Consider the following 144,179-nt stretch of genomic DNA (forward strand, 5'->3'; position numbering starts at 1 on the left):
ATAACTGAACCAATGAAAATCAGTCACTGGTTATGAATTGTGGTTCAACAGAATAATTTTGAAAAATGTGAAATGAAAGCCTTTATAGATCCTGATCTCTGGTTTGATGATCATTATTGTTCATGTATTCACAGATTCTGCCACTCCAGCCACACTGAGTGGACACTCAGTAGAAGAGGAGCAAAACTCATTGAGATTCTTAGTTCTTCTCACATTGTTTCCACAGTTATGATGATATACAGTCAGAGCCTTTTAGAGTTAACAAGTGAAAGTAAACAAGTGACAGTCCTCGAGGTATCTTTGATCATGACAGTGAAATGAAGAATGTAACTGAAGATGAACACCATATTCAAGCCAATCAAAAAGCTGATTTTCATATTTCGCCTAACAAAACATCAAAAAGTGAAGTCTCCATTACAAAATAACCTTTAGACAAGACTGTTAACATGATAAGCATCATGGCCCATCACGATGTCAGTGAGAAGCATAAAGTCATTTTATGACCTGGTTACATCTTACCCAATATGGAAAATACTTAACAGAATATTTGTTTTCTGTAGTAGAAGGAGATTAATTAAATGCATTTACAACATACATAATTGGAGTTCATCATTATTGTAGGGTCAGTAAAATGATAAATCTACAGTCTGGGATGAAGACCCACAATTTGTAGAAACTGGACTGCATGGGGGTTCAGTTGGTAGCACTGTTGCCTTGCAGCAAGAAGGTGCTGGGGTCTTTGCATGTTCTACGTGTGCATGGGTGAATTATCTCTGGGTGCTCTGGCTTCCTTCTACAAACAAATACTTTAAGTTGCCCTTAGATGTAATTGCAAAGCCTCAAGTTCTGCTTCTTTTAAAACCAGTCAGGTTCTGTTATACCTCTGTGGTGAGGTACTCCCCATTTCTGTCGTAGACAATGAATCATAATCTTCCTGCATAAAAACCATCTGAAACAAACAGCTCTAAGGAAAGAGAACTAAAAGATTAATTGATTATTCAAAGCTTCTCAGAAAATGCTTGAAAGCTCAGAGCAAATTTGATGTACATTATTCATTTCACAGTAAGGTAAGTGCAAACAGGATTCTGGAGGGATTCTCACATACTTTATTAAAACATGTCAGCATAACGTTCACATTTGCTTGTTTGGTGGTCATTAGTCTGCATGCCTATACACATGGACACACCACTTCTTAAGACATTGTATGAATGTAAAGAAAATGAAAGAAAAACCATGCCACAACAGACCATGTTGACTTACCTGCATAACAGGTTTCACCGGATGTGGTGAGAGATGTTTACCAAAGACACAGAATGAGAAATATTCTGGCTTCTCAGAGGAACCAGTTTACCAACCAAAACTGAAAATAACCTTAAGGGTTAAGAGAGGTGAAAAATAACTAATTTGTTGAGTTATGCCAAAGATATGAAAATGACTTACTGTTTTTTGGATGAATATCAGATCAATTATAATCAGCAGAAAGTGGAACATTTAACTAAAATTTACTAAATAAACGAATGAATGTATTTTGTATTAGAAAACGATGGGATCTGGACAGTTGTCTGGAAAATTGTCCATGCAAAAGAAAAACCATGCATCACCTGATTGTCACCAAGTTATGAAGTTTATTTCTGAAGAAAAAAACAACAAAAAAAAAACTGGCTTGCCAAGACTTGGCAGTGATGTGTGCCAATCAGACAGAACATCAGGGTTTCTATTACCACAAAAATAAAAAACACAGGAAGTTCATTTGAAGGTCAAGGGAGAAGAACAATTAACTCAGTGAGTGAGACTTTAATTCTAGCCCTGATCATGTTAGGACTAAAATATATCACTGTTTTAATCTGCAGTAGTTGTTAAGCCAGAGCAGTACACAATGCTGTAAATTTAGCATATTGTCATAATTCTTCTTAACCTCAGATGGAACGGACCATGCCAAACATGGTACACTAATTAGTATTAGTATCTGCATAAAATGCAATGTGCATCTCTGTCTCCAATGAACCAACTGCTCATGTAACCCATAACTTCCACATAAGAATTTGTGTTAAATTGAAAAGGTTAAGTAGAACTCACAGTATGGCATATTTCTTTTGCTGTTAACACATCCATATGTAGAACTAATCCTCCAGCTGTGTGTTCTGCGTATGGGAGCTTTCACACCTACTGAGTACTTCTCCACTTGCGGTTTTCCCAAAAGGTTCCTCTGTGAGACTTGGTTTCAAAAAGTGCTAGTGTCAGAGACTCCGCTCACTGGTGATGTGTAAAAGAGCGGCCGGATCACAACAAAATGTTAATGTGAAATTACCATTGAAAAACTATTTGTCCTATCTGCAGTAATCTTTGAAATTACAATTTGTTTCATAATCTGAAACATGTAAAAAAGAAAAAAAATCTGGATAAAGAAAATACTAACTTTAATCTTTGGTGAAACCACGTCTTTATTAAAGTGACCAACGAATGAACTGACTGACATAATTATTTGTCAGTCAGTTATTTGCAAGCTAAATGTTTTCCACATTTTTTGTTGTTTTTCTTCATGACTGTGTTGATCACCATTGACAGAGAAAAGAAAAGCCTTGGATAAATCATGTCTTACATGACGTTCTTGGTGAGACTTTTTATTTGGTAACAGGGGGCCCAGTGTTGGCTTCTTTTGGAGCTCAACTTTAAACAATTTCAATTTTTGCAGCCATTCAAGTCTAGTTCTTCTGTTCATTCCAACACAGAATTGTACCTGCATTTAGGGTAAGACACGTGGTTTAAAGCAAAGTCAAAAGCTGGAAACACCCTTGGGGAGGTGCACAGGTGAAGTCCAAAAGAGAAAGTAAAAAGTACTATAAATAAATGTGGTGGTGATGTGGTCATTTGTTACCAAGGAACAGTGAGGAAACAAAGTCTTTCTCATCTCATTCACAAGTGAGCATCATATGTTTGCTGAATTTAGTAGAACAGCGTTTTAGCAAAATTTCTCTGGAAACCTGACTGCATGTAAATCTGGTAGAGTGTGAAGTTTGAGGTGTTTTGCATACAACAGTATTCTCTTGTCTCTAGATAAAGATTGCATAATTAATGCCAGTTTGTGCAAGTTATTTTTTCTGCACTTACTAAACAGTGTTTCCAAACCCTCTTTTCTGTTCAAACCAGATCAAATTTTTTTTCTACAAAATGGACAAAGTGAAAATAAATTCCAGAGATGTGGAATAGTGTGGACAATTTGAAACTTCTATTGCTCACTTGTTTTCTCCAAATGGCAGAGAACAAACTCTCCTTGACTTACTGCAAGGACTGGTCAGGAGTATTAATTGGAGACCTGAAGAGATCAGTGACCTGTTCAATGCCCTTCTACAGCGATTTGAGTTGATGAATAAAACTGACAGATCACATCTCCTCACATGGTTGCTCCAAATGTTGCACTGCATTCAGATTAACTACATCACACCCACCTAGAGATATGAATCAGGAAGCACCCTTCTGGAGTTGGTCAGAGATCCAGCAGTGACCGATGAAACACTAAAAGAACGTTTGGCAAATAATGAAGACAAAACATTGGATGAGATTATTGGAGAAATCCGAGATGGAGAGTTGAACCAAGTTAATAATGAGCTGTTGGACAAGGTCAAAGACATTGCGTCATCTGTTCAAGCTGCTCTTAGGTCTCGCAGTTCAGGATCAGAGCTGTCTGGCCTGAGAAAAGTCTTGCTGATTCTTTGCAAAGCAGCAGAAAAAACTCACTTCAGACCACGACTGACCCAGATGGTGAGCTGGTGTCTCATGGCTCTTTCCAAAACGGGGCGCCTCATTCAGGTCGGCACTGGAGAGAGGAAGTCCTGCATTGTGGCCATGTTTGCAGCCTTTCGAGCTCTGAGAGGAGAAAAAGTCGACATCATGTCCAGTTCATCTGTTCTAGCAGAGAGAGACATGAGAGAATGGAAGAAATTTTATGACCTTTTGAAGATCAGCGTGGACTGCAACATCAACAAGCAAGATGAAGACTCAAAAAAGTGCTATAAGAACCAGATTGTTTATGGTACTGTTGATGAATTTGCTGGAGACTGGCTGCGGCATCATTTTCATAGGAAGGACATATTTGGCCAGAGAACATTCCAGTGTGCAATTGTGGATGAGGTGGATTCCTTGATGCTGGACAAAGGTCATCATGTTGTCTACTTAAGCAGTGACATTCCTGCTCTGCAACATCTCAACCCTCTTCTGGCATTAATTTGGGCCACAGCTAACCAGTACAGCAAATTAGGGTCAAGTCACATTGTTGGGCGAAAATACCCCTTTAACCAAATTGTATTAGAACAGATCAAGCAGGAAGAATTGCATGAGTTGACTGTCCTTCAAATGGCCGAGGACACAGGTGTACTGGCCAAAGGCACAGTCAAGGAAATATGGAGGAAACCAAGTCTTTTAGATGAGAAAATTGCAACAACTGCAAATGTTGCAGCCGATAAGCTGATCGAGTTCTTTAGGGCAGTGGAGACCAGATTCCCATCATGTCAGTTTGCTTCGCACAGCATCAACACAGACGGATCCGTAGAAGAACTGAACAGGTCATCAAGAGGAAGTGGTCAGAGACGAGTGTCTCTGCTTTTGAATGGTGGCTTCTGTCAATACATGTATCCTGATACAGACAGTGTACTGAAAGTTGTGGAAGAAGACGTAAGGCGTTTTCTGCATTTCACACCATGTGAGCTGAACAAGTCTGAAGGAAGCTGCTATATCCCAGGTTTCCTTTCAGATCTTGTAGACTCGAAACTAAGGGTCTGGATTGAAAATGCATTCCGTGCACAAAGCATGGAAAAAGATCATGAATATATCTTAGAAAGTCATGGAGTTGTACCTGTGGACTACAGCTGTACAGGTGTTGTGCAAAACTTAATGAAATGGAGTGATGGTCTACAGCAGTTCCTGGAAATGAAACATATGTTTAAGCTGAGCGATATGACCACCATCACCAACTACATGTCCAATGTTGGTCTGCTTCAAAAGTACAAAAACCAGATTTTTGGACTGTCTGGGACTCTTGGGCAACAAGCAGAGATTGAGACCATGAGGAAAATATATGAGGGTATCAACACCTGTCAAATCCCTTCATTCAAGCGCAGGAAGCTGTTTGAGGTTCAAGGAGTTATTATGAAGGATGAAAAAAGATGGATCGAGAAAATCTGTGAAGTTGTTGTTAAACAAAGCCAGTCTACACCTTTAGTAGATAAAAGAGCTGTACTGGTCGTTTGTGAGACAATCAAACTAGCAAATACTATTGATCGGGCTTTAAAAGATAAAGTTTCAAACCCGCTGCTTTACATAAACAACAACAGGGATAACAGTGTCATCTTTGCCAAGAATCTGGGAAGTGGAGATGTCATCATAGCAACAAACCTTGCTGGTCGTGGAACAGATCTTCAGATTTCTGACTCTGTAAAGAAAGCTGGGGGTTTGTTCATTGTGCAAACTTTCCTTCCTAAAAATGCTCGTGTGGAGGCTCAAGCCTTTGGCCGTGCAGCTAGACAAGGATCACCAGGGTCAGCTCAGCTGATTGTTTGTTCCAGCCATCTGTCAAAGCCCCTACAGTTGCTGATTTTAACAAGCAAGCTTCTGTCCTTCATTGAAAACATTCTATGCTCACCTTGTGAAAAGCTGTTTCTTCTGTACTTAAGGCATTATCAAAAAAGCAACGCCTTGTTGAACAGTCAAGAGATTTCCTCGCTGATGAAGAGTATGTTAGCCGAAAACTCTAACTCAGATATGATGATGGTTAAAGAGATCAGAGATTCTTCAGTGGCAGAACAATTGTCGAGTTATGTGGAGTCTGATCTTCCAAAGATAAAGAAGAAAGAAGAACTCTTCAATCAGTACCTAGAAACATTGGATCTGCTCTACAAAAGCTACAACAACAAGCCATCTGAATCAGATGTATCTGCACTCAATGAGTTTTGGGGAATGTGGCTCCTTACAAAACTTAAAATAGAACAGTCCATCACTGAACTACAAAAAAAACTAAAAAAAGATCTAGGAAATGCCATGCAAAAACTCATTCAGAAAGAATCCCCTTTCTCAAACTTCCACTATTACACTGCTTATGGCAGTGAGCTAAAAGAAAAGAAAAAGCTTTCTGACAGTATCAGCATGTTCACTAGAGCTATAAACCAGGACCCTTGTTGGGCAGCAGTAGCATATTACAATCGTGCTTTTGCATCTTTAACCAGTCAGAACAGGAACCAGGACCCTGAGTGCCTCAGCCAGGCTCTGGAGGATTTGCAAAATGCACTTAAATCTCTTGACCTCTACTGTGAACAACTTAAGGTCACACATAAACATGCCAGACAAGAAGTCATGGAGCTATTAAGCAGCTACTTCACCAGATTTGACTTACACTTACAAGCCAGAGCAACAGTTCTCATTTCTTTGAAATCAAATATTCATCAAGCTATACAAAAGATAGAAAGAGCAAGAAGAACAGGTGGTTTTGTTAAAGTAGATGAGAGTTTAGTCTATTTCCTGCTTCCTCCAGAGCACATTCTGCCCATGATGCTCCACACACTAGCATCAGGGGGAATTTCTTCCAGTGACCCTCTAAACAGGCAGCAAATTATCAGTCACCATTCTTATGATGCTTTTATTGAGATCAAGAGTGTAGAATCAATGGGCCTGAGTCATATTTATGTCTTAGACACATTGTTCTCTTTGGCTGGCTTTTTCTCAAAGATTGTTTTTAAAGCACGTAGAGGATTTGATTGAGTTTAAATAACAGAAAGTCAGTGGGTAATGGTTAACCACTGACGTTGGTAACCAAGAATCTAAATTTGCAATAGTTTCAATTTATTTTTATTGATTTACTTTTTAGAACACGTATACAATGTAAAATAAATTTTTTTAACACATTTTTAAAAAAAAAACTAGAATAAAACCACCCATATGTTTTAGTCAACAGAACATGCTTTATAGGGGATTTAAAAAGCAATTTTGTTTCACAAAGCCTGATGGCTGCTTGATGAATCAATATACTTTACTATTTTAATTATTAATATGACACGATCATTCTTATTAAACAAGAGCATATGAACTATATCATTTTATTTAAATCATTTTTAATATGTTACAAATGTTTTTATGGATTATGGAAACATTAAACAGTCAAACACTATGCAATCAGTTTTGTCAATATATTTAACCTAAATTAATGGTCAGTGATTCTGATTGTGTGATTGAGCTAAAATGAATGTCTTTTGGGAAGTCAGTGTGTGTGCGTGTGTGTGGGGAACGGATGGGAAAGTTGATGGGTGTTGGCAGAGCTTTAATTAGTTTTTACAGAATAAAAAGTTATTGGAGAATACTGACTTGAATGTCTGAGATATGACTTGACTAATTGCTGTTCATGTTTGATAAGTTTCTTCATGTGACAAAAGTACAATTTGTTTGTTACATTTTTTAAAATTATTTAATGATATGTATTACAGAAAAACTATTGTGATTATGATGGATAAAGATTTTATTGAGAACTTGTTTTTCATTTATTTTGTATTTGGTAAATATAAACAGAGAAGTCAGTTGTAGACTAACCTCTTCTCTCTGCAAAGCAGAAGCTTAGCTGCCACCTAGAGGTCAAATATAGAACTGATATTAAATTGAACTTGACCACAAAACCTAATATACAGGTGCTGGTCATAAAATTAGAATATTGTGATAAAGTTCATTATTTTCCATAATGTCATGATAAAAATTAAATTGTCATATATTTTAGATTCATTGCACACCAACTGAAATATTTCAGGTCTTTTATTGTTTTAATTTTGATGATTTTGGCAAACAGCTCATGAAAACCCAAAATCCCTGTCTCAAAAAATTAGAATATTATGAAAAGGTTCTCTGAACGAGCAATAAAAATAATCATCTGAATCAACAAAGTAACTCTAAACACCTGAAAAAGATTCCTGAGGCCTTTAAAAACTCCCAGCCTGGTTCTTTACTCAAAACCGCAATCATGGGTCAGATTGCTGACCTGACTGCTGTCCAGAAGGCCATCACTGACATCCTCAAGCAAGAGGGTGAGAAACAGAAAGAAATTTCTGAACGAATCGGCTGTTTGCAGAGTGTTATATCAAGGCACCTCAGTGGGAAGTCAGTAGGAAGGAAAAAGTATGGCAGAAAACGCTGCACAACGAGAAGAGGTGACCGGACCCTGAGGAAGATTGTGGAGAAGGGCCGATTCCAGACCTTGGGGGAAGCAGTGGACTGAGTCTGGAGTAGAAACATCCAGAGCCACTGTGCACAGGCGTGTGGAGGAAATGGGCTACAGGTGCCGCATTCCCCAGGTCAAAGGTCAAGCCACTTTTGAACCAGAAACAGTGGCAGAAGCGCCTGACCTGGGCTACAGAGAAGCAGCACTTTGGACCACTGTTGTTCAGTGGTCCAAAGTACTTTTTTCGGATGAAAGCAAACTTTGCATGTCATTCGGAAATCAAAGTGCCAGACTCTGGAGGAAGACTGGGGAGAAGGAAATGCCAAAATGCCAGAAGTCCAGTGTCAAGTACCCACAGTCAGTGATGGTCTGGGTGCCATGTCAGCTGCTGGTGTTGGTCCACTGGGTTTTATCAAGGGCAGGATCAATGCAGCAGCTATCAGAAGATTTTGGAGCACTTCATGCTTCCATCTGCTGAAAAGTTTTATGGAGATGAAAATTTAATTTGGTCTGGAATCGGCCCTTCTCCACAATCTTCCTCAGGGTCCGGTCACCTCTTCTCGTTGTGTAGCGTTTTCTGCCACACTTTTTCCTTCCTACTGACTTCCCACTGAGGTGCCTTGATATAACACTCTGCAAACAGCCGATTCGTTCAGAAATTTCTTTCCGTTTCTCACCCTCTTGCTTGAGGATGTCAGTGATGGTCTTCTGGACAGCAGTCAGGTCAGCAATCTGACCCATGATTGCGGTTTTGAGTAACGAACCAGGCTGGGAGTTTTTAAAGGCCTCAGGAATCTTTTTCAGGTGTTTAGAGTTACTTTGTTGATTCAGATGATTATTTTTATTGCTCGTTCAGAGAACCTTTTCATAATATTCTAATTTTTTGAGACAGGGATTTTGGGTTTTCATGAGCTGTTTGCCAAAATCATCAAAATTAAAACAATAAAAGACCTGAAATATTTCAGTTGGTGTGCAATGAATCTAAAATATATGACAATTTAATTTTTATCATGACATTATGGAAAATAATGAACTTTATCACAATATTCTAATTTTATGACCAGCACCTGTATATGTAATATGCACATTTGATCAGAGGTCTGTAGCATAGCCAGCAGTCCAAGCAACTCTTCAAGTAGGAGTAAAAATTTATTTAATAATTAAGTCCCTCAAGTACTGAGAAATTGAACATCTGAATATTAAAAATATCAGACAAAATATAAAATTAGGTGCAAATTCATGTATTTTAAAGAGTTGAATGAAAAAAATTACAAACAGCAATTACAAAATAGCAAAATTTAAGTAGAAAGTTGTAATTTTTCTCTAAAAATAAAACTTTTAGTGCTCACAGTAGGAAAATCATACAGATTTTAGCAAATATATGTACGTAGGTATGCATACATTAGAACAGGATAATTTACTCAGAGTAGCAATACATAGTGTTTACTGTACCTTCTCGATTTCCAAATAACCCAACAGGTTCAGCAAATAGCAAATACCAAAACAACAAAGCTGTTGAACAAACAAGAGGTCTCACTTTTACATAAGCTTAAAATCAGTATCTGGTGCATTTTGGTTAAGACATGTTTGCTGTTCTCACACACAATCCAAAAATGTTACTCGCATAAGATTAGTGATACTTCATTATTCAAATCAGAGTAAAATGTATGGTGAACTAAACTACTCCTAAAATTGGACTCATTCTGAACATTTAAGTTTTAAGTTCAACTTAAATAGAATTTTGAACATAAATTGTTTTATTTGTTAAATCACTTATTACCAGTTTGAAAATTGAAAGCAATAACATGATTGAATATGATAAATGTTTATTTTATAAAAGAGGCACAGTTCTTGTTGCAAATCATTTTCTCTTGGATTACAAGATGAATCCGTCTAATAAAAATAAGTTAAGTTCACAAGGGACATTTTATTTTTGCTGCTTTGTAAAGCAAGGCAAACAAAGAAATTACTCATTGATGCAAAATTGCTTTAGTTCATAATGAGGGTGTAGGAGAAAATCTTTTAGGGTTTCCAGAAAATAGTTTCTGGATATTTCACCAACTCAAACTGAAGACTTTTCAAGACCAATATGAATGGAATTTAAGACCTGTACCACGGCAGAAATGTACAACTTAGTCCTGCAAAGAAGCAATAAATTTGCACTTACCCATGATAAATGCAAAAAAGCCAGCTAGCTAGATGGATAGATTAGCTAATTACCAATGGCCTCAACCGCCTCGAGTCACAGAACAAAATGATCTCAAACTTTTGAAAAAATAAATCTATATATACACATATAAGATTAAATACTCCTGTCAAGACAAAATTTAAAACCTGTGATTAACGCAACTTTTTTAAACCAACTTACTTTTAAAATATGAATTTTGACGTTTTAGAACCTTACGGGTGCGCAAACACCCTGATCATGGAAAACCTGTCTTGTGAGTGTTCCCACCCAGCGCCCAGGTTCTCAAAAATTTTCAGCCGAGTTCCAAGAGAATTTAAAGACATTTGTGCAGTTTCTACTCAACTGTTTTATTCCTTTTTTTTAGTGTACAAATGAGAAACTGCACATGTGAAAATAAAGACATTGGACAAGTTGTTCCTCTTTAAGCTTTTATTGATGTTGAAGTTTGCTTTTTAAGGATGTTCATCGTATTACACAGGGAAATGAGTCACACAAGTAAATTTCAGTTTATTTTTTTGTTTTTCACTTTTGATCTTTTAATTATTAATTATATTACTCTCCCTTATAAGCGCTAATGCTAAAAAAGTTACACAAGAACTAGCACACGGTTAACTAACTTGTGAGCACATCGGGACAATAAACTAACACTTCACACAGATAAAAAAAAGAGAGATGTAGAAGAGGAAAAAACAGATTGAAATAAAATGTAAGAGTCAGACAGAAGACAACATGGACAAGCATTTACAATCACACATCCCTGCTCAACTCTTTAGAAAGAAGTACCGCTGGACTTTTTCCTCCGTGTCTGACTGAAATCGGAACCTGCCTCAAAACCAACAACACCCTGAATCCATGTTACATTTTTTCTCTGGTCTCCGCTTCCTGCCAATGTAACCTCCATCTCAAAGCTTTCCACGGACTTCCCCGTCATGCTCACCGATCACGGCTCGGCCTCTTTTTAAAAAGCTTTGGATAAGTAGAACCGGATCACACAAACAAGAAACAGGCCGTTTCCACCTGACTCATTCAAATCTTAAATGGCTTAAAAATGTAAAAACATCCATGGCTGCATCCACATATAGGCTCTTTTTCTTTTTTAGAAATATAGTCAGGCTATTGGCAACATGTCACAGGGCAGTGGACAGCTTTGTGTTGAAATATTAACGTTTAGAGGGAGATCTGAGTCACCAGATAAACGAGGCGCTGAAATTTGCCAGTACGCTGTTACTTCCTAGCTGTAACAGGACGGTTCAAGGTTCAGGCGGTTTTTATTTGGCTTGTTGGCAGTGGGGGGGCTGTTTTACACGGGTTATTTCCCGTTAAAAAAAGAGAGAAAAAGAAAAAAATTGCACCCTCTTGTTTTCTATTTTCTTCCTTCTACTCAGCTAAGTTAAATCTGCAAACCGGACGCAAACACTTCCTGTCTACTTCCGCGCGACAAGCAATCACACAAGCAGCCGCCCAGTTTAAGTAAAAGGTGCTTCTGTTACTGATTAGTGTGTTTTTATTCTGCCTCAAGTAAGTCGGTTGCGTCTATTTGGAGGTATCCACGTACAGGTAAGGTTATGTTCCGTTCAGATTACCTGCGAAGTTGAAACTCGGTGTTGGGTTTGACGTCAGACCCGAGGTAACGGCGGTCGAGTTAGGAAGATGGAATTTCAACATGGCGACGCCCGTAAACATCGTTTGCAATAGCTACAAACATCAATTTAAGTTTTACGCTCTACAATCAAACACCACTTTTAATTTGTTCAGTTTAGAGTCGCACACGCATCTCTAAGCTGAGACGCAGTCTTACCTGTGTGTCTCCTAAAATGAACACGTTTCCATTGTTGATTCGAGGAGCGGCCATATTGAGTCTGCCTTACAAGTCGTGACGGATTTGCTTCCAGTTTCCCCGTGGGGAAATCCGACTGCGGAGGACGGTCCAGCTGATTTTTCCTACTGGGAATTCGTAAATCTCTAGTTCCCGAATAAAACTGGAACGGAGGATAACGCAAAAAAAAAAAAAAAAAGAACCACAACCCACACGGTGAACACAGTGATCCCTTCTGGCCTCGGCAGACGTCACGGGTGGTTCGACACGCGGCCAGAAAAGCTGGAAGCACTAGTTTAGAAATGTGCGACTCGAGTTGACGACAGCGCCCAAAGCTTTAGCTGAAGCAGACAACATCCCACCCAGGAACGTCCTTCAGACTGTCGCTAGAAACTCAAAACGACACAAACAAACACGCGTTATTGGCAGAATATGAAAGAAAAATATCCAGTCAGTGTACACGTTGGGTGAGATCAGGCATGCAGATTCAGGAGAATAAATAAAAAAAAATACAACTTTCAACCTCTTTACATCCAATAAAAAAATAAAAGATAAACAAAGTAAAACGTTGAGGACGGGACGAGTGGAAGACAAAACAAAAACCTGGCAACACCAAGGAGGAAATACATGTTTATCTCAAAAAAAATAAAATAAAATCTGGAAACCATTAAAAAGTTTATTTATTTCAGTTATTCAATTCAAAAGCTGAAACTACACATACATACTTGTTACATACATAGTAATATATTTCAATGTTTATTTCTGTTGATTAAGGCCTACAGCTAATGAAAACCCCAAAATTATGTTCCTCAGAAAACTTGAACATAAGATCAATAAAAATACAGAATGGTTGTATTTTACCCATATGATGAAAGACCTAATCATGTGGACAGTTGCTGACATGATAGTTGCCCAGTATTTCACCGAGATATTCATAAAGATGTAATTCTTAAAAATAATAATAATAACGTGCAGTGTCTATGCAAATTGATGGAACGTTGTGTGGAAAGAAAAAATGAGTGCAGCAGTGAGAGGATTTTGAAAGAAAAGCTCATTTTGTAAAACACTGCAACAGTACATACAGAACACTGAGCTAAAGTTAATCTATTAAAAAAATCTATTTTACTGGTCTTATGTAAAGCTTTTAATTTCTAAGAAATATAATTTTGTTTTCATCAACTGTAAGCCACAATCATCAACACAAACAGAATTAAAGGCTTGAAATACATCACTGAAATTTAATGCCTCAGTATATGTAATACACCAGTTTCAGGTTTTGAACTAAACTGAAATAAATCAATTTTTTAAGTCATATTAAACTTTTTTTCTTTGAGACGCACATGTAGTTGCTAGAATGGCTCTTGCTGACTGCTTCAACCATTAGTTGAGACAAGTTACAAATCAGAAAAAAAAAAAACACACATTAGAAACTAGCAGTAAAAGTAGTGGACACACACATTGTAGTAAGTATCTCTGCTATAGTATGTTTTTTTTATTCTATATTATATTAAAATCATGTAATAAAGAGAAAAGTGTTACAGTTTTGTTTCCTATTTCATCATCGTTAGCTTCAGCATCATCATCAATTCTGCTTCCTGAAGGTTAAAGTGATGAGTGCAGCTTCTACATGCCACACTCTGGATCTAGGTTAAAGGGGTCTACAGGCTGACAGAGGGAGAGAGGACTGCTTCCTGTTCTGCACCTCCTTCCTGGTTCTTTTTAATCTCTTCTAGCTGAAAGACTGCATCTGTGCTGGACCAACATGGAGGACAGGCCCTCTCTCTCTCTCTCTGTCTGCTCTTGCGGGGGGGAATGGTGGGAGTCCTGTATTGACCGATGGAGAAAGCCATTCGTTCGTCTCGTTTTCTTTGCGTTCACGCTTCACCTTTTTCCCTTCGTTCCTTTGTCGCTCTCTGCTCTTGCCGTCGTGAGGTGGTGGAAGGGGGCGAAGTCTTCTTCAGCAGGAGACCTCCATGGTTTGGGAGGGGCTGGGCGGCATCTGGCCCCCCTGCGAGCCCTGGGACAGGGTGCGCGAGCGAGAGCGGGACCCGTCCATGGAGTAGGAGGAGGAGAGCGAGGTGGTGCGGGAGCGGGACAGGCGGGTCATGCAAGAGGAAGCCACTGGGGAGAAAGATTGTGTTTGTTGATGTTCAGAAGGTGGTAAATGTGATCAAAACAACACACTGCAGAACATTCCCATAACTGTGGCATTCATTTTTAGTCCAGACTACGGGTGTCCTGGAAATTTCATGTAATTTTTGTGATGCACCGATATGAAAATTTGGGCTGATACTGATATTGTATTGCTGTTGTGGACAATAAACGATATTTAATGATATTATATGTCTATTTTCTTACCAAGAAACATACAAACAGGAAATACCCATAATCAAGATTTATGTGTAGCTGAGAAATGTTAGATGAATTTTCAGAAAAGTGAACTTACTATAACCCATTCCTTGGATGAAATATTTGAAAGCCTCAGTGAGCTTAGCAGGCTGCATACACAGAAAGACGACAACACAGTTAAACAAAAACAGAAACATTTCAGAAGGATTTTTATATTTCCTGTCTATTTAAACAAATGCAACTTTTATTTTAACAACTAGGTCATTTTCTCATGTATTTTAAATGCTGACTCAGCAGAATGTGACGTTTCTAAAACGCTCAGCTGCTCCTGTTACCTGAGTGAGCTGAGGGAGGCCGCCTGCGTCGGCCATCTGTGGCAGGGACAACAAGGGTTACAACAGAATCAGAGAAGAGACGCTAAAGCAAAGACAAACTGGTGTTTCACCTTCAGGAAGGAAGTTGATGTGGGGTCCAGCTTGCTGTTGCACTCCACCTGGTGGACACAGCAAGAATAACATGAAAAAAAAATCTCCTTTCTTTACACGCATATCAAAGTTACAAGACCTTAAACTTACAGCGGCATCTTCGTACGGAGCTTGATCCCCAACTACTAACATCACTGGACACCTGATAAAGAAACACATTTCAAACTCATATGGGCTGCGCTTAACTGTTTGAGATTTTTATTTTTTAAGAAAGAAGAGGTGTAGTTACTTGAAGGTATAGTTGCGGTCCAGGTTCAGATCTCTGCGGCTGTGGCGGAGAGAAAGAAGGGTTAGTGGCTGTTGGGTTCTGGTGCATCTGCTGCCCCCTGCAGGACAGTTTTACCTGTTGTACGTCTTCCAGAAGAGCTCGATGTTGGCCAGATTAGGCGCTTTGGAGATCCGCTCTCTGTGAGATTGCACCAAGTCTGTGTTTGCTGAAAGTTCCTCCTACAAAAAGGATAGCTTTTTTTTTATAAAACATGAAAAAGATGATGTAAATTGAAGTGTTTTCTTCCAGACGTTTAGGTTTTGCCATACCTGACTGAAAAGGTGACATAAGATCTGCTCTGTGAGAGAGGAAGTCACAGAACTGAGCTACAGAGGAGACAAAGAGAACAGATCGATTTAGCTAATCCTCACATCAGAAACATAATCTATAACACTGTCTGGTCTAATTTTATATCCTTTAACTGATAAACAGCCCTGATCAGTTCAAACTTTGTTACAATCTCAGGTTTCTATCAGCAGGAAGACAAGAAGTCAGACGGTGAGCGGACGAACCTTGTGAGCGGCCCAGTCCATCCATCCTTTAGCGTTGGTGTCGATGTTAACCAGAACCAGGCCCTCCACTGAATCTGGATTAGCGAGCTGCAGACAGAAATCAAGTTTAAAGCAAATAAAACTTTGACGTTAGAATCAAGCAGACTGCCTGAGCTTAATGTAGCTTCATGTTTGGGGCCTTTTCCTTGTTGGTGTATTCGACTTTACTGTACCTGAGATGGAAAATAGTGATAATAATTAATGCTTGTGATATTTACTCTATTCTCTCAAACCTAATTTTCCCACATCTATTTTTGCTGGATGAGTATTTGAAAGGCTGCTGTGTTGTTTATTCTGTCTGTAAACGAGTTTGCACCCTTTGAACTTTTTCACACTTTCTCACGTTTCAAAATTCAACTTGTTTGGCCTACATGCAAAATGCTTTATGTGGCAAAAAATTAAATCCATTTAAGTTGTAACAAGGAAAATGTGTAAAAGTGGGTTGAAAAGGAATGAACACATCTGCAAGGGAATATAAATGCAGGAATAATTACCGTCATTTTCATTTGGTTTTCTGCTTAGAGGCTGTGGCGCAACTAATATTTATTAAAGATGAACCGATATCAAACTTTGGTCCGATATATTGATGTTGATGATTATATATCGTGCAAGTCTAATATTTACCTTACCTCAGGATGAATAATACGTCTGCATCAACATTGGCATCGGGTGACGTTTGCTGTTTTAATATGTTGGTATCGGCCTGATAAGTAAAACTGAGCTGATATGAACAACCTATGATGTCGCTTTTACACAATGTTGAAACAGCAGGAAGTGTATATTTATATTTTTAATATATATATTGATTTTTCAGCATAGAAGAAGATTAATATCAAACATCGATATTGGCCCAAATTATCATATCGGTGCATCTCTCTCTAAAAATATCAGCTAGCATCTACAGTATTTTCCCTAAATTTGGTGCAAAAACACAATTGAAAAAAAAAAAAATCTAAACCAGTTTAAAACTGTAACACTGCTCCCAGCCTTTTGGATAGCTGCCACTCAAAAAATATCTATTTTAAACAGAATTCCTTCATTTCCACTCTTTCAACGGGACTGTACCATATTCTTCATCTGCCTGACTGCGAGAACAGTGTCAGATTCTGACAGCTACTTTAGATTATGCAAAGGACACAGATGGTAAAAATGACAGCTCTAACAATAGAAGCTACTCACTGTGAACTTGGAGAGGATGTATGCTCCCGCTCCCACCCCCACCCCAATGACGGTACGGAAGCTGACAGACGGAGAGAATTAACAAAAAAAAATAGAGCTTAATTTAAAGACGTTTTGTGTGGGAGCACATCATATATATACGAGTCAAATCAAATGTAGTATTTACTTGAAAAACTGCAGCACAGCAGGGATCATCTCGGAGATGGTCTCCATGGAGGGATACTGGTAGCTACAACAGCAAAAAGAAATGGAACGAGGCGATCAGGGTTTTTGTTTTAGCCTCTGACAAAAGCGCATTTAGCAACCAGATATGGGAGCGGGGAGATGTGAGAGATGGGAACATTGGGTATTTTTAGAGGGGGATTACTTTGAAGCCTGCACAGAAGATTATTCACACTTTGAGAAAACCAAGGGTTATGTTAGGAAACGGAGATCAGCGTACCCTGGAGGGTAGGCGGAGGCCCCCTCCTCTTGGCCCGGAGCGTCGATGTGAATCAGGGTGAAGTTCTTGACAATCTCCTGCATCTCCTCGAATTTAAACAGAGGAGAGAAGCAGCTCTTACCTGCCGGAGAAAGAGAGCGAAGGCAGGATGAGGAGGAGAAAATGAAGATGAGAGAGAGACAGAGAGAGAGAGAGAGAGCACTCACTGTCCAGACCCACGTCATGGCAGGTCAGGATGGCGGGCCGGCGGGTGGTCCGCGTCCCGTGGAGGGTCACGCGTAGAACGCCGTGCGGGGTCTCAACGCTGTGCTCCTGAGCAGAGACAGGTGGGGGCATTAAGTCTTGGATGTTAACATTCCTAATCATCACATCTGAGGCGTCTATCCCAATTCAGATCTTTTTTAGCCATATCACAGCCACAAACTTCACCATTTTTCTTTGGAGTTCAATGTGACAGGCCAGCACAGAGAGCTGCGTTTCCACTGATCATATATTTGAGCAATTTGACATTTTGAAAATAAATTTGCTTAACAGAAACACGTAAATTTTGAGAAAAACTTTTGCTGTTAGAATGAGATGTGTTTTTTTTTTTTTTTTTTTTTTTTACCATATAGTTGTTTGTTTCTCAAACCAATTTTTGCATCACACAAGTCACATGATCGACAGCCGGATGATGCCACGAAGAAGACAGGAAGTAGTTGTGGGATCATGGCGTGACATCTTTTGAAACGACTTAGTGCATGAACAAACTTATTCACATGTGATTTTAATTGTGTTTCTTATTTAATAGAAAAACCATGGTTAAGACATTAGTGGAATGTCGACAACGTTTTGTACACATCTGTTTTGCTTTTTGCCATCTATGACACAACATATCGACACTTTAAATTAAATTTTGAAAAGGCAGCTACAAAGGCTTACTTCTGTACACACAGTTACTGGACAAAGAGGGAAAAAAAGAAACTTCTTTGCTGAGTAATTAATCTTTGCCTGCTTCAGTGAGTCACATTTCCCAAAATAAAGCAAAACCATTATTTGCATTTTAATCCAAACAGCCTAACGCTACTCACTCCATTCAGTTTCTGCTTTACAGTGCTGAAGCAGAACTAACCCCGGCCACTGAAGGTATTCTCATTTAATTGAATTCAGTCTCAAGCATTACTGTGTGAATGTAACAGTGCATGCACAGCAATTATCCACCCTGCTGGGCTCATTTTAGTGTTGAATAAACACAAAGCTCCGGGTCAAGCCAATAATGTTTCTGAACCTCATGTCTAAGAAAGAAAATATTATTGGATTCCTCCTGAAAAGAACACATCAGTGTGGAGAATTAATATGTAGCTAACCTCTATTTATTTATAGAAATCATTTATTTCTATTTTCTTTATAAGACAGTTCGATTTCATTTCGCACAGTCATGTAATTTACTTTGCTTGATTTGCTTGTTCAGACAGATGTCAGTGTAGATGAGAGCAGCTGCAACATTACTCATTCAAATTTATGACGGTCAAAGCAAAGCGTTAAGGTACAACAGCAGTTTTGTCTTCACATGATTAACCGGAACTGGGCTGAAATATCTAAGAAGCAGAAGTTTTCAATTATTGAGTCGTAGCAAAAACGACGAGAGAGTAAACATGCTAGCTTTAGCCTAGCATTTAAGACTGTGACTTTATATGCATGGAGCCAGAAAGATCAAATCAAACTAATTTATTTTGTTTAAGAAAAAATAAATTGTCCTTAAACAAGGACAGTCAAATATGGTCCATACTGACAGATTCAGATCCAGTTATATGGAGTCTAATTAACAATAAAATGATAATTTAAACATAAAACACCAACTGACGCTGTTGTTTATTTTAAGGAAGCTCAGCAGATAGTTTAGAGGATAACCAATGTCTTATTGGCAAACATGTTATTTTTACTGTTAATTTGCAGGTTTTATTCTCTGGTGTGTTTTTCTCACAGCCTCAATTATTCTAATCAAGAAACTGTCTGAAGGTCACACTTCAATTATTACTTTTTTTTCAATATTTTGTAAGTGTTGCTTTGTTATGAAAGGTTGTTTCTCAATATATCTGCTTTTAAACATGAGTTAGAGTTATTTTCAACCCGACTGAAATGATTCATGCATTTGTGGCGGTCTTACCTGCCCTTGATCTAGGAGTATTCTTGCAGCCAGTTCAGCAACATCCTATATGGAAGAAAAGACTAATTAGTAAGATGCTTTGGATGTTTTCTTATTTTACAGAATATACATGTGGTACATGAAGACAGAGGGCTAAGAAAACAATCAGATAAGACAGATGAGAGATTTTGTTTGTACAAAAACACATTATGAGTAGATGAAAATCTTACGCTAGCACTCTTATTTGAATTACTTTGCGTCTAAGACTGAAGCAAATGTTGCTACATCTGTTTATTTTTTTGTCGTAACCAACATAAATAGAAACCTCTAGATGTTTCATTATTGGAAAAACGGGTTGGAAGCGGATGTGCTGATGTGAGTTTTATTATTTCATGCTGAATGTATCTTACCTAAGTACAGTGAGTTTGCTGTAGCAACACCACTCTTTGTTGTGGATACTGTTACTGATTGAAGACGATTCAATTTTAGCCATCAATGATGTTTTTAAAAATGAAGCAGTTTGAAAGAAAACTGTATTTCCTATGACATACTGAGATGTGTCCGCGTTTCTTTCAGGCTGCGAGAAAGAGAGCGAGAGCAAGTCTTTCAGCAGGTAGCAGGAAGGCAGAATGAAGTAGAACAAAGTTGCTATGTTTGGTCCGTCTTGGATCATGTTGGGTTTTGACATCTTGTCTTTGAAGCTACAGATCCAACTTCTACAGTGTAGTATAATAATCTTGGTAATGCTGATTGCATTAACTGCTAATATGTAATGCATTCAAAATCTCAATCTGATCGTTTTGTCCTCATTTTAAAAGAGTGAATCCATGTTGTACAGATGTGGCTCTCTCACACACACAGTGTGACGTCGCCTCCTCTTCTAATATAAATGATTAATGGCCGCTCATAGTAGGGAGGCAAGAAAAATAATTTCCATGCTGCTTTTCATTACAAAAACTTCAAATCGAAAATAGTAATAAATTTAACAACCTTACAGTAGTCAAAATATCTTCATAATCAAGTCCTTTTAAGATTGCTCACGATGTTGTGGATGTCTATTTATGTAACATTTTCTCTTCTTTATATGTTACTTTAAGCAGATACAGTCCTAATGAATATTTTAAGACACAGGAAAAATGCTACAAATATTCACAGTTTCTGCTGCTGGATCATAGCCAGGTTGTACGCTGAGCTAAAAGAAGAAGCAGAAGCAACGGAGGTGGCAAATGATTGAAAATTGCATCTAAACTCAAACAAGTTCATCACCTTAAAAATGATTCTGTAATAAGTAGAACCACTATTCTCATTTGGTTTCCTCTGTATCATCATACAGTTTGAGTTTAAATGCAGTATTCAAATATTTGCCTGCTCTATTTTTTGAGTGTATCTATTTTCTCTCACAAAATTAGGAAAAAAAGCAAAAACTTTTTACTAGTTATTGCATTTATGCTATACCCGTGTTGGCCACCAGGTGTCATCATCAAGTCACCTGATGTTGCCATGCAGATGTTGCCCTGCAGAGCAGAGCAGAGCAGGATCTGCTCTCGCTCCCTCATCGTTTGACGTCAACCCAGCAGATCGGAGCCAGCGCTGCAGCTCTGCTCACACACTCACACACAAACACCCGCTCATGCGCGGGCGCTAAGACCTTTCACATATGTGCTTGGAAGACAAGTCGTTTAATGAAGGATTTGCTCAGACTCAAGAGTGCAAACACCGACTCCGGGACACACACAAGTTCTGGCTGGAGTCAAAATGCTTCTGGTTTGAGCCTGGCTCGGTTTGGACTTAGTGTGATCGCTGTCGATATAAGTTTTCCTGTGCAGTTTATATGATATTTAATATCAGATGCAGAATGTCTAACCTTGGCAGCATCAGCCTGACCCGTGAGTAAAGGCTTGTCCTCTGTGATGGCAATTTCCTGCATTTCAGATGTCATGGTGGCTCCCCCTGAAGGTGGAAAAGAATAACAAAAACACTGAAAACATTTCATATCTCTGTCTCCTTTTTGAAATCACACACTCTGTGGCTTAGGTTTTGAGGTATCTAGATGCACACAAACACAGATTGTGGCCTGCACATACACAGGAAGTGATTAAATACTGCATGTAGCTGTTGTCCTCGTGGGACTTAAAATGGGCTGTGGGGCCTTTTCAAAGTTAATTAGTAATTAGTGCCGGCAGAGATGTGCAGAAAGGGATTGTGGGGGAGAAAACGCAGAGCAAAAAGAACCACTGGGAGGGCTTGAAGAGAAGATGGACACATCAAAATAACAGTACATGCATAACAGATGGCTAAAGTACATGTGTGACAGGGATTTACTCTAATATGCAGCAACCTGTGCTGAAGGAGTGACAACCCTGTGTGAAATGACAGCAACCTGAGGGGACTGTTGATGGTGAGAAACCAGAGCCTCTGGCAGGGAGGAGAAAAACACCTTTACAGCCACAGCGTGATACTGGGTGCTACTGTGAGAGCAGCCAGGAGCTTAATGCTGCACCTGAAGGCATTGTTAAGAGCTAGGGTTTTGGGGATTTTGTACACACTTCAACAGTTGAACCATTTTGACATAATGGGAAGATCAACACTTAATCACAAGGAACTGCTCTCTGATCACTGACAAATGGTGCAAAAGTTTAGCTTATAAATATAGAGTCAGTATCTTTAGTTACCCGACCATTACTGATAAGAAAAGGTGATGATAAAAAAGCTCAGGGATAGTAAAAGTTATCACTACTTAAGCATGAACAATATAGTAACTGTTAGCAGTAGCTTCAAATTGAGTACTCCACCATTTTCCTGCCTAAATGTGAGAAAAACAAATAATGGCATTATAGTTATTATAGTTACTAAAACCTCCTTTATCCCAATGTATTTTTGCACTAAGTACAAATTAACAATGTTCTCCAAAACTGAATTTCTGTAGCCTGAAAACCACAATGCCAAAATAGTTCAAAGTTAATTAAGAATTAGTGACAATGCAGCTGCCTGGCTATCAGTGATAAGTTGAAGACATGATGTAATAGGCAACATTCATTAAGAATGTTTTCCAAGAACAAAAGCAACAGTTAGTATAAAATTTAGTGCTCCACCATTTTCCCAACTAAATGAGAAAGAAAACTACAAATAAATACACAAATCCTGCAAATGTTAAGCTAACAAACACAGTTATTCCATTTGCTTATAGTTACTAAACCATATTCCAATGTATTCTTACACTAAACACAGTCAACAATATTCTCCAAAACTAAAGCCAGACCAAGCATTAGCTTCTAATATGGCACTTCTCCGAAGCCTGAAACTTGTTATAAGACATAGGAACATTTTGATGCTGAAATAGTCCAAAGTTCATTAAATATTCATTAAAAATTATGACATCATAGTTGCCTGATTAGTGATAAGCTGAAGACAAAATGTTAAAATGAACACTGATTAAACATGTTTTTCAGCAGTAAAGCAACAGTTAGCATTAGCTTCCAGTTTAGCACTTCTCCCTCCCAAGAGTCTGCTCCATTTTCCCACCTAAAAAGGTAATGAAGTTTATCTAAATATTAATCTTTCACATTACAGTTGTCTGACTATTACTAACATGATGACATAATAAACCATAGGTAATGTTAAAAACAGAACAAATAAAATATGTTCTTTGCTAAAAAAAAAAAAGAGTCAGAACTAGCTTTAGCTTCTAGCTAGGTACTTCTTCATACCCCATGTGCCCAATGTTTTAACACAAAAACCTAAAATAAGACAAGATGGAAACAAAACTTACACCCAACAAACACCTCTGGTTTGTTGGGTATAATAATCATTAGGAGCACAGTGAGAATCAAAGCTAATCAGAAAGCATGGTATTATTACGTTGCTCCATTATCTATTTATTTTTGCACTGATTGATTTTTTTCCCTGTCGTCATATTTTTGATCAGTCAATAATGGCTTTTGCCTTCCATGAAAAGAAAACAATACAAGGTTATTTAATCCTACACACATTTTAATAGCCGTTGCTATTTTAGCTATTGCTTAGCTATCGTTATTGCTTAAAGTAAATATTAAAATTGATTCAGAACGCAGCATTAGCCTTTATGAAGAAGCACTGCTGCTTATAGTGCACTAACTGTGCATGTCCTGCTTTCAGAAAGTGATGACTGCATTCTGTCTGCAGGTCTGGCACTACATCAGACGGATGAAGAAGGCCAGTTAGTTTGTGTGATGCGTGTATATGTATGAGCGTGCACGCATCACGAAATGAACAGCTTTCCCCCCTTGGGGAAAATCTGGGTCTCGAGCGGAAATGATTAGTCACCAAAGAAGGCCAGCACACACCACCAAACACTCACTGCATCCATTGTTCACCATGTAGCTCTCCTGTTCCCTCCTTACATTTCTTAACCTCGTCTTTCTCCGCGTTTGCTTGGTCACTTGTTTTCTTAGTGTCAGTACTGTCACCAGGGGAAGTCTTTGTAATGCCTTTCCCTTTCATGCTGTTACTCTAAAACTAAGACTGACACATAATATGAGCTATAAATAAGAAAGAAAACCATGCAAACAGATTTGAAACAACAGTCATCAGATCAATTTTGTTACCACTCTCTTCAACATGTAGATAGCCAAGCATGGCAGATCTATTCAATGTCACATGTCGTATATGATATTCTCTCAACTGTGTTCACTTGCATGTGACACAACATATGCATGACCCACATAAACATTGAATTCAGACTTCATGCAGCCTCTCTGCTGCATGAATGCCATCTTTGGAAGTCACAACAATCTTAACACTTAAATACAATTCAATTCCTGAAGGTGTTTTTGTTTTTCTACAAAGAGAACTAACAAATCTTCTCATTTTCCATGGCGACCGGCTGTCTGGTCATCCCAGTCGAAGACTGATCTAATGTACTGTCATGCTTAATCTACTCATCGCAATGACTTTATCTGATTAAAATAGAATTTGTCATTAGATACCAATTACAAAATAAACCGATCTCTGGCTGCACAGTCTATAATTAATCCTTTGTCCCACAGGAAGACTGCTATTTACACAAACAGCAGCAGAGGAGCAGATTTACTAAACAGCACAACAGCTTGAAGAATAGGAAAGTCTATCAAAATAGGAGATAAAACACAAAAAAAATTAACAGAGTGTGAAGGGAGGATTAAAACAGGCATGAGAGAGTTTAACTTTGTTCTGCTCAACAGCTTATAAAGAGCTCTGCAGATTTGTCCTGGTGCCACAGCAGCTGTGATTCACCCAAATGGTAACTTCTTCCTTCAACAGCACGCCTACCATATGTGTTACAAGCAGATAATGAGATTCGCTCAGCATTTAAGCCATTTAAAAACTGTAGTGACATTTGATCAATTTGATAATGAGATACAAATCAACAGATTTGCATAGAAAGAGTTATTACTGTGGCTATCATTCCATTTTTTGTGAGGCGGCCATGTTGGATTGAGGCCCTGTTGGCAAGAAATCAGTTTTCCAAGTTGGGAAATTCAGAATTCCAAGCAAATCACAGCATACAACGAGGTTTGGTGTGTTTTGCTGGAAAGATGAGAATTTCTGGGACAAATAAGTTCAGTTCTCACAACTCCAATCGATACTAGCAAGTTTGATGAGCTACTTGTGCGCCCAGCTCCGTTTCTTCTCTCCACCAGTTACTGCACCTCTCTGCGTTCTTGTAACTACTTGCACAGACTCTCAACCTTATCAGCTCGGTGTCACATACAAGACAGTTAGAAATATAGACTGTTCCCCACTCAGCAGTTTTCTGTGCAACACTCAGTATGCGGACGGATGTGTCTGCTTTGAATATGCCTTGACTACGTGCAGAAAAGGGTGAAATGAAGTACATCCAAAGATATGGGAGGCTTTAAGCTAAAGGGTAAGTTAAACTAAGACAATAATCCAAAACCCACCCGCAAATCTGTCCTTGAATGGTTTAATGGATATCCTTTGTTGATTATTAAGGTAATGGTGACCAGGAGGCTGTTCGGTGAGGAGGCTGTTACTGCAGGAATAACATTCAAAGGTGGCCAACTCTGTATTGAATGATTAAATGAAGTCAGAAAGAATAGAAATGTATAAAGTTTTTTTTTAAAAAAGACAGCTCACAGTTCATTTGGCTAAAATTTGTCTCTGCAGTTCAAAGCTTTACAAAACTGGAGATCAGAAATCGATGTGCAGTGCTAGTTTTCCTTTACAAACAGTTCAAGGTGTGTTATCGCCTTTGAGGAAAGGCAGCAGAGAACAGAGTGACACCTTATACAGAACTGATACAGGACTCGTGTAACTCTGCCTCTGTACTTACTCAACTCTTCCACTCGCTTTCCCTATACAGTTTTCTGATGTTGCAACACATAATCAGGCTTACTCCCTCTATCATCCATCATTCTTTATCTCGGCTGCCTCTCTGAGTCCGTGTGTTTCCGAGCGTGTAATAACTGCTAAACTGCACCGTCTGTCACCATGGAGAAAGGAACGGAAAGAAGCTGGGATTTCTTTAGGTGGCCCGAGGGGAGGGACGCCGACATAGGAGTAGGAGAACGTGTAACTGGCTGAGACCAGGAGGCCGGTCTCACTTCCTGTTGGACTGCACTTCCACAGCTTCAGCTGTCAGGCAACAGTTGTCGGGTCCATCAGCTGTCGGGCTGCGGACGATAATTCCTTCAAATTAGTGTTGCACGCATTCATAATCCATAATCCAGAGATGTTAGTTTGTTCCATCCTGTTAGCGGGCCGCCTCAATCCAACTTGTCACAAGCTGTTTTTGTCAATCCCCACTGTCAGGCTGCACCCTGCTCTCCACCGCTGTGTCACGCCGACTCCATGTGCCTGTCCTCGAGGGCAATGTCACCACACAGCAAAACTCTGGACTGGGCTTCCAGCTGCTGCAGTGAATTTCACTAGAAACAATCCAGTCATTACGACACCATTTTTTTTTAAAAAACTACTGCAGTAGAAGACAATTGTTTGCATTGTGTTTCTACAATACAAGGAGTTTTATTTCAGGGTTTCCCCCAGAGTGTATTACAATCATGGCAGGCCACCAGGCTTTACTCCCCCCCCCCACCCCCCCACTACCTGGCTAAGTCGTTTGTTTATTTTAAAAGGGGTTTTCTATGCACCAGTAACAACAGTGACAGTAAAGATGGATTAAGCGAGGTTTATAGTTGCACCTGCCTTTTGGCCTCACATGCCATTGTTTCAAAATTAGGGAATGAAAAAATTGCTTAAATAAAAGTCACGCAGCACATCTGACCACATCCACTACATAGCTGTTTCCTGTTGCATTTGAATCCAACATCTCAGCATAGTGAATTCATTCTTTCAAGGCCTGCATCCAGGTCAGATGAATCCAACTGTATCACTTATCTACCAGTTTGCAGTGACCCTTTACATGGGTCACATGTGGGAAATGAAGATATATGGAAAACCTCATAAAATATGATCTAAGTGGACTTTTATTTGGAGAAGGTGAGCCAAGGGCAGTGTCTGTGTAATGTCTATAAGTGTGTGAGGAAGAGGCAGCAATCTGCCGCCGGACAAAGAAAAGTTGGAGCTTAAAGACGTTTTGCGTTTCTGCCAAGAGAAGTCAGCTGTATTAAACAGAACATCTTACTCCACACATCTTCTTGGCTTTTGTAAAGTTTTAGGAACTTCAACTAAATAAAACCCTTTGTTTCATTGACAGTCCAATATGTGACAGAGCCAGCCGCTTTGACAAGTCTGTCATTCCTACAGCTCCTTTTTTATTTCAATCACTTTCTTAGAGCTTCTCACACCTCTGAAATTGTTCCCGACTCTCTCCGCTCCTGACTTTTTATTTGTCACTCTCAGTTCCCATCTGTTTTCGCTGTCCTTCTTTCTGTTTGTCTTATTCCACACCCAACAACACGTGAAAACAGAAAAAGGCCAAACATTTAGACAGGCAGAATCGACTCCTTTACCAGGTCCTTCCCTGCCTCCAGCTCTAAGTTAAAAGCCTCCTTTAGACCTCAAATACAGTTAGCGAACCCAGCCAGATGTAGAGTTGTCTGAAGTCAGAATTACGCATTAAGGTCATCAATATAGAGAAAGTCTGAAGGCTGAAATGTCGAAATGTTGAACCTGTGGCATTTGGGAGACAAGAGAGGCTGTTTCAACACATGGAGCCGTAGCTTTGAAGGTTTAAGACTGAAGATGATGAGTAGCAAAACGTTTGAGGGCCAGAAGAAGAAGGCAGCTTAAGAGTTCATGTCCTTTAGGCTTTTGGACCTTCTTCACAGTTCTTGACATTTTACAAAGATGGTTGTTTTGAGAGTATTCACCGTGTCAGGCAAATCTTACAGTTCAGCTAAAGCGGCCTTAAATACTTTAATGGTTTGTAAAGTTGACAACAGTCATGACTGAGTTATGGTATAGTTTTAGTACTTTTGGTATTGTCCGTATATTCCCTATTCCATACTTTTGTGTTTAGGGTATTTACTTTCTAAGAAAAATAGTTAGACCATGTGTTAATGAATCAACCACATAGTCCAAAATAGGTTAATATTTATGCAGTCACTTATTTTATGCTTTGCATTTTTATTTAATTGTCATTATTTTGTAGAAGTCAATTTTACATTTGACATTGGTGTTTTTTTTTGGGAAAATGTCTGTGTCAAAAAAGATGACAAGTCACTGAAGGAGGTGAAGTTTCAGTACCTCCTACAGCAGCAGATTTTATTTTAAGAGTGAAATTTTGGGGTAAAAGTTTTCAAATAAGAAATTATACCAAAGTTATACGCAGGTAACCAAAGTATGCCAAAGTTGAAAACAATTTCGATTAAAAACATAATAATAAAAATTACGTTAAACCAGATGTATTTTGCTGATGGTCAGCTGGGATCACCAGCTTTTTTTTTTTTTTTTTTTAAATATCTGCAATCAAGACTAAAAGTGACAGCTGTAGATTGGAAACTGAAAACATACAGTATATCATTATTGTTTATATAATAAACTTCAACACATACAGTATATCATTATTGTTTATATAAAACTTCAACACATACAGTATATCATTATTGTTTACATAATAAACTTCAACAGGCATCAAGCCACTAGAGTTGGGTTTTTAAAACCGGACTTATTCCAGTTGTGGTGACTATTAGCTAGCTAACATGACTTTGTCAATCCCCTAATGTTACTTTATAAAAACTCAAATGACAGAAAATAAGCAATAACAATGCTTACTTGGATGATTATTTATTTTAATGAGGTTTTCTCTTTTCTAATTTATCTTTGCATTGAAGCACGTGCTCCACCGAGTTCTTTGTTTGGCGGACAGTGTGTTTTCTTTATTTCTTTACTATTTCACCAACTTCTCTGAGTGGTTGGCTGGTGGGACTTATTAGGGTTTATTTTTGGCACACTTCTTTTCATGGGCTGTTTGTTCCCTTTCTACGTCTGTGTTTCAATATAAATTGGAATTACAAAAATAAATTTACTTAATAGAAACAACAAAAAAAATATAGCTTTATTTTGTTCTGAGAACTGCAACTCACAGCCAAACAAGATTTTATAGGGCAATATTAGCAAATTATTTTAGGAGTTTGATGTATTAAAAAGGGAAGTAAGTGTGGCATTTAGACATAATGCTTGCAATGTAATACAAATGTCATGGATTAAATGTTTTTGGCACTTCGTAGCCAATCCACAGTAATACCTGAGAGGATTTCCTATCGAAAGTGAAATGCGCACTACGGATTTACCCCGGTGCTGACACAAATACACACACACAATCACAGTGGAGAGCCCCAGGTGGTGAGTACACAACCACTTTGAGGACTTTATCTGCCCTCTCTCCTGAAGCGAATCCTGTTAGTCTGCTGGGCCTCAGTGCTGTCACATCTGGGCACCACTGTGTCAGTTTTAGATGTGTGCCGGGCACCGCGAGACGTGTAGTCATGCACACAGATTATCTGCTGAGGTCATGCTTTCTTTTTTTTTTACTATTCAGCACAGTGAAATATGGATGGAAGGCAAACAGAAGGAAGAAGAAAAAAAAAAACAGAGTCCGGCTTTTCAACTGTGCGCTCGCTAATGCTCTGCTGGGTATGTGGAGAGGTAAATGCCACAATGACGATAAAGATTCATGCGGCTGAAAACGACTGTAACATTTGATCTAAATGCCAAACCTGTGCAAAGGATTACAGCCGACAAACACTGATTTAAGAGGGACTTTTAGTTTTGTGTCCCTGGGTGGCTTTGTTGTTTTTGTCAACATAATGCTTCACTAGATAAATCCCACTGGCACTGTAGCACTATGGCATTTTCTGCTCACTTCAACATGAAACACAATCTCTTGCAAGCAGTTGGCTGGGCAGAGAAAAGCACGAGACGTGAAAAATGAGCGACAAATGTGTCAAGACATGACAGCAGCCTCCATGGAGACCCAGAGTTGTCCTCCGAGTTTTCTCTCCTAAATATTCTCTGAGATCCATCACTCAGTGGCTCCACACCGCTTCTCTTTTCTTTACCGGGTTGTCTTTCATTCCCTCCGTCATGACCTCACCTCTGAGCAGAATCTCTGTCTGTCTGCCTCTCTCTCTTGTGACAGAGGTCCAAAAGCAGATCATGAGTCACTTGATCTTCAACGGGGTCGATGGGAAGTTGTCGGCGAATCATCGGGTTTCATCACTGGCTCCTCTAGTCGTTTATCAAAATTACCCAAATCTAATCAATTATGGGCGGCCATGGCACAATGCTTAGTTTTCATTCAGTACCCCAAGGGAAGGACACATTTTCTGAGCCATTTTCTCCTCCATCATGAAATTAATATTGGGCATACTAACATTGCGACAACAGTATATTTGTTATGTATTGTGCAGCCCCAATTTATGTGTAGCCCAAAACATTTATCTTGTTTGACCAGAGCACCTTCCTACATGTTTGCTGGGTTCCCTTGATGTCTTTAGGGAAACACATATCAAATATCTTTGATCTGTCCTGCCATTTTTCCATAAATTCAAGATTGTGCAACTAATAGTTGCCAACAGACTCTGCTAACTGAGCTGCAGAGCTCTTCAGATCACCATATTGCTCTTGGTTGATGCTTGACTTGTATGGCAATTGTTTTTTATTTTTTTGCTTTAAGGCCTAACTTTCTCCAAAGCCTTCTCCCTGGCCTGTTTGCTGTCTTCCTTTGTCTTCATGATGCTGTTTGTCCAGTGATACTCTAACAAGCATCTGAGGTAAAATTTGATCAAAATACAAACTGGATCAAAAGCTTGGCTTTTTTAAAGGTAATTCAGGAATACTTTGTTGTCTTGAAGCAGTGCTGTAAACATAAGAACAGCAAATTCGAACAATAACAATATAAACTGTCATAAGATCAAGACTTTTTGCTTGAAGTTGTGAACTGCAGATATTCAGCCTCATTTGCCAGCTTTTCTTTCAGATGACCTACAATCATAACACTGACATACTTTCCAAACACACATTGTACATCCATGTTTAGTTTTAAAGCTTGTGACTGACCCTAATGGGTTTTTTGTCTCTTAAGAATCTAAAGAAACAATCCCACAGGGTGACAAGAACCTGTCAGCGCTTCGGGTTCATTTAACAGCCAGCAGCCACAGTATTAACTTCCGAGAAGTCTCCTCCGCTGAACAGGAGCGCGGATGATGATGAGCATGTGCTCCTTGCTTTAACTCCGTTCATCCATGAAACTCAGAATCTCTCTCGACTGACAGGCTTTTAGTTGTCTCGTTCCGTAATGTCGCCGAGAACATTCATCAAAGCAAAGCATGAACCAAAGCAGTGAATCCCCCCCGAGTAATTCTGCGGTGGTGCAAATGACGAGACGGCTCATCTTGCTCAGACTGGAGTGTGTTTTTTTCCACTGATGCTAAAAAATAAAACAAGAAAAAAAAAAAAAAAAAAAAAAAAACGGGATTTGGACAGCTGAATCGATCTTCTCAATCTGGGTCATGAGCCCAATAGACGAGCACATGATCATGAACACACAGACACAGAGAGACACACTTCCACTAATTGACCTTCCAACCACGGTAAATTAATATTGTGAGGCCATTGGCTGGGAGATGAAAGAGATAAGCAGCCTGGTTCTCTGATTTTCTGCCGCAGTCCAACATACAGCAGCTTCCCTTCAGACACTCATTCTATAAAACTCCTAAATCCTGTAAAGGCAAAACTCAGAGGTAGAATCTTGTTTCTAAAATCTACATTTCATATATTTTACTCCGATGAGGAGCTAAAGAAGATGAAGCTTAAGAAGAGCTGTATTAAAGCAGATTTGTAAAAATCTTCCTTGCTGTAGCTCCGTTCCAAAAAATCATAACACCGACTTTCCGTCCGAGTTCTTGACAGGGTTCCATACTCGTCTTTCCTATTTAGCAACACTTTATTGGTCTGATAGAGGGCAAACTTGCATTATTATGCCATTATCAATACGTTACTTGATAATGGTCCCAAGACAGCGTTATCGTTTATCGCTGTAATTTCTGGGACAATTTATCGCTGGACAAAATGTATTATCGTGACAGGTCTAATACATCTGCTATGGCATTCATTTGCCCTCTGAGGTTTTTTTCTGCCCTTCTGTGGAGCTTTAACAAACTCACTGCTGCTCTTCTGAGTAAACAACCTTGTCTATATTGCAGGGCTACATCATTATATAAAATGTTGCAAAGCACTACAAGTGCCAACAAAAGTCATTGCAATTATTTTAATTCAAAGAAACATTAAAGCCCTACAGAATTATTTTATACTCAGTAAATCTCAAGAAGACACGAAGAGAAAAACATCATGAAATCTGACATCAGGCTACCCACAAGGACTGAATGTTTTACACATTTAAAGTATAACAAAGCCAAATGCGTGTCCAGAAACATTCAATTACAATGATGGGCCAGATGAATGTAGAGATCAAAACATTCTATTCTGCTTTTTCTCCCGACTTCATTCATCTGCGTCCAAAACCATAACTTCTGATTTGGGGGGGGGGGGGTTTTCGCTTGGAAGCAAACTGCAAACATCTGCTTCCCTGCACCACAGCACCAGCGCAGGTCAATGTTGTTCCAGTCGGTACAGTTTCATTTAGGTTTAAAAAAAGAAATCAAGGAGCAACATTATCATGTGGCATCCCGGTATTTTTGACAAACGTAGTGTCGCCGAAAAAAAGGATGAAATCTGACAACACGACGAGGAATCTCCACCTACTTTTGTCCCTTTTTACGCCAAAACCTCTCCTCTCAAGTTCTCTTCTTCTATGATATTTAGTGAATCTGACAGCACGCCCAAAATTCCTGAAGGCATCTGTGGATCATCCACCACACGAGTCACGTGATGAGCGTTACATGAGTCACCCCAAAGATGGGCGCTTGCGACTGCGTCACGCGCCATCACAAGTCGGTTCCAATATCCGTCGTTGACAGATCCTCGGTCTGCGTGGTGGCTGATGTTGGCGTGAGAGGAAAACGGGGTCCCGCTTCATGAAAACATAATTAGGACGGTTACTTCATTACTGCAAATCCGGTGTCCATCAATGAACAGAGCTGGAAATCAAATGATGCCGGATATGAAAGCGAAACCAGTGGATGAAATCTTTTAGTGGGAAAATTAAATACAGTGGATTTCAAAAGTGTACACAGTCCTTTTGGAATAGCAAGTTTTTTAATGTTGAATAATAATTTATAATCTTTCTGTTGAATATCATAGCATAAATAGCACAACTATGTGAGAAATGGTGTTTCATTTCTTTACATAAAAATATGTGTCATTCCCTCTATCAGTGAGTGATTTACATAACTCCTCTTCTGGTGTAATGAGAAGTAATGAGGAGCAGGAGCCAACCTGCTCTGATTAAAGTTATCTATAAAAGAAACGAGAATGTTATTCAAGCTATTCTAGTCTATATTATTTCTTTTTTTTTCCATAGTTATGGTGACAGCTGGATGGCAGTGATCTAACACAGGAAGCACCAAATGACATTAATGTACTCTAGATATTGTTCTGAGCTACACTCATCCTGATTAGAGCTGAAACATTCAGTTATGATTTATCCAGTTTTTCTGCTTCCCACTGCAATACAACTGGACACAGAGCAGAGTGCATCCTAACCTAACCCGGCTCTCTCCCATCAACCTGAAGATTTATTAAGAAACACTCCTAGTTGTGTAACACGCACATGCCGTACCGTCAGCTCTGACAGTCTGGACGCGCACTTGGGCACACAACGTAAAAAAATCTCCCGGTTAGAGAGAGAGGAGCGCCAGAAGACACTCGGATCCAACCTGAGAAATATGAATGGAGTTGGATCTGAATGTTTGCCTATAAATAGGATGTTGTGAAGGGCCGTTTGGACTAGTAGGAACAGACGGAGCTTTGTGCTGCCCGGCCTATCTGTATCTAGCCTTAGGCCATCAGCCAGTGGACTGATGTGTCCCCCAACAAACCCACACACACAAACACACACTCACATATAAAGACCTCTGCAGTCTTATACACCTACACCCAGCTTTAAATCCATACGCACTGACCCAGTTGCTGAGCCTCTTACTCACACTTACTCCTACACTGGATATAAATAACAAAAATCCATATTCTTACTCAAGCTGGTACGTCCTAGACACAACCATTGGCTGGGGCCGAGAAAGAAAACCTGAGGAGAATATTGTGTGCTAGTCACATGGCCAGAATTTATTCAGACTAGACTGATCTGGAACTCCCACGCAGCGAGTGTTCTTCCAAACCATTTCAGTCATCAGCTAATGTGCTCCTCTTCGCCGCACGGACTGTAAAAATACAACCGGGCTCATATTCCAGAAGCCCCACGTACAAGTGAAATATGAGGAGCCTTATCGAGGTAACTGGCTGTAAGGATGTTTGGTAGCACAGGCGGAGTGTTGAAGCACTTTTAGGTCCCCCGGTGTATTTAATTTTTCACCAGAGGATGAATTCATGTGGTTCCACAAAGTATTTTAGGTTAAAGGTATATTAAATTACATCCTTTTCAGTGCTGTGAGACTAGAATCACTGCAAAAACTTTTTAAGTTCAACTTTCTTTTAGGGCTGCAACTAATGACTATTTGAGTAATCAATTCTTTGGATGATTTATCGATGAGAAGAAATTCCCACATTCAGCAGATTTTTTTATTTCAGTCATTTTTGTAAATTATTAAGAAATGCATTAAAGGATGTAAGTAATTCAATTCATTTTATACATGAGAACGTTCCATTGCGCAAAATCCAATAACATAGCATTCCTTCAGTGTACGCTTGATCATTTGTAGATTAATTGCTTAACTTTAGCCTTAGCCAATGAATAATTGTATATCAAAAGGTATAAATATTTTGTACAGTTTTGTCTTAATTACTACTCTGAGTGTGTTGTTCTTTCAGTAAATTATCTTTCTTTGGAATCTCCAGTTAATGATTAATCAATACTACATTAGCTGATGATTATTTCAATTAATCACGATTAATTGTTTCAGCCCTACTTTCTTTAATTCCTTTTGTTTGTTAATTGTGCTACTTGAAATCAAAGTGTGTGAGCACGACTGGAAATGTTTTTTCATTTTTGACGCTTCCTCGTGTGGCACTGGCCAGGTTTCACCAACATGTACTGAGTGCTTGTATCAACAGAGCAAAGTCTGTGTTCAACTCTGAGCCAAGAGCCAGAAGTGTAAAACTAAACAGTCTTAATTCATAGGAGCTGCAATCTCACAGGCTGTACAGGATATAACTGGGACAAGTAAATAAGAGACAGGAACAGTTTGGCTTCATGTTTACAACACATCCACAAATGTTGGTATCATTAAATCCAATCTGAAAAACAGTAATAATTTATTCGGATAGATCTAAGGATGATCACATTTTTTTAGCACTTGACTCCAACTCTGGTCACACAAAGTTGAGCATTTTTAAGACAGCTTTTCATTTTCAGATGAAATTACCTTTCCCCCCCAACCTGTTTCAGCTGAAACACAAGTTGAAGTCGATTGGGAATCACGTCAAAGAAAGTATGTGGATATATTACTGCATTACACTCAAACGTAGATACAGAGTTTGGTCAAATGTCCACATTGGTCAAAGTTTTCATAAATGATCGTTTTTAGTCATATTAAATGGAATTTTCATAATTACTATATTGCGTACAGTGTGGCACTGTGAGAATGACAACATTGCAGTTTCCTGTACAGCTCTCATTTGGAAAACAAAGGTGTTGACTTGCTTACATGTATAAAACTAATTTAACATCAGAAAATGCAGACAGCATAGATCCATCTCTTGCAGATTATAACTCTGCTGCATTGAAAACGCTATTAGACCATGCTATAACAGTTCAGCTACACGAACTTTAATCTTTATATTGTCTGAAAATGTTTTTGTCTCAATAAAGGTTATTTGCTATTGTTGACAATGAACATGAATTAAATGCCCCAGTTCATTTTGCTAGCAATATATAACCCTGATGGAGGTATAGAGCTTAACAACAGCTTGCATTACTCTTAGACAGGATTCCAGCTTTTAGCTGGAAATCAATACAGGAACAGAAGAAAAAATACATGTCATGTCCGCCTTTTAAACTGACAAGGCATTTCCGTTACTGAAAACAAGGTCAGAGACAAAGTGCTGACCGACAAGACAAACAGTGGAAAACAATGCATAAACGATGGTTCAGATATGATCAGAATCATTAAAGATACCTGTGACAATTTTATTATTGTTGATTGAAACAATTTATCCTCACTTTGTTCAGATTTCCAGCAAAAAGGGAAGAAAACTTTTGAATCTTCAGCGGTATTGTAGAAAATGAAAGCAAAATTCAAGAGTCTATCAAGGAAATTTGCTCTTAAGCTCCAAGGCAGCGTCACCACTGGAACACCATCATGCACTACACCACAGACCACTTGGCTTCCCACTTTCAGTCAGAGTCCGGCATCCCAACAACACGGAACGTTATCACAGCAGCAACAGCTGGCATTCCACACAGTCCAGCGGAAATGGAACTGGTGTCGTCACCGCCTCCACAGAAAGGCCAGTACTATTTCAAGGCGGACAAGACGACAGCAACATCTACTTTGCTCTTATTCTGGGAACTTAGTCCATCTCTGAAGCAACACGGATCCAATTAAAGCTGTTTACTGGACCGCCTCAATGTAGCGCCACACATTTATTTACCCTTTAACAGAGCTCACAGTGTCTGAAGTTTCATAAACAGAATCTCAGCTGACTGACCAAAATGTTTGGTCAGTTTTTCAGTGACACTCAGTTTAACACTTGTGGTTAGCTAAACACATTGTTGCTAACAGTTTAAATTTAGAGTTGCACTATTAAGTCGCCTGGGGATTGACTTAATGAGGTGTACCTTACTTAAGTGTTGCCAAGTTGCTCTAACAACAACTATTTTCAAAGTGGAAGCTGTTACTTAAGGAAGAAGACTCAAAAGTTCATGATTTTCAGTACACCACATCGGTTATCCAGTCAGGTTCCAGTGTAAGCAGAGGGTAAGACCTCAGCTGATCACAGGAAGGGTGGATGCAGAAATGTTAGCTGCGGGTTTCCCAGCCAGTACACAGATGTTTACAGCTGAAAATGCTAACTCTGCCAACCCTGCTAATCCCTGAATCTCCTAAAAGTGTACACCCCTGTTAAAAGTCCAGGTTTATGAGACGTGGTAGTTTATTGCCTGCCATGGTTTGGTTTGTAGTTGGACCAAAATGCAGGCAGGGCCAGAGGCAAAAAGGCTCCAAAGGGAATAAGGCATGGAACCAATAGAACTGAAAGAGAGAAAGTAACAGAAGAATCCAACAACAAAGCAAACCAGTGAGCTTATATACTGAGGCAGGGGTGGGAAATGACAAAGAACCAGATGGGCTAATCAGACGTAATCAGTTGCAGCTGTGGCTGGGAGAAAGTGAGGGAGGGAGACTAATTAACCCAAAGGTGTGAATGCACATGTTCAATGCAAGCAAACTGGAGACCGCTTCAAAACAGGGAGCAGACTATAGCGCAGGGCATTGTGGGCAAATACAACCAAAACAAACGCTTGCTTCTAGAACTAGCGGGAAGAATGGTTTGTTTTCTTTTACCAAAGACAAACTAGAAATTATACAACTGCTAAAATCCAACGCCACTCCATTTTTGTTTACATGTTGTGAGGAAGGAAGTTGCAGTGAGTGTTTTCTGAGGTTTTCATGTCATTTCCTTCTTAAATACACAAAGGACAGACCACAAAAATAAATAAGCACCTAAACACAAAGGACTGAACTGGTGCTGCAGAATCCTAATGTCAAAAGGACAACTGAATATGTTAAAAACTAACAATAATACACCAAGAAATGATCAAAAGACAAATGAAAACACAAACTGCCCAGGATTGTGACATTTCCAGACTTTTCTCACCTGTACAGTTCAACTGGAAACTCAACACAAAATCTCTGAATCAGTAACTCTGAATTAAAATGAAACTGTGAAGGCTTTTTTTTTTTTACATATAAATTTCCCAGTATAACTCACTTTAGTATTCAGTGTCAGAACTGTCAGCCTTATGCTTCTGTAGAGCCATTACTCATCTAACAGATCGAGCTTCCCTGGAGACAACACTGATGGATCAGCAAACACTGTGTGAGTAAATGTTAATATTGGTCGAGTCAACAGACAAGGTGTCAGTCTGTATTTGCCCTGGTTTACAGCACTACCTGAGGAAGTACATTTGTTCTTTGCCAAACAAAACAAATATTAATTTGGAATATTTGCCGACTGCTCTGAGTGGAACAGTTTCCATCTGAGTGTAAAATGGACATTGGGAAAGTCCAATGATGTCACAACAATCAATAATGAGGTCAGGTTTGTTCAATAGCCGCCACTGAGTTCAATAGTGTGGCGGCGATAGAACATGTCTGATTGGGGTTAACAAATACAGTCACCGTCTTTTAATGTTTCCGCTTTTGTCTGATTGTCTGATTACTTAACTGCCTTCTCAGTGGGTTCATAAATGCATGCACCCGGCAGTGATGTCAGCAAGTTTTATCTCCTTGGATGACTGATGGGATTGGACCGCACACACTCAGAGACGCTGCATCAGAGCAAAGGGCAAGTGTTTCAGCTCAGGAGTTTATTTTTGGCTCCGACAGATGTGTATGACTCGGCTCAAGAAGAAAAGTAGGAAATCAACAGCGAAATAGGGTTACGGTCCAGCTCACTGAAAGTGAAACACTGGTCACAAACATCCTTGATCTGGTGGCGGGTGATTGGTCAGCGTTTCACTTCACAGGATCGTCCTGTATTTTATTTAAACATATGGAGAATTGGTACTGTTTTTGAAAGCGCACGTTTTGTCATTGTAACTGAAATAGCCACCTTATCATTCATGTACTCAACTAGAAATGTCAAAACATTTTTTGAATAAGATTGCCTTTATAGTTCTTCAGACTGCTTTTCTCAGAAACCATCAGAGCTGAAAAGCCAAAGTCAAATCAAGTTTGTCAGATTCCATTCCTGCCCACAGCATCACCATTCATAACGACTCTTTGATAATATGGGATGACACGAGATACAACAAGGATTATTACTTTATTTGGAATAAAGTATTTTTGAATCAAGTTATTTGAAATGATACAAAGAATAATCACATATAAGCCAGTTTTAGTTGGGAGTGTTTTGGCATCAGGGAAATTTTAGTTGATTTGGGACCATTTGTGATGAAAAACTGCTTTGAAATAACGTTTGTTGTAAATTTATGTCAAAAGAGTTAAACTAAACTTGGTTTGTGTATTAAAAAAAAACCATTAAAATACATGAACTATTAAATCATGAGATTGAGTTTTTTTATATTGATATCAGATTATTAAAATGCTATTTTTGAAAACAAAAAAGAAGAATTATTTATTTTTTCCCTAAAAAAATAAAGAGCTTGATTTGTTTTCAAGAGGAAAATAGGTTTTTCTCCTCTTCTGAACTGAACATACCATTACATCTCTGACCTTTATAGATGTAATTCACATATTTTAATCAGCGTTAAACATGGTTTCAGACTGAGATAGCTTTCACTTATATATTTATGTATGTCTATAGTAGAGCAGCAGAACGTAAATGGAACTTGTCTCACCTGACTAGCTTCAGAAATATGATCAATTTATATGTTGAAAGCCTGGATTAAATCTTGCAACTACTAATTATTAATGACATGAGTGATTCTTACGGTACGTGTTTCTCTAAGACGTTTATCAAAAGCCATTCATTGTTCATATTTTATGTATTTGTTTGAATACATATTTTGAAAGCCTTGGTGAATTTTAAGAGTTGATAACCAGCATCATGGTACCACCAAGGTTGATTGTTACTGTTGGGTCTATCGATGAAACGCTGCATGTTGAAACTAATTAGCAGTCCTCCAGTCTGGAGAGTCATTGTGACATCTATCAATGTCATCATTTTTCAAAATGAAATACCCCTTAATGGAGAGGAAGTACCTCTTCTACAACCCAGCATCTGTTCAATAATCATATGAACACAAAGGATGCATTGCAGAACCATTTGTTACCGTGACCTAAATAAATAAACCATGCTTTGTAGCAGATTAGAAGAGCAGAAATCCTTTGAAGTGTACAGTCATGTCTTCCCACTAATGCAATCAGCTCACAAGCACAAGAGAAGTTGAATCACAATATGATGTTAACTGAAGCACATAGAGATAAGGAACATGATAGGATAGCTTGTAGGGTTAAAAATGAAAAACATAAAAAAAAAAAAGAATTGCCACTTATTAAGAATTCAAGTCATGTTGAAAATGTTGCAGTGATGACTTGGATAGGAGCCAAACCCACGAATCAAAGTCCCAGTAAATCACTATGACATACTGATTAAAACTGGGCTATGCATCAAAAGTTAGAGCTAGCAAACCTGCTTGTGATCCCATCACTTTGTTTTGGTGGTGTTGTAGCCGATTTGGTGAGATACCTTTGAGGTGGTATGATACGTCCAAAGAACTCTCCATAGAGCAAAAACAAACAACTTCCCATTGATTTCCAATGCTTGCAAATCCTTTGTGCCAACAGTTGCAATAAACTCTGTAATTAGCTTTGAATTGTCTGAGTTAGGTGGCGCTTCATCATCACCAGCCCAATGTTCTTCTGGTTTACTGTGGCAATGGAGATCAACTGTTTTACTTCTGCCTCTGGGTGGGAACCATGTAACAGTTTCTCAAATATTTTCATAGCATCGCACTTGTCCATGTGGTTTTTAATTTGATGCAAATGTGGATGAATGATGTGTATGTAATGTATGCGTTAACCATAATTTAAATATAATCCAGTGCATATGTTTGTGATCATCCATGTCAATGAATCGAAAATCGGTTTTATCTTCCATCCCTAAATACAACTGCTTGCGTTTTTATGCACATTTGTAATTGAGTGGAGTTTACTTGGGTTCTGTAAGATGACAGCAAGGAATCTGAGTTATATAGGAGGGTACTGGACAAATTACTGGATAATTTGGCAACAAAAACTTGTGGTAGTGGTTTGTGATGAGTTTATTTTCAAGGGACTTGCAAAACCACTGCACCATTCACCACAGCTGCCAAGAATGAACCACAAACATTGGCAGTAGGTCTAATTGAACCAGTTAGTCTCCAACATGAAGCGTGATCCAAGGGGAGGTACTGATACAAAAAAAATGGTAAAACTGAAAAAAGTTACAGCAAGTAAACAAGAAAAACATTTCTAATTATTAATTATTCCGTCTGGTCACAAAATAAAGCTTTCCACTTGGCTTAGGCACTAATGCTAACTGTAAATACATTGGATTTGTGTATTATTTTGTGTTACAGCATGACTACACTCGCATGTCATTTATCCAGTTCAGGCTGTATAAGTAGAATATGGTATTTACAAATGGTGAACATGTACATGAAGTAATTAAATACAAATCTACAACCAGGAGTACAACTTCAGCCTCAGCATCCACCATGGCTCGTCTCCCCAGTCATATTCTGGCTCATATATTTAATTTTAAACCCCTGGTATCTTTAACAGTCCCTCTGTCTGATTTTGCAATGCTAATCTCAGTTGAAGTTTTAGTCCTTACGGCAAGGGTCCCCAAACTACGGCCCGCGGGCCGGATCTGGCCTGCCTCCTCATTTGGTCCGGCCCCCTGAACAATACCAGAGAGCATTCAGTGTTTTTTTTTCATATATATGTGGATTTTTCTTCAACCACCAGGGGGGCTCTTGAGCAGATATCAAACTTAGTTTCCCTCAATGGAATATATACTAGTCAGTACCAGTCACCGTTTCGCTCACGGTTTTTTTCCATTTGCATTCTGGGTAAAAATCTATCTACAAACGCGAATATGTTGTCGGCAGTAATCCAGCCCCCGCCCCGTCAACAAAAGTTTTCTAAGGTTTCTTTCTCGAAAAACTAAGACCGGCCCCCGACCAGAAAAGGGAACAGTTATGTGGCCCTCGCAGGAAAAAGTTTGGGGACCCCTGGCTTACGGAAACAGTGTCAGACTTAATAAAAGTGCATCAGTATCCACGTAAGAGACTGTTGAACGTTGCTGAACCTGCAAAATCATTGTTAGCTAACAAAAATCTTCTTTGCGTGACCGACATTGATTACAACTACTTTCCCCCATCTCATTTAAATCTTTATGGCCTCTCTTACATCAAGTGACCCAAATGATCAATATATGGAGGCAATGAAGTTCGAGTGATTTGCAAGAATTTTAAAGAGGTTGTATATTTGTGAAATCCTGTATTGGAAATTTACTTTTTTCATCTTTGTGTGTTTATTATGTAACTGTACAGTTTTTGAAATGCACACCTCTGACCAACTAAAGACATATGAATCCAGTGGCTCCTGTTGAGAAATGTTGGAATGCAGTAGAGTCTACTGAGGCGCATTGGTGCCAAATATGGTAAATGAACTGAAAGTATATGATGCTGTTCTCGTCATATAAACACGAGCATTTTATATAAAAGCATTTTATACCATGTATCTCCTTTATTCATTTAGCCACACTCACAAACATCCACACATTCAAACACCAACCAGTAGGAAACTTGGTACGAAGTGCCTTGCCTAGGGGCACATCAGCATAAGGAGGGAGCTCGAGTCAAACTTACAACTATTTGCTTGCTTCTAGTTCCAAGCAAATAGTTGTAATTTTACCACAAATTAGTGTGAATTTTGCTTGATTCCTATATTGTCTTTAGAGTTTTTAGAAAAGCACTACAAAAATAAAATGTATTATTATTCTTAAGCCACAATCGTCCATCAGTTATAGTTATTGTTACATACTCTCTATATATTCAAATTGCACACCCACCACCTCAGCTTGTGGGTTGATCAAATTTACTAGCCACTTTGTAAATTCAGCTGCATCTGGCCAGAGCAGGTGCTAGTTTTCATGCCTGATTGAAACACATCAAACTAAAAGCCTTTTGAAAATGACATTTGTGAGTGCATTTGCAGGCATAGGTCAGACCTTATCAAAAGCAATGCTGATTTCAATTGGGATTCTCTAACTTCCCAGTCTGAATGGCAAAATGTAGAGATGAGGCTACAGCTCAAGAGGTGTAAAATGAGATTTGTAGAAAGTAGTATGAGACAAGAAGTGAAACAGGATTCACCTATTTGAAAATTTGCTAACTAACCCTTTAAATCGTCTCAATTTTATTTGATTTTAGAAAGTAACTTCCTGCTGTAGTCATTCATTCCGATGTTTGTTATAGTCATGGAGATTTAAATGCTGAATATACACCACGCCCCAGCAAGAAAAAAAATAAAAAATCCGGGGCATTTTCTCCTGAACGTGGCTGTGTTTGCGTCGCCGCCCATCCATCAGTTTTGTCATAGCGCGTGCAGGTACAGGTGCGTTTCCTGTGTCCGCGTACGCCCGCATTTTTTTTTTGTTTTAATCTGAGATCATTTTAATTAAAAACAAATAAGAAAAACAATTTCTACTTTCGAAGAGGCTATATGAGTGTGCGCGTGCACGCTACCAGCAGGGGCTCTCCACTTTGCTGAAGCAGCGCGAGCGTCCAAATGCGGTATGACTCACAGGAGCTGCGCGCGAGCTTCTGTGTAAGTGAATGTGTGCGCCTCTAGATAGCACGACAAACCGAATCAAAACAGCCCCCCTCCTCCTTCACGCGCCCCAGAATAGGCTACATCTAAAAGATATCCGCAGGTTTCCTCGTGAAACGCACCTTTATTGTGACATTTTATGTCAGCCTTCTCGTGCTTATATCCGAGCCAACACGGGGGCCACTAAAGCCACACTCAGGGGACACACCTCCATTTGACATTGACACATATTTGGCAATGTGGCAGCTCCCTCCCAGCACTTCGCATTGGGAGGAAAAAAAGAAGAGAAAAAAAAAATACAACCTCGCTGTCGCGTAAATAAAAAGCACTGAACCATAAAACAGCCTCGAGCTGCAGCCCTGTGGAGTGGACTGTTTAACTGCACAAAGACAAGCAGGGATGCGGCTGAAAGGCAGCAAAGAAATGGAGGAAGGAGAGCAGAGGAGGAGGTGAGGGGGGCGCTCCATATATCACATAAATTCATGCGGTATGAAAATGTCAATACCGGCCTATATCCTGCCATGCCGCGGTAATTTACTGTAGCAAGAGGCTGGAGGAGAGAGAGCAACAAAGAGCCCACTGGCTGTGCCACATGTGCGCATCAATAACACACTCTGCCACAAGCTCTCGCGTTAATTAAAAACAATTTCTTGTGCAAGCAGATATTAGTTTTCTTTTACAACGGTATGAGTTGAATACATTCTAGCTAAGCATTCAACGTTTAAATTATTTATTAAAGCAGAATTTAATATTAGAGCAACAACAAAACAAAGACTTTCTGAATAATTTCTCAACAATTTAGTGCACGCGGAACAGAAAAATAAGCAGAGACGTACCTTTTAATTTGAAGCTCGCTGTCAATAAAATGAACTGACTCCAGAAAATATATGGCAAGTCTCGTTCCCCACTTGCTCAGTTTCTTCTTGCTCTTTTTCCAACCTGTCCCCCCACTTTTCCCGCGAAGCTCCTGTTATGATACTTTCTCCTTCGCCGCTTTTTTTTATTTTCCGCCGTGCCCTTTTCTTTCCCAGCCTTCCACTGTTGCTTTATTTCTTTCCAGCAGGGGGAAAATTCAGCACCCAGAAAAAAACATATATGTAGCGGTCAATCAAAAGGCAAGATGGAGCCTCGGAGTTTGGAAAGGGGGGAGAAAGAAACTTATGAACAGAACAGCTGACGACTAAAACCCCTTGAAGTCTATTCTTCTTCTTTAGAAACATTAGAAATTCTGTTTTATTGGTGTTATGGTTTACGTCCGGGGACTAGAGTTACTGTTTAGCTAATATCGGCAGAAAAAGCCCAGTTTCACTCGCTGACTCCCCCCTCCTCTTCATCATTGCGGTGGTACAGCCCGTCCTTGTGGAGCTCGCGGAGCAGAGCCCCCCAGCGCGTGAGCGTTCCCGCCTGGGACCGAGCAGGCAGGTAAACAAACGCACCTGGAGCTGAAGAGTCGGGGTGGAGAAGGAGGGAAATGGCTGCACTTGGAGGAGTCCAACAACGGCAGCTCCGACTTCGAGCCCACTTTCTCTGTAATGTGTCGCCACTGGCTGCTTTTCTGCCTCCCTATAGTGTCAATATCACCACAGATGTCCGCATCAAAATATTAAGAGTAAGAGATAAGTACATACTAATCTGGAAAATGTCATGAAGCAGTACAGAATTGTACTGGAATTTATCAATCATATTATAACTTTGATTCTGTGAATATACATTTTATAAGCTTTGTTAATTTAAAACAGTAAAACAATGATTTTGTAACATTTGGGCATGTGGATATTTAAAATGAACTTGAATAATTGGGTTCCAAGTAACATTACTTAAAAATTGAGACTGATCAACCTATCAATTTTTGTTGTTGTAATTTTTAAATGAAAAACATAATTACAACACTCCCACATTTATTACAACTTAAAATGACTAAAATCCCACACAAGATTAGAACATAGTAATATTTTGAGCAAGGTTTGCCCATTTCACTCCTAAAGCATTTAGTTTGATTTGCCCTCGTCTGTGAGAGTGAGCAGCACCGTGGGGAAAGAGCAATCTGAAGCCTAGAGAGAGAGAAAAAAAAGACTAGCAGCTTGAAATTCTGGTAAGGCGTTTAAAGAGGTCTAAAACAATTTAAAATCAACCACTTTGCTTTCCTTTTTAATTGAACATTTTTAAATGTTCAATTAGCATATGAACATTTAAAAATACAGCCGCTCAGGTTTCGCTGTCCAAGCAAAACACGCAACCAAACGTGACATAAAAATCAAGGTCAAGTTTCACACCCATGAACATATTTCCAGAACTTTTTAAAAGTCGGGATGTAAGAACAAGGTGTTTTTAAATCAGCAGAGTTAAAATACCTGTTCCTGACTGACTGTGTTTTCGGGTGACTACATGTTGCGCAGCCAATTTCCAGCAATCAGATCATTTTTGGTATGCACAGCTTGCAAAGCTGGAGCTAATTAGTCCGGGGTTTGTAACAAGTGTTTTCCAACTGAAATTTACATCGAAATAGAGGCTGACACAGTTACAGTACTCTGGATATTTTTGTCTCAGTTTAAAAAACAAAAGAACAATTATGGTCTCTTAGATTCCAGATCTGCTGTATAGCTTATGATAAAATACATATTTTTTTTAATCAACTTTGATATGGTGTGGAATATTATGCTGGGCATCTTTACAAGAATGTGCCAGAACGTCGCTCTGTTTGCCCAGTAAAACTGGGTCAAGATGATCGGATTTCACCGATACCATGCCTTGTTTTAACAGAATATTTAACTTAATATTCTTTTAACAAATAGCATTATAATTTTTCAATATTTTGCCACTAAAATGTTTTTTACGTGCTCAGATTCATAGAAGTAGCTAAAAATTATTGATTAATAAGTTTTATGTATTTGTAGAGTAATAGTAAAGCAGTGTAGATTTAGCGTACCATTATCCGTTTATTGAAATAATTTTATGGGTGTCAACTGTAAGAAGATTCTACCAAATTAAATAAGGAAAGCTCCACGTTCCCTTCAGGCTTTATGTTTACGATATTAACTTATAATGTGAGCATACGGGGCCCCTGGGAATGGAGCCAACCTGGTTGGTCTGACATGATCTCTACTGGCCCAGAGCCCCTGATTATCTCTGTCAGCAAGCTGGTTTCCATCGGTGGCCTGTTTTCTTCTTCAGTTTTTAAGAACTGATGGCTAATAACACTGGTGACAATAAGCTTATCTCCCTAAAGGTTCAGTAAAAATGAAACATTTGTAAAACAAAAAAATGAATTATTTAAACAGGGAGGGAATATTACAAAAAAGTTCAGTCATCATTGTCCTGTGTAGACCCAGTCCATGGTTTGACTTTCAAGAAAGTTAATCTTAAAACTACAAATGGAAAGGCAAACAAAACAACACAAGAATCCATGTACAAAGCGGAGTGGCAATCAGAAGTAGCTGACCCTGAATGTGTATTCTGATCCTACACCTTCAGCTCCTCATGAAACCTTTAGTTATGTAACTGTGAAGCAGTGAACACCCGTGAGTCTGTTTTCCATATAAAACTCCACAGTGAAGTTCTTTCATGCAGGAGAAAGACGGGAAACATAAACACGACACGTGTAATCCCCGGCCGAGCCTGCGCTGGCTGCATTTCGCTGCGGACCAGATCCAGGAGCAGAGCTGCTGAAAAACAGAGCATCACTCATTGGTTCTGAGGGTTATGTAAGTAGGGTCACAGTTTCCTCCTCCCCCCTCCCCCAACCTCCAAAGTGACACGATTAGAATCATATTTGTCTTGCCATTATCTGACCACGTTGTTTCCTACAAGTGTTCGCCAGCTACGGCTGGAGTGCAGGAAAACATGATGTAATCGTCCTGTGAGGATTTATGGAAAACAATGCTGATTATGTGAATAGAAGATTTTCTTATGGAATTCTGTGTTTTATCAATCTATAAAAATTCTTTTTTTTTAACTATTTCAGGCCAGCTTGGAGTAGAAAACTCGACGTGTCGCTTCTGCCAAGCCGATTTTTTGGTCGTTTTAAATCTCCCCACAGCCACCTTATATAATGATCCTCCAGCCTGTGCTTACTGTCAAGCTGTGGTGCGCCACAGATTCCACCAGGAACACACTGACGCTCAGCAACACGTTTAAACGTGCTGCTGCGAATTCAGCCCGAAAGGCATTTCCTGTCACATGCTCAAACTTCACATCTCTATTTCAGAGGCAAAGAGGGGAAGGGGTTTTAGTGGTGAACGTGAAGAAAAAGCAGCTCTGTTTGTTTGCCTGGGCTTCGTTGGTGAGACAGCAAGGCGGTGATCTGCACGGCTGCTGTAATTTGTGCAATCACATATCGGTGGTCACTGCTTATCTTGGCCTCACAGCTGGGTCGGCCCGGGTGGATTAAGGGGCTTCCGGGTGACGCAAGACTCTCCACTGTGAAGCAATTAACATCTGCTTGACGGTGACAAGAGGTGAAACAGTATCCAAAACAAGCTTACTGGTGTCTATTTATGTGTAAGTGTTGATATAATTAAGTTCTTTCAGAGAAAGCATTGAGTATCTCTGCTTGAAGAAGCTGATTCGGCACAAATTTGTGTTAGTGAATGCAAATTATTTCAACGCACCGTCAAGCATGTGGTATTTTTTCATTTACTAAGCAAAACATGTTTGTTTTTGACCCTGCTCTGCTTTCCTTACATAAACACACATAAAAGGAGTTGATGATGCTCCAGTCTCGGTTTAGCTGACAGCTTTAGCTTTGTTTGTTTCAAACGGTTTGCTTTGTGAATTATTAAACTCTTAAAACAGTGTGTGGACTTAAAGAACCACCCACAGACTGGCACAGCATTCATGCAGCCAAGGGTAGTCCAAGGTAAGATGAATAGCTACAACAGAGGAGTGTTGTTTGACTGCATTCATCGATACAATGGCGTCTGCAGACGTTCCTTATTTTGATTGATTTTTTGGAGGAATGCAATGAGATAAAGAGATAAAAAACATTTAAGATATTAAAATACGTAGGTGATGTCCGATTGTCCGGTGTGTTTTGATGGACATGGAGGTTCTTATGTTTTTGTTGGTTCGAGTGAATCTGTGAAAACTGAATTACAAGACGTTCATAAAAAATGGCCCTTTAGTTCCAGTACGAGGCAGGTGTTATCTTACTCTACAAAAATGTTGACATGTATTGGAAAAGCTGAATTATTCGGGCAATAATTTTTTCAAATAGAAAAAAACGTGGCTTTTTTGGAAAATTGCTAAGCTAATTTCTCTTAGCAATGCAAGCTAACTCAAAATTGACATAACACGTTCACAAAACAGTGCACTGTACTAAATGTGCAACGGATTCATTTGAAAATCCAGTGACTTGTGTCTAAACTATTTATTAGCAGTTGCTATAAGCAGTTCTTCCAAGTCAGGCATGTTTGAGTTTGAGATTTTAACTTAAAACCTACAAATTCTAGATTTCAAATGAAACAGTACCTGCAAAGGTACCTGGATTGGGTCAGTCAAAGCCCTTCTTATTGTTGTTGTAATATAGGTTAGTCCGTCCTCCTAGTCTTAACTTTTGTGTCTCTTGACTTCCATTTCCAGCCCCATGTCTGAAAACCTTGAAGGGCTATTTCACTTTCCGACAGGCTACGATAAGTAAAATGTAATATTTCAGGCTTCACTTCCATCTTTTCTTGACTGATGTGTGATCTGATCACCCTGAAATTTTAATGAGTCCTGCTCCAGGCTTACTATGGAAGAAACCATTCTGACGCAGCAAGATTGTAAGCACCTTCGCTCATAAACCACAATGAATTATGGCTTCTTAATTTACCATAATACATAAAGAGTTTTATGGATAATGAAATGAATGAGTGATGGAGAACAAACAGTGAAAATAGTCTTGTTTGGTTCCTGCTGTTTGTTTTGGGCTGCTGAGCGACATGGAAAAGCCAACAGCTACACGTTGCATCTTGGTACTAAATTAGCTCTGCAAGCAGGGAAGCATTCACACACCACACTCAACAAGAACATTTATAAAGGTTCATGTAGCAACGGGGCCAGTTTTAAACTTAGCAAAGCAGCTTGTCTCTTTCGTAGACGGTTGATTTTGCAGGACGCTGCCTCTGCCCACCTTTCTATTATAATCAAGCTCGCCCACTGTGCCAATCAAATGCAGTCTGCGTGTTATAACTGAGCATGGTGCTGTTAAATGAGATTTTAGCATACGTGAATCAAGGGCAACTTTAGCTAAGTCCAAGTTTTTGAGAAAGATTTTACTCTATTGTTGGGTCAAAAAAAAAATTCTCCAAAAAATGCAAACAATTCCAGTTTTGGATTAACAGAAATGTGAATAAATTGACAAACTGTTAAATCATGGTAAAAATATGTTTTACAGTTGATGGAAATGTCCTTACAATTAACAGAAAACATCCTGGTGATTTTCTATCAGGATTCTTTCTGTTTTGTTTTTTTATTTCCTGACATTTTTCTTACAGTGTAACATAGAACACTGTGGTTTCCACTCCCACGAACCAGTTCACACACACTGTTCAAACCGAGAGCACATCAAAGGCAACACACATACTTAAAAGACCCTGCAGACCTGCGAAACATTACTGTGTACGTGGCAAGGAGTAATTACGCTGCTGATTCTATTTGTGTAACAAACAACACTGGTAAGACTGTCTGTCTTTGCGTTATTTCTTCCAGCATCTGAATGTAAATTCAACTTTCTAAAATATTACTTTTCACCGTTTTTGCTCACAAGATTCCTGACTGGGTGCTGATCCTGTGTGTTTGACTCGTTTGGCTCGAGGGAGACGATCTCCTTCATCATCCGAATTTCAACAATGTGGCAAGTTCTTTTCAGATTCCAGACGAGTTTCATTACCGATAACTCTTTGATGTCTGTGAGAAAAAAATATAAATGAATAATCTGCAACACAGCGGCCTTTGATCGCTCAGATGCATAGTGTTCAAATTTAACTGTCTGCAAGTGCCGTATGCTTTGTTACTGAGACATGAGTCATCCCCAGTTTTGCTCTCTTTCCATGCCTCATTTTTGCCACTTGATGAAAAAACAAAACACATTTGATCTGTTTCTTCTTCCTGTAGTAATTTATTAAAAAGAAAAATAGAGGTCCAGACCGCAAATGAAGAAAGAATGACTACGGAAGGTTCTGACAAGGAGTGCCCTCGTTGGACAGACATTAGCTGCCGCTGAGGAGGTGATTATGGAAACGCTGGTAAACCAAGTTAAATGAATGCACTGCAGCTGTGGAAGGATCATGAGTAGGAAAAGGAGAAATGAGGGGAAAATAGTGAAAAAACAACAAATGTTAATGTGGCATATTGAAACACATATGGTGTTCCGTACACCATATGTGACAAATAAGACTAACTCTCGTGGATGGCGACAGTTCATACTCCTCCAATGTTGCGAAATAAAACAAGTTATAGTAAGGAAAGTGACGCAAAAGTCTACCACATGGTCCAACCAAAATTATTTCCAGTTATTGAATATGCTCAGGGATATTCATTGGGGCAATAAGTGACGTAACCAGTTTTTAGGTTTAGGGCACAATTACTTATTCATACAGGCAGGTCGGTTTCGACAATGTATTCCCTTAAAAATTGAGCAGCATTGTTAGAAATCTTTTTTTTTTTGTATTGAGCTAGGTTGTTTTTTTGACAATAAATCACAAACAAAATCTGCAAGGAGGCAAATACTTTCCCACAGCCCTGTGGTGGGTGTGTTCTCCCTTTAATCGAGTCATTTTAGAAGGTCGCTCTTTGATTTAGCTTCAGTGACTCCCTTTGACCTTTAACCTACATGCAACATAGTTGCATGTAGGTTAATTTGAATGCAATTAACAGCATTCAAATTTAATTACCAACTGATGCCACACCTTCATGTGCAAAGCACTGTGAGTCTGTTAGTAAGACTGTGTTCTCAGTCATTGCCAGAGAACGTTTGCATTTGGCAAATTACACTTTTGATGTGGTTTTTTTTTTTTTCACATTTACTCAAAACTTGGACATACTTAGAACTCTCAGGGTATTGAAGCCAACATCACAAAATAATAAAAAAAGACGACCAAGTAAAAATGTAAGAATTTTGCTGAATCACATCAAATTCTAAAACTTGTGACTTGCATTTATGCAGAGCCACACCTGCCTCTGGATTATATCAGAAAAAGAAGAGCTGACTCTTGTAAATTATCAGCTCGTTCCTTCGTGAACTGTCGGGACGAATTCCTTTGATGGACATGTCGTTCTGTTCTGCGCTCTGTCTTGTGAAATGGTTATTTTCAGATTGGACGGTTGTATGCAGAGGCTCTTTTCTTTTCTCACCGCCGTGTCTTATTGCCCTAGAATGTTAATCACACCATCTGGTCTCTTTTTCTGCTGGTAGACAGACATAATACACTTCAGTGTAATTCAAACTTAAGTGAACAAAACACAGCAACAACAAAACCGACAGGAAAAGGATATATAGCAAAAAGAAAAAAGTTGAAAGTAGTGGATGATTGCCAGACCCACGAGTATTACTGTAATTTGTGATGAATAGCTTGAGAGAACAAGTAGCACAGACACTGTGTACTGGCAGCGTAATGTAACACAACTGACTACTTCAAGACTGATTTGAAACGTTGCCTCTGTTGCGTTGTTTGTTTTTGGCTTCATGTGCTATGATTAGGCATTGGCCATTTTCTAAGACCAAAGTGAAAAACCGCTAAAAATTTTCCATCACAGCCTGATTATGGTGTAAACTTTTTAAATTAGATGCCAGAGAAAGGCAGATGAAGGAAGGTCGTTTTGTTTTGGGGGGGAGACACAAAAGCAGCATTGGCCCCCCACCAACCTGATGTTGCACTTTGGTGGCGGACTCACTGAAGGAATGCTACAACAATTTGACCTTCTTACAGGGTGAACAAATAGCTATTTTTAAACATTTCTGGTAATGAAAAACGAGGTGTGAAAATCAACAAACCCCATCATTATTATTACAGTAATGTAAGCTGTTGTTATTGTTCATTTATTTAAAAGGAAAACATGTACATCATACGCTAGAGCAGGGGTGTCCAAAGTCGGTCCTCGAGGGCCGGCATCCTGCATGTTTTATTTCTCTCCCTAGTGGTTGTAACAACCTCCTCAGCAAGTCAATGTTCTCCTCATTTGATGCAGGTGCGCTAAACCAGAGAGAGACCTAAAACATGCAGGATGTCGGCCCTCGAGGACCCACTTTGGACTCCCCTGCGCTAGAGTTAGCCATACAAGCTAGCTAAGCTATACAAACTAAGCAAGTGGTTCAGAACGAGTATTGAACTGCTTTTATCCAATCAAACATTGTCAAGGCTGGGACTTGATTAATTAATTATATAAATTTTATTTTTCTTTTTTTACATCCAAAGGTTCCAGCAGATGGAACGGTATCTGCGCGTCTACATCTGGGACTCCAAATCACGTGAGAGACGATGTGAACTTGACACAATCGACTGCGGTGTTTGTTGCACTTCGTGAATGCTAATTTCTGGCTAATTTGATCTGCTAACACATAAGGTGTGAGCATGCACAGCTTTTTACACAGAAAGGAAACAGATCAGCTGATCTTTGCATGTAGAATGATAATTAGATTGACAGTATCAGGGTTTCATTTCCCTCTTTGTTAACGCGAGATACTTCTGCATGTCATTAAAAATAGATCTTAAAGGCATCAAACTCACGTGTTTTTTGTATTTTTATTCCCTATACGTCCCTGTCAAATGAAGTCTTTACACAGGCGAGTCGGTTTCTGCGTGCAGCTCTGTTTAAATCTCTCCATCCCTGCGACGCAGCCTCTCTCTTCCACACAAACTGAGGCTTGAATGCTTCACTATCGCGTCCTGATGAAGGCCAAGTGGATTTGTTTGATGCTGGGAGTCAAAAGAACATCAGAAATAGCTCCCCGTGCGCGGCGCAGACGTCCTCTTTGGTGCCGTCTGAGATGGTGAAGAGGCTTAGCAAGCTGAAATGTATGAGATGAAGCAGAGGAGCGAGAAGGGAAGAAGAATGAAGACCAGGAAAAAAAAGAATTGCAGATTTTTCTCAGAGTCAAACTCATAAAGGCTTGCTGAACGTTGTTCCGATTGGACAAGGGGTTACACGGTTTCCACTAGTCCTATAGAGTTCAAATGTAGTTAGAAACATTATGTCACAAAACAGAAAAAAATGGAAAAGTTTTCATTCACAGATGGTGTTGAGGTCTAGAAATTGGGCCACTGTTGAGAAATCGATTCTTCCCTTTTTCACCCAAGTCTGGTCAAAAATCTGCTTACATTTGCATTTTGCTTGTTCTGTAAACTGTACTTTAGTACCTTCTGATTAATCATTACTGAGACAAATTTCCGGCGTTGGGGACACTAAATGGTGTCTTGATCTTGGTCGGTAATAATACCTGTTTTTAAAGCATCTGATCGACAGCAAAAACACCAAAAGTATTGAGCTAATTTTACCTGGGAGGGTTTGAATTCAGCATATACAACTTTGTTTGGGGCAAAGAGATTCTAGAGTCGTGATTTAGTGAACTGCTATATGCTCTCTGAACAGCCCATCACATGTATAGAAATACTAATAATCTCCAGAAAGCAAGCAGACACACTGTTTTAGATGAATAAATATATGACAATCTGAAGAAAATAGCATTGAATCTTTTCCCCCCCATGCTCTCTATAAGCATCTGCAGCTGAGATACTGGCGTCATTTTTAACTTTCGCTGTGGATCAGCCCCTCTTCTGTTCTCCCAGAAGCCCCGGCTGTATCCATGTTTACAGCCACAGGATGGTATAGATGTGTGTGTGCATCTCTATGTGTGATTCTAGGCAGCTGTTGGAAACCAACGCAGAGGTTGGGGGTGCAGCTGGGGGAAACAAAAGTGGGCGTGTCCCTGCAGATGATTGGCCCAGTGGGATGGCTCCGGAGTAAGTGACATCACAACCTCATGCCTGACCTAGTTAAAGCGCCAATGACGTCAGAGCTGTCTCTTTTATTCTGTCTCCCTTGTTTGCTGTCACCCACTTTAAATCTCTTATACAACTCTTTCCCCCCGCCCAACACACACACACCTCTCTTCCTATCTTCCACATGAATATGCACTTTTTTTTTCTCCCCCCACCCCTTTTTATAATCACACTGAGACACAGGAGCAGAGTTAATCAGGGGAATGAGGCAGAGAGAATAGAGGAGAAACATCTACCACTTGCCAATAACCCATTTTCGAGAGATTAAAGCTATCCTGATGAATATTAATGCGCTGGAACTTGGAAAGCAGCGCCGGGCCTAAAGATGTTACAAAACGAGGAGGCAAGCTTCCACCGTATGGACAGAGATGTTCTGCCACTCACTGTGGCTCGGTGCTGCTGTGTTTATTTTTAGTGGATATGTATCAAATTAACATTAGACTGCAACACTGTTCTGTTGCACAAGTAGGTGAAAAATACCACATGCTGCACGAGGCTGCTGCCAACTGTATGTGGACACAATCCACGGCGGTGGGACTAAATTATCTGGAGCTCTCGAGCCTTTTCGCATTTTCTCACACTACGTCCACAAGATTTGAGATATTCTATTGGGATTTTGTGATACGAGTCAGCACAGAGTTGTGAAGTGAAAAGAACAAGATATGTGGTTTTCAGTCTTTTTTTTTTTTAGTAAAGCCCATGAATCAACACCATGAAGAATCACCTTAATCTGTAGGGACAGGTGTAAGTTTCTTTACCAGTTTTGCACCTCCAGAGTATAAAATCTTTTCCCGTACTTCTAAGCAGATGGAGAGTTTCTGTAAACTTTACTTTGCAAATCTTGACAGACTCATGATTGAGTTTGGGCCGTTCTCGCACACAAAAGCTCCTTCTCCATTGTCAAGCATCACTCTAGTCGGTTAACATTTGGTTCAGTTCTAGCCAAGGTGGTCGTGTGTTCCTCACTGTCAGCGTTAATATGTAGTCAAAACTGCGATGATGTAATTTGTGTACCATTGAGCAACCGGTTTCTCTGGTCTAACTAAAAACCAAGGTCTCAGTTCAGTTGAAGTGAACTCTGGTGCGATTCGAACGCCAAGCGGACAGGAGACTGCTCCAAAACAAACATTTATGTCTAGCCCTTGCGAGAATTTGTTTATTTTATTTGGTTGGCTTGAAGTTGTTCATAGTCTTTTGTCAACAACAAAAGAGAAATCCTACAACTGCTAAAATCTCAATTTTTGGTTACGTTTTGTAAAGAAGGAAGTTGTGCTCACTGTCCTTGTTTCCTTCAGTAGTTCCTGCTGCAGCGCCACCACAGGTGAGGGGGTGAAACATGTTTTTCAAAGCGCTTAGTTCATTTGATACAGTGCAATGTGAAAGCAAACTGCACCTAGTGAAAATGTGACAAATGTGTCCATTCTATCAAACTGAGGCTACCAGACTATCAGCTGTGAAAACAGCCTAACGTTCCATCTGAGCTGTTCCTGTGAGAAGCTATATCACTTAGAGCAGAGAATCTCAAAATGACAACATGATGCTCATTCAGTGTTAAAGCAACTTGTATGTATGATTGGGTTACAGTGTATCATCAGATTTCTCTGTACTGAGCAGATTAACTCTGAGAAGAAACACGTCCAGGGTCACACCTAATCCACAGATACAGTCAGATCATTCTCCAATCACCCCGCAGTGAGAAAAAAGATGGAGAGATGAGGGAAAGTGAGAGCGATAAGACGCAAAGGGGATGTGGAGGGGATGTTAAAATAAGAAGCATAATGTTGCTGAAACTGAGAACAGGGCTGTAGGAAGTGATAGCTGTAAATCAAAAAAGCTCTCGCATGTTTGAAAGGTTACAAAGAGAGAGAGAGATGAAGAGGAGGAAGACAAGCTAACTTCCTCCTTCCCTGCACATCCCCCACCGAGGAACATGAGCCCAAAAGCAGTTGTTGCTCCTCTTTCTCCCCTTCCTCCTTTTCTTCTTCCTCTCTGTCCGCTTTGTGTTTGGTGGACGCCCCATTTCTCTCATTTATATTCACCCCAGCTACAGGGGGAGTCCTGGGGCAACCACTGCACAATTCTAACGTTCAAAACACAAGAGGCTCATGAAGCTCACACTGACACAGCGGGGCTTCACTTTATAGAGTTAAAGTAAGTTCAGTTAATTTAAAAATGTGCAGAGTGCAAAGTTATGTGACGAAACTCCAACTAAGCTGTTCAAAAAGACAAGTAATACGCAAAAGTTGACTGAATCTACTTTTGCGTATTACTCTGGTTGTTCTGACAACTTCCAAAGACTCACCTCTCCTCCCTCAATCATGGATTCACCTCAATGACCGATACTTTGTGGACCTTCCTATTGTCAAGCCTCAACCTCAGAAGCAGGACTGAAGGATTCATTCCCATTCCGATTCTTCCCAGTGAATCACCAGCCAGAGTTAAAGGAACACCTCAGACCTCGAGACTTTCCAGATTGCTAAATGAACTTGTTGGACCTTTGTTTCCCGTTAGTGGGTTAGAGGTTTCCCACAACCCATGACAAAAGGAGCCTCAAAAACAATCTTCCTCATGTAAGGTTGTGACAGAAGCAACATAAGAACAAGTGAGAATAGGGTGCTGCGGTGGTGCAGGGGTAAAACCCAACCTACGAATGGCGGCCTCAGTCCTCAACACGGCCGTCACAGGTTTGAGTCCTGACCTCATGACCTTTACAGCATGTCTTCCCCCTCTCTCGTTACCTACATTAAAAAAAACAAACAAAAAAAAACAAAGCAAGGATAAAATTCCCAAAAGTCACTGAATATTTTGTGATGCGACAGCCTTAAAGCCTCATGTGCATTATGTTTTACACTGCACACCCAGCCCCATGGTGAAACATGACGGTGGCACCATTATGCTGTAGGGATTCATTTCTTCCTCAAGGAACAATGAAGTGCCGAATACATATCTTTTCTGCAAAAAAAAAAAAGAACTGTTTGTGGTTGCAAAACATTTGAGACTGGCGTGAAGATCTGACCCTAAACATACAGACAAAGCTACAATGGGGCTTGTGTTCGAATGTCCCAGTTAAAGTCCAGATATAGATCCAATTCCAGAATCTGAGGCAAGACAAGAACATTATTGTTCGCAGACATTCTCCACCCGATCGGACTCAGCTTGTGCATTTTTAACCAAAACGAACCGGGATCCAGCACGGCGCTGTTTCTCTACAAACACACAGCCATGCGCCTGCAGTGTCGACTGTTTGGCTTGAAACTGAGCAGATACCCACCTCTGGGATTATTCTTCTCTCCTCCTGATGTGTAACTCAGATTTCACTGTTTTCCTAACCCTCTCACACACTTGGACACGCACACACGACGAGGACACACTCACCCGATTCGAACTCACACACGCTCTGCTGCTTTTCTGTCTCTGTCATTATGCTTTGTTTTTGTTCTGAGCCCCCTTATTTCTCAGATTTCTGTCACATATGTAGACTTCCACTGTGAGAGTTCCCAGCAGAGTCGATAAATCACCCTTGGGGCTTCCGGGCTCTACACACCTCCGGCTCTCCTCCTCCCTCTCTCTGTTTCTCGACCATTCTGCAGCCTTGCAACGCTCCTCGCTCGCATCGCCCCGGTTCTCCTCTCTTCCACATCCCTTCGCTTGTTCCCTTCCCCCTCTTCCCATCGCTACGGTGACCTTGCAGTAGCTCAGAGTAAAGCCATTTATCTCCTCCCTCTCCCCCTCCCGCCTTCTTTACATCGGTTTTCGCCCACCTGGGAGGCTGCGCGACGTTCTGCACGTTCACCATATTTGTGTTGCACCCTCTGTGTTTCTTATCTCAATTCAAACTCAGAGTTATAGTGTGCGACTATCCGCATCATCCTGCAGTCAGCATTTATGCAGATGCTTCTGTATTAGTCAGTCCATTTTCAACAAAACCTTCACATGGCCCCTTCACCTACAGGTACCCAAATCAATGCTCACCGGTTCAGCTTGCAGTTCAGGAAACAATTCGACCTTTTGGTGAATGGTTTTATTCGTTATCTCGCAGAGTGTCGACAGTCAGATATCCAATACCGCCCTCATGTCTTTGTGCTTTCCTCAAGACCAAGCTGGATCCATTTCCCTAACCCTCGGTAAGAAAGCTAAAGAATTTCTACAGTTCTGCAACATGAGGTTAGTTTCTTGCTAACCTCATGGGAACCCATCAGGGAAATGCAGATGTCAGTTTTATGCACTGCTGTGACATACATCACACTATGCTTGTTGTACATTCTTTCTCTGAGCACCAGCTTGCAAAAGCAGCTTTAAGGGAGTGGCTGTTTTTCCCCCCCAAGTGGTGCCTTGTTGTGTTTAGCTGCAGAGGAGATAGCAATAGAAGGCTCAGTAATTCTGCTATGTTAAAAGACCAGGAGGTCTTCTGTCCTTTGCAATTGTGACGTCAGATTTATGTGAAGATTTTGACTTTACAATTTCTTTTTTAAATGCACTTTTAAGTCTTTTTTTTTTTTTTTTTTGGTCTCCAGCTCCTGTTTCTTCTTTTGAGCAAGAGCGCAACACACAAAGTTGAATGGATGTAACTCTTCCTGCACAAAGTAAATCGTGAATTTGGAGGGTGTAAAAGTCTCTAGAAGACGGTTTTACCTACAAAACACCCAAATGAAACAAAGACACAATCGATTCTAACGATCGTTTCACAATCGTTAGAATATGAAAGAATAAATGTGCAATACTGTAAGTGAATAAAACCCAATTTAAAACAATGATTTAAGACATATTCACACAGAGAGTGGAAAAAATTGTGACTTTATGCGTTCCTCACGATGCTCCTGTACCATTAAATACAGTCAATATTGTTTTCACCCCTCAGAAACAGATAACATCGTCAGCTGATGCGAACGGATACACTTTCTATTGAAACGGCTTATCTGCAATTACTTTAACAAGCACACTTCACTCTCCCCGCAGGTGTCTGAATACAGCCCAGCAGGAAGCATCCTGAGAAGGCTATTAGGAATATTTGACTTTCTCCGGTGTTACTAACAGCATTATTAATGGCTTGGCCACTTTGATGTACGCCAGCTGAGCCAGGATGCTTACAGTGGGCTCAGCTGTCACAACCAAATGAATTATAACCATTAATACTTTGACTAAGCCCCCCCGTCGTTGTACCAGGATGAGCCGACTGCTACGAGACAAGAGATGTTGCCCAGTTTACACTCAGCAGAAAGTGTGTAAGGAAAGTTAATTTGGTCGATCGATTTTTTTATGGATGTTGGCATTGCTGCAACAATGCTTTTTGGCAGTACACTGTATACATTTTCTAAGTCTGTTTATTTCCTCTTAAACTGTGGCACATTTGTGAGAAATATGCATTGGTGGGCGGAGCTTGTTCCCGTGAGAGCTCCAGATTCTAAGCCTTCCAGTTCGGCAGAATCTCATGCACATAGTGTGCATTGTCTTGCTATAATTTCTGAAGTTGTCATGCGGTCGCTCTGATGACATGGGAGACGGCCCGCGGGATAAATGTCATCTGATCCGACCCAGTGTGATCTGACATCACTTCATGTGGGTTCCCTCTAAGGTTTCAAACCTTTCAATTGATTTTTAAGGGGCAGTATTTTTTGTTTTCTAAGCACATCAAGTAATTATGATAACTTCCGAATTTTACTTTGTAATTTGACGCCGAGAATTTGGGCCTCCGTCTCTTTAATAAAAAAAAAAAAAAAACTCCTCCTCTTTCTGAAACTCCACCTTCAGGAAGTCATCACAACATCATTCTCCTATTAACCCTTTAACAACGTTTTCACCAGCATTGCTCTGAGAAGTAGCTCTTATGAGCTCAGCAGATGTTTGCCAATTGTTACTGGCTAGTCTGAAGGAGCTGAGTGGAGGAGTCGTGGGAGAGAGTCGTGCAGCTCAGAGGAGGAGCTGTGTCATTGAAGGCGGGGCTAGGTCCACCCAGGTGTTCAGGACAGCTGAATGGTTGCCATGGAGATTAAAGAATTTCTCAAACATGCATGAAAGGATCAAGGCAACACTCCAGGTATGAGGAGTTTTTGATATGGGAATAACATTATAGAATGATGCAAAGCTCAAAAAAGTCAATTTTACATGACACTGCTTCTTTAAAAGACGCTCAATGACTCCAGACTGTTGCAAATATCCCTGCTTTGTCAGGTTAGCTGTGCAGTGAAAGAGCATCCAGCAGTGTAGCAAACAGAGGCCACAGCCCTGCGAGGGTTCACTCCAACTGTTACACCATTTCCACATTCTTCAGCTTCTCCCCCCCAAGCAAGTGGCCAGAAATCTTTTCCGCTCTTTCTGCCTTCTCTCCATCTGTTGGCTGCCCCTCCATCTGTCCCTGCTCCTCTGTGGCCTGTTCATCCCTGCTTTCATTCTCTTCCCTTCCCCTGTTAATCACAGTTCACCCTGCGAGAAGAGCGCTTCTTATCGACTTAGTTCTCGCCTTTTAGCATCCCTCTTTGAATTTTTTCCCCCTCCTTCTCCTGTTTCTTTCTCCAAGTTCCAAGTTCCTCCAAAGATTTCTGGCAGCATATTGCGTAGCTGTAAGGAGGCGTTTTTCAGGCAGGAGGGTAAAATGTGTTAAAATTCTGGACGTTTTCTGACAATTGCTCATTATAAAGACTGAATAAAAGCCGAAGCTGAATTCTGTGCTACACTGCGTTGCATAATTCACAATTCAGTATGTGTATTACGGCCAGAATGTGTATAAATATATGCAGGAGTGAAGTTGTGGTCTGCAGCCTACAAACTGGGTCCTATGCAACTTTATTCTTCTTGTTTACAACTCAGGAAGTGCTGTTTCCAAAATTATACTCCTAGTTATGTAAGATGGAAACAGACAGATCTGGGGAGATGTATGAACTATGTTTACCTCTTTAAAATCTTCACCTTTTTTGTGTTCATAAGAGCACTTTGCTGTTGTGACCAAGCTGCTGTCAAACTTTATAAAATGGCAAATAGCTTTTATTTCAGTGCATTTATTTAGCTAGTTTAGCTTGTTTTTTTAAAACCGCTATGTCCTGAAAACGCCTCTCCTAAATTTTCAGTCAGTGTGATGCATTTCCAAAACACATCGTTACCGTTTTTTATACTCTCACATTTTGCGCAAGTGATTACATAAATGTAGCACTCTAACATAGAGCTAGCATGCTAAAAAAAAAAAAGTGCTAGTATGCTAAGACAGCGCTAGCATGCCTCCACTCTGGAAATTTGGCTCACAACATATTTCAATTAAATTCCATTTAATCGCTGACAGATAAGACTTATGGAAAACTTAGTTGAACTTTATAAACTTACCATTTTCTTTTGCATGTCAAACACTGAAAACAGTGTTTCAGTTGCTCTGTGCACTCACCGCTCTCCTACACCAGATGGCTTCCTGGGAAATCCTGAGCATGATGCAGAATAAGTAACATGACACAAGCACAAAGGCAAAAAACAAAAAAAAACTCCCAGTTTACTAATAAATTTTTACTCTTACGCTTATCTGCTGTCACGAGCAGCTCGCTTTTATACATTACTGTCTCAAATGAACCAAACCCTTTTGAGCAACCTGTTCCTTCACACTCTCGCCTGTGGTGGCGCTACACCAAGAACCACTGAAAGAAATGACATGAAAACCTCTGAAGAAGACAGGAGAGCAACTTCCTTCTTCACAAACACTAAACAAAAGTGGAGCAGCATCAGATTTTAGCAGTTGTTGGATTTTTTTTTTGTATCTGACAAAAGACAACAAGCTAGTTAATCTCCTAGACTTGTGAGTTTGTTTAATCTGTATTTACCCAGAATGCCCTGTGTTGTAGTCTGTTTACTGCTTTTGTAATGGTCTCCGGTCTGGTAGTATTCATATATATGCATTCTAACTGCCCCAGAGTTCACTTTAACTTAACCAAAACCTAGAATTTTAGGCAGACCAGACTTCAATTGTGCATTCACATCTCCCCAAACAAACCCAGACAAAGAAAATGGAGTTTGATTTAAAGTGGACTAAGCAGGAATGCATCCTCAAGGTGATCCTTTAAAGATACTGTGATTGAACCCAGCGGTGATTCCTGGGACCGTATCTGGACATCCCTGCTGTTTACGCTCAAAGAAATTAAGCATTTTATCCCCAACAATAGAAGAAAAAGAAAACAAATCAGAACAGGATAAAACTTTATTTGGCTGTGAAGTCAAGAAGGAAACATACAGGTGGACATGGAAGGCAACGGAGTTGGACCGAGGTCAGTTCTGGTTAAAAGACATTTTAAACCAACAGAATTTGTCTAGGGAGGGAGGGTGGACTACGTGCATGATCACGTTTTATCTTAGGAGCAAAAATGAGGAGTGATTGTCTGAGGAACACAAACAGGTCATTATTCTCTTGTAGTTGGTGCACGCTGCCACCTGCTGGTTGGGATGCAGCGTTGCAGCAGGATTAGCAGTATTTATTTTTTTTAAGGTTTTAGAAACATGGTTGCAGCAATTTTATATCATTTTGTTCAAGTCAACAGTCAAAAAGACATTAAAATAATCAACTAACAAAACAGAACACATGCAAGAAAACAGATTTTAGATGAAAAAAAATGAGCAGTTCTTTTTGTTGTACAGTAAATCTTATTATCTCTCAGTGAGGAAGAAGTTGCACTTAATATAGCATAATGCTGGTAGGTGGGCCAGTGAGAAAGTGTTGTTTTACACCATAACCTAAAAATTTTCATCTAGCTGTAAGCTAAACATGCAGCAAAATTCCCAAACATGAAATCATTTACATTTCTCATCTGCCCAACTTCAATTTTCAAAATTTGTAGGAAAAACTACACTTGTCTACTAGCAGCAGAGGGCCATTCAGAGGAAACACATGAAACATTTAATAAAAAAGGAGATAAAGAGGAATTCACTTCTAACCTGTGGGAAAGTCAAAGCCGTGTAAAAATTCTATCACTTAGGCAGAAACGAGCAGATAACTGTGGTGTGGAGAAAGTTTGACACACGACTTGTTTTGTTCGGGTTTGTGTGTTCTCTCCGTGACCCGTTCAGGACTCATCTCCGTTGGTGCTGTCGCCGTCGTCCTCTCCTTCCTCCTGCTCGCCGTCGTCCTCGTCTCGCCCTCTGCTTTTCACCTGCGGAGAGAAGCAGAAAAAATATAATTCAACGCAACAGAGGAGAAGAAGAAGAGAACTGGGTAATTTAAAACATCCCGCAGTCTTAATAGACGGAGTCACGTGGATCCCGCGCGGTCCGGAGCTCACGTGCGTTATTACGAAGTTTTTGTTTTGCGTGGTTTCAGGCGCGGTCCTTCCGAGCGTCGCTCTAAGACCGCGGGAGGGTTTTTAAAAGAAAACGGAGCTACAAAAATGGCGCAGAAGAGCTACTGTTGCTTGGGTTCACCTCGTCCTCATCCTCCAGCAGGTCTCCGTCCTCCTCCGAGTCGTTCATCTCCTGGCTCCCTCTGGCTCTCTTCAGGATGCCCTCCTTCTTGCTGGAAGTGGATGAGTGGAGCGGAGACACCTCGCCGGGTTCTGGCTTGGAGCTTTTCATCTCTGTTTGGAAAGGAGAGAAAAATAGATCCAACCAAGTAGAAAAAATAGAAATGAATTAAAGAGACCGAAATGACCGAAATTTGGGTTTGATTTATGAATTTGAAATATTTATGAACTAACAAGTTGTTCTGTGGAGGCTTCGTAGGTTTGTTAGAGAACATCACCTACCAAATACAATCCATGTTGGACAGAGCTAACCAATTTCATGGTGTTTTCTTTTACTGATCATGTAAATTTTAAAAAGAATCTTAAAAAATTATAATGGACAATGAAATAATATTGAATTGATGGAATGGGTAGATTTATACTCAAAGTGAATACTTTAATTGTTTGTTTTTAACTTATCTTTGAAATTGTTAAAATTTTGTGTTTTAAGATTTTATTATGTTCATTTGCAATGTTTGTAAAACATTAAAATTTTTGAGGTGGTTAATTTGAATTTTGTATTTTGATTTTAGTGTCTCAAGGCATTTCATGTTACTGTGAGCAAAGCATATTTATGTCTTAGAATGGCCTAGTAAAATTTTAGACCTAGATCTAATTGAGAAACTATGGGAAGACTTGAAGATTCTGCAGCCTGAACTTCATTAAAAACTACCAGATATCATAAAGCCGCCCCTGCATTTGAATGGGATTCACAGAAAAAAACACTCCTTGGAACAGACTACAAAAACTCAGAAACATAAACTAACAGTGAACTGTGCATTTTGTATTTTTTTGTGTTTTTTTTTTGTCAAACAAATGACATTTCTGGGAAGATTGATGGAGTTAGTTCTTCAGTAACATATGAATCTGCAGGCCTACCCGACTTCTTACTGTGGTCCTTCTCCATGTGCTCCAAGCTGTCCAGCAGGTAGTCCACCTTATGTTTAATCAGTGTCAGCTCTCTCTTGATGGTCTGTAAATCGTCTGTCCTCACTGTGGGACAAACAACAGTTGATATGTGTGTGGATACACATTAAAGTCTCCCAAAATGACTGTCCTGTGCAATCGTAGGACATTTAAGGCAATTGCTGATTGGTAAAACTCCAAGTTCTGTTCGGCATCTGAGGAAATATTAGGGTCTCACTTGGGTTTTGGATACTTTTAAGAAATGTGCAGCAGGATTTCAGGTTTCCAAACAATCAACATTTAAGGTTCGCAATCAAATGTAGGTAAAGGTCCATCACAGTCAAAGGAAAATTATTTCTACAGTTGTAGTCACGAGGCATTGGCCAAAGTCTACTTTGGCATTTCATTGCCATACACCACCAACTTCAATTTTCTACTGATGGTCAGAAAATCAGATTAATTTGGAGAACCAGGCTGCTCCCTTCTCTCTTCAATCTTATGGAGTTCCACTTGTTTATTGCAGTGAAGACAGGTAGAAAATCTGACCGCTTCATGTATCCGTCAGCCCGGCTGTTGGGACCTACTTGTGCGGGAGGTCCTCTGGCTGCTCTTGGAGGAGGTTGAGGAGAAGGCGGTCTTGCTCCTTCGGCTTACCCCGCTGCTCAGACTCACCCTGGGGCGCTTCGAGGGGACCACGGCACGTGACAGAGGAGGTGGGGCGGGAGGAGGCACCCGAGACTGGTATGGGTACATTCTGAAGGTGATAGAAGATGATGTTACATGCCGTCAAATAAGCTTCAGCATTCTCATTCAACGAATTAAACAATAATTTATTTAGTTTAGGGTAAGGATGGAAAAAAAGGAAGAAATGTCTACACTATATTTGGACATGAAAATGGCTGAAGACAGCGTAATGATATAAATATGAATATTTAATCCTTGATAATAAAAATAAACATGATACCTGTCATAGTAATCTCTTTGGAAATCATAATCCAAATCAAAAGATGAACTGCAGGGAGGAAAACAGCACAGAACACAATGATACGCCTTAAAGTAAGCATTTCAAATGCAATCATATATTGCTATGTTGTTATTTAGAAACTGAGCAGCAGGGATACACACCTGTACATGTCTCCTGCTGATCGTTTCACCGTCTTCGATCGGCGAGGCTTCGGCTCACCTGCCAGGTTAATGTCTGCGGGAAGGAAAACACTGAAGTTTAGAAGAAAGAGTGTTTTTTTTTATTATTCAAATGAGAATTTGATCACAACTATGTAACAACATTACTAACTTCTATTGTAATCTTCTTGAGAAGATTACAATAGAATCTTACAATAGAAGCTGTAGTGGGGGTGGGTGATTTGCTACTGGGAAAAGATTCTACTGTTCTTGTCTTTGTCTTGATGAACTTTTTTTATCTTAGCATATGTTTTTATGCTAAACTTAAAATAAATGTTAAGCATTTATTTTAATGCTTAACATTTAGCACTAGAGGGCAGCAGAGAGACTCGGCTGTTCCACCAAACAAAAAAAGAGCAATAATTCTGTCACTGGATCTTTTTCTAAGCAAGACAATAACCTTTAACTAACAGAACCTGTTAAATATTAGACAAGTTCTAGATGTTCTGAAGATGCTTGACCATAATTTACCACCACTGGGATAAAACATAAAACACCTAAGTTCTTCGATGTGTCATACCTTTTTCTGGGCTCTTTGATTTTACGGAATACTAAAGGAAGTACAGTTTGTCACAAAATTAGGTATTAATATTACCTAAAGTTAATTTTGATACTAGCATTTTCAGCACAATATTGGTGATTTTTTTTTTGCTTTTGAAATCTACAAAGTATCATAATGTCAATGATGGACCAGACAGATGTTACAGCTTAAGCCATTTAGGCAAAATCATAAAAAGACTAATCTTCGCTTTGATTTCCTCCGCTTCAATAAATAAATTAAAAGGCAAGATACTCATGACTCAGAGTTAAGCTCTGGTAGTAGGCGTTTGATGAGTGCTGCCCTTGGCACTTTGGAAAAAATTAAGAATCCTGATTTGGGGGTTTACAGCTATGGGATAAGGATTTCATGAGACACATTTAGATGTTATTAATCTTTTCTTTTGCCGTAGAAAAATCCAGCTCACACTTCAGCAGTCTACTAGGACTGGAGTAGCTGATAATGAAGTACAATCAAGATTCCTTAAAAACTGAGAAGTAGTCTTTTAAACTTAGCACCAAATAGGACTCTGCAAGTCAAACGGAAATTTCAGCTAAATTAGCCAGCTACAACTTACAGACATATTTTCCTAATAGTGATTAGCCTGTGGCACAACACAAAAAGATGAAAAATTGCTATTTGCTTGTACATGCATCTGGCAACTGAGGAATAACGTACTGCAAGTCTTAGGTAATGAGTCACATTGACCTTGTTGAAAACTTTCACTGATGTCCTCTGTACTTTGTGTCTCAGCCGTGTCAATGTTAGAAGTAGAATAGGTGGTAATGGCCTAATAGGTCACTGGGCAAAACCCCAGGTATGTGCAGAACAGCTGATCAATCTGTCAAAGGACAGTACACACACACTCACACCTAAGGGCAATTTAGATTAACCAACTGACCTAATATAAGGGAGTACCCAGAGAAGAGCCACATATTCACCAGGAGAACATCTAAGCTCCATCCACCTGGTTAAAATTTGATTTGGTTCCTTTTGATTTAAGTATTTCAGCTGTTTTGTGCAATAAATCAAGCAGCCTTTGGGGAACCTCTCAAGACTTTTAGATAGGTGTTGTTCAAAATCAGTTTGTTGTTATGTATGTTTTCTGTCTTGTATAAGTTTAACACACCTGGATAAGATGGATAGAAAATTATCAGGACTCCATAGAGATTAATGAAAAATTGTGGAGCAGTTGATTTAGGTCTTCTACCGCAGGGATACATCTAAAACATGAAGGATACCAACCCTTGCCAACTAGAGTTGATGGTCAGTCGCCCTTACCTAACACCTGCCCGACGATCATCCGGCCATCCTCCCCAGCCACGGCAGCCCTGGCGTTCCTCTCATTGGAGTACTGCACGAAGGCGTAACCCTTGTGGAGGGAGCAGCCGACGATCTTGCCATACTTGGAGAAGATGGCCTCCACATCGGCCTTGGTGACCAGCAAGGTGTTGAGGTTGCCGATGAAGACTCGGGAGTTCAGGGAGCGGGGGTCGTTCTTGTTGGTCACGTTGCTGCTCGCCATGGAGCTGGAGGTGGAGGACGACGACCAGCTGGGAGAGGCAGATCAAAAACAGATTGTTGTTGATCAAATCTGTTATTTGGATATGAGCAGCACTGAGGGTACAAGGTCTCTCTCTTGTGGTAAGCTAAATTAATTTGAAAATCAAGTTTAGCTAACAGCTAGCTGATAAACATCAAGTTCCTGATACCAGTTTAAAACTTGACCATAAAGTTTCAGTGTGTAAAAATGTGCTCAATAATTCTAAAGTGTTTCCTGCAAAATTAAAAAATAAAAAATACGGCTCCCACACAGGAAGCATATTCTCACACTGCAAACTGTGTGTTGATGCTCTACCACAATAAAAGCAGAGATCTGTAAAATGGACAGCAGAAGAGGGTCGGGGTCTGAAAGCAACACTTACTCCATTGTGTTTTTATCGGCTTGGTGGAGGGCTGCCTGCCTGCCTTTCTGTCTGTTGGAGAGAAGAGAGTCCTGCGGACCCGTGAGAGAAGGAGTCAGTGACTGGAGGGAAATATCCACTACACTTTCTAATGTCTTTGGCTAAATCAAGGTGAAAGGGGGAAAAAAGAAAACTGTGAATTAAATAACAAATTAATTTGAATTTATAAGCCTAACCACTAATAAATACTTCACGCGGTGCAAAATTACAGATTTGTACTATGAATATTTGTTGAAATTTATTTTGAAAAGTGCTTGTAAAAAGAAGAAATAGACTAGATCTAAATGTCTACCACACAACACCAGAGGGTTGACTTTTTACGACACAAAAGTAATTATGCTGCTTTAAGTTTTCCATATTTTGTCAGATTAAAATGAATGTATTTCATTGGGATTTTTAGAGTGTAGACTAAATCTTTAGCATCATCACAAACATCGTGTTGGTGGAGAAGGGGGGAAGTATAATTGCTTACAAACAATACAATCATCAACAGTCAACATTTGGTGTGTACCCAACATCATGTAGCCTTGTGAGTCCAACTGACTGCCTTAAGAAGTCACCCGGTGTTAATATATCATAGGGATGCACAATGTATTCTGCATCAACATCGGTATAAACAGGGGTGCACCGACAAATTGGCGATCGGACGATACTTACATGTGAAACCAATCTCATCCATCGATTGTATTTACCTCTGCAAAGGTCTGAAAACCAGACACTGTTGCCTTTTGCTCTGCCATAAGAGAGGACAGACTGATAGACTTGCCCACCAGGTCATGTTTGCACATGCATGGTTAATGATAGCCACTCTACTGTTGCCAACTTCATTGCTATATTTACAACTTTTCGACAAAAAAAACAAACAAAAAAAAAAACCGGTATTGGCCAAAATCAGAATCATCAGGTTAGCCTTTTTAGAGATCAGTGGTCTTTCAGAAACTTGCAACCGGTGCACCCCTAGTATGGAACGATTTTTAACATATTTGGTCCCATGAGTAAAACTGAACTGATTTCAATAATCAATGTTTATTTCCATGTTGTTGGCATTTGTGCATATGTTTCATGAGGAGGAAAGCAGAGGATTGGCCATGTGGTATTTGTGTGGCAATGTGACAATGATACTGACGAATTGCAGAACTGTGGGGCATTTAACTAAAGTAGTCAAGCAATGTGAGTGGTGTATGCATTTTTTTTCATGGTGTCAAAAGGCTTGGAAAAAACCTATAGAATAAATATATATATATATATATATATATATATATATATATATATATATATATATATATATATATATATATATATATATATATATATATTGCAGTTGCTTTTGGGTGATTCACTTTTAAAGATGTAGAGAAATTCTTTCTTTGTTAAACAGCTGAAGATCAGACATTTGCCTTATTTCTGGACTTTGACTAGGTCAGGCTAACACATAAAAACTCTTTGATCTAAATGAGTATTTTGTTTTTGTGGCTGTTTGTTTAGGGTTTAGGGCAACTTCCTTTGAATAATGGTTGTATTTGTGTCATTCTTCTTTCAGAAAGGCCAGATGTAAGGAGTGAATAACTAATAATTGTAGCCTTTAACCAATCAAAAAAACATATAAACACGCTTTCATTCATGTCTGTATTTATTCTGAGATGAACTTGAAAACTTTAATTTCACTCCTAATTAGCCATTCCACAGATGTAGAAATTTGGACCAATATTGATGTTTGATATTATTGTTTCTTTTATGGCCAATAACTGACATATATATATATATATATATATATATATATATATATATATATATATATATATATATATTCAAGCCTGTTGAGGTTTGTGCTGAATAAATAATGCAGCCTCATACTGTCGTGCTTCTGTCTGCCTTCTGTTTGCATGAAAGAGCTGCATAGTTCTGAGACTTCTCTTTGCTGCTCCAGACTCCGCAGCGCTTCACTGTTAGCATTGAAGCCTCGGCTTTAATAAGAGTAAAGAGCTTTGAGTTTGTTGTCACAAAGTTATGTAAGACTGCAGTGGGGTTGGGGTGTGCATTATAATTATGAAACAGATGGAGGCAGCAGCAAAAGAAAAAAAAAAACAACATCCAGAGGCGTTCTGTGCTTTATGGTGCCTATAATCCTGTTGCCTTTGTAGATTTAATCATTCCTTTGACTGAATTAGCAGGTGTGTGATGAAGTTGCATTTTTTTTTTGCTGACAGAAACTTTATTTCACATTGCAAGAGACAGATATCACTTGTCAAAAGCAAGAAGTGCAGCCAGCTGGGCCTCAGTGTAACCCAGAAGTAGCAGCAGCAGCAGAGGGATTACATGTTAGCAGCAGACTGTCTGGCCAAAGCTTAATGCTGTGCTCTCGCCCTGCATGAATTGCCCTGCTGGCAACCCGAGAGAGCGACCAGAAGCTGTGGTGTTTCTAATTCTGGCAGGAGTGTTGGGGTTCAAGCAGGGATCTACAGGATTTACACACATTCACTTTCCTTTAGGAGTTTATTTTCCAAACCCATCAGTTTATGCAGTTTGTGGTCAGTCTTGGTTTGGACTGATCCAGATAGGGAGTCATTGCTCAGATAGATTGTTAAATGAATAGTTTGGTCAGTTTTTCTGTAATGCATGTCTTGAAGAAAAGGGAGTACAGTTTAAGAACAATTGAATCCAAACTGTTATAGTCAAACACCAGGGTACAGCACTGTAGTATTATTGGTAGGGAGGCACCGATGCACTTTTTTCACTCACGATACCGATACAAATATCTGAGATTTAGTAAACATCGCTCAAAGTACTAAGCATAGAAACTAGACTGAATAGATTTGCCCTTATGGATCAGGCACATTGTCTCTAATACTCAATTGTTTTTCAATATTGGGCCTGATTAAGACATTAATGTCGGATCGGTTCATCTCTAATTATTGGTGAAGACGAGAATGCTAAGCTGCTTTGTTGCTAAGCTCCAGTAACGCTGCAGGCTGAATCAGCTGATGCTGATGTAAAATAACTGCCTTTGGAAACAAATCTTTGCCATTGCAAAACTGATAAGTGCCATCTGATCAGAGAGACTGATACTCTTAATACATGGTTATGAACTGGGGGTCTGTGTGGCTTTCGAAGGATTTTCTACTACAGGCAACCCATCACTGGTGATAACTTTATAGAACATTGCCTAAAAAACATCAATATACCAATATGTGGTATAGTGGGATTATATCAACATGAGGACTATTGTTATATGGCATCATTACATTCATCTTTCATCTACATTATGGCCCACAGTTGAGCTCTAAAATGACCAAATTACACAATAAATGGAAAGTATGGCCAGTAAAAAAAGAATATTTAACTGCCTTATATTATTTTATTATCTGAAACTTGGGCATCCAATCCATATAAGAACTCAGTTTTCTGTGTCTGTATGTATATAGTGTTGGTGCTTGAACTATGAAAGCTGCTGCAGCGAGCATGGCTCATCCTCGGTGGCTTGAGCAGCCACAGAGTACAGATGAATTCCCGTCAGAGGGATGCGGTATGCTTACGGGTCAGTGCAGTTCCTCACACTGTTTGGTCTGTTTCCATTGTAAAAGTGATTTCAATGGACCTCTGCGACACACCCTCTCAGTTGTAGGTCCATAGGAAAGTGATATGGTATGGTTGGAGTGGTACTACAGCTGTTACACATCATAGTCCATTGGTTGTCACTGATGGCTACAAGCATGAGCCATACTACTGCGTCATGTTCGTTGTCACACTAGTATGACACAATGTTGAGCGTTTGGGTTTAACCTCAACTGAACAGTGACAGTTCAAATGGCAGTTTAATACACCGACCCATATGGTGGTGTACAGAACTGCACTGACCAGTGCTGTGCCACTCAGTGGAAACGAGGTAATAGAGCCCCACATAGACATCTGGTCCCACCTTTCTTCCACTTTGTACCCCCAAAAAACCCATAAGACTATTAGAAGATCAGATCTCAGCAAATGACTTTACATCATGGCTTGTTAAAGGGAGTTCAAAATATTCATAAGGTTCAGTAGGTATTAATTGAAGGTGGTAGAAAATGGCCCGTGACAGACAACTTCTTTTGGTTCCTGAAAAAGTTGGGTATGAAACGGCCAAAAGTACCAAATAAGAAAGGAGTGAAGTGACTAACACCCGGTATGCAATACATAAATGAACTATTATGTTAAATACAAAAACATATTTTAAAACCAGTGTTGTTTTTGGTTGCATAGTTCTTCATTAAAGTGGTACTATCATTTTAAGCCATATTAAAAGTCACATATTGTAAAGCACTTTGCCTTATATAAAGCCTTATTGCTGAAATATGCAATGCAAATAAACCTGGTTGATTGATTAGTAAGTACTATGAGTTGCTTTAAACCATAAAAAATGGAACATTGATCAATATATTTGATGTGTATTGATGATTTTAACAATGGCACTTGACAAAACGCAATGTCTATCACTAGTTTTCAGAACTGTTGACAGTATGACGTGTTTATGTTTTCATGATGTAAAGCACTTTGATCTGCCTCGTTCCTGAAATGTGATATACAAATAAATTGATTGATTAAAGACTGGACAGACATCAGTTAGTGCTGACATCTTCCTTATTTGACACTACACAATAAAATGTCTGAAAATTCCCTAGGTGGCCCTGTGGGTCGGTTGGCCAATTCATACCATACCTTCATCATGAACATAAGCCGTTACATTCCTTACCTCCATTTCATACCAACTACAACCTATTTCGTAGGGTCTTACAAACTATGGCTTACTATACAATAAACTATTTTTATTGTTCAAATATTTTAATTAATTATGAGATTAATGGTCATCAAATTACTGAGCTGTCATACAACTGTATTTTATAGACTATATTGGCAAACTGTACAGGCAATTAACTGCTGGTTACCGGCCATTACACCAATATTAACAGAGTCCTAAATCTACATATTAGTGAATGCCTTCCAAATATTTAATAGAGCAGCTAGTTCTGTAGATGAAATCTTCTTAAATATTTTTAATGTCAAGTATAATATGAGGAATAACTCATGTTTATGTATTTATGACCAGTTATTCCACTTATATAATCCATTGGAATAACTACAAACCAGCTAATGTATTCTTTTTTTTACCCATTGTCTCTAATTGCATTGTTTTGGACTAAATAAAGAACACTTTAAAGTTCAAATAATTAAATAATAAAAATATAGGGGGAAAAATAGGAAAAACACACAAGTGCCTCTGTTGCTGGTGAAACTTTGCATAAATATGCAAAAGCAAAAGAAAATGCAATTGCTTGGGGGGAAAGTGTTGATTTGCCTGCTAAACCACCTTGTTTATTGTCACACTCACACAGATAAGCAAACTGAATTTGCAAATAAGCAGCAAGGTATCACCGTATCAGAGCTATTTAGACCCTGAGCCCTATTGGAGCTTAGTGAGCCCTCAGGTCATAACATCTGCACACCTCAAAATAGAAATAACTTTATTGTCATATGCTCAAAAACAAACTGGGCAATCAAAATTGTACTCCACAAGCTCCCTTCAACACCTCTCCTGTAATAGTACCTTTCCCTTTTTGGGTTAAAAAGCTTTATTAAATATACCAATATTGCCAAAAAGGAACAAAATATGTGGCACCTATGCAAAGAAAACTCCAACTTGTTGACTGTGCAAAATGTTCAAATGTTGTCCTTGAAAAATGCCTGAAAAATGACATCACTCCTCTGCAGGAAAACATAAAGCCTCAGCAATCACTACAAAGAAAATTGAAAAACACTACGTCAAGAAATGTAAACCAGGTTTTTGCTGGCTGATGAAAAAGCAACATAAAAAAACATCTTTTTATTCCAGAGATTGAACAAGACGGTTAAAAAAAAAAAGCAGTCCAGATCATCCTGGAACAATCCTCCACATTTCTCTCCATGAAAACGAGCCAACAGTCAGATACACGACAAGAGAACACAACATGCCTGAAAAATGGAGGTTTAAAATAGAAAAACAGAGCAAAGACACCGAGGTGAATGTTACAGCAAACTAGTTTATGAGCTGTTTTTACTGCCGTCACAAAATGTACGCCATAACAGTCAGCCAGCCTGCCAGCCAGTCAACACAGTCTCGGGAAAACCAGCCAGGAAAAATTGCAATAAAAACAAAAATAACATTTAAAAAAAATCCCAAAGACGCTTCAAAATTTAGAAAAAAATGAAAAAGGTGCGAAAAATCTCTCGTTAAAAATACTCACCAGTACCTTAATACTAAAAATGAGAACAACTGAAAGCTTGTTTTACTCGGGAGATGGGTTATCCGCTTACTGTTCTGCTCACTGAATGTAAGCAGCACCTTGAAACCGGGTGACACAAAATGGCGTCGACTCACACACTGTGAGCAGAGCAGGCCCCGCCCCCTGTTTGTATTCCTGGCTTCTGATTGGATCTCTCGACTTCCCACTTCTGGGAAAGTCTATCACAGATTGGCTGCTGAACTGGACAGATGTGTCAGTCAACAGAGATATCTGTAAACCGCTGTCGCTCGACTCAAATGACGGCGTGAGAAAGTTTAAGCTAAAAACTTAAACAAAAGACGATTAACGTCAGGAATATTTAAGACTAAAACTCAATACGAAGGCCAAAAACTGTAATTTTTGTCAGTTTGACTTAGAAACAGTTTAGCTTTCATTCTTGTAATTATTCGTCTCAATTTTTAGATTCTTAAAAACTGACTAATTGTAGTTTCCACAAAATAACAATATTAAACTTGGCCATGGTTACAAAATTTGAATTTATAATTTTTGTATTTTTTGAAGACTGCTAGCTACTCAAGACATTTGCAGATAAGATTTGCCTGTTTCTACCATAAAATTGATTGGGGTTTAAATAAACCATTACAGGTGACTGCAGTTGCTAAATACTGTGAAATTTAAATTTATTATTTATAATACAGCTGAGCATTTTAATTTTTAAGTTTTATTTATGCTTTAAAGCTCAGATTCAACACAAATATTGCTCCTTTTGTAAATCATTTTATTTTATTTCTCTAAACACACATACTTTTAAAAAAAATCTGTTTTTTTTTTTTACAAACAACAGCAATTTATGACCACAAAATGCTAATTTAGATATTATGCAAATGCACATTTTTACTGTTACACAATGCTTGTGATATTTTTGACTGAAAACAGAAAAAGTTTATTGCATTAAGTGCCAGACCGTGAGAAAAATATGTGTCTATGTAAACATCTGGTTCTAGCTGTTGCTTTAGCTTGATAGTCAAAAATGGATTGAAATCAAAACTATTAGCATCAGTTTTTTCATAAGGATATTTTTTTTTGTCTAACTTCAATTTAGCTGTTTATAAAAACAACAATAACAATAGTTTGACTCATGCAAATTACAAAATTCATCCTCAACTCAAAGTTTCCCATGTATTCGACAAAGGCTCTGCTGCAAAATGCACCGGCTGTAAAATATGGGAATATAAGAGATCAACATTTCAGTGTAACGGCAACATCATAAATAACTTTCTCCAGTGACTAGAAGGGAACATCAGCAAGGTCATGCCTTCAGTTTTCTTGAAAACGAATCTGAAATGGAAACAAATGAGCACTCAAGTCAACAAATCATATAGTAAACTCACTTTAAATTAAGTAGAAAAACTGATCAAAGTAAGAGTAAAAAAAAACAAATAATGTGTGAAAGACCTTTTATGTCAGCCATCCGTCGGCGGCTTCGTGGTAAAGTCCCATCCCTCCCCGGAACAGACTCCGGCGTTCTCAGCACTTCCTCCAGGCGGCTTTGTTCATCACTTTCCTGCACGGAAGATCAAAAGTAGTTTATTCAGATCTTTCGGAAGAGAGGTGCTGTTCAAAGATTATACGCATTTCACATGACTCTGGGTTAATTTCCCTCTGCACCCACATGTTGCGTTTTTTTCCCCTTTCTGCCAAATTGTCCCTTTAACAGGTAAATGTGTTGAATGGTTTGGTTTGGGAGTGTTTGAAACACCAACCTGTGACGCTGGAGTTAGCTGACCTTTCCTCCTGCCCACAGGCGTGCTGGGCTCCGGGCTTTCACCTCCGATCTTCTGCCGCTCCTTCTCCCGCTCCCTCTGCAGAAGGATGGCCTGCCTCATGGCCCTGTACTCCAGCGAGAAGTTGCTGATGGTCCTGCAGAAGTCCTCTGCTCTGGTGTCTCGCACCATGGCTCGGGAGTAACCCAGGAACATGACGAACGAGTGGAACCTTGAAGAAGGAAAGACAATCGGCAGGAAAAACGATAAGTTCTAAATCACGGGTGAAGCCGTTCAAAGTTTGGTGTGTGGTGAACGTGTGCAGCGTGCCTGTTGATAACCCGACGGTGAACGGCTCTCAGGACCTTCAGCCGCTCCTCGCACTCCTTCAGGATCTTGGGTAGTTTGTGACGAAGCGAACCCTCTGGAGCGAACATCTCCAAGTCTTTCCCTTTCCGCTTATCTCCTTTTCCTCCTTTCCTCTTTTCCTCAGCCTTTTCCAGAACCTTCAACTGCTCCCAGGATGCTTTGCACATGGCCTCTAGCTGTGCAAAGTTGGACTGGACTAGAGAGTAGTCACACTGCGGAGATGAGGGACACCTTTTTAGCACCACATGTGACTTTGTCTGCCTTTTGTTTTTTTGTAGTGACTTCTCACAGTATGCACCTTGCCGGCTTTAGTGACGGCGGTGATGTCAGAGTAGAGGTCAGAGGATTGTGGGTAGAGCTGCAGCAGGAGCACGCAGACGTGGTGCAGCAGCGGCTGGCGCGTGTGCGTATCCCTCACCTGGGACAGCTTTCCAAGGTAGCTCAGCTCAAAGCCACGGGCCTTGGGGAAATGAAATCTGTTGTCAAGCATGAATGAAATTAAGCAGGAATAAAAAATTAAACTAATAATTGCGGTCCCTCACCTTACAGCCGTTGAGAAAGTTACCGATGGCTAACACGGTCGCTAGGATGCACCTGAAGGTCTGGCTGGCGGCCAGCTGTTCCATGGCCAGCTTTAGGTGGAACAGAGGCTCAGCGATTTCCTACATAATGGATGGACACACATATAGAGGGCATTGTGGGAACTAAAGAGCACACTGTGCCTTGCAGAAGTACTCACACTCTTTAGTTGTTACAGCCAAGGATTTTATATAGACTTACACAACGTAGTGTATCAGTTTTGAAAAAGTTTCACAACTGAAAAATGTGGCAAGAATTTCAGTCAGTGCTGGTTGGCTTTAGGAGTTGTGCTCTGTACAAGATTTTCCCCACAACAACGACACGTGGTGTGACAAGATGTTCCGGTCAGAGGAAACCATCTGACCAGAACATGTTGCTGGAATATGTTGTTAGTTGCCATCAGCAGCTTGCTAGCAAGCAAGTGAATTAGTAATTTGGGGGTTTAGAGTTAGAAACTTGTTGGTCGCTAATTTGCATGCAAGTTGTTTTTTTAATACAAAACCTAAAAAGAAAGCAGCCCTCTATCCAGGGCAAAGCATAAGCATTTCCAATGACAAATAAGATCTATTTGCAGTTAGTAACAATTTGTTGCTCTCAACAAGTCAATAAGTTGTCAGCAACAACCTGTTGCTTTAGCTGTTGAGCGTTAACTTATCAATTAGATTACTTGTAGCTCTTTTACTGGGTTTTAAATTGAGCATGACACTTCTTTTTTAAGTTGTGTGTGTATGTTTTTTTTTCTTTTCTTCTGCTGGTCCATATCTAAAACACATCGAATTTTGTGGTTGAAATGTGAAAATAACCAAATACGGACATGTGGTTTTTAATGGTACTGTAGATGAGCCAGCAGGCTGTGTTTTTTTTTTTTTAGGCTTTGGACATTAGAAGAAGCAGCAGAGCTACATTTGCAAACCATTCTGAGATCAGTCAAGGTGACAGTCATGACAGGTGTTGTTTCTGTCTACCTTCTCTAAGGAGTCGTAGTCCAGAGCGAAGGTCCAGAGCTGAAGTCTCGTACTCAGGTGAGGTATTTCCCCCAGGGTGAGCAGACACAGTTCAGCCTGGGCCAGGGGAGCGTGGGGGTTCTGGGCTTTGGCTTCGTTGATCAGAGAAAGCTCTTCCTCTGTTGGGATCAGAGCTTCAAGTCGCTGTTATAGAGGAAATGTGAAAACAGTTCAAACCCGTGCTGGAGAGCTTCAAGTCAGAGCTTCAAGTCGCTGTTATAGAGGAAATGTGAAAACAGTTCAAACCCGTGCTGGAGATAGCAACGTAAACGCTGTGTCAGAACAAAAGTTTAAAGGTCAGATACAGAGGGTCGGTGTACCTGAATGTCCTCTCTGTCCAGTACGCTGCTGTCCATGCTGTAGATAGCAGGAGGGAGGAGGCGAGGTGGAGGCAGGCTGCTCAGGGCGATGGTTATGATGTTACTGCGCTTCATGCCCAGCACTGAAATAGTCGACTGCTTCTGTTGAAGAGAAACAGGCAGCACACTGTTATGATGCAATATGTTTTTTTTCCCTGCCTTTTGATTGTGACACAGATTTTGTTGCCTTATAATTTATAATTAGATATATTTGGATGTTTGCATCATTTTATAAATCATATAAATTCTTCAAAGGATATTCATACCAATTTCTGCCACTATTTTAAAAAAAAACAACTTGACTCTAGTAAGTATGACATGACTATCTCATAATTAGTTTCTCATCATTATAAGTTCTCATAAGAATGAAATACTATCTAATAATTATGACCTACAACTAAAGGGTATCTCATAACGAGATACCTAAGTCATAATTGTGAGATACACATTTATTTATTGTTTTCATCAAAGTGGAATAAACGGGCTTCCATAGATTTGAACTAACGTTTCCTAAAAACAACAATAATGTTTTGACCTAAATTCAAAGAGTACAAAAAAATCTGAACATTGGAGAATAAATGTACCTGGTGATGAATCTTCAAACATTACCATTTTGCTGCATTGATTTTAAAATCATTCACTTATACGCCTGCCACAAATTGAATGCAGGCTGAAAGACTCAGGCTTTGAGCCAGTGTATGGTTTACACTGAATTTAACAGAAAAAGTAATGATTGAAAGATTACTGTCATGACTGCTTTTTGATTTTGATGGGATTTTCACTAAACTTACCTACTTTGTAGCTGCCAATGACTACAAACCATTGTTATTGATCAGCTGACTTCAGAAATCACAAGTCGTCCATTCTTTTCACAGATTGTCTGTCTCATATAAAGCTGTCACAATATGGTGACAGTTTCAACAAATATGGAGGAAACACAAAATTGTGGATTTTTGACATTAGTTGAGTGTTCACATGTTTTTGTGCACATTTGTAATGGAAACTTGGCTACTGCTACATCCAACCCTCAACACACATAGAGACTTACTAAATCAGCTGTTGGGACTGACATAAGCAGATCGCTATAGTTGACAGTAACACACTTTGCCATTTTGTCTTTTCATAAAACACTTAGAAATGGACAGAAGTCCTGGTTTCAAGGTAATTTTTTATTTTTTTTATCATTCTCACCTGCCGCCCAGAAACCACCTTAAAACTGGTGCTGGTGGCCTTAGACTCAAACAAATACTCCAGACGGTTCGTGTCCAACTGCACTGGCTCCAGCCCGGCCCATATAGTCTGCTTCCCAAAGCGTGTCATCCTGGGAAGCGGGGTCAGGTTCTGGAGTTCCCTCCAGTGAAGCTTTAAGGTGTGGCTCTTAATTCCTGCACCTTTACATGGTGAAGGTAAAGCGGGAGGTGGAGGAAGAGGCGGTGGAAGAGGTGGCGGAGGAGGTGCCACAGACAGGTGTTGACTTGGTGGTGATGTAAGGAGCTGCTCGTCCTCTTCACTGTCGTCTTCATCGAAGAGGTCAGAGAAATCCAAGGAGTTGAGGCAAAGGCATGCAGCTGGTTTAATGATCGAGTCCCAGGATTGGTCAAAATCCCAGGTCAAGTCCTTGATTTGATCCGATTCCTTCATTGGTCTCTTTAAGAAATGAATGTGTTAAAAAAGTTACTTTTTCCTCAGCTGACTCCAAAAGGCATACCTCTTCTTCATCCTGAAAATGAGCAAAAGTCCCGTTGAGGATCTACCAGACCTTGTCTTTCGTTCCCGTCATTCCTCATAGAAACAGAACTCCTTGCTTTTCCTGTACTTTCTCTTTTCACTGCACAGTCAGCCTCCACCTCACAGACACTAAATCTCCATCTGAACATCTGTGGATGCTCTGCCTCACTTGTCCACCACAGGAGCGCAAAGCTCCCACGCCCAGAATCCCAATTTCTGAGCCACCTCTGGCCGATCCTCACTCCACCATAACCTGTAATTGCCTCGGGTGTCGTGTTTGTTCCCTCAAATTCGAAGCGTCTGATCTAAACGTCCGCTGTTGTTCTTTTGCAGCTGAGCTCTGCAACCTCAGAGAATTCTTGTGAGCCTTGATGGGCTGTGTTTAAGTCCTGATCCCAACTCTGATGAGAAAATTCACGGAATGCCTTTCCCTGCTGCTCTTTCAGAAATGCCTCTGCAGCTGCCCTCTGACTTTCATCTCCCCGTGTGTGTCCAGAAGCAACGGCTGGCGAGAGTTTCAGTTGGAGAGCGAGGAGGGCGAGGGATGCACTGGTGCATCGGTTATGGTTTATTTGAGCTGCGCCCTTTTCCTTCATTTCCTTATCGAGGCCAAATCTCCTGTTTGTGTTGGTATCATAGTGTATATACAAGCCTCTTTATCTCCTCCTTTAGATCTGTTACTTCCGTCCTCTTTAGTTAACACACACACAGAAGAGCTCATCTTGCTTTCAAGCAATTTCCTCTGTCAGTTTTATGAAGACATATTGTTCTTACATAAGTTTTTTTTAAGTAGGGCGGTGAACTTTTTATGAGCAGGATTGCTCCAAATATGCAGGAAATATTCTCTTGAAAGCAGTGCAATGCTATTGTCACATCAGTACTAGTTACTTGTTTTGAAACAAAGCCAGGTAAAGGACAGTGCAAACAACTTCTAGTCAGATGAGACCATGCAAAACACTGCGGGGAAGCTAGTTACTGGTATAAAAGATCGAAGTACAGGGGTTCCAATGCATCGTCAGTGTGCATAATATTATGAGTATTACATTCTACATGTCATAAATTCACATAAATAGTTCATTTTGCCTATCAGATGGAGTCTCACTGCAGTAGATGCTAACAATGCCGATGTTGGAGGGTGTTATTGACCCCGGCCTCAACCAATCCACTACAGAATTGATGTTTGTGAGTCACGTATTTGATCTGGTTTAGGCTTTATGTTGGATTTCCCTTCCTGAAACCACCCTGTGCATTTTAAAGACTTGGGTCTGGTACAAGGAATCACTGGCTTGTGACCTCTTATAGTTGCATTTCTATCGACGAAATGATGGCTATGCAAAGTATTTTGACAAGGCGACTGAATTCAAATAGATGCCACACTTTTCTGATTCTATTTGTAGAAACAAAGGAACTTCTCGGTGTTTGTCTATCACCTTAAATATTAATAAAATACTTAAAGTTTGTGAGGCAAAATGTGAAAAGACTTAAGGACTACTGCCAGATACTAGAAAGGTCTCTAAAACAGTATTTGGTTTGTCCCCAAGGGTCTTTTGCATGGTCCACATGCAACCTTAATGAGGATCCCTCCCTCGGCCATTAGGTCTCCCCTAATTACACTTTATCTCACTCAGTAGCCCTGCTGTCTGCTGGCGGCAGCAGGACTCATGGGAGAATTCAGTCAAAATGAGCTCCATTTGCAAGACTTAATATCGTTTAGGCATGTATTTATCAACACTGCATTTTAAAGTCTACTCCCAAATATACATATTCGCTGCTTGTCTTGGGAGTGTCTAAAGTTTTACTTCTTCAGCCTCCCAAAGACGGCTTTTGCTCACAAATAAACAGCAGACTTGTTTTGGCAAGGCTCCAGTTACCAGACCCGATAAGTGCAGCTGCAGAGTTGTGGGGACGATGCGGCGCCCTTACAGAAAGGGACACGTTTTCTGTGGGAAAAAGCAATTTTCGGGATGTGAGGATGTTCTGTGTCTCGGTGTGTGTCTCTGTGCGGTAGTGGCTGTTTAAATAAATGCTTGCAACTCTTTTTTTTTCTCCCCCTCTTCCTCTATTGCGGGTCCCTACATGGCTACTGAACCGACTGTAGGTCGACTCTAAGCGCCAAGATAAAGATCAAGACAAAAATCACATGTAATTGCTGCACGTTTGAGGGTTTTTAAGATGTCAGGGTCAAAAAACTGAACTTTGATTTCGTCAGCTTGAAATGGGACGCTCTTCCAACACGTTTAAATGTAGTTTTCTAAAACTCAAGCCTGGTCTCATTTTAATTTTTTTTTATCACGACGCCATTGTTGTCGTCTTGAAAACTTTACGTGTCTCCACAGTAACCGTCCAGACGTGCTCGCACGACTCAACACTTAAACTGTGCACCGTTTTACTTCAAGTAAACGTCTCATTTTCCTCAAAGACAATAACATACCAGTGTACCACATTGCCTCGCAGCGCATATTCAATGCAACAATGAGATGTGGCAGCAGTGACCTGCAATTCCATGTCCAGTAGGTTTGCGCCTTTCTTTGGAATAGATGATTTAAGGGCTCACAGAACCACTTTTAAGATGTTTTCCAAAGCAAAGGTAGAGGGAATGCACCATTTCAAGTTTTTTGCATCAAAACACAAAGTTTTTTTTTTTCCCAGCAACTATTTAGCTTAAACCAAGACTATTTGAAAGATGCATCTTTTCACACACAAAGGTTTATATCTATCATTGTCACAGTAAGCAGGATGGAAGGTGAAATGGAAAAAACCTTTAGTCCATTAGATCCATGTGCACTCTGCATATTGCTCTCAATTCAAGCGTCACTCAGTTTTTTACCAGTTTTCTAAACACACCCATAAAGTCACATAATGCTCAATACACAATAATGTAAAACACTCTGCAAACTCATAAACCCTGTGATTAAAAATTGATTCTGCCTGGTCTCATAACACAAGTTAAACAATTTCTTTAGCAATTTCCTTTTTGCATGCACTAAACATACATTGTTCCTTTGATGAAATCACAGTTTAATCAAAGTTATCTGTCGCATGTTCCAGAGTGAGAAACACATTAAATCCACAGTGAGGGGAGTAAAACAGTAGCATCAATTTTCAACAGAGCACTTCAAGCAGGTCTTCGATAAATTTTAAAAGAATTGTTTCAAACAGTATTTTAGCCTTCTTTTCTTATAATTGGTCATAGTATCTTTGTTTGTGATCCACAATGATTTTTTTCTGATCCTTCAAAAAATATAGCAATCTATTTTGGTATTACAGAATATATTGCTAGTGAACTGTTATGTAACAACATGTGAGAATAAAATACGTGAATTTTCCTTTTTACATACCACTGTGTTTTTTCACCGACCTGATAAAATAACATCTACAAGGTAGGACTAACAAGATGACACCAATTACAAGTTGATCAAAAATTTCTATAATCTCAGGATCTGGTATATGTGTGGTACGTGTTTAAATCGCATTTTATTGCACATTTTTATGTTGAGTATTTTTTAAAAGACTGCTGTAAAAGAAGAAACAAACATGGTGCCCCAAGAAGCACCTCTTTTTTTTTTAAACCATATCTTCATAATTTGGAATAATAAAGAATATAACACAGATCTCAAGTTACCAGCAAAAGCTTCAAGAAGTCAGAGAATTATTTCACAATAAAAATATTTCAAAAATATGGATTTAATATTAATAAAACATGTTTCTTAAACGATTTATTTACTCTATATAGAAATAAAGACAAATGAATATAGAGCCATTAATCTCAGAATGACTAAACTCAACATGTCATGATATAAATAGGGGGATTTGATATTTGATGAAGATAAGTTTGAAGAGACTCTTGTGATATATTTATTACATATTATATACTATGATATAGCAATAAGCTGTAAAAAGGAAGAAACGTACACGTGTCATTGTTTTCAGGTCGTTCTAATTTCACCGAGTTCAACTTATTTTGAAAGCCACGTTTAAACGGAAGTCGCACCAATCTCTGGCTCGCGCTCCCGCGGTGCTTGGTGTACTGTGTGAGTGAGCGCGCGCCTTCTCTGACTGTAGCTGCCTGTCATCGCTCGCGCTGACATCACGCAGAGGATTTGCCACAATGTCAAACATAAGCGAACAGCGCGAGCTCATGGCTTCTCCGCGCCACAATGACACGCACTGCCGCGTGCGCCGGCTCGTTCTCTAATCAAAACACTCAGCCGACCTTTTATGGGTTTATTCTGTGTCCTGCGATGCTTTTCGGGTAAGATGGGTTACTCCGCTCTTATTTTGTTATATCTTAGAGTTGGGAAATACCGGAAATATTGAATACTTATTCAGTAATTATATATTTGAATTTTTCGATTTTAATTATTAGAACGCCCTTGTTATGTTGTCCGCGTTTTTACTTTATGTGAAAAGTTCTCAGGCTACCTATAACATTGATGCTCTGTGGTTATTACGTAATGGGAGTGCGGACAGTGCTGAGCAGATGCTAGAGAGGTGCTGTGATGTGATGTGATGACAAACCCCGCTGTTTGCGTAAAGACAGCATCACTTCTACACCACTGCAATGCTGTTTGTTTTTGCAATCCATCAATGAATCATTCTTAAAAAAAAAAAAAAAAAAAAAAAAGTAGAGCACTCAGAAAAAATAAATGAAACCTCCAAGTGAAAAGAGTGTTAGCATAAATACTTTTCAGAACAAAGTCAAGTCAATGAAAATAATAGTTTCCCCCCTCTAGGTCCACATGAGTGTTTGATCCCAGTCAGAGGTCATGCTGCGGAGGGAGTCTGACACCCACAGCCTGTTTACCTCTGGAGAGACATCCGAAAATGACTGTGAGGTAAGGCTCTAAATCTTTTTTTTATTTATCTATTGCGCAAAACCTGTTTTTGGATTACCTGGATTTTGACATTGTATTACATAGAAAAGAAGTCATAGAGCCAGCTGAAACACCTAACAAGCTTTCATACCGCCTAAACCAACTTAAAATTTAATTCATAAAATTGAGGTAACAAATTGCATGCATTTCATTTTGCTAAATTTTAAAAACTATTTACGCTTAAAGTTAATTTTACATCATGTTTAACCATGCTTAAGTGATGACATTCCATTTGGAATGCCAAACTCGGGCATTAATTTATAGTACAATATTCATATAAACCAACAATTGTGTTGGCAAAGTTCCCAGCTCAAATATGAGTTCATAAAGTGAAGCTTTGTATTTGAACTTATTCAGTCAGGACAAGGAAGGACTGTGTGAGCAGTACTTAGGAGACATAGTAAACCGTCACCCCCTGCAGTAATTTAAAACCCACAAACCTAGTCTGTCTGTATGCCACCACAGCAGTAAATGATCATTTGTAAGAAAATTGTAATTTCAAAACAACTCCAGTTCTGACCAGCGCTATTTTTCTAATATTGACAGGTGTGCTCCAACAACATCCTCCCAAAAGCTGTCTCCTAAAGTAACCCCACTTTTAATTCAGTTATGTTATGGAAGTCTCACTTTTCTTCAAATAAAAAGTACAAATTTAGAAGAGCTACCAAAAAGTAAATTCTGAGGACACCATCTGTCATGAAAGTAAAATATAAACACCTAATCAAACAGCATCTACAGTCAAACTGAGAAAAAAAAGGTAGTTATTGCAACTAAACATCCAGAAAAATAATTTTGAGACAGGTTTTTGACTTAACACAAATGTGGACAGTAGTTGTCAAGTTTGTACTAAGAGAAAACACATAAAAAGTACAAATTGTTGTTAAAGAGTCAGTTTTTACTCCGTAAACTTTATGCTCGCAAACAACGACTTTGGTTGACGCTTTTGTCTGTTGACGCTATCTCTAACATGAACTGAGGGTTCAGTTCTAACATGAACTGATTTTCAATTGTTTCATAATTTTGGGGCAATTACATCTTTCCAGTTGATATACTGTTTTCAGTCAGCAACAAAAAAAATCCATCTTCGTCACTATTTTGCTTCCATAGTAACACATTCGCATTTCCTTTATAGATGTAGCACTTAAAACTTGTCCCAATGCAAAAAAAGAAAGAAAGAAAGCAATTTTAATATTGATAGGTTTTATGGCTTCAAAATATATTGGTGCTTGGCCTTTAGTAGCTATAACATGCTGTTACATTTTTTAAAAGTTCAAACCGATTGTGGAAACAAACTTTCTCAACTATGTAGCTTAAGCGGTTTGTCATTAAAGCCTTAAACTCCACCGATGTAACTTTTAACATTTGGGCTAGCAAGAATGCTAGCATGTTAGCTCCTGCAAAGTTACAAGGCCTAACTTTTTAACATAAGTTAACCTTTCTGCAAAAAAAAAAACAGCTTAGGTGTGCCATTCATCGATATAATAGTTGATTTTCAGACATCTGCTGAAGTAGATAAGCTTAGTGGATAAAATTGAATTTACATGTAAGTATCAGCTGATATCAAATCACCCAAAAATAAGGAAATCGGGGCAGTCGGTCGATCGATCAGTGCACCCCTAAATACAACCCATATAAACATATCACCCTTCCTGTTCTCTGCTCAGTGTTAATGGACAAAAATAGTAGTTAATTAAAAACTAGGGCTGTTGTAAACGAATATTTTAGTAATCGAGTAATCTATCGATTATTCTTACGATTAATCGAGTAATCGGATAAAAAAAAAAATTCTAAAATGAAATATTGGTAAATCTGGCATAATACCGGTGTTACTATCAGATATCAATATCAGTCCAATTTTTCATATTTGAGCATCCCTAACAGTTGCTTTTTTGTAGTTTAGAAAACTAACCTGTAACAATAATAGCTCACTTTCTAAGTTAACCAGAAGAAAAGTTATAGAAAAATCTGAAATTATACTGAATTTAATAACAAAGAGGCAGGCTCACAAATATGCTTATAAAAAATGTCTACAATCCAGCTTTTAGTTTATGTATTCATCTTCAGTGAGTTTAATAGATTAATTAAACTCACCTTGCCACCTAACCTGTCACGCTTTGGGTTTGAAAATACGGGAAATGCCGCCTGGAGTGGGAGGAGAGGGCGAATGAACGAACGTAAGATGGGGTGGAGGGGAGGAAATAGACCAGCGGACTGACGAACCGTTAGACCGGGGGACGAACACGGGGGGAAGCAATACGGGATATTTACGACACCTTCACTGGTCACACTCAGAAACTCATCTACCAGCCATGTACGATGCGCTCCGCCACCCGTTTCTTCAGACCGGGATATGAAATTTATTGTGCGGTTCGTCGGTAAAGCTACATTTACACGGTAAGCATCAGCTACTCAGCCGCCCGCCCTGTTCAGTCTATCCGCTCACCTCAGCGCTCTTCCCGCCGTTCGCTTTCAACCAGCAGCCCCGGAGGAGAAATGCTGCCGTAGTCCAGGCATTCCCCCAGTCATTTTAAGGATGCTTATTGGTTCCCCAAAAACGATAAAAAGTTGGGCATTATCATCAATCAATAAAATCCCCACGGGGCAATCTTGAAGATTGGACTTTATGCCGCTGAGACTTAGCTTTTGTCAACAACTCAGAGGCGGAAGTGAGAGCTCCGCGCAACGCAAATGAAGTCCCGGCCGGAACACGGTGCGCTAAATAATAAAACATAAATTAACGAAGCTTCGAGGCAGGTAAATTTTCCTCGAGGAATTTTAGTAATCGAGGTACTCGAATCATTCGAGGAATCGTTTCAGCCCTATTAAAAACTTTAAGCAAAATTTTCTAAATCAAATGTTTATGCAGCGTTTACTACCAAAACAATTTCCTTGATATTGTTGAAATGCCTGCGTTATAGAACACTGCAGTTACAAACTGATACGCTTGATTAAAATTGTAATAATTTCTGAGGTCAATATTCAATCCCCTCAAAAAAAAACAAAAAAAAAACAACAACTTTATTATGTAATCTACAAAGAAGTGTCTTTTATGATAAGTGGATGTGATGTTAATTACTTCCTCGGCTTAATTACCCGGGTTTTTAAGCATTCATGATTTCCAGCGTCTGGTAGAGGCAGTCTAATCAGCGCCCGGTTTTCAGCTCTTGAAAATACATGTAGGTGGAAAAGGTTACATCACAGAGCCATTAGGAGATGCATAATTCACAAAAAAAAAAAAAAGTTTGGGAAACAACATCTTAGAACTTCCTTCGTGCAGCGTTTGCTTAATCTGCCGCTGGCAGGCAGTAAAAGGGGGTAAGAGGCATCAAAGAGTCACCAGTTCATCCTCTCTGTCTTTGTCTGTCTCAGATGGGGGCGAGTTGTGAAGAGGTAGATATAGTGTGCCTGTGCGAGGCCGGTCCCTGTACACTTTATTCAGAAGCACACGCGCCTACGCTGGTGAGTGCTCAGGCTTCCCACTTAAGTGTCTGTGGCGCGCGGCGAAAAACGCTGCACTTCGCCGCACCGCGTCGCTCAGAGCGTCCCTCTACATGTAAACACGCGCCTTTCGCCTCCTTCCGATCTCTTCTGTGTCTCTGTTGCTGCTTCTGTTTTTCTACTGTACGTTTTACAGTAGCAGCTCAGAGCTGACAGCTGTCATGTTGTGTGTGTGTGCGTAGATGTGTGTGTGTGTTTTATTCCTCAAAGTGTTTTCAGGATCAGTCACTCTCGGCTATCTTCTTGCTTTTCTGTTGTCAGGGCACTCTGCTGTGTGAACACTGTGGAAAAAACAGAGTCATGTTAACCAGGTACTCTGAGGGATATGGCACAGAGGTAATATATATCATATGCATGTGTGTGCGTGCGTGTGGGTGTGTGTGTGTGTCATCAGTTAGCTAAAGCACCCTATACACTGAGCTCTCTCTATTATACTGTGCAAAGTTCTAGAAGGTTCCAACATGTCAGATCTACATTGTCTTGGAAAAGTATTCAGAATCCTTGAAATTTTTCACATTTTGTCAATATCTTTTTTCTTTCTTTTTTTTTTACCAGACAGAAATCTAAAAAGTTTGGTTAAATAGTAATAGCAATTATACAATAGCAATTCTTAAGTGAACCAGTTTAGTGAGAAATAAACCTTCCAAAGTCAGTTCAGACCACCTCTGACTACTTGATCACTGTTGGTTTAACTGGCCCCAGATGTTCTAGTCAATGGTTCAAAGGAAATTCCCTTTCATACAACAATTCTATGCAGAAGTCATTCAACAATTTGAGGTGTTCATTCAACTGTTCCAGAGGAGATCAATACCGCTGGGATATAAATAGGATGACATTTATATAAGTGGTGAGCTCATTGGTCATGCTATCGAAGGAGGCATCAGCTGGCTCATGCATATTAACAACCGTGACATAATGAAAAGTCACACATGAGCACATGCGGTTAGACACATGCCACCACCGCAGGTTGTTTGTGACAACTAATGGCTGTGATTCACCATCTTTTTTTTTATTTTTTTGTATTGAACGACGACTCATATTTTGAACGTAATGTATTTTAATGTTCCTCTGCACTGCAGGAGGAGTGCGTGTTATCCGACCCTCAGGGAGAAAGCGATGCAGATGCTGACATAGAGGACACAGACTGCAGGTTGGTTTTACTGGGGGACCTCTTCACCACGTTTTGCTTGGCTTGTACTTTTTTTTTTCCTTATAATGTTTTGACCTTAAGTCTAATTGGTTCAGAATCCAGGAGCACAGCTCTCTCCAGCGAATCAGCTCACGCAGGCGCAAACGTCCTCGCGTGGCGCGGCAGGACACCACGGAGAGTGAGGACGACGGAGGGCGGAGCCACAAAAGCCATCGCTGGAACCTGCGGCTCAGTCCCGACAGAGCACACAGCAGGACCATCCTGGAGGTAGAGGGACAATCATCAAGCTGATTGGTTTCATTTAAAATAAAATACTCTGTAGGTGGAGGCATAGTTTACCATACTTTAACTCAGGATTGTCTGGAATCCTGAGTCCTCTCTCTTCTCGTCAAGTTCAAAGTTTTTTACACTTTGATTTAGAGAAAAGCATTGATGAGTCAATGCTTTTCTCTAAAAGTAACCGATAACAAATATTGCTCAAGTCGCACATCCTTGAGCAATATGTGCGACTTTTGCTGCAACATGAGTCCTTTAAGCTTGGAAATGCTCTTCAGGTGATAGAAGACCGACTTTGTAACTGTTTATATGTGGCTCTGAATGTTCAAGTGAGAGTCCATCACCACTTGATGATGGATTTTGAGCCTGATTACTAGTTTCTAGTTGTAATAACTGAAGCTGTGCATTGATTCTAGTTTCCTCCTCTAGGCCCAACAATAATAACTTCAGTTTTGTTTCTAATCAGCTGGAGAAAGTTACGGCACATCCACAGATTGATCTGTTTTAAGAATCTGTTTAGTGCTTAAATGGGTTCAGAGTCACCTGGTGATATTGTAACGTAGAGCTGTGCATCACCTGCATAGTTATGGCAGCTAATCTTGTTTCCTGTTATAACCTGAGCTAGTGGGAAGAGCATGTAGATATTAAATAGGAGGGGTCCTAAGATTGAACCTTGCGGTAGCCCACTTGTGATTTCCTTCTGCTCTTTTCCAGAACTGATAAGATAGTCTTGGAAAAAAGTTGATTTTGTGTTCGGTGAACCATTTCTGTATTGATTTGGCCTCATGTTTGGGCAATTGTCCTACTAAGAGACCGAATGATGGCTTGTTTTCAGTCTACAGGCAGAATTTGCCAGTTTTTTTCTTTTAATGTCCTGTTATTTGAGAGTTGATGAATAATTAGCTCACAGCATATCAGACCTCTCATCTGATTTAACAGAGTGCTCAGTGTGCTTTTGTATCGTTCATCTTTTGATTGTTGGCAGATTAACCTGGAGTGTTTGCTACAGCAAAATTGAATATTTGATCTGATCAAAGCAAACAGTTCTAGTTAAAGACCCAGTTAAGTTTAGCAAAACTCCGTGTTTACATTTGTGATAGTAGGGCATAAAAGAGTTTCCCCAAGTGGACAGTCAAATTTTGTGCCAGTTCAAACTAAACAAGAACTGGTTCTAGTCCAGCTTTAGCCACATCAAGATGAATTTGACCATTTTCATAGTTTACCAGCTAAACATTGTGAACTGAGCTTGTTTATTTATCATATTTTATATTACATATATTTTTTAAGTATTTATGTAGGTATTTATGATGAAGTGCCATATTGATTATGTAATCTCCAGGCATTTGTAACCTGCCTTGCATCTGTCTTATCTCTTGTCTTTGCTGTTACTCTCGCCCACTTCCCAAAAATCTCATTTACATATTTTATCTGGTGTTTTATTTATTTATTTATTTTTTGGTCACAGGGCAAAATGAGTCAGACATTTGGACAGTAAAAGAGTCAATTTAGATTCTCTCTTGTTTAACCCTGTTATTACAGTCCGGTCAGCGCAGATGGGATTTGACAGGAGATTTTTGTTTCACCTCATAAGCTGTTATTCCACAGTCAAAAAGCTATTAGACAGAATAAATGCCAGGTACTGAATGACAAATTTGTTTTGGAAAAATGTCAAAAGCACTTAAATTCAAAGCCATAAAATCTAAATACATACTATATAATAATAATTAAAATAGTAGCAAGGTTGCTGCTTGTTTCTAATTAAATCCACACACTAACATCTAAATTAAAGTCAACATATTTGCTATTATTACATAAATTCTCTGTCTGTGAAAGAAAATGTGACATGGCTTCAGTTTACTCAACTTGACTTTGCAGCAGCTTACACTCATAAAAAGTGAAACTGATGTAATATTTATATTTCTATTTACATCCCAATGTTTAAAGCAAAGCCAATACCATGGTCGCAAGTAGGACTGAAATGATTAATTGTACTATTCATGACTAATAGATTATTGAAATAATTGTCAACTAATTTAAAAATTGATTGTTAGCTGCAGTATACAGACTCAAAAAAGACCACTAGAGGTAAAACTGTACATGTTGCATTTAAGTTCAAAATATCTCTGGCTATAATTTTGTTTCACTCAGAACTCCTCAAATAGTTTAGTTTTAGCTTCACCTGGTTCAAATTCTGTAAATTCTATATATATATATATATATATATATATATATATATATATATATATATATATATATATATATATATATATTAAGCACCTTTTTGCTATCCAATTATTAATTGGTTAATCCTACATTAAATTTTCTATAGGCTATAAATAAATAAAACTCAAACAGAACCAACAAATGCCCATTAGATCTGGCTTCTACTATGAAACCTACAGTCTGAGTTGTTTTAGTTTTCTACAGCAAAATCCTTGAAATGATTATTAATTTTGCTGCTTTTATCGACCATTTTTTAAGGAATGCGCTTCCTCTTCACATTTTTCGAACTTGTTTTGATGCCTACATATCTTGGTCTCTAAAAACATAACAAAAAAACTGAAAAAATCCGTAGACTTTTCTCTGGTTTTAACTGAATGAGGAACTGCAAGTGCGTCCAGACGCAATAGAATGATCCCCGTCCTTTGCCTTGTTTTCATCCCTCAGGAGAGCGTTTCGCAGGTGAGACCGCTCATCATCACTGGGCCCAACGTGGAGAAGCAGAAGAGTCCTTCGGATGGGTCCCGAGGCTCCAAGCTGACCTCCCTGTGGCCCTCATCCCTACCTCTCCCCGTCAAGCTGCTGCTCCTGCTGCCCGTCTCGCTCTCTCTCGTCATCGTCATAATCTCATTCCTGCTGCCCTGGGCCACCACATGACACAGCATTCTGGGGTTTTTTTTTTCCAAACATCGCACAAATGTCATCAGTCTTATGATGTAGTCGATAGCATACTTATTTTTTATTACTTTTTTTTTTTTTTAAAGAAGAATTAGCACTGATATCAATGATTATTTCTGTTTAGATTGCGCTGTATTGAAGGATGCTAAACACGTTCTTGGCCAAATCTTTTCAAGGAGCTTACAGTCGCTAAGTTTCAGTTTCTCACCCCCTCATTTTTAAAAATAGACCTTTCATCTCGTGGCCCCCGTCGTAATGAGCTGCAAGAGCAACATGGAGGTTGGTGGGGGGCACCAAGGGGTTCAGGAACCTTCAAACAGGGTAACAACACACTCCATAGGAAAACATGTGAAAGACGATGCCGCTACACTATGCAATTCCTCTGTTCCTCCTGCGGCGCTGTGAGTGCTGTTAATGAGCTTCGGTCTCGTCGTGTCCTTGGCCCTGACACTACCCCCCTCCCTCAACCTCTTCCCATTCTCCCCCCTCTTAGGAGTATCTTCTGTTAGTGCAGGGACCTGTGGCTCTAAATAGCGTGCAACCCAATTTAAAAAGCAATAGCAGCTGAGATCAGACACAAGTTGGCTGTGTATAATCTACTGAACATCTGTTGGTTTTCATGAACAGATTACATGGATCTTTTCTTTTTCTTTTTTGAAGATTAATTTAAAACACCAATCCATAGTAAAAATGAGCTGACCTCAAAACAAATGAAGCTTTAGAAAAAAAATGTACAATAAGTTCATATACATCCACATATTCACATAATGCCAACATGATAAATATGAAGCTTATGTTACATATGTTATCGTATGATTGCTGTTTAGAAAAACTGAGGTTGACAATCAATCACGCTAGTTGTTACAAGCTGAAATGCAAACTTGTAAGAAGCCATTTTGACTACTCTGTACTGTATGCTATATTTGTTTTACGTTGTTCTTTTTTTACTTATGAATGATATTTAAACATTTTGACCAACTCACCAGAAAAGAGAAGTGGTTGTTATTATTCATCTTCATGTGCTGTATTCTATTAAGTACTGTGAATTTAGTTTAGTCTTCAATCCTGCTGTATTGCTCTTCCTAAAGCTTGCATTTCTTACATTGTATACATATATCCATTTTTGTGTTTCATGGGGCAATAAATTGTCAATAAAACTAGATTGTATTTTAACAAAAAAAAATAATTTAAACTCGTCTGGTTTGAGTTTTGGAGCACGGGGGGGATCTAAGAGCTTTTGTAACGTTTGAAAGATATTTTCAGTGCATTATATGGCACTGGGATTGATTGGGGACGAAATTTTAAACATTTGTTACATTTTCAGCTGGTGTGCGGTGCGAAAAAAAACCCCGTTCCTCCCCTCACCTGTGGTGGCGCTGCACTAAGAACTATTGAAGGAAACAACACAAAAACCTCTGAAGAAGACATTGAGCACAACTTCCTTCTTCACAAAAACGTAAACAAGAATGGAGAGGTGTCATATTTCAGCGGTGTGGGACTTTTGCTATAATTTTCATATGAAGATGTGTGTTTTAAGCTTGAAAGGAAGTTGTTCTTGAAATGGAAAAATTTAAATGATGTTTTGGTGTTAGGAGCACTTTGCAATAGATCAGACATCAGGGCAAAAATATTTCAACTGGTCTGACATATTTTAGAATATTTTACTCTGATCACAGATTCATTAAAACACAATTTTGGATTTGTTAAAACTTTGCCCCATTTCTTAAAACTAGACTATTGAGATTTACTATAGCAGTAAGTTGTAAGAATTTCCTCAAGAAGCTGTGAGAGACAAAGTAATTAAAATCAAATTTTAGAAGAATTTTGACAGAGACTTGCTTAAGCTAGTTTGGCTTTAATTGAAAGAGTTGTGCTTGCTGACTTTTTCCTTTTCTTTTTCCTTCTCCGATTTAAATTTGATCTGCTTTTCTTCAGCTGTGCGTGACACAAGCTACACTGCCACCTGCTGATGAAACCTGGCACAATTTTTTATCACTCAGATTAAGTTCCTGCAATTTTTTTTTTTGTTTTTGACAGATTTTCTATAAGGCTGCATTTTTTTAAAAGTTCTCAAAATGTTTGATGCCAGTGAATGTTAACCTGCCTACTGACTTTCAGAACTGTCAGCAGGTTTCACAACCACTAACCCTCTTGCATATGTCTTCTCATGGTTTAATGAATGTGTCTGAACTTCTCTTTGCGTTGCAGCTTAGGCCTAAATGATTCACTAAAGTTAATGAATACTGCACTGATCTTATTTCCTGCTGATTTCAGTGTTTTTTACTAGAGTAGACCTTTTTGATTTTGGTTTCTAGACAGAAATTGATATTTTCTTCTCCTCTAACATTTGTTTGAAAATCAGCATTTGTCCAATTCAATTTTCTTCATATTTTCCAGTGTTTTCATCCTAACGTTTTGGAACTGATATGTTTCATCAAACTCGCAAATGAGGCACACAGTGAGAATAAAATATGTTCTTGCACTTGGGCTTTTCAGAAAAGAGAGAATCTTTGCCTGGGCTCTGCTGCTGCTCTTGATCAGACGGCCTAAGGGTAAGGCTTGTGGAGGAGGGGTCCCATAACGAGGTTAGATCTTTTCTTGCTACATGCCGTTGTTATGGTAACAATCAGAACTGCTTAGAGAAAACAGACTTTTCATAAGTAGATTATACCCAGAGTTTAACGCTCAGTTTAGACGTCGATGATAAAGTGATTACCGCATCTGCTCTGCTGTCCTATAGGAATATAGCTAAAAAACAATCTTTGTGCCCTACTCACATCCAACTCATAATGATAATAAATATGGAACGTACTGTATTGTATAGATGTTTTGGTTTGTTTGTGCGTTTCTGAGAACCACCTGACTCATTTGCCCACCTGTTCAGGAGTTTCGCGTTCCGTGTGAATGGCTGGGAGAGTGACAGAGCTGCAGTGGATTCAGGTAGGAGTTTGTTTTGTGAAGCGAGATATTGCCCACCAGTTTCACTTCCATTTCGCCCACACACAGCTCTTCGACTTCGGAGAATTTCAGCAGGATTTGATTAGAGGCTCGCTCTGTGTGTGGATGCAATCAAAGGCCTGTTGCAGAGGTTTTCAAAAGCTTTAAAAGGACCCACAGGCAGGAAATAAAGTTGGACAATTTTCTTGTAAATATTGGCACAAAACTTGATATTTTTTTTTCAACAAACTGATTTTAAGGTATACAATTAATTTTTTTTTTCTGCTAACGAACTGCCAAGAAGTATAAATCGAGATTTTTACTTTTGTGTTGAATGTGTGTTTTGTAATATATTTACCACTAATGACAACAAAAAAACAACATATCAGCAAAATTCACCAACTGCACATTTCTTGTTAATGTAAAATAAGTAGTATTTCAAAAGAGCAGAAGAATTTTTTTTTTGAACAATAACATTTTTTGTTTCTAATCTGTTGCTAAGAGATGGGTGTGTTTACTGGTAACCAAGTGTCACAAAATAAACTTCGGATTTTTACTTTTGCAAAATGTACCAACGGTAAATGTCTTGTATCTAATCAGGTAAGCATTATTTCGAAAGAGCTTATGTTTTATAAACTATATAACTTGTTATTAATTTGGTTTTAAGAGATAAGCGTTCTCTACTGCTAACGAACTGCCACGAAGTATAAATCGAGATTTTAACTTTTGTGTTGAATGTGTGTTTAATATATTTACCACTAATGACAAAAATAATTAACTTTTCTGCAAAATTCACCAACTACCCAATTCTTAATAAGTATAAAATAAGTGGTATTTCAAAAGAGCAGAAGAAATCTTATATTTTTGAACAATAAGAATTTTTGTTGCTAACCTGTTAATCTGTTGCTAAGAGATGATGCGTTTTCTGGTAACCAAGTTCCACAAAGTTCCACAAAGAAAACATCTGATTTTCACTTTTGCAAAGTGTAGCAACTGTAAATTTATTGTGTCTAAGCAGATAAGCAGTATTTTGAAAGAGCTTATGTTTTATAAACAATATTACTTATTATTAATTTGGTGTTAATAGATAAGCGGGGTTTTTTTTCTGTTAACGAACTGCCAAGAAGTATAAATTGAGATTTTTACTTTTGTGTTGAATGTGTGTTTTGTAATATATTTACCACTAATGACAAAAAAAACAAAACTTTTCTGCAAAATTCACCAACTGCACAATTCTTGTTAATGTAAAATAAGTGGTATTTCAAAAGAGCAGAAGAAATCTTATATTTTTTGATCAATAAGAATTTTTGTTGCTAACCTGTTAATCTGTTGCTAAGAGATGATGCGTTTTCTGGTAACCAAGTTCCACAAAGTTCCACAAAGAAAACATCTGATTTTCACTTTTGCAAAGTGTAGCAACTGTAAATTTATTGTGTCTAAGCAGATAAGCAGTATTTTGAAAGAGCTTATGTTTTATAAACAATATTACTTATTATTAATTTGGTGTTAATAGATAAGCGGGTTTTTTTTTCTGCTAACGAACTGCCAAGAAGTATAAATCGAGATTTTTACTTTTGTGTTGAATGTGTGTTTTGTAATATATTTACCACTAATGACAAAAAAAAAACTTTTCTGCAAAATTCACCAACTGCACAATTCTTGTTAATGTAAAATAAGTAGTATTTCAAAAGAGCAGAATAAATTTTTTTTTGAACAATAACATTTTTTGTTTCTAATCTGTTGCTAAGAGATGGGTGTGTTTACTGGTAACCAAGTGTCACAAAATAAACTTCGGATTTTTACTTTTGCAAAATGTACCAACGGTAAATGTCTTGTATCTAATCAGGTAAGCATTATTTCGAAAGAGCTTATGTTTTATAAACTATATAACTTGTTATTAATTTGGTTTTAAGAGATAAGCGTTCTCTACTGCTAACGAACTGCCACGAAGTATAAATCGAGATTTTAACTTTTGTGTTGAATGTGTGTTTAATATATTTACCACTAATGACAAAAATAATTAACTTTTCTGCAAAATTCACCAACTACCCAATTCTTAATAAGTATAAAATAAGTGGTATTTCAAAAGAGCAGAAGAAATCTTATATTTTTTGATCAATAAGAATTTTTGTTGCTAACCTGTTAATCTGTTGCTAAGAGATGATCGCGTTTTCTGGTAACCAAGTTCCACAAAGTTCCACTAAGAAAACATCTGATTTTCACTTTTGCAAAATGTACCAACTGTAAATTTCTTGTGTCTAAGCAGATAAGCAGTATTTTGAAAGAGCTTATGTTTTATAAACAATATTAATTATTATTAATTTGGTGATAAGAGATAAGCGGGTTTTTTCCTGCTAACGAACTGCCACGAAGTATAAATCGAGGTTTTTACTTTTGTGTTGAATGTGTGTTTTGTAATATATTGTATTTACCACTAATGACAACAACAAAACTTCTTTGCAAAATTCACCAACTGCACAATTATTGTCAATGTAAAATAAGTAGCATTTCAAAACAGCAGAAGAAATCTTATGTTTCTTGAACAATAACAATTTTTGTTGCTAATATGTTGCTAAGAGATGGGTGTGTTTACTGGAAACCAAGTGCCACAAAGTAAACAATTAATTTTTATTTTTGCGAAAGTAAAAATCATAAAACAGTGCACAAACATTATCACAAACATTTCTAATGTAACTACTGCTCACATTTACAGTAGCCTTTCTCCTAAAATTATTTGGTTTATTTATTAACCATGTTTAGCACACTGAATGGAGGAAGTCATTGTAAGACAACATGCTAGTTATAGCCCACATGCCACTGGCTGCATTCAGGCCAACATTACCATTTTGGCTAATTTCAGCTTGTACACTAATTTTAACATACTGGATGGAGTAAGTCCATCTTACTCTAGATGCTTGTGACTCTCCACATGCTATTGAGTACATTGTAGCTTACTTTAGCATTGAGGCTAATTTTTAGCATCAGAATGCTGGGTTCCAACCGATGGGCACACTTTGGCAGGCCCTGGTTAAATTTCTTCAGAAATTTTGTAGTTATAACGAACTGTTCTTGATATTGCCTAATGTTTTGTGATACCAAGTATAGGCTACAGAACAAAAACAGAAATATTTACAGAAAGAGATGTTTAAGCAGAATCATTGCAAAGGCAGAAATGAGAAAAAAACACCATTTATCTTAAACTCCTAAGAACTGCCTTAACTCTTTTGAGTTAAAGGAATTCTGTTACAAAGCAGAAACACCCACTTTAAAAGCAGCTTTACAATGTCCCTTTCTGTGAGCACCCTATGTGTCATCTGATATTGTTTGGACAGGTTCAGATCTGATATCACTTGCTTTGTTAAATTTCCTGTTCCCAAGTTCTCTGATGGGGCCCAGATAACAAGTCAGATTTCTAAGTTTTAAAATGTTATTAGAAAGGTAAAAAGTTTGCAAATTATTTTCCTTACACTTTACAGTTATGCAGCACTTTGTGTTGATCTGTAGTAATCATCTTTGTTGTAAAATATCTTGGAATTTGTGGCTGCAGCATTGCAAATGCTAGAAATAGTTATGGGATGTGAGCACTTCTGCACATCATGGTGCTTGTTAGAGAGCCCTAAATATTGTATGTTCATGTTATTTCCCTCAGTTACTCAACATATACTGTTACAGAAACTCACAGTTTCAGTGTTGGGGTCACATTGTATTTGGGAAATGTGTGATAGTTGTGCACATAAGGAAAAAATAATGTAGTTTACTGCAAGGTGAAACACTAGTTAAAATCAAACCTACTTGAAGATACTCAGACAAAGTGTATATATATATATATATTTATAAAAAATTCCCTTCTCACCCTTCCGCAGGTGGACTCTTTCATCCTCTGAGCTCGGGTCCTCCACCAGAAGCCTGGGAGCCGCAGTATCTTGGCTGTGCCTAGAACTGCACATTTCTGGACTGAGATATCTGATGTTGTTCCTGGGATCCTGTTTTAGCCACTGTTCCAGTTTGGGGGTGACTGCCCCGAGGGCCCCTGCACTCCTCGGCCCTGTAGTCACAGGGTAAATCTTTGCCGGGAGTACCGGACGCCAGCTGATGGTGTAGACCCGCCGATTTCTGCCAGGATCGGTTTGGTAAATGCCAGGTCGCTGACAAATAAAACTTTGGTCATTAGGGATTTCTTTTCCTCTCATTGATTGGATGTTTTATTTATAACAGAATCATGGACAAGTGGTTTGGGTGACTCCAGCATTTTTAATGAACTTGAACCGCGGAACTGCGGCTATTTTAATGCTGCAAGGATGTCGGGGTCCAGTGGAGGAATAGTGACTGTTTTTAAAAGTTGTTTTACTTGTAAGCAGTAAAACAACTACTATGGGATTAGCTTTGAGATTAGCCTATTTGAACTCGGCAGCTCTCACACTGTGCTGTGTGCAGCGGTCTATCGGCCACTAAAGTACAAAAAAAACCCTTTATAAATGACTTTTCTGATTTCATGGCTGATATCATGCCAAGGTATGACCGAGTTCTCATTGTTGATGATTTTAATATTTATGTCTATTGTCCTACTTTACCTATGGCTCAATCATTTCTTAATGTTATTGATTCTTTTAATTTTGTGCAGTCTGTGACTGGTGCTACCCATGATCATGGTCACAGTCTTGATCTGGTTTTATCTTATGGTCTACCAGTTTGTAATTTAGTGATTGGTGACTCATTATTGTCAGACCATATGCCTGTTTTATTTGAGATAACGCTGTCCTGTGCTAAAGCTAAAGCACGCGCTGCAGCTCGGTTCTGTCATGTTCTTAACCCTTCTACTGCTGGTCAGTTTTCTTCTGCTTTTAATCAATTCATTGGTGTATAAAGAGCTTCATAAATAAAGTTGACATGGTATTGTATGGTTCTGTGGTCTTCATCTTCCAGGCCTTCTCCAGTTCCTCTCTTTGGCCCTTGTATTTCTCCAGTTTCTCGTGCTCCTTTTTCCTGATGTTGTAGTCACTTGGTATTGCTACATCCACCACAACGGCTTTCCTTTGTTCTTTATCCACCACCACAATGTCCGGTTGGTTCGCCATTACCATCTTGTCTGTCTGGATCTGGAAGTCCCACAGGATCTTAGCTCGGTCATTCTCCACCACCTTTGGGGGTGTTCCCCACTTTGATCTCGGGGCTTCCAGTCCATATTCTGCACAGATGTTCCTGTACACTATGCCCGCCACTTGGTTATGTCGTTCCATGTACACTTTCCCTGCCAGCATCTTGCACCCTGCGGTTATGTGCTGGACTGTCTCAGGGGCCTCCTTGCACAACCTACACCTTGGGTCTTGTCTGGTGTGGTACTTCTGACCCTATATTGCTCTGGTGTTTAGGACCTGTTTCTGGGTGGCCAGGATGAGGGCCTCTGTTCTGTCCTTGAGTCCAGCTTTTTAAAGAGGGGCCTCTATTTCCGATAAAGGTCTTTAGGATTCTCTAAAGGTTTGGTTCCCTCAATTTAGAAAACCAAAACTCAAGGAAACACCTGCCTTATTGACCTTCCTTGTGGCTTGTGTTTAGTCAGGGTGCTGGATTTGGGGTGGAACCCTCCATGCATGGTTAGTAGTTTCCAAGTTTTAACATCTGTGGTGTTTATCTCCTCCATTGGCCAGCTAGTTATTCCTGCAGGGTCTCTGATTACTGGTAAGGCATAGCTGTTTATCGCACGGATCTTGTTCTTGTCATTGAGCTGGCTTCTCAGGACTTGCCTTATTCGTTGGAGGTATTTGGCTGTGGCTCCTTTCCTTGTGACCACATCGAGGTTGCCATTTGCTTGTGGTATTCCCAGGTACTTGTAGCTGTCCTCTATGTCTGCTATTGTTCCTTCTGGGAGTGAGACCCCTTCTGTGTGGATGACCTTCCCTCTCTTTGTAACCATCCAACCACACTTCTCTAGTCCGAATGACATCCCAATGTCAGTGCTGTAGATCCTGGCAGTGTGTATTAGTGAATCGATGTCTCGCTTGCTCTTGGCGTACAGCTTGATGTCATCCATGTAGTGGAGGGTTAGGGTAACATGAATGGTGGCCCCATTCTTGAGTCGGTATCTGTAGCCAGTCTTGTTGATGGTTTGGCTGACGGGGTTCAGATGCAGAACAGCAGTGGACACTTGTGCAAGTGGTTTGCAGTTTGCAGTATATATATATAAAAAAAAAAGAAAAAAAAGAAAAAAAAAAGACTGCAACTGCAAACCACTTGCACAAGTGTCAATCAAATGGGGCAGGGATAAAAAACTCTGGAAAGAATCATAATTCTTTCCAGGAGACGCTCTGCCCCCACTGCTGTTCTGCATAGGTCTGAACCCCTTCAGTCAAATCATCAACGCGAGCCATCCCGTCCTTCCAAACAGACACCAGGATGGTGGCTCATGGGATCCTCCCGGTCAGAGCCGTCATGCACTCCCGCGACATCTGCCCCCGACCCGGAGTCGGTGAGGCACCTTCTGTGGGAGTGCAGCGCTGCTGTGGACCTGTGGGCAAAGGCCGGCTCCTTGCAATTCCCATACTTGCCAGCAAGGGAGGTCTACGACACGCAGCTAATGCTGCACGGGGTGAGCCACCATAAAATAGCAAAAAAAGACTTCACGGAGATGTGGCTCACCCAAGCCACCATATGGACCTCCAGAAACTTGCTGGTAAGCAGGCGCAGGCAGATGCCCCCCCGTGGCTGTGATCCAAATGGTGGCAACCAAAAAAAAAAAACATACAGAGCTACAGGTGCCGCGCCTGTAGCTCAAGGACACAGCCACAAAGAAGAATCGCCTGCGCCTCTTTGGACGAAGGAGCCGGCGTTCCACGGACAGAGGTCCCAGCAGCAGCGGCCTGGCTCTCCGGGTGAGGCAGGTGGGAAGGAGCAATGGGGGGGGGAAAGCCCCTCTGACCACCATCGCTGTTTGGAAGGATGGGATGGCTCCAAACTTTAAAAGAGACTGGCTACGGATACCGACTCAAGAATGCAGCCACCAAAAGTCTCCTCCACTACATGGATGACATCAAGCTGTACGCCAAGAGCGAGTGAGACATCGACTCACTGATCCGCACCACCAGGATCTACAGCACTGACATTGGGATGTCATTCGAACTAGAGAAGTGCGGCCGGATGGTCACAAAGAGAGGGAAGGTCATCCACACAGAAGGGGTCTCACTCCCAGAAGGAACAATAGCAGACATAGAGGACAGTTACACGTACCTGGGAATACCACAAGCAAATGGCAACCTGAATGAGGTCACAAGGAAAGGAGCCACAGCCAAATACCTCCAACGAATAAGGCAAGTCATGAGAAGCCAGCTCAATGGCAAGAACAAGATCCGTGCGATAAACAGCTATGCCTTACCAGTAATCAGAGACCCTGCAGGAATAACTAGCTGGCCAATGGAAGAGATAAAGATCACGGATGTTAAGACACTCGGAAACTACTAACCATCCATGGAGGGTTCCACCCCAAATCCAGCACCCTGACTAAACACGAGCCGCAAGGAAGGTCAATAAGGCAGGTGTTTCCTTGAGTTTTGGTTTTCTAAATTGAGGGAACCAAACCTTTAGAGAATCCTAAAGACCTTTATAAAGGCCCCTCTTAGAGGATTAAGAGGCAGAGCGACCACAAAGCTGACTTGTTGGATTCTGTGAAGACGTTTGCAGTCTAAAGAGGAAATCCCACCCAATTCAAGAAGAATGGTTCTAAGTGGTTCCAGCATGTAATCTCCTCCTCAGGGAATAAAATGCTGAACATAAATCTTTTGTTGATAAATTACAGGCCTTGATATGTTTAATTTTTCTTTTGTGGGTTTGAATAAATACATTTAAAAAAATATTTCTTATAAGGATCAATCAATTAATTAATTTTATTTATAAGGGATCCTTTCATACTAAAATCAGCTCTAAGAGTTGTACCAACAATTAGCCCTCAGGTTTCTCTGACAAACTTTTCCACAAACAGGAGCCATAATACTGGATGAATAATAAATTATTAAAACTATATGATCACGTAAAAGGTTAAAATAAGATGTATAAATATAAATGTATATGTACCAACAAGGAAAATGACAAAACAAACCCTAATCAATTTCTATTTGCTTTTTCTCTTTCCCTCTGTCTGAGCCTCGCGCGGTGCATCTGACCTCTGACCTCAACTCCTCAAACCTGTCCTCCCATGGACCAGATGATGTCCCTCCTACAAAACCAGTCAATGAAATGATCGAGAATATCTGGAGAATCAAGCAGACAAAGAAGACCTTCATCACCCCCAGGGGACAACTGTCAGTCTCTTGTTGGGCATTTGGACTGAAAACTGTGTGAGACTGAGCTTTAACAACCTCGGCTGGTCTGCTGTCCAGTATCAGCGTAGAGGAAGAAAAGCTAAACATGCTTCGGAGCTGTGAGAGAATACGACTCTGAACTGTTGACGCTCGTTTCATCTGTGGACAACATGGACATTTCCTGAGGGACGATCTGAACAACCCAAAGATCCAATGCCAGAACCAGATGGACTGACAGGAAGCTGGAGGAGAGAGAGACATGGGAGGATTTCACTGCAGCAACTCCGAGACCAAGTGGAGGAGAGGGGCGAGAAGGAACAACCTGAATCCACATCAACCAGTGTGAAGGACGACCTGTCTGTAACGTCCATCTAGATCATGACTTTAAATGTGACACAGCAACAGAGTGAGCAGCAAAACTTCACTCTACCAAGTACCAAGTACTTCAACTTTTGACACCAAAGAGGACAACGTCCAGAGCAACAGCTAGTTTAGATGTTTCTGAAAGGCTCTCCACTAAGAACTATTGCTGGTCCACTGGCGAGTGACCGAAGCGGAGAGTGAAGATTTACACTTTTCTGACAGGAGGTAACAAATCCTCCTGAGCAGACAGATGATCCGTGTTCCTGCATTTTAAGAATATGTAATGTCTTAAAATGTATTGGACAATTTTTCACTTCTCACCATAAAAATTGTAGAAATGTCCTTTTATATAAGACTCATGTTGTCTCTGCCTGGCAGAGCTTTCCATCCAGAACTGCTTCATGATTGATTGTCCTACTTTGTATTGTGCACAATTCATAAATAAACCTGATTGAGTGATTTTACCTGAACAGTGCTTGGTAATAGTTTTTTCCACAACAACGGACAAAAACATTAAAGGCTCTCAAGTAAAAGGCGTGTCGGTTTTAGCTAATGTTGGACCCATGAGCCCATGCTAACATTAGCATATTAGCCTGCAAAGACTTTTATGTGTCATCTTTTTAAAGAAAAATCAACCTGTAACCATGTGAGTAGTAAAGGCATACATGACACATGAAAACATACTGAAGACGAATAACTCACCTTTAAAGAAGCTCTGTTTCTTCCAATGTTTAAGTCCACAAACATCCTGGAGGCTTCCCGCACTTTCCTGCGCACCGCTAAGCTGAAGCATTCGCTCCAGTAACAAAAATAGTCAAATCCAGTTTACTCAAAGTAACACAGTCTTGCACTTTTCTCAGGCCAAACATGTACATTACTCACATTACTTGAGTTGAATAAACAATTTAGTGAGACTTGAGTAAAGCATGCAAACCTAATTTAAGTAAGAATAGGTATTGCCTTTTACAGTGTACTAGGCACAGCCAAGATACTGCGCAAAACCCTCAAGCTCCCAGGCCTCTGGTAGAGGACCCGAGTTCAGAGGATGAGAGAGAGAGAGAGAGAGAGAGAGAGAGAGAGAGGGAGAGAGACCATCCGCGGAAGATGAGAAGGGAATCTTATATATATATATATATATATATATATATATATATATATATATATATATATATATATATATATATATATATATATATATATATAAAATTCCCCTCTCACCCTCCGTGGGTGGTCTCTCTTTCATCCTCTGAGCTCGGGTCCTCTACCAGAGGCCTGGGAGCTTGAGGGTTCTGCGCAGTATCTTGGCTGTGCCTAGGACTTCACATTTCTGGACTGAGATGTCTGATATATATATATCTATATATATATATATTACCTATATGAACACACCTATATATATATATATATATATATATATATATATATATATATATATATATATATATATATATATAGGTGTGTTCATATAGGTAATATATGAAGCTACCAATTACAGCTACAAAGTAATATCGTGCGATTGCAGTGAAGCACACTGTTTTATTATGGCATTAAAAGATTTTGCGATGATGGTTCTGGAGGACCCAAAAGCAGGCATAGGGATGCAGAAGTAGAGCAACAACAACAACAAAAAAGAAAATTCAACAATACAAAAATAAATTTACAAAAACCAATCCCAAATCCCAAGAGTCCAAAAATGTAAACTGACAATAATAAAACCAATTAAATCTAAAAATAAATCAGAAGCAGTATCAAGCAGCATAGAGCAGAACGGGCGGATGAACTAGTAATGAACAATGAAAACCGGTGAGTTTATACTCTTATATTGAGGGAGGAATAGAATGACATTGAATGCAGATGAGTTAATCAGGAGATTAGGAGAGCAAACAGGCAGACTATGGGAAGGTGAATAAGACACATAGAAATTACAAACCAAGGGGAAAAGACTAACAATGATATGAGAGAAATAAATCCAAATGCATATGGAACCAACCACAAGAAGAAAAAAAAAGGAAAACCGTGGATTATTGTTTGTATGACTTGCAATAGTCCAGTATATCACCCCATCACCCCCAAAACAAAACAAAAACAAATATAAGACATTGATAATATGTTTGTAATGGATCAAGAATAATACATACTGTTGAAAGGCTCTGTGTGTTTATAAATTCATTTTTTTCCTGTGGTGCCTTTTAGTTCTCCCAAAATTACTTCCTGTCAAAGTATGCTGGATGGGCGGTTCAGCTTGGGACGAGACTTGGTCAGCTCATCCAGGGGTCAATGGGAGGCTGCTGCTCTTCCTCTGGCCTTTGTGTGGGTTACTCAGTTTGGAGACGTCTGTCGCCGCCAGGACCTTTGATCACCTCCTCTGTTAAAGTCAGGCACTGGCAGGGACAAGCATTTGGCCTTGTTAGACAAGCGTTGCTGTGTGGAAAATAAAAAATAAAAAACTTCCTGAGTTGGAGTTTTACTCTCAGTAGGGTGACCCTGTATTCTCATCTGTCCTGATGGCCTTCATGTTGGTGCTTGTGATGCATGTAGTATTTTCATGGTTCATATCTAGAGTAAAAATGTAAAGGACTGTAGACAGTGAAGAGGAAACAAATTGTCCTAATTTTTATACTGTTTTGTTTTTCTGTTTGAGAAAATGTAGACTGCTTTAGTGATTTGCAGTAAAACTAGATTCATACTAACCTGACATGAATTCAAGTTTTTCAAATGTTTAGACTCTAAGAAACAACATTATACTGATATATTTATACCAGTAAATATATAGTGACAGGAATGTTGTAGCCTAATTTGGCACAGCTGTGCCAGGTTGCCTCAGGGTCTGTTGAACATTTTCAAAAATTGTGACACATGAGCATCGCAACTTAAAGACAACATTCATACAGAATTTCCCACTATAAAATAATTTTGGCAATTACTAGTACTGGAATATTGTAGAAATAATGATAATAATAATAATAATAATAATAATAATAATAATAATAATAATAATAATAATAATAATAATAATGTTCTTTAATCTCATGGTGCACTATGCAGATATTCTGTCTGCATTGATGAAGGTTTAGTCATATCAGCATCCTAAATTCTGAATATCAATTAATAAGACTTATTTTCTGATTAATTAATAAACAATGCCTCTCTTGGGAACACTCCGAAGTTGTGCATAGTGCAGCGTTTCTCAACAGGGGCAGTACCGACCCTCCAGGGCAGACCACCGGGACGCTCCGTCTTGCTTCTGGGTTTGCCTGGCTATTTTTCCGGCCAGCGAACCATTCTGCCACCCAGTGGTCGTTTTTCAGACCACTTAGTCTCCTGTACCTCTCAGAAATGCACAATATGTCTAAATAATTCTAGGATATTATAAGGAAGTGCTGATATATTCCATTTTCCACCGAACTTAACGTATTTGCCACTTCGGCACAAGCACAGTGAGAAACGTCACAGGATAAAGTCACTAGACTCACAGCAAAACTCAGATGGCCCAGCTTTTACTAGCATGTAAACGCACCATCTACACACAAATCTGGGAGCTTCCCTGAAGCGTGAAATGAGTCTCAAAAATACTTGTGCACTCGTAACCAGATCTGTGTGTAAACGCAGTTTTGTGTGTGTGTACCAGGTGATTTGTGTGTACTTTTTCAACATTTAGAGGCCTAGGAGAAAGTTTATTTTATTTTTAAAGTTTACAAATCCAGTATTACACACGCACAATTTTTTTACACACGCACAGATATTTTGAGACTATTTTCACTCCATAAATAATGACCAGGAGGAATCCGTTCTGTATTTTCGTCCCCTTCAAAGACGGGAAACAGTACTTTCAAGTTCTGATGCCATCAAAGAAGTCTAGTTTACAGTGTCGCCCACCTGTTTAGACTCACAGTCAACGTCAAAGTGAATGAGCCAGCAGGTGCTGTGTGTGTTTTTCGTTGCCCTTTTGGCCTCCTTCGTTCAGTTGTGCCTTGAGATCTGTGACCCAAATTCCACAGTGCTTGGACATGAAGGAGAAACTTGACGCCTCTGTTGACCCTCTGGGTATTTTCATGGTGCAAGAGTAAAGATGCTTGCCAAGACTAGAGTGGACGAATCAGCCCATTGTGTTTTACTTTGAATTGAGCTACATAGGGTGAACTGAAGGTCTGGCACTTGGTAAGGACAGTCACAGGTTGGAATGTGGAATCCATTTGGGAACGCAATGATAAAATACTTGAAGAGTAGCTATAAAACATATGTCCAAAAGAACTTGTGCATGAACTGCTTTCAAAACTGTTCAGCCTGAACGTGACAACAGACAACCAGCTGAGAATTTTACCTACTTATGTTACACTGTATATATGTGGCACCTTGGTTATAAGAGGAACTGTGGGAACTTGTGCTCCTTGAATGTTTCCATGCAGCTGGAGAGAGAGGGGTGGGATTGGAGCAAACATATAACACTGCTGCTTAGGGGATGAGAAGCAAAGCAACATCCTGTGGGCTATAACTTGGACATCCATGACCTGCACCTGTGTCAGAGCTTTTCCTCAAAAACTTCAAACAGTAAGAGATCCACAGTCCCTGAGCATCCAGAGGCCTAAAAAGCATCAGCTAATTAAAGTTATTAGAAGAGAGTACAGGGAGACAGAACAAATCTAATCAGTGCCTCCAGAAAGAGTCGATGGAATGGAATGGAGAGGTGGAAGAGAGAAGGAGAAAACAGTGGAGGGGGAGGATATGCCACCAGGCTATGGCTGAAGTAAGAGTTGAGGAAAAGGAGGATGAGGCGGAGGAGGACGGTAAGGATGCCAGCAGCTGTATAAAGGTAAATGAAGAAGAAGAGAGCAGGGAAGTAGGGGAACCTGAAAAAGAGAAGGAAGATAAAAATGATCACTCGAAAAGAAAGGAAGATAAGGAGATTGCTGAAGCAAATACAAAAGATGATATAGATAAAAAAGATGAAACAGAGTGGGAGGTTATGGAGTGTGAGGAGGTTGATGAAGACGAAGAGAAACAGGTAAGGAAAGAAGATGAGAGTCACATAATTGATGACTTGAGAGAAGAGAGGTTAAAGAAGCCAGATGAGAAGGAGAGGATGATGGACGGAAAGCATGGTGATGAAAGTGAGGAGATCATGCATCTGAAGCGAGAACAAAATGACACCTGTGACCTCAGAAAGCAGATAAACGGAACTCAGCTTCAGCGTTTTCAGCAAAATGAAGAAAACGGCAAACAAAAAGATGTGAAATGTGAACATGATGGCACAGTTTTAGATTCATCGCAATCAGTTTTCAGTGAAGATTATCAGAATAATGAGAAGCAGGATCAAGATGAACTAAACTATTCTAAAAACAAATCACAGAGAACTCACAGGGATATTAATCGAGAAAAAACTCTGGAGAGCAGCAAAGATGAAAGTGAGACATTGACATGTAGCAAAATGACAGAATCTTGGAAAACTCGAGAAGAGACTGAAAATGATGTTGGAAATCTCCAAGAAGATGATGCAAATGGTGAGGTATCTGAAGATCCACTTGATGAGGATGAGAAGGAAGAGGAAGGTTTTGTAAAGATGTACTATAAAGATGATTACCCTACAACCGTTTTCCTTGCCTTAAAAGAGTTCAAGGATGCTTTTATTCTGACTGACCTTACACTGAACACAGAGGATGGCAGGAGCATATGTGTCCACTCCACAGTCCTGGCTGCTGTCAGCTCACTCATCTGGATAAAACTGAATGAGAGAAAAGCAGAAAACATCAGAGTGACTGAAGGTAAACCTGCTCATGCTAGTTCTGGAGGCCATGGGTGGTCAGTGTCTCTTGGTCCAGAAGTGGATTGTGTCGGATTAGAGGCCGTTGTGGAGTTTGCGTACACTGGACTCATATCATGTTTGAATGTGCAAAACGTTGATCAGATACAAGTTGCTGCTCGAGCAATGGGCTCCCCTCGAGTTTTGGCCCTGTGTCACCTGTACAGAGAGAAACCCACATTACTTTGCAAAGACAATAAAAGAGTAAAACTCTCTGCTGCAGAACAAATGAGCATCAATCTAGAGTCTATCAAACAGTTGTGGATGCACAGAGTTGGTTGTGATGTCTGGTTGGAAGCAATTGGTGGATCAGTTCTTGGTAAGTACTCAATCAGTCTTCATAGACCACTGTTCTACAGCATATTGACTGTGCTCAATATGCTTCTTTCAAAAGGGTTATATTGTACCCCCCTCAACCTGCCATTGCTTCTTTTAGATAATTCAGCCATGGTGAACTAGATGAATATCCAACCTATGAGATCACCAGCATCTGAGGACTATTATTTTATCTATTTGTGCTGCCTGACTAAAATATTTCTTTACCCTACAAAAGCAAGCTAAATTGCACTAAGGTCTACAGTTGCACAACGGATAAATTAACAACTATACTTTCTAAGATCAATAAACTTGAGTTGTTGGCATATACAGTTGTTTCCACAATTTTACATTCATTAACCGAGTCTGCCTTTAGAAACTAGCATAAGCCTGAACAGCCCCAACAGAGTTAACATTCATATTTAATGCTCATCACCTTCTTCTCTTCAGTTCACAGAGTTATCCTGGCTGTCAGTAGTGACTACTTCCGTGGGATGTTTACGTTGGGTATGAAAGAGTCCCTTCAGTCTCATGTGAGTCTTCCATTCCTCTTGGCCTCAGATCTAGAAGTTCTGATTGGCAGCTCCTACAACGGGGCTCTTCTCCTCAACTGGACGGGTGTCTTTGAGATCGCTGGACTTTCTCTTCAGCTCCAGTATCAACCTGCCCTGTCCTTGTGCTTTCGCTTCCTTCAGCAAGAAATAAATGCCCACACTTGCCTTGACGTGGTATCTTTTGCTGAAGCCTATGAAATGGCACACCTTCTTGAAGCTGCAGATGATTTTGTCCTTCGGCAGTTCCAAGAGGTGGCCTGCACCTCCAAGTTCAAGGACCTGCCAGCCAAACTGCTCCTGAAGTACCTGAGTAGTAACTCACTCTGCGTTTCATCTGAGCTTGTTGTGTTTAATGCTGTGCTATCATGGATTCAAGCGAAGCCCAGTCGAAGGATTAGACACGCTGTTGAGTTAATGAGAAAGGTACAGTTTTCCCTGATGACATTTAAGGAATTCAAAGAGGTCCAATCACAGAACATTTGGTGCGATCACATCTTGACAGAGGTATATAGAAACATATCTGAAGACTTCTGCTGCAACCGGACTCCGCAAAAGAACCAATGCCGTATCTATCTGCCCAAAGAGAGTCTTGTCTTGATTGGGGGCGACCAGATCTCTGAAGACCTATGCAGCCGCAGCGTCAGCAGAGATGTTTGGTTTGGAAATTCTGTAAGAAGTCTAACAGGGACAAACAAGGCCATTGAGTGGAGAAGATTGGGAGAAATGCCAGCTTCACCAAGGTTCAGTCATGAAGTTGCTGTGCTCAATGGACAACTGTACATTCTTGGAGGCAAAAAATATTACGGCAATGGTGACATCTTTAACTCTGTTTATAGGTGAGGGAAGGCAATACGACAAAGACAGGAGACAGATATGTTATGTATTACAATTTTAACATCTATATTTATCTCTGCACTCCACTTGTAGGTACGACCCACTTCAAAACAGCTGGGTGTCCCTGTGTGAGATGCAAGAGAAGAGATCCTCTTTCTCAGTGGTTGTACTAGATGGACGATTATACGCTGCTGGTGGATACTGTGAAAGTGATCATATGGATACTGTTGAATGCTACTGCCCCACTACAAACTCCTGGAGGTAATCTAGAAAGAAAAATGTTTACTGCCATGTGCATAGTTCCACAGCATTCTTTTATCTTTATGTCTTTGACCACATCAACACATATGGATTTGTTGGTAAAAACATCTTTAGCAGTTTAAATTGCATGAATGTGGCTAGGCCCTTGCTTACATCAATCTCTTCCCTTTCAGATTTGCCTGCCCCTTGGATCTACCGTTGGGTGGGCACGTAGCAAAGGTTTTCAAAGGGCAGATCTTTATCTCAGGAGGACAAAACACTGACCAGTTGTGTGTTGCATCTATGTTCCTGTATCACCCGGAGACAGGAAGCACCTTCCTGACAAGCATGAGCAACCCTCGAGCTCATCACAGCATGGAGACCCTGGGAGAACACCTGTATGTAGCAGGAGGAATCACCACAAATGATAACATGACTGTTATTGACCAGCTCGCCTGTGAAATGTACAGTCCAGCCACTAACTCCTGGACCGCGTTTACATCTCTGCAAGTGCCACACGTCGGGGCTGGGAGTGCAGTTTTGGAGGGAAAGTTTTATGTGTTGGGTGGCTACAGCCAGGAGGACTTCAGTGACACTAATATGGTCCATCGCTATGACAACACCACACAGAAATGGGAGAACATGGGACAAATGCCAGGGCCCAACAATGAAATACGAGCATGTGTGCTGCGTTTGCCACAACATTTACGTATGTAAAATTTTGTCAGCATATCAGAGATTTCAGACATAATCTTTCAGGAATTAATCATTTTTTACAATGTGTTGGACTTTTGACTTCTGGTACCTGAAACAGAATTTTTGTAAGGAGAAACTCAACGTTCAAGTATTGAAGTGTTCAAGTGATCATCCTAAAATCTAAGTAAATCATCTCAAACTACACAAATTTGTCAGTTTTATTGACCGCAGCTTCCATTTCATAAGATAAATTTGACTATTATGTGCATCCAATAATGAAAATAATGCACTACTGCGGAAACTTGTAAAGTTTTCAAACTGACTATAGACGTTGTGGTCCCTGTATATTGTAATGAATAGGTTATTAAATAAATGTATTTTTAACAGTGCATCAAAGTTTATTCTGTGCTGTCTATGACAAATGTGTCAAAACACTATGATTTATAGGTACAGACATTTGACCGTTTTGCTGAAATAAATTCTGTAAAGTCTGCTTTCATCAGTTGAGTTTTATAATGTATGTAATGTGGGTTGTAATTAGGCCTGCCACAATAAATTCTGTTGGATGATAAATTTCCCTAAAAGTTATTGGGGGAAACAATATTATTGTTGTTTTGAGACAATTTTCAAGCGATATAAGGGTAATGATGTAGTAATGCAAAAACACATTCTCAAAGACCAATAAACTTCAAATTCTAATGAACATTTAAAAGTGAAGACATTTTAATTATCCAAAATGAATAAAACAACAAATACAACAAATAACATCAATTATTGTCCTTCACAAAAGATACAGTTATAATTGGTCTCAATTATAACTGATTTATACAATTAGCTGATTTGTTTATTGCGACAGGCCTGGTTGTAATAACGTTGCAAATGCTTTATTTCTGAGCTCCACTCACATCGAAACATGAAAATGATTTTCTCCTTCTTGTAATACCAATCTATGACCACAAGAGGGGGGTGTCGTGCCACTCCCACTTTGCTCAATTGAGACGCTGTAGTAAAACGTTTTAAGACACAGTAAACCCTGCGATGAGATAAAAACAGCAATTCATACTAGGTGTACAGATTATCATATCTACTATAACACAACTACGGTTTAAACTAATTATTTTTCTTTTAACCAGACACTGCATTTTTCTTTTTTTTTAAATTTTGTTAAAATAGTTTTGATTAACATTGCTAAAAAAAAAGGGCTTCCTTCTTAAGTTGTCCCACTCTTTAGGAAATATGTGAAATTTAGTTGCATTTTGATGTCATTTTGTTGGCAGCAGTATATTTTCTCACTTCACACTTAACATTATCATCTATCTGGCTTCATCCTTCAGTAATGATATCAGCGAATGAGAGCGGTAACCACAGTGGGCTCTCTTCCTCTAGATCTACGATGTTGTTCAACTGAGTGTACAGATGTTGCAGTCATAGCAGCGAATCTTTTAGGCGTCAACAGAGGTGAATCAATATTTGTGTCCATCTTCCTCAACAATAGGCTTTTGTTTCACACCAATTCTTCAAGTTTACCTAAAACCAGGATGTAAGTCAGAAATAAGATCTTTCTGATGACATTTTAAAACAATAGTTGCAGTCTATACACCAGACAGCCAGTCTGCCGCCAAGAGCTTAAAAAAGCACCATTCAAAAATATCACAGCAGTGACCTTTAATGGTTACTGTCATGACTGGCAAACTATCGTAAAAGAAAACCTGACAAAGACATCACTGTAGGTCCAATTTCCTGTATCTTTTTTTTTTTTTTTTTTAATTTGTAGGACATGGAGATAAAGCGAAACAAACTGAGAACTTTGTATTGACTTCCAGGGATTTTAGTAACTGCATTTATGCCTAACCCAGACATTTTCCTTAAAGAACTCCCTTAGTAAACTCACAGACAATGATACTAAATATGTAAAACACATAAACTTTTGGAGTGTTTTTCCTCACTTTTATTCTCTATTCAATAATGATTATATTTACTTAACACAAATGCCACCTTATGCCTTCTGATTTTAGTGGGACACGCTACGCTAGCTTGAGCAGCTTGATGAATTTGACAACTAGCCAATCAGAAAGATAAGCATGGAAAGCAAAAAAATAAAAAATACATTTCAATTAATAAATTTTTAAACTTAAGTTTTATAATAATGATTAAATAGTTGATTAGATTTTACAATAAAAAATGATTAAAATTTTCTGGTTAAAAAATGTTACATTTTTTATTTTGTATTCTTTTGCATCTTCAGAGCAGGCCAGTTAGAATGAACAGATTCATGTCTGTTACTATATGAGTCTTTCTTTACCTAAACTCATTATCATATGCACGTGTTGCATCAGTTTTAGCAGTACTTCTCATTTATCCTCATTCAATCATAGAAGTTCTCCGTCTTACAAGCCAAAGCAGGTGGAGCCAGAGTGGCAGCTATGAAGAATGTGAGGAATATTGAAAGACGCACAAAACATTTTCTAATTAGTAAGGGAAAAAAAAAATCAAGACATTTCCTCGTGTGTTTTACAGATAAAAAGATAACGTGGGACTTTCCTTCAGGGGAACTTTTACACTTAAAAGGAGGAGCCTGTTGAAAGTTGTGTCTATTTCTTTGGCAGGAACCACACAGCAAGCAGCGGCGACGCTGTCTGGACACTAAAAATGGCCATCAAGGTGTTTTTTCTTGCCGTTTTGTTCAGACTTGCAAATTCTCAACTCCCATATATTCGGACTTGCGACCCGGTGCCAAAAGTAACGACACAGACTCCGACAGTGTGCTCCAATTATGAGAATATTAAATACATCTATGAAGGACAGGAGAGCCTCAAAAAAACTGTTTCACAGCTGAAAATGTCGGTGGAAAGCAACAGCGCCATGCTTATGAGATTGGAAAGGACTCTAAACAACAGCCTTGCAGAATTGACCAGAGCTTCCGAAAGTCAAAGTTCTGCCATTCAGAGTCTAAGGAGTGATGTCGACAAACTGGAGAACCACCAAGAAAGAGTCGGGGGAAACTTCAGTGAAATCGTGCAGAGACTGGATATAACAGAGAAGAAGCTAATAGAAAAAAAGGCCAAGCTTGAAAGTCTGGAGACGAAAACTGAAGTTGCTTTTGAGAACATGAACACGCTGCTGAACGAGTACAAGGATGAACTGTCCCACCTCAACTCAAAGGCCCACGACCTTGAGGTACAACTGGAAGGTCAGCTGAATGTCACCAAGGTGGACCTTGAAGAAAAACTAGATGCGATTGAGAAAAATACTGAAGGTAATATCAAACTTAATATTCTTTGAGATTAATGAAAATATTCATAGATCAAAGTCTTTAACTTACTTAACCTGTAATTCAAGCTATTAGCATCAAACTACACAACCAGAAAACTGAACTGGACCACAGAATCACAAGCAGGTTCAACAAAGTCATTCATGAGCTGGAAACACAAAACGCCACGATGAACCATCTGATTGGTCAAACTGCAGGTGGGTGTTGTAATTCTGATAACTGATCTGGAGTCTAAAATGCCAGTAAATGTAGTCAGAGTAATCCTGAACAGGGTTTAACTAGTTGACTTGTTTATCCATAAAAGCCAGGCTTGTCCATCTAGAGACGGAAACCGAACATTCATTCAGCGACACTAAAGCCTTACTGGAAACGTACAAAAATGAACTTTCCCTCCTGAATCTAACGACTCGGGGTCTTGAAGTCGATTTTGAAAACGTATTGAATGTCACCAAGACAGACCTTGAAAAGAAAGTACAGAGGATTGAGGAAAACACTGAAGGTAGTTCTGCAATAACACAATCAAATGACCAATAAGGCATGAACCAGATTATTAAAATATTTCTTTTTTGGTGTCACGTTGTTGTTTCCATAGTGTTTAACATGCCAGTAAAAGAACTGAATGTAATTTAATATTTTATGTTGACTTTTGCACTTATTTTTTTTTTTACATCACAGTCAAGTTTATAACTTTAGAGAAGGAAACTAAAGCTTCATTCAACAGCAGTAAAACTCTGCTGAACTGGTACAAGAATCAGATTTCCCTCCTAAACTCAACAACTCAGGACCTCAGAGTCAATCTAGAGTCCCTGCTGAACGTCACCAAGACGGACCTGGAAAACCAACTGCAGGTGATTCAGTTACAAAGTGAAGGTAAGTTTGACATTTCAACAACATTTTTCTGTTTTGTTGTTAATAACTTAAGGTGCATTAAACTGAGTCTCAAAGATTTGATCTGATACCACAGCCTCTAGTCCAGTCTGTCCAGATGTTATAGGGTCTAAGAGAATTTACATATTCTTACAGAATTGACCAGATCCACAAACAACCACAGAATTGATATTAGCATCCTGAAGAATGAAGTTGATAAACTGGAGAAGCACCAAGAAAGATTTGGGGGAAACTTCAGTGACATTGAGGAGAGACTGGATGTAGCTGAGAGGCAGCTGATGGAAAAAAAAGCCAAGCTTGAAAATCTGGAGATGGAAACTGAAGCTGCCTTCAACAACACCAACAAACTTCTGATCTCCTACAAGAAGGAACTTTGTCACCTAAAGTCAACGGCCCAGGACATCGAGGTCAAAGTTGAAGACCGGCTGAACGTCACCAAGATGGACCTTGAAGAAAAACTGGAGGCGGTTCAGAAAACCACTGAAGGTAGTTTCACACTCAATACTCTTCAACATTGATGAAAATATTCATAATTCAAACCAACTAACTTACTTAACCTGTAATTGAAGCTATTAGCACCAAACTACACAACCAGAAAACTGAACTGGACCACAGAATCACAAGCAGGTTCAACAAAGTCATTCATGAGCTGGAAACACAAAACGCCACGATGAACCATCTGATTGGTCAAACTGCAGGTGGGTGTTGATGAGTCATAGTTATGTAAATAGACGATTTGGTGTCTAAAATAACTAGAATTTAAATTTGTTGACCTGTTTTTGGACAAAAACAGCCAAAGTTGAAAATCTGGAAACGGAAACTAGAGTTTCAGTCAACAGCACCAGAAACCTACTGGACATGTACAAAAATGAACTTTCCCTCCTTCATACAACAACTCTGGGTATTGAAGTCAAACTTGAAGACCGACTGGTTGCCACCAAGAGTGACCTTGAAAAGAAACTACAAATGACTGAGGAAGCCACTCAAGGTAATTCTGCAAAAAACAAGATCAAATTACCAAAAACTGAAGATTATTTAAATGTATGCTGTCTGTCTTATGTAAGACATGAACCAGATTTGTGAAAAGGTTCCTTTTTAACTATCACAGCACATATCCTATACTGTCTGTTATGTCAATAAAGGTACTGGATGTAATTTAATAATTGTTTGTTGACCTTTGCATCATTTTTGGACTTCAAAGCCAAAATTACAATTTTGGACACAGAAACTAAAGCTTCGTTCAACAGCAGTAAAACTCTGCTGAACTCGTACAAGAATCAGATTTCCCTCCTAAACTCAACAACTCAGGACCTCAGAGTCAATCTAGAGTCCCTGCTGAACGTCACCAAGACGGACCTGGAAAACCAACTGCAGGTGATTCAGTTACAAAGTGAAGGTAAGTTTGACATTTCAACAACATTTTTCTGTTTTGTTGTAAATAACTTGAGGTGAAAATATATTAAACTGAGTCTCAAAGATTTTATCTGATACCACAGCCTCTAGTCCAGTCTGTCCAGATGTTATAGGGTCTAAGAGAATTTACATATTCTTACAGAGTTGACCAGATCCACAAACAACCACAGAATTGATATTAGCATCCTGAAGAATGAAGTTGATAAACTGGAGAAGCACCAAGAAAGATTTGGGGGAAACTTCAGTGACATTGAGGAGAGACTGGATGTAGCTGAGAGGCAGCTGATGGAAAAAAAAGCCAAGCTTGAAAATCTGGAGATGGAAACTGAAGCTGCCTTCAACAACACCAACAAACTTCTGATCTCCTACAAGAAGGAACTTTATCACCTAAAGTCAACGGCCCAGGACATCGAGGTCAAAGTTGAAGACCGGCTGAACGTCACCAAGATGGACCTTGAAGAAAAACTGGAGGCGGTTCAGAAAACCACTGAAGGTAGTTTCACACTCAATACTCTTCAACATTGATGAAGATATTCATAATTCAAACCAACTAACTTATTTAACCTGTAATTCAAGCTATTAGCACCAAACTACACAACCAGAAAACTGAACTGGACCACAGAATCACAAGCAGGTTCAACAAAGTCATTCATGAGCTGGAAACACAAAACGCCACGATGAACCATCTGATTGGTCAAACTGCAGGTGTGTGTTGTAATTCTGATAACTGATCTGGAGTCTAAAATGCCAGTAAATGTAGTCAGAGTAATCCTGAACAGGGTTTAACTAGTTGACCTGTTTATCCATAAAAGCCAGGCTTGTCCATCTAGAGACGGAAACCGAACATTCATTCAGCGACACTAAAGCCTTACTGGAAATGTACAAAAATGAACTTTCCCTCCTGAATCTAACGACTCGGGGTCTTGAAGTCGATTTTGAAAACGTATTGAATGTCACCAAGACAGACCTTGAAAAGAAACTACAGAGGATGGAGGAAAACACTGAAGGTAGTTCTGCAATAACACAATCAAATGACCAATAAGGCATGAACCAGATTATTAAAATATTTCTTTTTTGGTGTCACGTTGTTGTTTCCATAGTGTTTAACATGCCAGTAAAAGAACTGAATGTAATTTAATATTTTATGTTGACTTTTGCACTTTTTTTTTTTTTTTACATCACAGTCAAGTTTATAACTTTAGAGATGGAAACTAAAGCTTCATTCAACAGCAGTAAAACTCTGCTGAACTCGTACAAGAATCAGATTTCCCTCCTAAACTCAACAACTCAGGACCTCAGAGTCAATCTAGAGTCCCTGCTGAACGTCACCAAGACGGACCTGGAAAACCAACTGCAGGTGATTCAGTTACAAAGTGAAGGTAAGTTTGACATTTCAACAACATTTTTCTGTTTTGTTGTAAATAACTTAAGGTGCATTAAACTGAGTCTCAAAGATTTTATCTGATACCACAGCCTCTAGTCCAGTCTGTCCAGATGTTATAGGGTCTAAGAGAATTTACATATTCTTACAGAATTGACCAGATCCACAAACAACCACAGAATTGATATTAGCATCCTGAAGAATGAAGTTGATAAACTGGAGAAGCACCAAGAAAGATTTGGGGGAAACTTCAGTGACATTGAGGAGAGACTGGATGTAACTGAGAGGCAGCTGATGGAAAAAAAAGCCAAGCTTGAAAATCTGGAGATGGAAACTGAAGCTGCCTTCAACAACACCAACAAACTTCTGAGCTCCTACAAGAAGGAACTTTATCACCTAAAGTCAACGGCCCAGGACATCGAGGTCAAAGTTGAAGACCGGCTGAACGTCACAAAGATGGACCTTGAAGAAAAACTGGAGGCGGTTCAGAAAACCACTGAAGGTAGTTTCACACTCAATACTCTTCAACATTGATGAAAATATTCATAATTCAAACCAACTAACTTACTTAACCTGTAATTGAAGCTATTAGCACCAAACTACACAACCAGAAAACTGAACTGGACCACAGAATGACAAGCAGGTTCAACAAAGTCATTCATGAGCTGGAAACACAAAACGCCACGATGAACCATCTGATTGGTCAAACTGCAGGTGGGTGTTGATGAGTCATAGTTATGTAAATAGACGATTTGGTGTCTAAAATAACTAGAATTTAAATTTGTTGACCTGTTTTTGGACAAAAACAGCCAAAGTTGAAAATCTGGAAATGGAAACTAGAGTTTCAGTCAACAGCACCAGAAACCTACTGGACATGTACAAAAATGAACTTTCCCTCCTTCATACAACAACTCTGGGTATTGAAGTCAAACTTGAAGACCGACTGGTTGCCACCAAGAGTGACCTTGAAAAGAAACTACAAATGACTGAGGAAGCCACTCAAGGTAATTCTGCAAAAAACAAGATCAAATTACCAAAAACTGAAGATTGTTTAAGTGTATGCTGTCTGTCTTATGTAAGACATGAACCAGATTTGTGAAAAGGTTCCTTTTTAACTATCACAGCACATATCCTATACTGTCTGTTATGTCAATAAAGGTACTGGATGTAATTTAATAATTGTTTGTTGACCTTTGCATCATTTTTGGACTTCAAAGCCAAAATTACAATTTTGGACACAGAAACTGAAGCTTCATTCAACAACAGTAAAACTCTGCTGAACTCGTACAAGAATCAGATTTCCCTCCTAAACTCAACAACTCAGGACCTCAGAGTCAATCTAGAGTCCCTGCTGAACGTCACCAAGACGGACCTGGAAAACCAACTGCAGGTGATTCAGGCACAAAGTGAAGGTAAGTTTGACATTTCAACAACATTTTTCTGTTTTGCTGTAAATAACTTAAGGTGCATTAAACTGAGTCTCAAAGATTTGATCTGATACCACAGCCTCTAGTCCAGTCTGTCCAGATGTTATAGGGTCTAAGAGAATTTACATATTCTTACAGAGTTGACCAGATCCACAAACAACCACAGAACTGATATTAGCATCCTGAAGAATGAAGTTGATAAACTGGAGAAGCACCAAGAAAGATTTGGGGGAAACTTCAGTGACATTGAGGAGAGACTGGATGTAGCTGAGAGGCAGCTGATGGAAAAAAAAGCCAAGCTTGAAAATCTGGAGATGGAAACTGAAGCTTCCTTCAACAACACCAACAAACTTCTGATCTCCTACAAGAAGGAACTTTATCACCTAAAGTCAACGGCCCAGGACATCGAGGTCAAAGTTGAAGACCGGCTGAACGTCACAAAGATGGACCTTGAAGAAAAACTGGAGGCGGTTCAGAAAACCACTGAAGGTAGTTTCACACTCAATACTCTTCAACATTGATGAAAATATTCATAATTCAAACCAACTAACTTATTTAACCTGTAATTCAAGCTATTAGCACCAAACTACACAACCAGAAAACTGAACTGGACCACAGAATGACAAGCAGGTTCAACAAAGTCATTCATGAGCTGGAAACACAAAACGCCACGATGAACCATCTGATTGGTCAAACTGCAGGTGGGTGTTGATATGAGTTGGTGTTATTAAGATTGTATCAACAAACAATAACTGATAACATCCCAGTGTCAGTAAATGGAGTCAAAGTAAACATGAACAGGGTTTAACTTGTTGACATCTTTTTGGGGGGGAAAAAAAAAAAAAAAGCCAAGCTTGAAAATCTGGAGATGGAAACTGAAGCTGCCTTCAACAACACCAACAAACTTCTGATCTCCTACAAGAAGGAACTTTATCACCTAAAGTCAACGGCCCAGGACATCGAGGTCAAAGTTGAAGACCGGCTGAACGTCACAAAGATGGACCTTGAAGAAAAACTGGAGGCGGTTCAGAAAACCACTGAAGGTAATTTTACATTCAGTACTCGTTAACATGGATGAAAATATTCATAATTCAAATCAACTAACTTACTTAACCTGTAATTCAAGCTATTAGCATCAAAATACACAACCAGAAAACTGAACTGGACCACAGAATCACAAGCAGGTTCAACAAAGTCATTCATGAGCTGGAAACACAAAACGCCACGATGAACCATCTGATTGGTCAAACTGCAGGTGGGTGTTGTAATTCTGATAACTGATCTGGAGTCTAAAATGCCAGTAAATGTAGTCAGAGTAATCCTGAACAGGGTTTAACTAGTTGACCTGTTTATCCATAAAAGCCAGGCTTGTCCATCTAGAGACGGAAACCGAACATTCATTCAGCGACACTAAAGCCTTACTGGAAACGTACAAAAATGAACTTTCCCTCCTGAATCTAACGACTCGGGGTCTTGAAGTCGATTTTGAAAACCTATTGAATGTCACCAAGACGGACCTTGAAAAGAAACTACAGAGGATTGAGGAAAATACTGAAGGTAGTTCTGCAATAACACAATCAAATGACCAATAAGGCATGAACCAGATTATTAAAATATTTCTTTTTTGGTGTCGTGTTGTTGTTTCCATAGTGTTTAACCTGCCAGTAAATGAACTGAATGTAATTTAATATTTTATGTTGACTTCTGCACTGTTTTTGTTTTGTTTTTTTTACATCACAGTCAAGTTTATAACTTTAGAGATGGAAACTGAAGCTTCATTCAACAACAGTAAAACTCTGCTGAACTCGTACAAGAATCAGATTTCCCTCCTAAACTCAACAACTCAGGACCTCAGAGTCAATCTAGAGTCCCTGCTGAACGTCACCAAGACGGACCTGGAAAACCAACTGCAGGTGATTCAGGCACAAAGTGAAGGTAAGTTTGACATTTCAAGAACATTTTTCTGTTTTGCTGTAAATAACTTAAGGTGCATTAAACTGAGTCTCAAAGATTTTATCTGATACCACAGCCTCTAGTCCAGTCTGTCCAGATGTTATAGGGTCTAAGAGAATTTACATATTCTTACAGAGTTGACCAGATCCACAAACAACCACAGAACTGATATTAGCATCCTGAAGAATGAAGTTGATAAACTGGAGAAGCACCAAGAAAGATTTGGGGGAAACTTCAGTGACATTGAGGAGAGACTGGATGTAGCTGAGAGGCAGCTGATGGAAAAAAAAGCCAAGCTTGAAAATCTGGAGATGGAAACTGAAGCTGCCTTCAACAACACCAACAAACTTCTGATCTCCTACAAGAAGGAACTTTATCACCTAAAGTCAACGGCCCAGGACATCGAGGTCAAAGTTGAAGACCGGCTGAACGTCACAAAGATGGACCTTGAAGAAAAACTGGAGGCGGTTCAGAAAACCACTGAAGGTAGTTTCACACTCAATACTCTTCAACATTGATGAAAATATTCATAATTCAAACCAACTAACTTACTTAACCTGTAATTCAAGCTATTAGCACCAAACTACACAACCAGAAAACTGAACTGGACCACAGAATGACAAGCAGGTTCAACAAAGTCATTCATGAGCTGGAAACACAAAACGCTACGATGAACCATCTGATTGGTCAAACTGCAGGTGGGTGTTGATATGAGTTGGTGTTATTAAGATTGTATCAACAAACAATAACTGATAACATCCCAGTGTCAGTAAATGGAGTCAAAGTAAACATGAACAGGGTTTAACTTGTTGACATCTTTTTGGGGGGGAAAAAAAAAAAAAAAGCCAAGCTTGAAAATCTGGAGATGGAAACTGAAGCTGCCTTCAACAACACCAACAAACTTCTGATCTCCTACAAGAAGGAACTTTATCACCTAAAGTCAACGGCCCAGGACATCGAGGTCAAAGTTGAAGACCGGCTGAACGTCACAAAGATGGACCTTGAAGAAAAACTGGAGGCGGTTCAGAAAACCACTGAAGGTAATTTTACATTCAGTACTCGTTAACATGGATGAAAATATTCATAATTCAAATCAACTAACTTACTTAACCTGTAATTCAAGCTATTAGCATCAAAATACACAACCAGAAAACTGAACTGGACCACAGAATCACAAGCAGGTTCAACAAAGTCATTCATGAGCTGGAAACACAAAACGCCACGATGAACCATCTGATTGGTCAAACTGCAGGTGGGTGTTGTAATTCTGATAACTGATCTGGAGTCTAAAATGCCAGTAAATGTAGTCAGAGTAATCCTGAACAGGGTTTAACTAGTTGACCTGTTTATCCATAAAAGCCAGGCTTGTCCATCTAGAGACGGAAACCGAACATTCATTCAGCGACACTAAAGCCTTACTGGAAACGTACAAAAATGAACTTTCCCTCCTGAATCTAACGACTCGGGGTCTTGAAGTCGATTTTGAAAACCTATTGAATGTCACCAAGACGGACCTTGAAAAGAAACTACAGAGGATTGAGGAAAATACTGAAGGTAGTTCTGCAATAACACAATCAAATGACCAATAAGGCATGAACCAGATTATTAAAATATTTCTTTTTTGGTGTCGTGTTGTTGTTTCCATAGTGTTTAACCTGCCAGTAAATGAACTGAATGTAATTTAATATTTTATGTTGACTTCTGCACTGTTTTTGTTTTGTTTTTTTTACATCACAGTCAAGTTTATAACTTTAGAGATGGAAACTGAAGCTTCATTCAACAACAGTAAAACTCTGCTGAACTCGTACAAGAATCAGATTTCCCTCCTAAACTCAACAACTCAGGACCTCAGAGTCAATCTAGAGTCCCTGCTGAACGTCACCAAGACGGACCTGGAAAACCAACTGCAGGTGATTCAGGCACAAAGTGAAGGTAAGTTTGACATTTCAAGAACATTTTTCTGTTTTGCTGTAAATAACTTAAGGTGCATTAAACTGAGTCTCAAAGATTTTATCTGATACCACAGCCTCTAGTCCAGTCTGTCCAGATGTTATAGGGTCTAAGAGAATTTACATATTCTTACAGAGTTGACCAGATCCACAAACAACCACAGAACTGATATTAGCATCCTGAAGAATGAAGTTGATAAACTGGAGAAGCACCAAGAAAGATTTGGGGGAAACTTCAGTGACATTGAGGAGAGACTGGATGTAGCTGAGAGGCAGCTGATGGAAAAAAAAGCCAAGCTTGAAAATCTGGAGATGGAAACTGAAGCTGCCTTCAACAACACCAACAAACTTCTGATCTCCTACAAGAAGGAACTTTATCACCTAAAGTCAACGGCCCAGGACATCGAGGTCAAAGTTGAAGACCGGCTGAACGTCACAAAGATGGACCTTGAAGAAAAACTGGAGGCGGTTCAGAAAACCACTGAAGGTAGTTTCACACTCAATACTCTTCAACATTGATGAAAATATTCATAATTCAAACCAACTAACTTACTTAACCTGTAATTCAAGCTATTAGCACCAAACTACACAACCAGAAAACTGAACTGGACCACAGAATGACAAGCAGGTTCAACAAAGTCATTCATGAGCTGGAAACACAAAACGCTACGATGAACCATCTGATTGGTCAAACTGCAGGTGGGTGTTGATATGAGTTGGTGTTATTAAGATTGTATCAACAAACAATAACTGATAACATCCCAGTGTCAGTAAATGGAGTCAAAGTAAACATGAACAGGGTTTAACTTGTTGACATCTTTTTGGGGGGGAAAAAAAAAAAAAAAGCCAAGCTTGAAAATCTGGAGATGGAAACTGAAGCTGCCTTCAACAACACCAACAAACTTCTGATCTCCTACAAGAAGGAACTTTATCACCTAAAGTCAACGGCCCAGGACCTCGAGGTCAAAGTTGAAAATGGGCTAAACCTCACTAAAATTGATTTCGAAGATAAATTGGAGGCGGTTCAGAAAAATAACGAAGGTAACTTAAAATAAATAAAAACCTACACTGCTTTTTCCATGAAGCAGCATTGCATATTTTCTAAATCCACCTTAAACCCAAACACTTGAACCTTTCTCTAATTGTTCTCCAGTCTTCAATACAAAACTAAACCATGAAAAATCTGTACTTGGCTCCAACATTGAAAGTTTGAACAAAGAACTGAAGATGCAAAATCTCACAGTGAACCATCTCCTGAATCAGGTTGCAGGTGTGTAAATATGATTCAATATTTCGTTAGGTTTATTGAACACATCATAGTTCCTGTATAATCTTTCCAATTTGAAATCAATGTTTAGTTTAGTATTTTTTTTTAACAAAAACTGAATTTTCCTCCAATTCTCAATGCTAAATTTTGAAGTCAAAATTTTTACACTTTTGCAAGACTTAAGAACTTAAAACTAACCATTGTGTTTTCTTTACCTTCTCTAGCACAGAAAAACGTTGCCTTCTCAGCAACCATTATTGAGTCTGCTGATTCGTTCACCGGACCGTACTCTCCTGGTACCAGCAATGTCCTTAAATTTGACAGAGTCTTCACAAATTTCGGCAACGCCTACAACAAAAAGACAGGTATGACCCATCATTTAGATCGCTGACTCTCCATAATCAGTTGCAAATCAATATAATATTGACTAGACGATCTGGGTTTTATAGAGTCTACTCAGACAGCAGGAATCAATCGATACTAACTCCAGCTCCTCTTCCTCAGGGGTCTTCACGGCTCCGGTGAACGGGATTTATCACTTCAGCTTCATGACCTTCGGCTACGGCAGCCACACGTCGGGAGCCATCTTGGTGAAGAATGGGAGTTACCAAGTGAGCACCTGGGAGTTCACAGGGCTGGACGCCAGCGACACAGCCAGCAACTCAGTCATACTGGAGATGAACGCCGGAGACTGTGTCAATGTCATTTTGTGGCAAGGCAGTAAAATACACACGGGTGTTTTCAGTGGCTTCCTCATCTTCCCATTGGTCTAAAAAAAATTTTGTTGACACTGTCACTGTGTTGTGATAGTACAGTATGGATGAGACAGATAATCTGTGAAAGAAAAGAAAATGAAGGTCCAGTCCTGTCAAAATGTATACTTTTCACAAAATACATTTGTGTTTGATTCTTTGCTAACTTTGCCTCATTTGTAATAAATCTTGTAATTAAGTATATACAGTATATTATCCACATATACACACTACATAGAGACAGAAGTTACATAAACTCCCTCTGTTACCAAGTCCTCTAAGGCCTCACCTCATTTTTTAGTTGTTTATGTCAGACTGTACTTCTGAATGTAAGTTGTTCCAAAAAGAAGTTTATGTCTTGAAAACATGTCTAAAGACATATTTACTGAAAATAATGGAGATTACAATAGTTGTACATTCCCCTGACCGCAGCCCCATCCAAACATAACTTCAAATTATTTTCAGCAAAAACAGAATTTTAATCCTATATCTTAATATTTATATTAGCATTGGATGACAAAAAAAAAAAAAAAAGCACAGTGATATGGAACATAGTTTATCTGAACATCCACACATTTTACATGATGGAGACTGTACTGATGACGTAATTAGAGACACTGGTAACACGTGATAATACAATGAAATCAGAGGTGAACTAATGAACTGGTTGGTAAGTCAAAGAAATATTTAAAAGAAAAGTAACGAGGACCTTTTCCAATAAATCTTAACGCTAATAAAATGAACAGAGATAAGTCTTTAAGAAAAATAACTTCTGGGAACCTAATTTCAATCACAAATATATAATGGTAAATAAATAATAAAAGTTACAATAAAAAAGGTTAATCTAATGGATCATGAACCTCAGCTGGTTCTGGGTAGAACATGAGTTCATTCACAAATATCATTCCTGGATCCTTCAGAGGTTTATATTTTGAACAAAAATAATAAAATAAATGTGTAACTTTTGCAAACTAATCCAAAGTTTTCCCTCATGTTGCAAAAAAGAAAATGATAAAAAAAAACAAGAGAGGTTTTTCACAGATGGAGTCTATTTTTAGATTTTCATCCTCAGAAAAGAATCAGGAAGAATTTATTATGTATCTCTGATGAACATTTTCCTTTTTATGCTCTTTCCATCATCATTCCAACCTCGTCTTCCTCATTCTTCATCATACAGCGACAGGGCACTGTTCTTGTTATGTTTTACTTTATTTGTTCCAAACTATGACCTAAAAACATCTCATAATCTCAGTCCATTTGCTTTTTACAACTAAAACAGTTGTTCCAATCTACAGTTTTCTGACTGAATAAAAATGTTTCTTACTGGCTCAAGAATTAGTTGAATATAAATTGAGATTCAAAAACATGAAACACAATAATATAAATTTCATAACTGGTTATAAAGCTAGCCAATTTTGAACTTTTAGTCTGAACCCTGTGTTGGAACACATTGGATTATTTATCATGGACACACATCTGCACTTTAGTCTCACTATGGTCCGGTTGGGCGTCACACTGTTGACACTTAGCTGAACTGACAGGAAGAGAAAGTCCTAAAAATACTGTAGATGAAAAATTGAACTCTTCTCAGTCGTATTTTTCTCCAAAACAATGTTGGGGTACTACTAAGAATGTGAGGATGTGAACTTTTGTGTCTGTTTTTTAGTCAATTTAGTTCTTGTGTCGTCTTGTCTACCCCTTGATTGATCCCAGCTGTGTCTGTATTTCGTTGTTGCGTCCTTGTCATACTCAACGTCGCATCTATGTTGACGCGTTGTGAGTATTCCCAGTGTCTGTGTTTCCTTGTCTCATTGCTCATCTGTGCTGCCTGGATTTCTGTACTCGCCTGTAAACGTCATTAAAATGATCGTTTTCACACCACGACCTGCGTCCTCCGTGTCCATTTATTTCCACGTTGTTCATCATAAAACATTAGAACTAGCCATGTTTGTTGCAGAACATGTGTATTAATGTCCAATTATAAACAAAGCAATTTTTTTTTTTTGGTTACGCTAAAGCCAAAATTTATATTCAGTCAGATGTTTTTGAGAAATAGTGTGTGTTTACTGGATTAATGTTAAGAAACAGAAAAAAACTTAAGAATTTTTTTTCCTGCTCTGTGAAATGTCTGTATAGAAAATCTGAAAAGTGTATTCAGCCCCCCTCACTGTTGGTGACGGTTTATGGCTATGACCATCTGGTTAGTGTCTGAATTGCTGGGGCATGTGGAGAAGACAGGCCTTAATGTCAGTAACAGCCCCTGGCATCTTGCCCATGGTCTCCCACCGCTGGAGGCCGGGGTCAAACCGATGGACCAGTCCCGACTCGCTGTAATCGTCCTGGCAGTATCCTCCCAGAACGTAGAGCTTCTCCTCCAGGACAGCCGAGGCAGAACCAACATGGGGCACTGGCAGCGAGGAAAAATCAGCCCAAGAGTCTGTCACTGGGTCATACACCTCACAGGCTAGCTGGTTGGTGTAGAACTTCCTCAGGTTACACACCCCACCGGCAACGTAAAGGCGTCCTCTCAACGCTTCCATACAGTGCTGGGCTCGGTCGAAGGACATGTTCGCCAGGTAGACACTTCCTCTCTCCGGGTGGTACAGGACCATGGAGACCAGGCACACATATTTACAGTTAAAACCTCCAGAGATGAAAATGCCTCCATGTAGGGCAGAGACTCCATATCCACTGAGAGCCTGGTCCAGAGGGTGGACCAAGCTAGGAAAAAGAAAACATTAGTTAATGATGATATGAACATCTAAAATCATGTAGAAAACTACTTTCAGTCAAACTGATAGACTTTTGCTAGCATCCGTCTTTCTCTCATGAAAACTATATAGCTAGACATATCGCTAAGGAAAATGATTCCTGGCTTGATTACTTTGCCAGTGCCAGCCAAGAGCAAGTCAAGCAGCGTTGCTCCAAGGTATTTCAGCTTTCCAGGCCACAATTTCCTTAAAATATTTAAGATGCTCCATAAAAAAAAAAATCCATAAATAGGCAAATTTACCCCAAATAACTAGATGTTATCTTCCACATAAAAATATGTGTATATTAAACTGTGATTAATCACATTTCAATATTCATTATTCTGTGCAAATGTAATTTCAATCACCCAAATAATCCCAAAGTACAGCAGTCATCCTCCTAATCCCTGTTATGGCTTTCTAAAAATATGTTTCTATTTTAGAAGATAGACATTTTTTTTAATGATTTGTTTCTAGGTCAACATCTAACTTACAATTAATAAAATCGGAAGTTCATAAGGAGCTTATGAATTTATAAAGTTCATAATTAATAAAGTCGTAACACAATACAGTTTTACTAGAGACCACATTTTCTAACCAAACAGAATCTCAATTATTGATGATTACATTAAAAAAAGGATGATATGGTTTAAATATGTAAAAGTTCAACTCATTGGTACACTGACAGTTGAGCGTTTCTGTGGAAGAATTTGCATTGCGAGCTCTTCTCCAGGAAGATTAATTTACATGTGCTCCAAACACAAGTTACATTCAGAAATAGACCTGTCACTGAGCCAAACCCTGACTGCAAACCAGGAAAAGACCAGGCACACCTGCAAGGGAGGTAATGAAAGATGAGCAGGAAATTAAAAAAAATAAACTTTAAAATAAATCAATGAGTAAATAATACATTCAAAAATAATACAGCCAACCACTGTTCCAATGACAGAACAACTACTTAGTGGATCTCACTAAAGCTCTGAATGTTTTATGTTGAGTTTTGTTCAGTATTAATATTTAACACAGATATTTAACACAGATATCATGTAGCTTGGCCCAATAAAATACTTTGTTGAAATCTTCTCACTGGATTTTAAACTACTGAAAGGTTTAAATATGTACAGTAAGTTACAAGATCAGCAATGTTGTTGAAAAAAATCCTAATACTTATTATTTAGAAAGTTTTTCAAAAGCTTTGGGTCCTAAGCATGCCAGGCTTTAACAAACAATTTCAGTCAGGCCAGGTTTGACCCCTCTTGCGGCTACAACACTGCAAAAGCATCATCATCATGGGATGGAGGTGAACAGGTAGTGTACCAAAGAGGCCAGTATGCTTCAGCAAGCATGCTTATACCTGTTTATAATACAAAATTAGCCATATTGCTAAGGTTAGCTAAAATGCTAATTGTAGCATAGAGGTGTTAGAGATATTCAGCTAGGCTATCTTGTTCTACAGATGACCTGTCCAACACATCCAAGGACTTAAGGAATTTACTACAGTTTTTTTTTATGTTGTATTAACACACACAGTGTCTTGTGTTTAAAGATATAGTAATCACTCATAAGTACCATACAGTAAATAATGTGTCCTTATTAAACCAGCATGGCACATCTTTATTTGTCAGATGTAACATCTTCTTTAGCTAGACTTTGATCCAATTTCCATTTATCCTGTTTTAAACATTTAAAAGTGTGTTCAGGAATTCAATTGCAAATGACAAATATATTACCTCCATGAGTTGCTATCTGGTTTATACATCTCAACGCTGTCTGTGTTGGCGTCAATCTCTTTGTCTCCACCAATGGCATAAAGGCACTCCTCATGCACCACCAATGAGAAGTTACTTCTTGGCTCCTGCATGTCAGCCAACCTTTTCCAAGTGTTTGTCACGGGGTCGTAGCTATAATATGTAGAGTAAAAGAAAGGATATGGATGATGAGAACTTAAGTCTGAAATATAAATAAATGCTGTGGTTTGTTTCCTTACCTGTAGGCTGATGTCATTATGTTATTCTTGGCATAAAAGTAACACCCACCAGCTACAAACAACCTCCCATTCATTACTGCCACACCATGTCTGAACTTTGGCTTGTCTGGAATCTCACCTACTCTCCTCCACTCTATCTCTTTCACCAATCCTGTGCCATTGCGCAAAGAGTTGGCAAACCAGATATCCTGGCTTGGTATACGTTTACCCACATCTGGATCTAGCTGGTCTCCCCCGACCACACAAAGAACATCTTTAGGTCGCCTGATCCGGCAATATTCATCAGACTTTGGGAGACTGAACCCAAATTCTTTGAGAGCAGATCCATAGAGTTCCACTTCTTTGTCTGCAAAGCACTCCATGCGTAGATTAACTGCTCTGACCTCCCTGAACTCACGAAAAGTCATGAGTGGGAAACGAACTCCACTCATCAGTACAGCAGCATGGGCCAACCTCTCTTCGGGATCCGCCTGAATCCAGGAGATTACAGCACGAAATACAGTCAGCTCTGAAGGCACGCACAGACCGTCGCAGCGAAGCAAGTCCAGGAGCTTCTGTGCTGGAAGGTCTTGAAACTTAGCAGTTTCTGACACTTCCCTGAAGTTCCTCAGTATAAAGTCTTTGGCTTCCTCGAGGAGTTCTGACAAGCCGTATGCTTCAGCGAATGATTCCACGTCTAGACACGAGTTTATCTGCATTTCTTCTTGCATGAATTTGAGGCAAAGCAAGAAAGCAGGTTGAAACTGAAGCTGCAGAGCAGCGCAGGTTATCTCAAAAACACAGTCCCAGCTGAGATGAAGAGTCCCGCTGTAGGACCAACCGATTAGTGCCTCCAATTCACAAGCCGGTACAAAGGGAAGAGCGATACAGGCCTGGTGAGATTCCCTCATTCCACATGTGAACATCCCATGGAAGTAGTCGCTGCTTGCAACCAGGATAATTCTATGCACTGGAGTCAGACAGAAGTAAAGGTCAACTTTGGCTACTATCATAAAGTAGTCAGTACAATAAGCTAAGATCCTACTGACTTACCAAGGAAAGAAATGCCATCCAGTTCCAAAATTACATCACACCCAACTTTGTCTTCCAACAACCTTTCAATGGATCGTAGAGTATTCTTCAGATGTACTTCTGTAGAGATTTTACCTTGCTCTGTTTTTGGACATTGATCTTCCTTTGTCGCGTTTATGTTGTTGCAGAGATCCAGCAGTCGTGGGACCTCCAGTACTTTAGCTGCAGTTTTGATCTGAGTTAGTGTGTGTCTGTTTAAAATCGATACATCTCCACTGTAAGCAAATTCAATAACTGCCTGAAGCCCAATTTTGTCAACTTCATTACCCATGTGTACTGACCACGTTGTGACTTTCCCTTGAGTATTGTATGAATGTCCCATGTTTTTTTCCTTAAGTTTGTCTAGAATGAAGGCACTGACAGCAGCCAGAATAAGGGAATGCACACTAAAGCTGCTGCCGTCCTCAGCAGTCAGAGTCAGGTCTGTAAGAATAGAGGAAACCTGGAGTTCTTTAAGAATCATAAATATCTCTTTAGGAAAGGTTTTGCTTGAGAATGTGTAGACATGATGTTCCATATCCTCAAATGCCTCATCACTGATATGTCCACCGGCATCGTCCTTACTAGTTTGAGTCTTTCTCACCTCAAACTCTTTAGTTTTATCTCCTTGACTGGCTAGGCCCATCCTGGAATCGTTGTAAGCAACAATTCGCCTCAACTCACGGTTGTCTTGTTCTAACCCTTCTCCACCTTCTTCAATCACTCTTTTCCTCCTCTCCTTTTCTTTCCTCCATCGCTCTTCCCACTCCATCGGAAGGTAACGTCTTGTAAACTCCATGTCAAAGGTGGATCTATAACTTTGCTGAAGGCATCCGGCAAAATCTCTTCATGAATGTAAAACTTTCTCCTCAAGTCCAACTCTTTTTACACGCAGATCTGTCTTCCACCTCTCTTCAGCATGAGATTTCTACTCCACATAAACAAGCATCTTTTTATAGCAACTAGGCCAGAGAGATTCAGTTTCAAGAAGTCTCTTGGCTTGACTTACACTGTGGTGGTTTTTAGTGTTTCTCTGACAAACTAAATACATTTGGATGGTCAAAACAAACTAAAGTTAAAGTTCAACATAATAGTTTTAAAACCCAGAGACATAAAACATATTTGAATGATCAACCATCTGTACTTATTTGAATTTGTAGTGATAAGAATTTTTATGAAATAACTTTACAATGTTAAAACAGATTCAATTCAACTCAAGAAATGCACTGCACATACATCTACATCTACAAACATCGCGTTGCCTTATCTTATGGGCGAGGTCACTACTGTGACCTGGTCATGCTAGTGATGGTTTGGGAACATTGAAATTTTAACTGAGAAAGAAGGCAGCCATATCAAGTCACAGAAATATCAGATTAATTATTTTCATCCAGCCTTGAAATTTGTTTTAATAGGCAATTAGACAGGCATCTCACAAAAATAAAACACTGCAAAAGGAGAATCAATTTGGAAAGAAATAAATGTAGCTATTTTCTTAATTTGAATTTTAAAATGAATGGAATATTAGAAATAAGCTATGCACTTTTAAATATTCAATACAAAAGTCTTTATTGCCATCACAGCAGTCAACATCAGCCTAATCTTTAGTTCCCTCATACATCCTTTATCTGAACTGAACTCCAGATGAGCCATTCAGAAACATTATTTCCAGTCAGAAAAAACCACAAGTTAATTTAAATATAAATCTGCCAGAGGTATGAATCGTGCTGGGCTTTAATCTTTGAATGAGTTAGCAGATAATCCAAAATGCAAACCACTGGTTAACATTCAAAATCATAAAAAGCCACACTGGCTAACTTTGCTTTCAGCTTTAATGCCATAAACAGAAATGACGCAAAATTTAAAACGCCATATTTTAAAATATGCCAGAAGCTTTCTCACCAAATGTCTAAGACACCTACAGAGGTTAGAAAAAAACCCTGTGGTTCTTGCTTTCTGGTCATGAACAGATTTAAAATAACTTTATAAGAGAAACAAGTTTGGCATTTTGAAGAGCACCACCCCCTATCCTACGTTTGCATTATTTAAATACTGACAGCAAAATGATATAAAATTCCCATTGCAGAACAGGATATTCAGAGGAGACTTCCTGTTTGAAGACATTAAACAAACAGAACCAGATGTAAGTTTATTTATGCTCTTTGCTTAGTTTTAACTTATTTTGTTTGATTTCAAATTAAATTTTGTTCCCAATACCAATTTTAGAATAAGCTGTAGAATTAAATTGTACCTATTTTAGTTTGACATAGACTATAAAGTGAAATAAATAGATTAGATACATCTCATTTCACAAAAAATATTGGAAAGTGGAGATACAAACTTTTTATTCTCCTGTCCGTCTTCATCTCTCTGCTCTCATTGTTTCTCTGTCCAGTGGAGGGAGAGCTGCAGCTTTTCACTGTTTAAATGTTCTTCATCCAACAGAGACAAACTGCTGGAGGAAAATAATTCATCTGACAGCAAAGATGCAGTGGAGTCTGATTCTGCTCTTCCTGATGGGTAAGTTGATCTGAAACACAACTAGACTCTCTGGTTTCTGTCACTTAATGTTGGTTTCAGAAAACAAATACCCATTTAATATTCACACATAAAGGAAATTATTAACACATAAAACGAAACTGACAAAATTCTTCATTTATAAAAGATGTGCTGGTTAAACTACCACTACTAGCTAGTTCATACTGAAATGTGCTTCTCTACAGCTCAGTGTTGCTTCATGGACTGTCAGCTCTATCAGTTTCTCTACATTAATGAGAATAAGACCTGGACTGAAGCTCAGCAGTACTGCAGAGAGAAACACACTGACCTGGTCACAGTGACTAACATGAAGGACATGAAGAGACTCATCAACATCTCAGCTGGAAAAATGAAGGAAGCTTGGATTGGTCTGATCAGTAAACCAGAATTTACCAGAACATGGTACTGGTCTCTGCCTGGAGTGGAGTTCAATGAAAGTGAGACAAACTGGAACCCTGGAGAACCAAGGATTATAATGAACTGTGGACATTTGTTTAAAGGCCTCAGACACCTATGGATATCTACTGATTGTAGTACCCGTTTCTATTTCCTTTGTTATAGTGGTAAGTTTAAAATGCTTTTATTGAGATTTTATTCACACACAAATGCACACATATATATTTATATATTTAACATTAAATCAAAACTTGTATTAATAAACAGAACTTGAGATAAATAACTTCTTAGCTTTAGAGAAGAAAAGGGAAAAACAAACATTTTATTTATTTTTTGTTTGAAAATAAGTTGCTTGTCAGGATCTTTGGTCGCTTTGGATTTTTCAGGGTTTGATAATTGGTTCTTTTTAGTCATGTCAAATGAACCAACTGTGTTTACTTCACAGAAAGTGACACATCCAAGAAATACCACTTGATTAAAGAGGAGAAGACCTGGCAGGAAGCTCAGAGTTACTGCAGAGAGAAACACACAGACCTGATCAGTGGAACGAAGCAGATAGAGGATGAAGAAGTGGAGAAATTGAGTTCTTCAGACCATCTACAAGTATACATTGGTCTGTTCAGAGACACCTGGAGGTGGTCAGATGGAAGGAGTTTCTCTTTCAGACACTGGAATCTACAGTTTAACAATCAGCGATACAACAGTGGTCAATGTGCCATGACTGTGTTTGATGATGAAGGCAGATGGAAGAATGAGAGCTGTGATGAAAGAAAACCCTTCATCTGTTATGATGGTGAGTTTTTAAAAACATATGAATATGTATCACATAAAATTCCACATTCTTAGTGAGATATCTTTTAAAAAATATACATTTTACATCCAGGTTCATGCAGTTTAGCAAACAACAGTTGTGATTATGTGTATTAACATGTTTTATATTCAGTTGATTGACATTCCTTTCTTTTTGGCAGTTTTGAAATGTTTTTGCACGACTCTTATAGTTTTATTCTTTATATTTCATACTTTCATGCCAGATGAATTGATCCTGATCAAAGAAGCGATGAACTGGCATGATGCCTTAACCTACTGCAGAGGTCACCATCATGACCTGGTCACCATCACCAACATGGATGAACAGAAACAGGTTCAGGAGAAAGTCAAGAACGCATCGACTCCTTTTGTCTGGATTGGACTGCGTTTCAACTGCAGTAGGAATGTTTGGTTCTGGGTCTGTGATAACTGGACCTGGAATGAACAAAATGACTGTAACATGTTTGGAGCCATGGAGGCAGGAGGAGAGCATCGGTGGTTCCAAAGAAACGGCAGTGAGAGATTTAACTTCATCTGTTCCAAATATTAACTCCCCCCGCTCCCAGTTGTGCTTCTTTTTATTAAGTTGCTGGTTTATATAAATGTATAAAAACACTGAGTTTTAATTTTGGCAAGAAATTATACATAATACAGAATATGAAAAATGACTTCAGACTTTAAACAATTTTTTGAAGTATAATGTTTATTTTTTACTTAAATCTTTTAGATTACCTTTTCTTTATGGTGTTTCATGTGTGCATGGATTTTTTTTCATGCAAAATATGCAGTAGCTGTGAATCTACTCACCCCAAATGAAATGTTGTGATATTGAAGAAAAAAAAAAAAGCTTAATAAATCTTAAAAAACGGAAGTCTTTGGTGTTACGTCTCATGTCTGAGAGCTGTCCTGTCAGACATTTTTTTTTATTTTTCTTACTTAATTGAATCTGTAGTGGAACATTTTAAGATTATCATATGATTATAAGTAAAACAATGCATAACACTCTAATGATTCTTGTGTAATGCAGGTGCTCATGAAAATGTCTTCTGAAGATGCTTCTCAGGCCTTGGTATTACAATAAAGTTATTAAATTGTTTCTTCTATGTGCCCTCATGGTGTGTTTGACTCCCGTAGTGAAGAAGATACATGTGCCTGCTGTCTGTTATGTAACCAAGTAGATTGTCAAACTATGCGATCACAATGAAACTGTAAGCTGTGTTCTGCTCAGGGCTCTTTGTCCTGACTGCGATCAGTGAGCAGAGACTTCAAATAAATACTGATTAAGAATATATTCTCTCTCTGGTTCTTTGGGTTTTGAAACTGTTTTTCCTCACTCTTTAAGAAAAAATTTCACAACAAACCCATGAAACAAACTCATCACTTTGGGGTGAGCCATACTTCTGTTCAACAGACTCAATACCTGAAACGCTAATCAACACTTACTGACACACACACACACACACAAATAACAGGCTGAATGTGTAACTGAGCTTTAAGCTCCAACTAAAGCAAACTCTTGCAGAAAAAAAATATATTTTACACTTTAAATGTGGAATACTTCAGCTGTATAAAGTCTGGTGTCTTTAAGTTTTCCATTCATAATTTATTCATTTTTCTTCTTGATAAGCTTTTGGGAGTATCTCAGTCTTTTAAGCTATTCACGATATTTAGTGGGTTTTGTGCTCTCGGTAGGATGAAATGATGTGCAAACTTAACTAAAAAATTATTTAAACAAAATTAAAAGTATGGCCAAGACTCTATGGGAACAACGCAAAGTCTTGCACTGATCGTTGAACGTGTGGCGGCATATGGCTTGAGGAACTTATGTAAATGTGGTGGTTCTGATTGATTAAACATTATATGGAATCAAAGAGAATTGTGAACAAAAGGAATTGTGGATGATCTTGATTTCCTGCCCTATTTTAGAATTGTAGTTTGGCTGTGGCAGCGGAGGAAGTGAGCGAAGACGTTCAGTCTGTGTTTGCCACGTCTACAAATACTGACCAATTAAATTCGGAGCGAGGGGAATGTCTAAGACATTCGTTGGTCTAAGCCCCTGTCCCCTAGACCAGTGTTTCTCAACCCTGGTCCTCACCGCCCCCCTGTCCTGCATGTTTTAGGTATTTCCCTTCTGCCACACACCTGAATTGTATCTCTGGGTGATTAACAGGCTTCTGCCAACAGACTCAGTCACACTCCATAAGCAGTAGTAGTGAATAGCAGCTCACTACTACTACTGTTTATATGTACCGATTTATATCCTCACTACATACAAGCATGTCTATGAAACTACAAAAAGCCAGTTTCATTGTTTCATAAGGCAAACTTACCACTGCCATTACGGTGGACTAGCAGACATATCGCAGCGAGGGGACAGCCTACGTCAGGCCGTTTCTCTCTAAACTGCTCAAATGTTGATATTGAATCTTCCCCCGGCACTGATATCTTGAATAAAAACAATTATTTCATACAACTCAAAACAACCCAGGAAGCAATTAACGTTCAGACATCCTCTGAACATCGTCATGAACGTTTGCAGACAACGTTCTCAAAAATGAAACGGCATTAAACGTTTAGCGAACGTCGTCGGCGCACGTTCAGCAGACTTGCAGTAAACAGTTGCAGTACATTACAGTAAAATGATATATATAGTTCTGCTAGGCCTGTGGAAATACTAATATGGCAGCAATTTTTATTGGAATAAACAGCTGTCTTTCATTTGGGAGATTAATCTAATCTGGTAAACTGGAAAATGTATTACAACTACACCTACACACTTGGGAAATAATGTATTAATTTTATGGTATTAACATTAAACAATACCAAAACAAAATATGATAAAAAGGATCACATTTATTCTACTATACATATGTACAAAAAAGAGATTTAATAAAATGGTGCAGTATCAATTTTAATAGAGAAAAGACATTCACAATAATAAATCAAGGCAAAGTCAGCCACTGCTTAAAAATATAATTTAAAACAGAACTGATGTCATGAAGTTGACACACTCAAAATAAAAAAAAATGTTTTGGTGAGGAATGCGTTTTGGTACAGCTGTACCTGGCAGCTGTACTGCTCTGCTAGGTGGTTCAAGAGGAAATGTGGTACACTATAGCTCTCGAGTCTTTTCCTCCAATGACAGCAATGGCATCTACTTAAAAAACTTAACGCAACGAACATAATCAATGTTTACACAGTACTGCACTGGACAGAAGATCACTGGGAAGAGAGAGGCTAAGTTTTCAAAGTATTATACATACCAATTTTTTTTTTCTAACAGCTCTTGACTCCAATTTTGGTTCAGGACTTCCAACACTTCTGGTGTGGAGGCTGGAAGGTTCAACATCCTTTAGTTTTCCAAAACCATCCGCTTCAGCTCCTCAAAGACTTTGAAAACATTCTTCTGGAAGTTGAATTTTTTTCTATGCACACACGAAACACCTATGACATGCAGGACAGTTGATCCTGGGAAGCAGGGTAAAAGAAAACTGATGTAATGAGACAAGACCCATCACAAAAACCCTAACTCTCATTTGCATATAATTCTGTCTCATTCAAGGCATCATATCTTGAACTAATACAATTCAAAAATGTAACATCTTAAGGTCGGGATCCTGGTCACGTTGGAGTCACCAAGAATAACCCACTTCTTGGTGACCGTGAGGCTCCAATCAGCCAGCTTATTTGGACACACTGCATAACTTTCAATATGTTTCTGCAAACTAATGCATTTCAACTTAAAAATCCCATTGATTTCAAAACATTGTGTCTGTGTTCTTTGTACCTTCAAAATCAAGACCCTACATCTGCTGCAGTCCTGCTGTAGCCTATACACTGTTTTAAAAAAAAAAACGGGTAAATGTACAATATAAATTTGAAGGAATTTACCGTTTTTTGGTATTTTTCCAGTATTTTCAATTTCGTGCATTGCATCATGGGAACACGAAGCGCGACATTTTGTTCTGTAGCCATTCAAAGCTCTCTCTGCTCCGACACTGAATGTTTATCCTGGACCCGGGTTGGACTTAGAAGTTGGAGTAATCAGTTTTTGGCGCCCCTGGGGTAACGTAAAGAAAATCAATAAACAATTTTTTAAATACAAAAAAATACATAGCAGTATTAGTATAGTTAATAGTTCAGACTGGCGAACAACTATCTTCTTGTAAAAACGGTATAATTTTGAGATAGCATTCGTTTTACTAAAAATATCTTTACTCATGATTTTTAAATGACGTTTTTGGTTATGAAATGTAAAAGTAAGACGAGGTTATTCGCTAAATAACGGTGACCGCTTTTCTCTCTTTTTTTCCACTCCAAGTACATTGCCCATTTTTGCATTTATCTCTTGAGGAACTTGCTAGATGGATTTATTCGACCATCTTAATAAGAATGTGTCTCACATAGCCCCCCAAAATATTACTATATATTCATATACAGTATTTTCCAGACTATAAGCCGCTTATATGTGGATTCTTCTTCAACCACCAGGGGGCTCTTTAAGCAGGAAGTGAATCACTGGAAGTCAAAATTGGAAATAAAAGAAGAAAGTGCCCATTAAAACAGAATTATGTCTTAATAGGGAATTGAAATTTGTGAATGTTGTTGATCAGTTAAATCACATTGAGGGGGAAAAGAAGATTTTTATTTTTTTTTAATAATACTGGGATCATTATGAGAATTTGAGGTATAGATATTAGGATCCAGTAGATGGCAGTAGTGCAACAATAATGGATGCAAACTGCTGATGAAATCTAAAGAAGAAGAACAAGCAGCAGAAGAAGAAGCAGAAGAAAGCGCCCATTTTCATTTAGCACATGCTAGTAGCAGACATGAAGGATCAGCATTTTTACTGTTACAGTTACCATTCGGAAACTACCGTAATCAGTTCAGGTAAATCTAAACTTGGCAACTTTTTCTTTTTCAACCGTAATAAATGTGATATTGAATTGATCTGTTATTACTCAAATTTTTCACAGCAGATTGTAGAGCAATGTCCCTGGTCTTTCCAAGACAGAGAGGTCAATGGAATTAAAGTTGTAGAAACGGGATATGATGCTCTGTTTATACAGCTTGAAAACAGAGTTGAAAATGTTATGAGACCATTGAGCTTTGGTTCAACAAAGAGATCAGGCGTAGATGAGATGGCATCACAGAAAAAGTCTTTGTCTTCATCGCTATGGTTGTGTGCAGTGGCAGCCCACTGCTGAGAATGTGACAAACCTAGAATTCACACAGGAACAACTGAAAGCTGCCTTCCAAACAAATCATTTTCCAGAGTCTGATGTTCGAAGAATGATGGCTGAAACCTATAGCATCCAGCGAGCAGCAATCAACAAAGGAAACTCCATCATCAGGTTACTAGAACACTGGCCTTTTCTCTTTGAAGCAATCCACCTGTTTGATCACACAACCACCCTTCTCGGCTTCCCAGTACAAACCAGACTGGCAGAGGAATTGTCAAAGAAAGAAAAGACAATAAAGGACTTCCTTGGGTCCAGAGGGGTGGTTATTCCAGGAAGCGATAGAGTCTTTCTGGGCTTAAACCCCAAACGAGAGTCGAAGGCTGAGATGAAGGGGAAGAAGCATCATCACATTCCACCCCGACTGCTCAAGTTTGTAAGTGAATTGTATGACTTTGACAGTCCATGGAAAATTTGATTGTTATGTCACCGTTTATAACATAACAGGTTATGTAATGACCTAACAGGTGTTATGACATAACAGATAATCTGTTATGTCATAACAGTCAAGCAACTGTTAGGTCATGTCAAAACACCTGTTATAACAGACGACTTGTTATGTCACCTGTTATGTAACCCGTTACATATATCATAACACCTGTTACATTACAACAGGTGTTATGACATATGTAACACCTGCTAAGACATAACAGAAAACTTATGTCATGTGTTATGACATAACATAACAGGTTGTTATGTAATAACAGTCAAGCAACTGTTATGTCATAATAGGTGTTATAACAGATGACCTGTTATGTCACCTGTTATGACGTGTTATGAAGGGGTGTGCACATGTGTGGAAATCACATCTCATTATTGGGTTGACCATAAACAGGGACATTTCTTAAGAGCATTTTTGGGGGGATCGGTAAAGTTACAGTGAAATGTAATGTAAAATGTGATTTAAAAAAAATATTTGTGTTCAAGTTGCAGGACCAAAAATGACTAGTAAGTAGCAATGCATATTAAATGTGTTTCTCAGTAAACAACCTTTGGAGATCCAAAGAAATCAAAGTTAGATTCAGATGTTTAGATATGAGTTTGTTTCAGTCACAGATCTTGTCTCTACTACACCTTTACAAAACTTTAAAGCTCTGACTAAAGTTTTAATGAGAAACTCCAATTATTAAAATTCCTTGTAAATATGGATTTATTGCAGTCACTCTCAATATAAGCTGTGTGTTATTTAAATTATAACTTAAGTTGATTTTAAAAAAAAAAATTGGTTTTTCCATTGATGGCTGAGAACCTATAAACATATGGAAATTTAATATCTAGGAAGTATCATAACCTAAACTTAAGGCTCAGCACCAGAATTTTTGTAGAAAAATATTAGGATATTATGTGGTTTTTAAAGGCTTTACATTGGAGATGGTAAGAAATAAAGGCATACTTTATTTTATTTTTTATTTACTTTAATGCCTATTGCAGCTGCTCTGCAATGCCCCTCTGCTCTCAAAATGGGCAATGCCCCCTCTCAAACAAATGTTTTGCCCCCTAAAAACGGAACATCTCACAGCGCATCGTGCTGAGCAGGCTGCAATCTTCTCCTGTATCAATGGAGTTAAATTTAACTCCATATGTATCTGCAGCCAACATACAGCTCAAATTCAAACCCCTCTACAGTTATTAAACA

At 39.1% G+C, this 144,179-nt stretch overlaps 7 protein-coding genes and 2 long non-coding RNA genes across 16 annotated transcripts; 4 read left to right on the forward strand and 5 right to left on the reverse strand.

Moving 5' to 3' along the window:
* Positions 1 to 10,787: 10,787 nt before the first annotated feature.
* ndrg2 (NDRG family member 2) lies at positions 10,788 to 45,076 on the reverse strand. Its single transcript, XM_014969989.2, has 16 exons — positions 44,505 to 45,076; positions 21,456 to 21,541; positions 19,613 to 19,657; positions 17,673 to 17,778; positions 17,467 to 17,587; positions 17,191 to 17,253; positions 17,025 to 17,085; positions 15,807 to 15,893; positions 15,564 to 15,620; positions 15,370 to 15,473; positions 15,256 to 15,294; positions 15,117 to 15,168; positions 14,987 to 15,034; positions 14,877 to 14,912; positions 14,639 to 14,690; positions 10,788 to 14,313 (listed from the first exon to the last, which is right to left on the reverse strand). The coding sequence occupies exons 2-16, from the start codon at positions 21,528 to 21,530 to the stop codon at positions 14,150 to 14,152; spliced, it is 1,110 nt and encodes a 369-aa protein (XP_014825475.1). The 5' UTR covers positions 21,531 to 21,541; positions 44,505 to 45,076; the 3' UTR covers positions 10,788 to 14,149.
* Positions 45,076 to 64,885, forward strand: LOC148153967 (uncharacterized). Of its 4 annotated transcripts, none has more exons than XR_015766152.1 (8): positions 45,076 to 45,277; positions 47,236 to 47,369; positions 50,414 to 50,500; positions 50,761 to 50,873; positions 53,061 to 53,113; positions 54,507 to 54,605; positions 63,678 to 63,822; positions 63,928 to 64,885. It is a non-coding gene; the product is annotated as an uncharacterized LOC148153967 (long non-coding RNA). The 4 variants fall into 4 exon arrangements; XR_015766151.1 differs by lacking the exons at positions 45,076 to 45,277; positions 47,236 to 47,369 and adding exons at positions 47,497 to 48,165; positions 50,142 to 50,321 and having other exon boundaries at positions 63,928 to 64,619; XR_015766154.1 differs by lacking the exon at positions 47,236 to 47,369 and having other exon boundaries at positions 45,077 to 45,277; positions 63,928 to 64,619.
* Positions 53,374 to 58,952, reverse strand: LOC106905281 (uncharacterized). The gene is made up of 2 exons (XR_015766155.1): positions 57,289 to 58,952; positions 53,374 to 53,653 (listed from the first exon to the last, which is right to left on the reverse strand). It is a non-coding gene; the product is annotated as an uncharacterized LOC106905281 (long non-coding RNA).
* hnrnpcb (heterogeneous nuclear ribonucleoprotein C b) lies at positions 62,797 to 75,521 on the reverse strand. 2 transcript variants are annotated; one of them, XM_088015847.1, is made up of 9 exons: positions 74,953 to 75,521; positions 68,657 to 68,727; positions 68,013 to 68,284; positions 66,137 to 66,209; positions 65,976 to 66,023; positions 65,596 to 65,765; positions 64,985 to 65,098; positions 64,029 to 64,180; positions 62,797 to 63,760 (listed from the first exon to the last, which is right to left on the reverse strand). In XM_088015847.1, exons 2-9 carry the CDS (start codon positions 68,659 to 68,661, stop codon positions 63,674 to 63,676), a joined length of 921 nt encoding a protein of 306 aa, XP_087871973.1. In that variant the 5' UTR covers positions 68,662 to 68,727; positions 74,953 to 75,521; the 3' UTR covers positions 62,797 to 63,673. The 2 variants fall into 2 exon arrangements, with proteins under 2 accessions (XP_087871973.1, XP_014825477.2); XM_014969991.2 differs by having other exon boundaries at positions 74,947 to 75,521.
* Positions 75,522 to 75,707: 186 nt separating this feature from the next.
* On the reverse strand, positions 75,708 to 81,305 carry LOC106905278 (FH1/FH2 domain-containing protein 1). The gene is made up of 9 exons (XM_088015846.1): positions 80,212 to 81,305; positions 78,982 to 79,122; positions 78,623 to 78,805; positions 77,621 to 77,740; positions 77,377 to 77,538; positions 77,040 to 77,290; positions 76,710 to 76,941; positions 76,402 to 76,510; positions 75,708 to 76,284 (listed from the first exon to the last, which is right to left on the reverse strand). The coding sequence occupies exons 1-9, from the start codon at positions 80,659 to 80,661 to the stop codon at positions 76,256 to 76,258; spliced, it is 1,677 nt and encodes a 558-aa protein (XP_087871972.1). The 5' UTR covers positions 80,662 to 81,305; the 3' UTR covers positions 75,708 to 76,255.
* A 3,484-nt stretch (positions 81,306 to 84,789) lies between these two features.
* On the forward strand, positions 84,790 to 94,630 carry LOC106905283 (uncharacterized). Of its 4 annotated transcripts, XM_014969995.2 has the most exons (7): positions 84,790 to 85,000; positions 85,482 to 85,583; positions 88,992 to 89,081; positions 89,382 to 89,456; positions 90,200 to 90,270; positions 90,366 to 90,537; positions 93,214 to 94,630. In XM_014969995.2, exons 2-7 carry the CDS (start codon positions 85,515 to 85,517, stop codon positions 93,421 to 93,423), a joined length of 687 nt encoding a protein of 228 aa, XP_014825481.1. In that variant the 5' UTR covers positions 84,790 to 85,000; positions 85,482 to 85,514; the 3' UTR covers positions 93,424 to 94,630. The 4 variants fall into 4 exon arrangements, with proteins under 4 accessions (XP_014825481.1, XP_087872024.1, XP_014825482.1 ...); XM_088015898.1 differs by lacking the exon at positions 89,382 to 89,456; XM_014969996.2 differs by lacking the exon at positions 88,992 to 89,081.
* A 15,002-nt stretch (positions 94,631 to 109,632) lies between these two features.
* On the forward strand, positions 109,633 to 113,960 carry LOC106906836 (kelch-like protein 9; the record flags this gene model as incomplete). The annotated part of the gene is made up of 4 exons (XM_014972284.2): positions 109,633 to 111,148; positions 111,595 to 112,534; positions 112,626 to 112,793; positions 112,967 to 113,960. Coding segments are annotated over 4 exons (3,147 nt in total), but the record flags the coding sequence as incomplete, so codon positions are not given.
* A 2,157-nt stretch (positions 113,961 to 116,117) lies between these two features.
* cbln11 (cerebellin 11) lies at positions 116,118 to 127,792 on the forward strand. Its single transcript, XM_088016100.1, has 6 exons — positions 116,118 to 116,404; positions 120,604 to 120,923; positions 121,007 to 121,135; positions 121,639 to 121,833; positions 127,242 to 127,382; positions 127,522 to 127,792. Exons 1-6 carry the CDS (start codon positions 116,118 to 116,120, stop codon positions 127,788 to 127,790), a joined length of 1,341 nt encoding a protein of 446 aa, XP_087872226.1. The 3' UTR covers positions 127,791 to 127,792.
* A 1,863-nt stretch (positions 127,793 to 129,655) lies between these two features.
* LOC106906835 (kelch-like protein 33) lies at positions 129,656 to 134,471 on the reverse strand. Its single transcript, XM_014972283.2, has 4 exons — positions 133,539 to 134,471; positions 132,507 to 133,455; positions 132,250 to 132,420; positions 129,656 to 130,490 (listed from the first exon to the last, which is right to left on the reverse strand). Exons 1-4 carry the CDS (start codon positions 134,353 to 134,355, stop codon positions 129,971 to 129,973), a joined length of 2,457 nt encoding a protein of 818 aa, XP_014827769.2. The 5' UTR covers positions 134,356 to 134,471; the 3' UTR covers positions 129,656 to 129,970.
* Positions 134,472 to 144,179: the final 9,708 nt, after the last annotated feature.

Source organism: Poecilia mexicana, unplaced genomic scaffold (genome assembly GCF_051168715.1).
Source record: "Poecilia mexicana isolate PSO_F unplaced genomic scaffold, ASM5116871v1 scaffold_18, whole genome shotgun sequence".
NCBI lineage: Eukaryota > Metazoa > Chordata > Actinopteri > Cyprinodontiformes > Poeciliidae > Poecilia > Poecilia mexicana.

Bases quoted from the DNA above. Each gene is read 5' to 3' on its own strand.
- ndrg2 (XM_014969989.2), bottom strand. From the start codon at position 21,530: ATGACATCTGAAATGCAGGAAATTGCCATCACAGAGGACAAGCCTTTA. The intron at 19,658-21,455 runs GTTAGACATTCT...TCTTCCATATAG, and splicing joins GTCAGGCTGATGCTGCCAAG to GATGTTGCTGAACTGGCTGC. The intron at 15,621-15,806 runs GTTCGTCCGCTC...TCTCCTCTGTAG, and splicing joins TGGACTGGGCCGCTCACAAG to CTCAGTTCTGTGACTTCCTC.
- hnrnpcb (XM_088015847.1), bottom strand. The intron at 64,181-64,984 runs GTAGGCCTGCAG...CTTTCCAAACAG, and splicing joins GGACCACAGTAAGAAGTCGG to AGATGAAAAGCTCCAAGCCA. The intron at 63,761-64,028 runs GTGAACCCAAGC...TTCTCTCCGCAG, and splicing joins TGCTGGAGGATGAGGACGAG to GTGAAAAGCAGAGGGCGAGA.
- LOC106905278 (XM_088015846.1), bottom strand. From the start codon at position 80,661: ATGAAGGAATCGGATCAAATCAAGGACTTGACCTGGGATTTTGACCAA. The intron at 79,123-80,211 runs GTGAGAATGATA...TCTCTTCAACAG, and splicing joins AGGTGGTTTCTGGGCGGCAG to AAGCAGTCGACTATTTCAGT. The intron at 76,285-76,401 runs GTCTTTCACACA...TTTCCATTTCAG, and splicing joins ACGGATGGCTGACATAAAAG to ATTCGTTTTCAAGAAAACTG.
- LOC106905283 (XM_014969995.2), top strand. From the start codon at position 85,515: ATGCTGCGGAGGGAGTCTGACACCCACAGCCTGTTTACCTCTGGAGAG. The intron at 85,584-88,991 runs GTAAGGCTCTAA...TGTCTGTCTCAG, and splicing joins CATCCGAAAATGACTGTGAG to ATGGGGGCGAGTTGTGAAGA. The intron at 89,457-90,199 runs GTAATATATATC...TCTGCACTGCAG, and splicing joins CTGAGGGATATGGCACAGAG to GAGGAGTGCGTGTTATCCGA.
- cbln11 (XM_088016100.1), top strand. From the start codon at position 116,118: ATGGCCATCAAGGTGTTTTTTCTTGCCGTTTTGTTCAGACTTGCAAAT. The intron at 121,136-121,638 runs GTGGGTGTTGAT...TGGACTTCAAAG, and splicing joins TCTGATTGGTCAAACTGCAG to CCAAAATTACAATTTTGGAC. The intron at 127,383-127,521 runs GTATGACCCATC...CCTCTTCCTCAG, and splicing joins CGCCTACAACAAAAAGACAG to GGGTCTTCACGGCTCCGGTG.
- LOC106906835 (XM_014972283.2), bottom strand. From the start codon at position 134,355: ATGGAGTTTACAAGACGTTACCTTCCGATGGAGTGGGAAGAGCGATGG. The intron at 133,456-133,538 runs GTAAGTCAGTAG...GTCTGACTCCAG, and splicing joins GGATGGCATTTCTTTCCTTG to TGCATAGAATTATCCTGGTT. The intron at 130,491-132,249 runs GTAATATATTTG...TCTTTTTCCTAG, and splicing joins CCAGATAGCAACTCATGGAG to CTTGGTCCACCCTCTGGACC.